Source organism: Camarhynchus parvulus, chromosome 1, assembly GCF_901933205.1.
Source record: "Camarhynchus parvulus chromosome 1, STF_HiC, whole genome shotgun sequence".
Lineage (NCBI taxonomy): Eukaryota > Metazoa > Chordata > Aves > Passeriformes > Thraupidae > Camarhynchus > Camarhynchus parvulus.
The window spans coordinates 40,475,103-40,619,281 of record NC_044571.1 but is presented as its reverse complement, the minus strand read 5'-3'; the positions used below and the strand labels follow the sequence as shown (position 1 = coordinate 40,619,281).

Genomic DNA, 144,179 nt, shown 5'->3' with positions numbered 1-144,179 from the left:
TAGCAGAGAGCAGTCATTACTCAACGAGAAAAAAAAAAAAAACAAAACAAAACAAACCCCACCAAAATCCAGGGCTGCACGAGCCAATCCAATCAACATTTTCTTCCCTTTGTAATTCGCGTCGCCAGCCGGCGGGAGCATCCCTGCGCGCATCGCGGCCGCTGCGCGGTTTTCTAGCGGGAGTTTTTGGCTCAGCCTCTGCGTTAGGCAGGACGGACTGCAGTGCTGACTCACGGACACCTGTGACGTCGGCCATGGCAGCGACGGATCGAGGAGGATGTGCTTCCCGGGGAGCTGCTTGGCGTACCTGTGCGGCGGGTGTCGCCCCCATCCGCGGCTGCCATCCACCCCGTTCCTTAGGAACCAGGTGATTCACGGGGCAGCGCTTTTATCTCGTGACATTTTTTAGCAACAAGAACATCCTAGGCGCATAAAATGTGTGGGATACCATCAAAGACTAGAAGAATGCACACTGGTTAAAAATTAGCTTTTCTTTTCAAATCCACTCAAAAATTGTGTGAAGGATCATGTCCAAAGAAATAGACTCTTCCATTTTTTAAAGTAAAATCATATCCCTGGTGGCTTGGGTAAGAGAAAATTTAATGTCAGCACAAAAATACAATAAAAAAGGCGATAAACCTGACACCTTTCTGCTCTAAAATTGTGAGCTGTCTCGTCATCAGTTTACTGATTATCAGACTTTACCAGCTGGATGCTATAGGGCAATATGATGATCTGGTGTCTCTAGTGAGCCATGCCATCCATCATAACCAGTCAAAAAAAAAAAAAGGTATTTGGCTTTTGTATAAAAACAAAAATGTGCAGAATAAAAACACCTGTTAATAAAGAATTTGGTGGTATAGAATTACCTGTGGGAGAATATAAATCACATGAGTTACATTTGAATTGATAGTAGGGGGAAAGAGTCTTTTCTACCAGTAAGTGTTGCAAGCAGTGGTTGAGTTGGACTTGGAATAATTTCAGTTGTTCTGCGACTCTAGTGTCCATTAATCACAGCACCAGCCTCCACCTCAGGTTGTCAGTGTAAAGCCTCTCTTAACATCCAGGGAACTTTCTTCCCACATTCTGTAGTCGGTGAGTTATTGTGATAATAAATGCAGCAAGGAGCTAGACTCCCTGTCCTTACATGCCCTTCCATTTATCCAATCCAGCATCTGCCTATTTGAACAAGTGCATCAGATACAGGCAGTGTGCCAGCTATTAAAATGTTAAACCTACTGCCACGGAGCTGCATTGTACATTTTGTTTTTCCCTTGTCCTTGAAAAGGACTCACTCCTGAACTAATAGGCGTGTGCTTAATGGTTCCTTGTCTTAAATTCCCTATTTACTTAACTATCTCTTCCCTGATTTGGTACTTTGTATTCCCTTCTCTTCATGCTGTTCATGGGAACATTAAATACCATTCTGCAAGGAAAGTCATTTAAGACACAACCTTTGTCAACTATATGGAAAACTGATTTCAAAGCCCATTTCTACTCTGATGAAGCATGCAAATCAAATATTTTGAGGGGTGGGAAAAGGATTATTTTTAAAGTTCCTTTTTTTAAAATAGAGATGCTTTTGTTCTTAGGAGCTGATACGGCATACCTTCAGCTGGGGGCCCTGTGGCTGGGGTTAGATATAGCTTAGGTTTGAATAAATTCACTGTTTTTTACTGAAAAAATGGTGGTTCTCAGCTTTACTTTCTGTTGTTCTAAGGGAACTCGGGACTTGAGAACGGCTATGATCAATAAATTAGGAATTGAAGGTCTACCATAAACCACAGACCTTTTTGTTCTGGAAATATTGATTTAAGGGAAAGTATTGCCAGATTTATTATGTGAAGATGCTTGCATAATCACGGAACTTAGGTGACAAACCTTGTTCTCAATTAGATTGCTTTAGCTCTAGGCTTCATTTCATCCAGAAGAGAAATTACTGGAATAAAGGTTAAATATCCAAATCAGAAATATTATTGCCTGTGTTCCTTTATGTTTGAAATGGTAATAAAACAAATTGAACATTAACCTAGTAGGACCAAGGCATTTCTATTTGCATGGTTTTGACATCTGAATTGGGCAATAACTTCTCCATGTTGAAATTATGCAGTGGCTGTTAGTCAGTCTTTCATTTCCTCAAGCATTTGTGCACAGATTACATCCGCATATTATATTTTATTATGAGTCATTAAAATGCTAATCAACAAAAGTACACTACCACAGTTCCAGGAGAGATCTACATTGTTAAATGGGTCTCCATTTTGATACCTTTCTCGTAGCAAACACAACACATCCACTGAAATCCACCTCAACAGCTTCCTTTTGAAGTCTACAACATTCACATTCTGCACTGCCAGTCTCCTTGTACCTGCTTTGCACTTCCGATTTCTTTCTGGTTTCCTAACCTTCTCTCCCTACACCCACCAACCTATTCTCAAGGTAAAATCACTGTCATGGTTAAGGTGTTTCCATGAAGCTGCCTCCTCTGCTGTCTGACTCCTGTACTTCACCTCCCTGTCACACTCGCACGACTTTTTTCTCTGCTCACATAAATCCTTTGATTTCTGCTTTTCCTCTGTCAAGTCCAGACCTGTTTTTCTTGTTCTGGTATTTTCTCTTCCTATCTGACTCTTCTCTCTGATCCTCTACTAATTTATCTTCACTACAAAGTACCTCCACACATCTAATTTTTCAACAATTGCTATCATCATCATCCATAAATCTGGAAAGTCAAGATATCAATTTGACCAAATAGTACATTGTCCTTACAGCTATCAGACAGGGCATTTACTTTCTCCCTTCAAAGTTTTAGTAATGATAACTTTACATCAGCAGAACTTCTACTTGTCTGACTCTTAGTTAGTCTGATACTAGAATCACATTCTGGAAAACTGCTGTTTATAACCAAATCTGTGCTTATTCTGTTCCCCTCCTTTCTACCATTGTCCATGCTTAGATATCATATGGATGATGGCATTAAAATGAAGGAGAGTAGGTTCAGATCAGCTATTAGGGAGAAATTCTTTATATAAGGGCAGTGAGGCACTGGAACAGGTTGCCCAGAGAGGCTGTGGACTCCTTGGCATGTTCAAGGCCAGGCTGGATGGTGCTCTGAGTAGCCTGGTCTTATGAAAGGTATCCTGCCTATGGCAGAGGGTTTGGAATAGATGGTCTTTAAGGCCCCTTCCAACTCAAACCATTCTATGATTCTAGGATTCTATAATTCTATTATTTTTTAAATTTTACTATCCAGATTATTTCTTTTAAAAATATTCATATCTCACTGACAAATTAAATTACTCTGTCTTCCTACTTCTCAAACATTTAAATTAAAATCTAAAATTTTAATACAAATATTCAAGGATATTTTCCCTTACTTAGGAAAAGTGAGTGAGAAAGAATGTCCAGTTTTAATTCACAGTAGACTCTACCTCATTCAAAGACAATTCTATATTCGCAGGAGGTGTAATTCCTGTCTTTCAGCCCTTACCTTGGACTTTGTATCAACTCACTGGCTTATTTCCCTGTATTCCTGGATCCTGGGGGTATTGAAGCTGTATTTGTCTGCTTCTCTGTGTTTTTATTTGGACATCGAATTATATGAACTTAGGTCATGGCTTCAAGAAACCTCAGGTTTATCTGACCATGGACAGAAAAAGTAAACAATAGTAAGAGTCATGAGAAATAAGAAAGCTGGCCTGAGTAAAAGAATTACTTTTACTCTCACCTGATAACAGAGTCATAACAGGGATTAGCTGAATCTGAGACTGCCATGACTTAGTTTAGATAGTTGTGACTGAGGAAGGTTGAGGCATTCTGGCTGCTTTCAAAATAAATATGTTGATCATCTGCTCTCATTGGCTCCCACTCCAGTTGGCTTCCTTGAGTTTTTTAAAAGTAGCATGTCTGTTTGTTGTGCACCTGGTGCAATTCTATTTTTGGGCTACTATGAGGCATTTTATCAAGTACATAAATCATGCTGAGTACTGCAGTATTTTGAGTATGTGTATGTGCATGTAATTCTAACACATAGCCTCAAAGAAAAACCTTTGTCAGAATTATAGATTGCTAGATATTCATTATTCACCATTGTTTGTATTTCTGTCCGAAACATTTTATTATCTTTTTAGTCTGATAGCAGTTTTCTAGACCACTGTGCAAGCTTTTATGTTATGTAGCAGTTAATCTCACCCAAAAATGGAACAACAGGTCCTTTGTCTGGCCCAAATTCATACTGTTTGCTGTTTGATCTAATCAAAGAAAAGTAAACCCCATTCATTTTTATCCTGCTACTTTTCCTTCTAGTCCGCTCTGCAGATACTAATACAGTCCACAGTGGAAAGTGAAAAAAAGAACTCATGCAGAAGAGGCTAAATTCCAGTCTGAAACAATTTGTGATAAGAAATAATAATGTCCTCTAAGAGTAAATAAGAAAAATTCTAGCATCTTCTATGGATATTTTGAAGGTCTGGCTGCCATGCATGAACACTCAGTTGTTAGTGTGATGGAGACCTTCAGAAAAGAGTAGTTAGATAAAAATCAGGGTCTATTCTTTGCTCTTTTTTTTTCTAGTTTTGTCTATATGGTTTTTTTTTTTCTCAAGTAACAGACATGTAATGAGATTCCTCTTAAAATGATGATGACTTTAGGTAAGAAGTTTTCCGAGAGCATTACAGGATGAACTTTCTAATCCCTGCCTTGAAAAGTGAATATTTACATCCATCAGTATCTGTTTTGATCCCTTACTTCCATGCCTTTCCATTGTAGTTACCTAAGTAGAATTCTAATTTTTTCTTCCCTCTACAGAGAATAAAATGTAATAGTCTCATGGCTTCAGAGATAAATGTGGTTTTGTTGCTGTTGCCGTGTTTTCATCTCTTGTGTAATTCTTTTGTTTTCTTTTCTGTTTTGTGTGGTTTTCTTAGCCTGATTCCATATTCTCTTGTAGATTTGTACTTCAGATTTTAGCCAGAGGCACAAAGTGCTTCTCAGAAACCCTCTTGAAACTTCTCAGTCCATTCCATGAAATTAGCATGAATGTTCTTGTCTCATGGGACTCTAGAATAGATAAAAGCTTGCAAGGGCATCTCCAAAGTGAAAAACCACAAAAGGGAAAAGCTCAGCCTGCCTTTTTACCGTGGGTGAGAAAGACCATCCTTTTATCACACAGTCAAGGCCTCAGTCCAGTTTTCACTGAAGACAGTGGAACGTTTTCCATGAACTTGGCTCAGAGCTGCATCAGTGCCCAGCACTCTTCTGCTGTACTCGGCACTGAAGCAAGCACTCCTGTACAGTCAGGCCATGGCAATACCCCAAATCACTGTTTCCTTCCCAGACCAAGCAGCTCTGTGGCAATGTTTTGTGCTCATATGATTATTCAAGGCTTTTATTACTTTATCAAAACTAAAGCCAAAGCTTTAAGACTACAGGTAATATTTTTCAGGATGCCATATGCACCATGCAGCCTACCTCTCAGTAAAAATCATTTGTACTTTCAAGTCACATTGATACAGAAGGGGACAACTTACACAGTTTTGAGGTATGACTTACAAGCAGCATTATTTCTCTTGCTTTTCAGTCTCTCTGCAGTTCTAAGTCACAGTATTGCCATCTTTTACAACTCCCTTTGGGCAACATGAACCTCAAATTGATTTGGTCTTTTAGGATCTATCTTGTTCTGTGGGAACCATCGTTTGCACCAGCAATACCAAACATCAGCCATTTACTGTTAATACAGGATGCAGAAGTAAAATTTATTGTTGCTATTAAATAAAATTTATCTGCATTATTTACAAGCCTGTAAAAATGGCCTTTCATAAATAGATATTAAGCTTTTCACGTCCCTGAACATAGTGTCATTAGGCATGATGTACTGAGGCAATTGAGCTTCTAACTCTGAGTTAGGTTTTGGTAGAAGTTCAGGTACTTCAGCATCACCTGGGAGCCTTTGAGGATCTGCTCACAGAGAGTATGGAATACACGAAAGCATTCCAGAACAATATACCTTTTAATATCACTGTTCCCCTCCCCTTGCCCTGGAAAACCTTGCAAAGAGCCTTGCTTGCTTTGTTCCCACATCACCCTGACCTGGGCATGAAAGCTTCTTCGTTGTGCTTGCTTCAGGAGTCCTTGAGGTGCAGGTGACAATGGGATGTTAGGGAAGGTGTGTGTACATCCTCCACCTGCACTAAGTGCTAAAAGGATCCTGGGCAGTGACTGAAGGCATCTGGGAACAATAGTTCAAAGTCTTGGATAAAAGAAATCTCAGGAAGGGAATTTCTGTTTGAGAAAAGTTCATGCCATCTCATTTTAGCTACTTTGCTGAAATACTTTAATGACAATGCTGATTGTTGATGTTTTCCATAATGGTATTTCCAGAAAGGAGTTCATATCTCAATAGGGCAAAACAGACACCTCTAGAGGGCTGTCTCCCTCCACTTTCCCTACAGGGACCATGGGGAACTAAGCTCTCAGTGGAGGTGCTTCCTTTAGATGCCTTCAACCAGACACTAAACTGCTTTGAGTTTGGTACGTGGAGGAAATGACTGAGGTGTTGAACTTAATAATTTGCAGGAGATCTAGGACAAACTTCCACTCTCTTTCAGCAAACCAAAGTGCATCTTCAAACAGAGGGAAGAATGAGGCTTCCTTCACCCATTCCCTATAGTAAGTGATGAAAAAACATATTTTTGCTCACACTGAAGCAAATCAATATCTGGTCTGGCATGGTTTACTTCAAATATTTTTCTCTTTAGAACTTGTGCAACAACTGCCATGCTGTACACTCAGCAGAACAGAAAAACATGGAGAGAATGTGCCTGTGGAGAGGAGACAGGGATTGTTTATGCACTGGAGTACACTGTATGCACAATTACGTACATCACCACTGACTATCGCTCCTGTAGGAATAGTGAATCACCATTTGTGCTCAGCAACACAGTGGTTCAGAAGAAAAACCCAAAGTTTTTATTTGCCTTTTTCTGTTTCATTCCATTGGCTAAGGGAACTACATAATATACCATCTAACATACAATACTTTGATATTTTCTATCTTGTAAAATTACATTTTTTTTGTCATCCATTCAAGGAGTCCCAACTCTGAAATCTCTCTGACAGAAGCTTCCCCGTTCCCCTACCCTTGCTCCCAGTTGGCCAGATACAAATCTTTTCAAAATAGCATCTCTCTCCACCTTCACTCCCCACAAAATCTCTTTCTGTGATATCATAATTATAAAAATTAATGCATAGAAAAGGAAGAACTAACCTCAGGTGTCTTCCACTGTATAAAACTAAGTAGGCAACATGTTAGTTTTTGCCATGTCTAAGATTTCCAGAACAGTCCCAGCAGTCATGATTCTGTTTAAATTCCTTTAAATATATCTCTCTAACCTTTGAAAACCTCCTCCTAGCAATTGACCAACTACTTTCAGTAGCAAATTACTGTTCTTTCAGCTCTTTACTGGCTTTTGGTTCAGAGGTTAGTAAACACTTGCATGTCATATGCAGGATCACTCATTCAGATATATGTAAGACAATTTTCAAAGTAACTGCATTGAATAGAGTTAAATGTATTTATTATAGGATGCTTCTGAAATAAGAATTCACAGTTGTGAAGTTTGGAAAGCCTGGTGCTGCTGTACTTCAGGTTTGGTTCAATATCCTGCTGGTAAGATTTCTACCCTGCCAGATGCTGCTTGGGGCACACCGAACCAGGGCTGAAGCCCCATCCCATCCTCAACCCACCCCCAGGAAGGTGCCAGATGCTCAGGGGCTGCTCCTGGTGTCCCTGGCTGCCCTGCTCCTGGCTGGGGTTGTGGGACAGCCCTGGCTGACAAGGCCATGCCCTGCCACCCCCCCCAGCTCAGGGAGCCACCTCTGCCCCACCATGCCAGCCCCAGGGAGCAGCCAGTCTTTCCTTTCTGGAGAGAGGCATTATCTCTGCATGGAAGGCACTGAAAATAAACCCTGGCTTTCTTGAGCACATAAAACCAAAACAAACTTTATTTGTAAGGACACCTGAGGATTTCCCTCCACATATTCCTTTCTGCAGGGCTACTGCATGCTATAACCAGTCATCAGTTATCATTGCTCCAAAACAGGTCAAAACAATGAAAATCAGTATCACAGCACAACTTGCACTGAGAACTAGGGTAATTTATATGCAGTAAAGTTTACTGGAAATGTTGAGATTACTGCTGAGCAGGGCTATTCTGTCCCCGAGTACCAACAATCTCTGTTAAAGTATGGCCATTTCACACGGTTAAATGGCACAGGAAATGAGCTGTTTTGAAGATGACAATGCTCTGATAATCTGTGAATTTTCAATGGATTCTGTTGTTCAAAAGTCCAAAAGTAAAATGTCATGAAAGGGCATTGCTATAAAGGGTGGATGTGTCGGGGCACACTCATGAACCCACTGACTCACCCACAGGTGAGAAAACACGACTGGCAAAGGAGTGTCAGTAGAACAGCAAGAGGGAAGGAAAGACATGTGAATATTTTGGTGGGCAAATGTCATTTTGCCCAGTATGAGTTCTTGTCAGACTTAGGATTTTGTATCAAAAGTGCTTTGGATCTTGATGAGGTGCACAGATGGAACAAGTAGATGTACAGAATTGTCACATTGCTGATAGCTCAAGGTCTCCTTCCTCTCTATTGCTCTCACAGTGGGTCACCAGTAAGAGCTGAGATGCTTGTTTTGGTTAGTGGGTTTGGGTTTTTACCCCCAGCTGTAGCCATTTGATAAAACCACAGCACTATTTCCCTCCTCCTGTGTCCCTGACACACTACAAAATAATGACAAGGGAGAAGGCAGAACAAAATAGCAGATGATAAAAATGTGAGATGGCCACAGTGGTGCAGAGGGAGCACAGAAGTTCAGAGGTAGAGAGGAGCAGTGCAATACTCTGGGAGAAGAAAGTACATTAATTATAGGGACAGTTTTATTTATCCAGTCTCATGTTCTCATACAGTTTTATTGATCACAGAACAGTTTAGCATACGAGCAGGAATGCTTTTTTGTATCCCACTCTGCACTACTAAAAACCCAGAGATATTTTACATCCATCGGGATCAACAGAATTTATTTCTTACATGTATTGCCGTTGCAATACCCAATTTTTAGCTGTTCTAGTTGCCATAAATGTTTCTACTGATGAATGCATATAAACAGCAGTTCACAAAATTTTAATGGATTAGTTGGAAGTTCATCTTAAATTCAATAAACCAAGGATAAGACATATCTAGACAGTTTTAATGTCTCATCAAAAATATTGATCATGCTATTGGCATTTTTTTTGCCAAGTCTTCAGTGAGATCAAAACCTCTTTCTCTTTTTTTTCTTTTTTCCCTGTCCAAAGGAGCAGACAGAGAGTTCTTAATTATACTGTAGAAAATATGGGCAGCCTCATAGTAAATATCCTTTTTCTCTTCCTTCAAGCAGGAAAGAAGTTAATCTCTGCTTTTTGCTTAACAGACATATGTCCCTATATAAGATTTTGGTCCTGACATGTGTTACACAGTCATGACTCAAAACATTGGGAATTGCACTTCTTGGTTAAAACACTTATTACCTGAGAAAAGGATCTTATTTCTAATCACTGCACTAGTATTAGTGCTTCTAAAAATATTCTTCTTGTCTCCAGTCTGGGCTGTATTCTTCCAGTGCGGTTATTGAGAACCACTGAACCTGAAATATGGTTATTGCCTGTCTCATTAGGGCCATCTCACACTTAATTATTGAACGTAGGTTTTGTTGATATTGCAAAGTTAGACAGTTTGTCTCTGCTTTGGTTCTCTTGGTAAACCCTGAACCTTGTGCTTCTGCTGACAGAACACACAGCCTTTTTTTTCCCACTGCCTAACAGTTTCACTTTATTTGAGACATGTGGAGAAATAGTGGATTTCTTTTTATCTTTCTCACTTATGTCCAGTATTTTCTGCTTGATTTCACTGGCTTATTGTAGCTCTCCTTCAAAAAAATGACAGGACATACATCGAGATTAGGAGCCAAAATAGTCTTCAGCTTTCCTCAGAGAGAAACATGCCTAAAATAACATCAATTTTGAGCGCTTTTTTATAGCTAATATCACTTAACAAAAGCTGTTACAAAATGAATGTGATGACCTCTACATTTCTGAATAGGTCATTTGGATTTAGTACTGCTGTAAATATAAAGATCCTGTTCAGTGCTACTGCCAACATTTCCACGAACTCAAGACACTTTAACAGTCCTTGGCACAGACACCATTAGTACCAAGCAAGCTGTATCTTCTCTCACAAGTGTGAGGTCTCACAGCTTCTGGGTGCCAATTCTACAGTTCTCCTATCAACTTGTGTACCAAATACTGCCAGTCTGGGTGTTACTCTTCCCCTTACTAGTCTGTGAACACAAGATTGTTTTATCAAAACATTGTCCTGAAATTAAGTTTCAACACTCAAGGGAGAAGAGAGTTTAGAAGGATTTGCCATTCACCAAATGCTATAATGGTAGTATCAGTACCTATCTTGGCTTTGTCATCATAAAATCCCAAGAATGTACTCTTCCACAGTCATCTGCAGACTTTCAGGCAGGTGCCTGGTCTGTGCAAACAGCTCCACAGATCTCCATACAAAAATTGATGATCTTCATCAATCTAGATTGTTTTCTGGTTGATTTAATACAATTTATTACCCTGATAGTAAAAAATTATTTGGTGAGCTCTCCAACAAGTAGGTCCTAACCTTCTATGGACAGCTGCTGTGCTCTGTATCAAATTGCAAGGACTTTGCTAAGGATGGTTGTCTTGTCTTCTGCTCTCACAGAATGTCAACAAACTGCTACAAATTAAAGTAACATGATCTGGCTGACACTGTGCTAATAACTAAGTCCTGATCCTCAAGTGTTTTCAGCCCTACTGAAGCCCTGTTAAAAATGCTTAAGTACTTACAAGAGCATGTGTCCACCTTGCATGTCATATATATCAAAAATTACCACAGGGCTGCTCTGTTCCTCACAAACATGGAGGATGGAAGGTAGAAGTCAGAAAATATGTATACAAAATGATATCATAGGAAGGCAAAAATTTGACCATAACTAGACTGAGTAAACTCTATGCCTTCCTAAGCCAAATTATCAGAGAAATGTAATGGAAAAGAATCCCCCAAACATTATTTAAGATGAAAAACTGGTCTAAAGAAGAGAGGAGATTGCCATGTATGAAAGGCTGTGCTGTGTAAAGAGACAGCAGCAGGTCATTCCAAAATGAAGCAATGGAGCTGCTGTCATAAGTCAGGTTGCACAAATCTTATGAGGAGTGGCTGTGGCAGCTGGGGTTGTTTAGCCTGCAGAAGAGGAGGATCAAGGGTGATCTTATTGCTCCCTACTACTGTCTGAAAGGAGGGGTAGCCAGGTTGGCCTCTTGCCCCAGACAATTAGTGACAGGACAAGAGGAAATGTCCTCAAGCTGTCCCAGGCAAGGTTCCTATTGGACATTAAGAGGAATTTCTTCACAGAATGGCTGACTAGACATCAGAACAGGCTGCCTGTGGAGGTTATAGAGTCACTGTCCCCAGAGGTATTTAAGGAACGACTGGACATGTCTGTCACTCATTGCCATGGTCTGGTTGGCAAGTTAGTTTGTTTTGGTTAGTGGGTTTGGGGTTTTGCCACCAGTTGTAGCCATTTGATAAAACCACAGCACTATTTCCCTCCTCCTGAATCCCTGACGCACTACAAATAGAGAACTCGAGTCATAGGTTGGACTTGATGAGGTCTCAGAGACCTTTTCCAACCTAATTATTTCTGTGATCATTCATTTTTGTATGAGGCAGGGGGAGGAGTAACCTCTGTGGCTGCAGGACATATGAGTGGAGGGGACTGAGGAGGAGCAGAATGTCTGGCCTGCTAGACCCAGCTCATCAAAGAGGAAAAGGGTTTTAGAGAACAAGTGGGCCGTGCTGATGGGACAGAACTTTAAAGTGGGAGAAATCAATATAAATTTATTGTTCCTCCTACTGCTTCTCTGGGTCTCACTTCCACCCCCCAAAATAGAGTAGTAGATTCCAGACTAAAATTATAGAGATTGCTGTTTTCCTTTCCCTCAAAGAGGAAAGGTGCCACAGGGCAGGAGTGGTGGACAAGCAGTGCACAGATCTCCCCATCCTGCCATCCCACTGACCATTCCCAGGGGAGTGTCCCATGAGATCTGAAAAGCCCAGCTCATGGATGGACACACTGTGTGAGGTCTCTATCCCAAACCCATGGGTAAAGTGCAGCTGCATCCAGCATTGCTGCGCATGGTGAGTCATTTGTCTGCAGGATAATGTCACTTGTCAGCAGTCTGCTCTGAAATGTGTGTGTGTGTGTGTCCATGCCACAAAGTGTTTTATGCACTGATTTTTCAAATTTAATTATGACAAATACAGACTTAGATTTTGTTTTCCAAGGTGATTTGTTTGATGACTTCATGGTCTTCACTGCTTGCCCAACAGTAGGAAAACGGGACCTGTCACTTCAGCTCCATACCCAGAGCTGGGTACATTAACTTGGCCTAAATCTTTAGACATAACATTTTATCTGTCCTGAAGCAGAGCAGACATGTTCTGTGATGATGCATCTCCTCTGTGGGCAGCAAAAGTCCCTTTGTAGGCAATTCTTAGGAAATCTCCTTCTACACTATTCTGTGCCTGCATGCATTGAATCCCATAATGTGAGTGTACTTGACTTTGAGTAGACATCACTCACAGAATTCAGAAGATGCAAACCTTGTTCTTTGTCAAGATGCAAGCCCCTCAAGTAGACAAGAGGTAGATGGTTACAAGTTGGGACAGACAGCAAGCTCCTGTCTGATGGCAGCTGGTGGCAGTCATTGCTCTGTAGTAACTGTGTAACTTCATGGGTTTTTACCTTTCTCTGCACCCTAAGTAGCTTATTCTTTCACTGAAGGGTAAGAAACCTCAAATTACCTCATGCACCCCACAGCCTCCATCAGCACCACATCTTCTAATTACATATTGTGCTAAAAGGTGTTAGTTTTTATCAGCTTTTAATTTGCTACCTTACAATTTCACTGAATGTCTCCATAGTCTTGTGTGGGGCCAGGGAAGAGAGCTGTCTCAACAAAGGTTTTTATCTATCTTGACTGTACCATTCCTTTCTTTAACTACTATTATCATCTTCTCTTTTAGATGTCTGCCTTGTGAAACAATCTCTCCCAATCATTTCAATCTATCCATATATGGGTTTTCTGCACTCCTAATCAGTCCTGTTGCCTTCCTCTCAATACCCACAACCTCTGTTTTGTACTGTGTTCTGTTGGCAGATGGTGAAAGTACTGCTGCGACCTGTTTTCTTTTAATATAATGGGTACATAGTAATTTTTTGTGTGTGTTTTTTCTCAATGCACAGGCAATATAAGGACAGGTTTTGATTCTGAATATAGTTGCATACTGAAGAAAGGCTTTCACTTGAGCTGTCCCTAGTGGTAAACAGGTGTAATTCCTGAATAAGGATTCCAAATAACTCCAAGTTTCCCTTTACACATGTGTTATCCAGTGACATTGGGCTTAATCTGACATTATGTTATTTGTTTGCCTCACTAGGGTAAGTCCCTCTGATGTTCCTGGGGGTCTTTTCAGGATTTGACCAGCCTTTATAGCCATCACAGAGTGTGGCTCACAGCCAAGTCTGTAATTTGAGGAACTCTTTAAGCCCAAATAAGCTTTCACTGGTCCCCAGCTGCTCGCTGGCTGCTTTATGGAGCCGTGCGTGTTTGCGCGGTTACGCCATGAGCCAGGCTGGGTAACAGGTCTGGCTGAAGGCTGGAATGGGGACAGAGCTCGTGTCCTGTCCCCATGTCCCTCCCCACGTCCCATCCCCATGTCCCGTCCCCATGTCCCATCCCACCGAGCACGGAGCTGTGGGAGCAGCTGTGTCCCCAGTGGGAAGGAGCCACGGAGAGTGCAGGAGATGGGACACCCCTTCTTTCACTGGAAGTGCTTCCTTAAACTGCCAACCAAGCAATCTGTGACTTACAGCCTTCTTCAAGAATGGCAAATTGTGTTAGAACAAGCTTGATGCAGAAGTATCTGTAATCAACAAACAGCCTGAGGATACCCAGACTGAACACCTCACCTGCCACAGGTGGCTTTGCTGTGTGTGTGCCTCCCTGTGTCCAAGAATTCTCCTTCCTGGAATCTCATCAGAACGGAAATTTCAAGAGCTCTCACCCAATTTTTGGTATGAGATACTGTTGAAAAGCAGAGCTGAGGTGCTTCATTAAAAGTCAGATTGGACTGGTTTGGTATATATCAAACATCAGATACATAGCCGAGGCTATTAGGAACTTCCAACAAGAGGCAGATGAAGAATCATTAGCCTTGAAAACCCAGAGGATGAGATTACAAACACACAAGCCAATAAATCACACAGGTCAGTTTTGCAGAAGCTGATGTGGTATAGCAGCAATGTGTTTATGCTGTGACAGGTCAGTTGGATCAGTGTCAAATCTTTGGGATAAAAGATTTTGGTTTTAATGCATACTGTTTCCCAAAGAGCGGCTATGCAGCCTTTATATCCAATACCTCTGGTCAATTTCAGGATTAAAAATAGAAAATCTAAAATAGATGAAACTGATAAAACAGAATTATTGCTGGATTACTTCAAGATGCAGATTTGGCACTGAAAGATCTCCAGAGTAAAGCAGCATTACATGATTCAAGTTCAATTCTATCCCAACAATTTAAAAATGTTTCTAGTATATTCTTATAGCCTCAGCTTAAATCACATCTCCTTTTGAGAGAAGATTCCCTAAACCATGTCTTTCTAAGGGGGACTTCAGAGCTAACATGATCTTTTTATTACCTTTTCTAAAACCTTGACAAAAATTGTCTAAGAGTAATAAGGTTGGGAGGCACGACACAGATAGAGAACCTTATGCTTATGATGAATGTTACACTTCTTCAATTGCTATGAATAGGTTTGATACCACAAGTTACAACACTTTTGAAAGTCTTCCCTGCAAAAATGCCCCAAATACTTGTAGCATAAAATACAGATTTATTAATGTACTAATGAAAAGAAAAAACTGCAATTGAAGCAACAAAGAGTTGCTATTAGTCTACTGTCACACCAAGCAAAACATAATATGGCTACATCAAAAAATTAGGTTTTGACAGAGGTGTAAGGAGAATTTTAGGTTTTGTGACATCTGTCCTTTTGTCTTAGTTTACTCTGGTCTTGTCAAGGCAGAGAGTTCATCTAAGTCCCTTCCTTCTTACTGTGCTTGCTTTCTACTGGCACATCTCAGACCACCATTCCTTTTGTTCTCCGCACACAACAAATTATAATTTCAAATGTAATCTGCCAATTGGAGGATCAAAAAATATTTTTCCAGACTGCCTCTATACTGCACTAAAAACAAACAAAAAAAATCAAATTTGACATAATCTCAACTTTTTTTTTAAGTCACTTTTGGTAGGAAAAGAAGCTTTGATAGTGAAGGGTTATCCTTTATTTAGGATTTTTTCTTTTAATGGTGGTCTCTGCTGCTGCAATCCAAAGAGGTGATAATTAGTGTCTCCTACTGTTTACGCCTGCTGCCTTCTACAACGATGAGCTATTATTATTCTGTCTGCTAATACTTGGAAAGTGTATCAGTTGGAGAACTAATCCAAAATACAGCAAGCAAAGATTATTGTCACAAATGCCAAATGGAGACATTGTTACAGATGTTGGAAATGAAAGGATTTCATTATATTGAATCATTCAGTCCATCTGCCCAGACTGTGCTTAGCTGTGCAGTCTCTAATGTCTCACATAAGTGCTAGAATACTGTAAGTATTAAATAGATCATTCTCTTTGAAATACATAGTGTTCACCCAAAAAACTTTGCAGTAATTACGGTGCTAGGTAGACCTGATCTTGAGCAGTGGTCCAGTTCAGTTGGGCTTTATGGCAGCATGCTGGTCTTCTGATAATTTTCAGTTACTGGCCTGGAGTCACTGTGAGGAAATTGCTAGATTAGACAGGCTTTCTGTGGAGAACTAGACTGCAAAAAAGCCTAGAATATACTGTTGGGGTCTTAATTTTTTAATTTCTTCTTTACTTTTTTGTTTTGTTTGTTTCTTGTTAAGAAGTTAGGCTTTTGTTGAAAAGAAGTCCCCACCTTTGTAAAAACAGGGACATGTTTATTCTAGAGGATCATGGTATGTTCACCATTATGCTTGTGTTCACTGGTAGAAATCCAGAAGACAAGAACCATAGAGAGTTCCAGCATCTGGATTTCAGTTTGTTTGGCATGCACTCCCTTTGGCAATAGGAAGGCAGAGAAGCTGCCATCTTCAGCAATTTGTAGGAAGGTGTCTCTGAGCCACCTGGAATGCTGCATATATCACCCTGCTCAGTGATGTGACTAAACAATCCTCCTTGTAGTTGACCATGAATGACATGGGAACACCTCCACTCTTTTTTTTTCCAGTTCTCTGCTGTGTGTATATGTCTCAAAAGCCATGCTCCACAGAAATTATGCAAAAGCCACCTGGTAATTCTCCTCTTGCAGGTGGTACAGGACACCCTCCGCCTCTCAATAGGTCTTCTTTTACTGTTTCTCATTGCCTTCATCCCCCTGAGAAAATCTTCCTGTATGACACTGACATCTGTTGCAATCAATACCTAGCGCAAAGTAAAAGCTGGACACTCACAGAAAGTGTCACCAATGCCTCTTGCTGATTAAAATCCATAAGCACAACGCAATAGTGTTTCAGTATTTCGAATATATTTTAATTCTTGAGCCCTTCAAGTCTGGAACTCTAGAGAGTGTTAAACTTTTTTCTTCCTTCCTGTAAATAAATCTGACTGCAAAAATAGTTTAATTCCCTCATGACATGTAAAGGAGAAAACCTCAACACTGTCTTATGTAAACTCATGAATGACAGCAGCTATTTAAATCTATTTGATCATTCAGCCTTTCAAGTCATCTCCTTAACTAGATATAAAAGTTTCAGTGGGATGTTAAAATGTTGAATGTATGTGGGAGGGATCTACACTTTACAATGCTAGGGACCAGTATATTGTAAAATGTGTAAAAAATAAGGAAGTGCTTTCTTACAGTGCTTACTTTTACAGTTTCTCACTAAATGAGCTTTCTTACAGCTCATAAGGTATTGATTAAAAAAATAGAGGACTTGAGAAGATACTTCACTCTAAGTATCATGTGCAATTCATGTATCTTGGATGACTGACTTTTAGCTCAATTTTGGTGCCTGTTGAATAACCATTCCCAAAATAAGGTCCTTTAAGAAGTTAAGGGGTAGAGGTCTTCAGAGACACTCATCTCTTTCACTTTTTAGGTACCTTGGTGAACCAGCCTTCATAAAATAAGTGTTTAAATACTAAAATGCAGCATTATTATTGTAGGCAAACTATGTTGCAGATTCACTAACCACACTGCTGATTTTTTTCCAGCAGTGCAATTCCTTAAACTGTGATTGCTGTAATCTGAAATAATAATGCAGTATGCTGTTTATTGTATCTTTTATGTAGAGGTTCCTACTTGCAGTCTACATCTGTTTAATGGAGAAGCTCAAAAGGTAACACACTGCTCCTGCTGATCAAAGACATAAATGAGCTGTTTTCTCTCCTGGCTTATTCAATGTATGCAAATATCTCTTGTTTTCACTCACCTCTCTGTCTCCCCATTGTTTCCTTGTTTTAGATATGTTTACTGTCACTATCCATATTTAATGAGGCGTCCAGAGCTGCTTTCCTAAGAAACTATTGATTCTGTCTGTGCCTGTCAGTCAGTCTGTTTGAGTCCTCTCTAAACTCAGTATCTTTTGAAGCCATGGCTCCAGTTCAGCTGAATCTGTGAAAGGGATTGAAAGGTGATGTTTTTGTGAGTTTTAAGGAACTAAAAGCTTTGCCAGGTAGGCAAGCACATCAGCAGGCCACTGCTGGAGAGACTCCAACATGACTTTGATCTGTTCAGCCTTCCCGTTAACCAAGGAGCACGTGTGTTCTGGCCTGCTGCTCAGAATCCACACAGCTTGGAACAAGTCCAAGCACATGATATGAATCACATTCCCCGACAGTCACCCTTTTGCTAGACTAAGCAATCCAAGGCCTTTTAGTTTACTCTTGTAAAACAAGCTCCCCTTTCCTTGGATTATCTGAATATCATTTCCAACTGCTGGAATTTCAGCCCTTCTCTCTTAAGCATGGACGGGCAGAGCTGCCCACTGGACTCCAGCTGAGGTCACATTAGGACTAGGTGGTGTTAACTTTTTCTTGACTCCAACGGGACTATTTTGGCTGATTGAAGTGATTTTGAAAACCAGCAAAATCTCTAGCACACTGAAGATTACTTGTCTTGAGCTGGGAAAGTCAGGAGTTACTAACTTAAGATTTTTTTCCTTTTATTTTCTTGAAGTTTTAAGCAGTTTAAGATAAATTTTATGAAAATGGAACTCTGTGAAATGCTAGGAAGTATTTCAAGGTTTTGTTCAGAATTTATCTTTTTAAAGAAGATTAATAATTTCTTCCCTTCTCCCTCATTTAGTTTGTAGGAATAGATCTCACAGTAGCAAATTTTACTGCTTGGCCATCCAGTCCTCTGTACCCTGCAGGAAAAAAGCTATTTTTTGAACAAGCTGTTATGGATATTAGTCTTACAATGTCTCTATGTCTGATAAGAGAGGAAAAGATGAGTGCAGGCAAGCAGCTGAAGTAACTGCAAGAAAGAAAAAGAGAAAGCAAAGCTCTTTTGCATTGTGGCTGTAGAGATGGCTGAGCATTTAATGTTGGGCATTAGTACTCAGAACTTAAATGTATGCTTGAACTGTAATTTCCAGTTGCTAAAAGACTTTCTGGGTGTGTGTCTGGCAAGTGTCCTTCAAACTTGTGTCACAAGAAAGAAACTATCTTCTGGCCTGTTTGAAGATTGATTTTTTTCAAATACACTTGTAGAGTTTTAGCTGAAATACTGAACATATGCTTGAATTCTGTTCATCTTTTCTTTGTCTGATAAAGAGAAAAGAGTAAAATGAAAACAGTTTTTCTTTTTAATAAGAGAGGATTAATTTTTCTACCTAGCAGAAAAGTATTGAGTTATGCTATTTCATATGAAAGTCAGTTCTCAGTAATGAAAGTGTTTTTCCTTTCATGTGATAAGATGGGCGGACTATAAAGTAGCTATAAAAAAAGAGGAATAGGAAATATACTGCTATAAAGAGCTACACCGTGTGCTTTTTGTTAGGATTGTTTTGTAAAACCGACTTGCTGGAAGTAATCCACAAATAGGCTTAAAAATAAGCCTCAGAATTTTATTCTGAATATCTCATCAACAACAATAAGGAGAACATTATGCATATTGACGGAGAGAAATCTTTGTGTCAAGTATTCACTGTAGTTTCAGAGCTGTTGCAGTTTTAAGCGTGTTTGCAAAACATCTTCGGACCTCTATTTTGACCTCATATGTGAAGGTTTCCCATGATTTCTGTTCATTAACATGAAAAAGGCAATCAACCACATACATTTAGATAACCAAAGCTACAAGGAGCATCTGTTTTCCAGACATCTCTGTGTTGTACGTGACCTATGGTCCGATTTGGCTGAAATCTGATAGCGTTGTATAATTTCACATGCCATCATTAGAACATTCCTCCGAGGGGAAAAGGAACAGGCCCCGAGCCTGGGAGCGGCATCCTTGGGTGATCTTCCTGCTCTTAAGGAAGCTCCGTGCAGAATCACATCCAGCACGTGTGGAGCAGTGCCCTGAGGATGGGCATGCAGGCTTTGGTGGGCAGGCATGAGCTGGCCTGCAGGCTGAGCACACAGCAGCCCTGTAGCAGTGCTAGACCAATGATCAGCACATCCCAGGGCAAGGTTTAATAGCTGTGGTTCAGTCAACCACAGCAACAGTCCCAGCACAAGGCTTGCACAAGGCTTTGCAAAGGCACGCAGGGACAGCCCCTCCTCTGGCTGCAGCAGGCCTGCACATGCAGAGAGAACAGAGACCATGTGCATGCCAGCCAGCACCATGATGCATCAGGAGCAGATCAATGGACCTACTGTTGGTGCTGAGCCTCCTACATCTTCAATAAAACCGGTCTGAGGCTTTGACTCCAAGTAGGTCTAATGGGGTGCTCTGGACCAGAAGTCTCTGGCACACATGTGGTTAGAAACTGTCTGATGTTAGGTTTGGGCTCTGTGGTCTGGACCTGCAAGAGGGGATGGAGCACATTTGGGGAGCACCTGGTGTGGGGCTTGAGATTTAGCTCCTCTGAAGGAAATACAGTTTGTATATACAAGCCCCATTCCTTTTACGCTACAATGTGCAGCAAGTGTGACCAACTAGGGAATTTGATTCAAAACTGCTTTAAGGGTTCAAGCCAAAATCTCAGCATAGACACAGTCTAATTGATTTTCTAATTATATTTGCTCACTTGTTCAACATTTCCTTCAGATCAACAAGATGTGTACAATTTATGTCCAACTCAAAATCTGGTGTCATTCCATATGAATGGAATGCTTTCTCTTGAAAGAGCATGTTAGAGCAGTTTGAAATTGAAGAATGGGCCATAATGAGGTGGAAAAATCCAAATTTTTATTTCAATGCCTTTCTCTGGGAAGTAACGTGAGTTGTGTCAGTATGAATTTTACTTACATTGTGATATTGCATAAGTAATGGATTTAAATTCCAGGGAAGCAACTCAAGCTATCAGAAGTCCTGAAATTGTGGCTACCACTGCAACATGATTGTTCACACAAACTTGAAAGTTATGTTATATCTTTGTGAATTTTTCCAAGTGATATATAGAGGAGTTTGGACAAAGCAAGTGATTTGAATGCAAATCCTGCTCAAGCTTCTTGAATGCTTAGCAGCCTCTACCTTTACAAACTTGGGAAAAATGCAACAGCAGAAGATTTAAAAGTATATGTTTTAATTAAAACCATAATTTCTAATCAACACTGAGAGTTATGCCTAGTATGAAAGGAATGCAAATTATATCCACTGACATTGAAACAAGAAAGAATACACTAGAAAACAAGTTTCAAGCTAATCCTTTTATCTGTTATTAAAATAAAATCCAAGTCAGTAATGTCTGAAAGCTGTTGCCACTGGGATGACCATTCCCAGATACAGGTGATGTCAGCCTGATTTCCCTGAAGACTGATGCATGTATCACAAAACTCCAACCCACTTCCACTGGGTATGTGGACAGTAAGCAAGTAGAGCAGCATAGAGACGGGAAATGACTTCTGGTCCTGTTGATGCTTTGAGGTGTGGGCAGAATGGTGTGGACACACACAAACCTGCAGTACCGAAATACTCGTCATTGCACATTCTCTCTGAGTCAAGGTCTCACAGCTCTCCCAGTCTCTCACCTTTCACAGATATGCCATTCCTTTCTTAAAACAAATAAATTATTTATATGCACACAGGTTGTATGAAAATTGAAAAATAGAGTAATATTTTAAAGCAGTTTACCAATTTTTAGTACTCTCCGGTCAAGGTCAAGGGTAGTAGTTGTAAACATTTTTCATAAGTTCCAACATAGAAATCTTTAAGAGTAACTTAGATCTTATCTTCCATGCAAATCCTCCAATGAAGACTTTAAAACAATAGGAAAAAGGGGAGGGAAAAGTCTATGTAACACCACAGTATAATAAATTTCAAATTTTTGCCTCATATTTTGTAAATCAGGAGTACTTTTATGATCTGACATGAGGCAATTCTAGGTTTGCATCCTAACACAAGAAGATAAAAGCCTTTAACCCATGTTGTCTACAGGTCTGGTGGCAGAATTATTATGTTAAAGTCACCACTCCAGGTGACAGAAATCTAATGTGTTACCAACCAAACAAATATAAAAGGGAAAGATTAAAAAAACCCCACCATAAATAATCTTCTGTAGCAATATTGAAAGTGTTTTGAAGCAACAGTTCATTCCTTACTCAGAAAGCTGGAGGCTGCAAAGGTCTCCTAGATTACCATAGTAACTAAAAGAATAATTTAAATCTGCCTTTTAAAGGGTTGTAAATAATGCAAGTGCAATATCAGTCACTGCTCATTGCCATTTCACATGCTTCAGAAGATAATTTGAAGAAGACTGTGGTATCACCATTCGTCTTGTAAGGAATTCCAGCATAATAAAATGTTGTGTCCAGATCTCTCCCTTTCTCTGATGCTTTTTTTCTGGATCTATCTGATGAGAAATGAGAACTTGTACAACAGGCTTCATTTACATGTCTCTTTGGGAACCTGAAATGATTGTAAATATCCACTTCTCTGCTTGTCCAAAACACCATCATCCTAAAGGACTGAGAATATGAATCAGGCTCGCTCTCTATGTGTGTATGTACCAAATGTTGAAGGATCTTCTGGAAGCATTACAGTGCTAATACACAGCTGCAAACTGTGTGTAAAGGTCTTCTGCATTATCTGCAAGAGTGGGAATGCACAACTAAATGAGTTCTGCTTTCAACATTGTTAAAAATATTACCAGAGTAAATATTTTAGGTGGGGATTTAAATACATGGACGAAATAGCACTGATGATCTCGTGCAGACTCCTATGGGAAAAAAGAGATATAAAATTCTGATCTTGAGTGCTGGAATGAAAAATATAGCAGGCCAAGAAATTCCTGAAGAACCACGAAGATAAGCTTTTTTTGATGCAGAAGGTAGATACTTTTGACTCCCTTTGACCGCTATCTGATGGTTCTGTATCTTCTGGGTCAACTTCTCATTGTCATGGCAATCATGATAGGAATGAGAAAAATGCCTTCTGAAAGCAAGCTGAAAGTTATTAGCAAATTGAGTAAAATGATGCTTAGAATTTATTTTTTTTTTAGCAAACAACCTATACGTCATTTTTGTTTCATCTAACTACAGGGGTGGCCCTCTTCAGATACAGGAAAGGGACAAAACCAGTATTTATCCTTAAGACAGCCCAGCATGTCTGATCTGGATAAAATTGTTTTCTTTCCAGAGCCTCTGTCACTCACATTCATCTTTCCCCTGGAGAATACATGTTTTCTCAAATCCCTCACTGTGTCTGTGCTTTCTGACTCTGGCTTAGTATATTGCTTGTTAGCTTTTTGCAGGCCTAGAAATAAAGTCTTCCTTTTGCTTAGACCTCTCTTGAGCCCAGGCAGCCTGATGCACCAAGAATATATACCTGTGGTGTGTGTGCCAAGGCTGTTTGGACATGATCCAGACAGCTTCTATGTCTTGTCCTCAGGGGAAATGTGCCACTGCTGCCTTTTCTTCCTGACATGTGAGGCACCATCTCAGGAAACCTATACCTAAGATAGAAAGCCAGTAATATTTACCACTAGTATTTGCTGTATTTATTGCAGGCTCAACGGGACCAAGTAGGAAAATCCTTTAGTATAGACATATGCATCCATACCAAAAGACAGGGAAGAAAAAGGATGGTGTGACAGACAATCTTTTCATATATATTCAATACAAAGAAGAAACTTATGTGCAGATTATTAAGGCACAAATCTTTGTTTGTACTGCAGTATTGGTAGGAAGTGAGTACAAGCTCTATGATGGTTCAGACAGGGAATGTGTAGAAGAAATCAGATGGTATAGGATTGGTGCTAGTCCCTATTAAAAGAGACAAGACCCATGTAGGTGGGCATAGAAGCCTTAGAAGAGAACACACATACTTCTAATCAATAACACAAACAAGAGGATTCACTTTAATTTCTGACTTGATAGCATTGTCTTAAATGAATATAATCTTTAGCCTACTAAACTTTACTCTAACATTATATTTAATTCATAGCACTTGCTTTGCACTTTGAGAAGGTAAAGGGCCGTGAAGTATTGATCGTGCAGCAAAAAGGTGGCATTAAGTATTTAAAAAGACAGTGATAGTTTTCCTTGGGAGTAAAAAAGTATCAATGTTGTTTTTAGCAATGAGAAAATGAAGCCCAAAACTCAGATTTCCCCCAAGTTAGTAATTCCATTTAATCTTCAATTTTCCAAATTTATTAGAAAGATCAGTAACAGAAATAGTTCTGTAACAACCCCCTCAATTTACACACAGTGCTTTCTTTTATTGTCCAGTGATTTCGTATCCATTTTTCCTGACTCATATTTCCTGTGATGCCATTCTTACTTTGTATTATCACTCCAGTGGATTGAATTTGCTTTGCAGAGATCTCAAATGCCACAGAAATGGGACATTTCTAATGGTAGGTAAAACCACACAATAAGAAGGGCTAAATTCTGATGACCTTTGTTTTTACCTCGGAATTCACATGGTTGCAATTTTTAGCTGCAGCTGGACTTGCAATCCAGTTTTAAATCCAATGAGAATTTACAGAAATATTCTTACATAATTTCAACCCTACCTAGCCCCCTTAAGATACGTTGCTCTATAAAATAAACATTCCTTTAAAGATGGGTGATTTATCCATAAGATTAAGTAAAATGAATTTATATTGTATCTTTATATAGTATCTAAGATAATATAGCCCACCATCACAAACCACAACTGAACTTGCCATGGTGAAGTACCATGTTTCCATAATGCTTCCAGGAGAAACAAGTTTCACAGCTGCATTTTTTGGGTTTTTGTTGGGGGGGGTTGTTTTTTTTTCTTTTCTTTGGTTTATAACGTAGATAGGATTATAATGTAGGTAAGCAGAGGACTTCCACTGCTAAGTTCCTTTGCATTACGTTGGTTAAAAAAAGGACACTCAACAAAACGTATGAGAGAAGAGTCAAAGATAAAATGCTCTTTAGATTTGTAAAACAAAGTAGAGAAGGACAATTAAGTGTCAAGGAAGACATTCAACATACTTAAAGTACTGTTTGTACCCTACATGCTGTAAATTTGGTCCAGACTAGCCAGATCACAATAAGAAATAGGATGCTGCTAAATCAGATTTTTATTCCATTTGTAACATCTGTACAAGATTTGAAATCAAGTACAAGATTTCCCTGTTTACTGACAGATACTCTATAAGTTAACCTACGATGTGCTGCTTCTTCACAGTGCAGTGTTGAATTCATCCACATGAAAGCATTTATATGAATTGTACTTTAGTGGTGAATTTTGTAGATGTGAAAGCATGTATCACTTTCCCATCTGCTGCTTCACTTTGTATTGCTCTATTGATTTGGAAATAAAAACTCTTCTGGTGCTGCTCAAATAGTTGCTTAGTTCCAGTTCCATGTTCTGCCAGGGTCACCCAATGTGATTGTCTCATCTGCAGTTCCTAACTGGTCGCCACAAGCCTTTTCTCTCTGATTGCAGATAGATTTTTAATACCCAATTCAGATGATAATTGGAACTGGAGCACTCAGAATCACCTGGCTGTGAGTCTGCTTCTTTGCAGTTGGGAAACTTCTGCTTTATTTTATTTTATTTTATTTTACTTTAATGGATTAAAACATTTAAATGGGTTAGCTGCCTCTTGTTTTCAACAGTCATTTTTCATGTCAGAATTTACATTACTTACTTCATTAAGTCAGGTCATGAGGTTACTCAGGGCAGAAAATTAGAAGAACTAGAGCACAACTAGAACTTAATCTGGTTACTGCCACAAAAGATAATAAAAAACGTTTCTATAAATGCATTAGCAACAAAAGGAGGGCTAAGGAGAATCTCCATTCTTTATTGGATGTGAAGGGAAACATAGTGACTAACGATGAGGAAATGCCTGAGGTTTGTAACGCTTTTTTTGCCTCAGTCTTTAATAGTAAGACCAGTTGTTCTCTGGGCACCCCCCAGCCCTCTGAGCTGGAAGATGAGAAGCAGAATGAAGCCCCCATAATCCAAGGGAAAATGGTCAGTGACATGCTATACCACTTAGAGACACACAAGTCTATGGCCACAGTCGCATGCATCCCAGGGTACTGAGGGAATTGGCAGAAGTGTTCACTGAACCACTTCCCATCCTGTATCATCAGTCCTGGCTAACTGGAGAGGTTCCAGCTGACTGCAGGCTAAACAGTGCGGCACCCAGCTGTAAGAAAGGCTGGAAGGAGGAGACAGGGAACTACAGACCTGTCAGCATGACCTGGATATTGGGCAAGGTCGTGGAGCAGACCATCCTGAGTATCATAGGCTGCATGGAGCACATGTGCGGCAGCCAAGGGATGAGGCACAACCCACATTGGTTCATGAAGGGCTAGGTCATCCTTACCAGCCTCATCTCATGCTATGACAAGGTGATCCATCTGGTGGATAAGAGAAAAGCTGTGGGTGTTGTTTGCCTGTACTCTAGTAAAGCCTTTGATACTGTTTCCCACAGCATTCTCCTGGAAAAAACCTGCTGCTCATGGCTTGGACAGGTGCAGTGATAATCTCTCTGTACTCAGCACTGGTGAGGCCACACCTCCAATTCTGTGTTCAGTTCTGGGCCCCTCACTACAAACAGACACTGAGGAGCTGGAGCATGCCCAGAGAAGGACAATGGAACTGGTGTAGGGTCTAGAGCACAAGTCCTGTGAGGAACAGCTCAGGGAGCTGGGGTTCTTTAGCTGGAAAAAAGGAGGTTCAGAGGAGACCTCATCACACTGCAACCACCTGAAGGAGGGAGTAGCCAGGTCGGGATTGCTCTCCCAGGAAATCAGCAACAGGACAAGATGAAATGTGTGGCCTCAAGGTGTGCCAGGGGAGGCTTAGATTGGATATTAAAAATCTCTTCATGGAAAGGGTTGTTAAGCATTGGAGCAGGCTGCCCATGGGGACGGTTGTGTCACCATCCCTGCTGGTATTTAAAAGACTGTAGACATGACACTTAGGTACATGGTTTATTGGTGGACTTGGAAGTGTTGGGTTGACAGTTGGGCTTAAGGATCTTAAAGGTCTCTTTGAAACCTCAATGATTTTATGATTATGTTGGTTTTGTACCTTCTTGCTTCCAGAAACTTTCACCTGTTTTTCCACTCTGTAACTGAGGCTCAGGTAGATAGGAGGGCACCTACGCTTGTCAATGCATTGCATTGAGAAGGAAATTAATTATTTAAACTTTATTCATTTGCAGAAGTACTGTATAGGTAAAAAATTCTGACATATCTCCTGTGAAGTTGTGCCAGTAGCTCTAGGGATCTGTTACGTATTCATTGAGCATATCCCTATAAGAGTCATTTGCAAATTTTAAAAAATTGCTATAGTTTATAAGGCACTGGATATCTGGATTCATTCTCTAGTTCAAATGAAAAACTATAAAAATATTTGCCTATTTTTCCAGGATAATTTTAAAATCAAAGTTCTTAAACAGCTATCATTCTTAAGCATTTAATAGGAGATATGCTGAAAAATGTAAACTAAATTGAAGAATAAATCTCTATTCCAGAAAAAAAACCAAAAAACCTACAAAAAAACCCATAAAACAAATGTGTGTTCTTAAATTCATCTCTATTCAGCAAACCATTTAAACAAACCAAGGCTCCACTGGAACTTCAAGACATACTTAAGTGGTCTGAGAAACAGTGATAAACTTAAACAAATCCTTAAAGTTAAGTGCTTTGTTGAAACAGAATTCAGTGTTGCAATTCCCAGCCTGTAAATTATTAAATAGATGTAGGTGAAACTGTAAAGTATGAACTTTAGCAACCTTTCTAATGGGTCTAAGAAAACTTCTCTGGCAAAGACTAAAAATATTTAAAAACATGTGAGCTGTCATTTTAAAGAGTTAAATGGTTTAGTTACATTTAGGTACAAAAATGATATTTTAAAAAGGCATGTGGTGAAACAGGTGCACAATGAAGTGTTGTATAAAAATAAAAGAATATTATTTTAAAAATACAACTTCTTCAGCAGAGAACTTGCAGCACTAACTTCTGCTGTTTTTATAGAATGTCGTGGCCGCAGGACTACATCTGATTTCTTGATGCCCTGAATTTAGGTGAATGTGGCCTGGGTGTAAGTCCTATTTTGATGCACACCTGGTTGGATGATTGCTGTTGTCTCGACTGGCCTTAAAAAGCTATAGGGTAAAGAACACCTGAAATATGTTCTCCTATGTATGAGTTGTCAAAACATTTGGGTCTTAGCAAATGACAATATGTTTTATGCTAAAGCTAATGATCTACATATAAAGATCTAGATGGAGAATTAATACAATTGGTTAATTCTAACCAGGGAATGTTTGCTGGATAGTTTTCAAGGGAAAAACAAAAAAAAAAAATACAAAGCAAAAAAAAAAAAAGAAAAAAGAAAAAAAAACCCAAAATGATGGCATTCAAGGAGAAGGATTATTTTCTTTTTAAATCTTTTTAATGCAGTATCCTTCCTCCCAAAGGGAATGAGTCATTATAAGACCTTCTCATGACAAAGTATTGTTAATTGTCACTCTAAAAATTACCCTGTTGTTTATGTATTTCTCATTAGAATCTGATTACACTCCATTTGCCTAAACAGGCAATGGTAGCAACCAATATTCATCTGTGAAACTCTAAAAGAGCTAATTATCCAAAGCTTAGACTAATTGTCAGCATAAAGGACAGAGAACAGGGCTTTGAAGTAGAAAGCTTAAAGAGAAACTGCCAGTCGTTCAAAGATAGCCACTTGGATATGTAGATCGACAAGATTTCATTAGCATGTAAAGCTTTTACTGGGCAGAAAGCCACCCTGGTTAAAAAATTAAATGAGGAAATGAGAAAATAGAAAATCAATTTGTAAAGACTCAGGTGGGGAAACAAAGTAATTAATGACAGGGATTAAAAGTCGCCAGAAAAGAAAAAGTTACTTGCTAGAGTAGTAGCAGGCAACCGGATTAAATGCAGTAAAAGGACACTTCACATAAATATTAGGAGGAAAAGCAAGGAAGGACCTTACCTCAAGTACACATGAAATACGATAGGTAAACAGTACAACAGATTTCTGGCATTTGGAACAGAAAGGGATTATGTATCCATGTGAGAGAGGGAGAAAAAAATCACCTGCAAGAAAGCTAGCAGGCCAAGTTCTGCTGAAATCACACTTCAAGAACCTGTCTTCAGCTGCTAATAAGGCATTTTCCTAGGTCATGGGTGATTCCAGAAGAAAATTGTCAAAGTTGCATCAGTTTTGAAAAGTTTGAAAGGACTTCTTGAATAACTAACAGTGTTATTCATAACCACAGCAAAGAGATTGCTAATTTTGGATCTTATTAGCAAAAATTAGAGGTCAAAATACAATTAAGATCTGTCAACACAGCACCCAAGAAAGTAGTTACTATAGTTCTTCTGCTGGGGAGTTTGTGTCTGTGTTTCCTCCTTTGTTTTGAAAACTGTGTGATTCCAAGTGCTACAGAAAACTGTGTTCACATGACAGCCATTGATCCCTTCAAAGCTTCCCAGCCAATACAGCAATAACACTTTGATTTAAAAGAAGTTCCATTATATGAAATTAACATTACACGGATTAAAAACTGACTTGCTGTTTGATCTCCACTTGTTATTGTTAATGAAAAGACATAAACAAAAGAAGCTATTGCAATGATTTTTCCCCCCAGAAACTTATTTTTGTGCTTAATAATTTATCAATGATCTAGACAAGATAAAATATTATGGCAAAGTTTGCAGATGGTAGTAAATACTGCAGAGCATGTACTGCTTTTGCCAGTGAGTCTGAATCATCTCATTGAGAGCAACAATCCAACAAAAAAGTCAAATTAAAAAGGCCAAATACAATGAATTACACATGGAATCTGGCAACATTAGCTGTATGTATAGAATAGAAAACTCCGGATCAGAAAACTCTGTGATGTTACGTGTACAGAACTAAACTGCACAGGGCAAGAGTACAGGCTCAGCACTGGCAGTCTGCTTTTGTCTGCACTCTTTAATGACCATCTACCACATGGTATGGTTGCATGACACACCTTCAGACAATACTGAGCATGCAGACTCACACCACCACCATGTTCTAAGAGCAGGGAATAACTGTGCAGACCAAATGTGGCCAGCTTTAAGGGGCGTAGAAGAAAGTTTAGCCATGTGCATGCAACACAAATTGTGACTTGATCATAGACTCAAGAAGAGTCAGGGTCAGAGAAGAGTCATGTGTAGGTAGTATGGAGATGTCCCTTCTGGAGGACATGAGCACTGTATTGCCCTGAGCATGTTCATTTCATTTACAGCTCTTCATTAAGACAATGAATGTATTAAAATCTTGTATGTCTGGGCTTCAGCTGGTTGGCTGACACAGTATGGAAAGACTTCTTTCTGCTGCACAATAGCCCAATTGTACTTTGTGGGTAGAGGGTTACTCTGACACACTAGAAAGGAGCTGGAATATTGGTGGGAAGCACTCATTTTCTGCAATTATATGGAGAATCTTTCTTCTCACATACTTGTCTTCTACAGCTTTTTCACACAGTGAATGAAGTTGCAAAGAATTCAATGAATCTATAAATGGGAAATAATTTGCTTCCAAGTCAGGGGCATTCTGTCTTCCTTTGAAGAACAGGGCAATGGTTTTCTATTAGGATCATCTGGCAATATGGCACCACTACAGATTAAAGAAGCCAGCCCCTACCAGGCCTTTGGTCAACTTCAGCTTCTCCATTTCTTTGAGCATAGCATGCAAAGCTCAGTCTGCTGTGGAATAAGACAGCTTCTGCTGTGATTACTGAAGTTGAGAACAATGTCATTGGGCTGGGTCTCTGTGGTTCTGCCTTGAGAAAATTTAATAGCACATGGCACATGGTATATCTGTAATCTATTGATTCAATATGGCCTTGAGTCCTGAAATAATGAAAGACTGCAAAACTTCCTAATAAATGTATCGTGAATGTATTTGAAGTGTTATTTCCCAAGAGCATCCTGAACAGATGGGGCAGATGCTGCAATTGTCGCAGGAACAAATTTAATGTTGCATACATGAAAAAAAGACATTGGAAAACTTGTGCAGAAGCAGTAGCTTGCAGACTTTGTTTCCTTGGATGATGGCATTGCACAAATTTTGGGTGAACTGTTTATGGTAATCTTCTGCTCCAACATTTAATAATAAAATATCTGTACAATTAACTTGCACGAGTTCATGTTTTCTCCTTATTATTAAAAGAAAATAGGGAAAAGAATGAGTTATGGCCCTAGCTATGAATTCTAATGGCCTCTGTACATATATTGGTGCCCACACACAGGAAAACTTGATACTCAGCTGAATTTTTCTATGCTTTAAAAAAATGGCATAGGCTTGAACTGGCTTGATGGCCTTTGAAACAGCAAATTAATCTTAACTTGTGGAGACAGGCAGAATGTCAGTGAAACCACGCCAACTTTCCCTTCCTGCAGTACATGAATATTTAGATAGAAAAAAAGGGTAATTTGTAAAGTTTCTTTTTACTGGTAGCCTTGAAAATAAAGGGGCAAGGAGAATTCATATCTGAATTTAGAAGTTTGACATGGTCTGAAACTGACTGTTGGATTTTCTTGGTAGCCATTTTTATATAAAAGCAAATAAAAACCCAGATTATGTCGGTATGGACTCAAGTGATTTCACTCCATACATGCTTCCCATGTAGAAATTCCCAAAGCGATTTTGGGCTAGAGGGAAAGGCACTGCACGGCACAGAGAATACGTATGCCGGGTTTCTAGTGACACATAAATGGAACGAATTCCTGGAATCCCGGGGTTTGAAATTCACGTGTGGAGACACATGAGGGCACCACTGGGCGGGGGATGGCTGCTGGTGGAAAATGGACGCGTGCTGGCCCCTTCTGTGGGCTGGCTCCTAGGACTCTCCTGGATTCCATGGCTAGTGGGCAGCATCAGGGCAAGCCCCTGATGCAGCAGGGAAGGCGAGAATGGAGCCTAGAAACACGGATCTTATGTTCTGTTCAAAGATTCGACAGATCAGCTGACAAGTTTCAGCAAAATTCAGCATAATTTCTGAATATCATTTTATGATTTTATAAAATATTAATAGTTCTATTCAAACATCTTGTTTAAACTGTAAAACCCCTTTAGTCCTTGTGGTACATTTCTAGTAAAAATTAATAGTACAAATAAGACAAAAAATATCCCTGCAAATATGAAAGAGTTAATGGTATTTAACTTTGTCTTGTCTTCTCATCAGTTTTCTAGGCTGCACCTTTCCAAGTAGGATAATATTGACTAAGCCTCATTAAGCTGATTGAGAAATAATCTTTTAAAGAAAAATGCAAAATTAATGATCCATACTGCAAGATCAATAAGCCACTTCAGATTGTACATTGATAAACTATTGCTACTAAAAAATACTCCCAATTTTGTATGCAAAATGAACACGATGGGGCCAAGTGCTGGCTAAGCACTTAGGAAGGCATGAAATTCATACAGGGAAGGGCTGGTGAAGAAAGGGTGCCCTTGGCACTGAGCCACTACTCAATGAGTCAGCATGAAATTGCCATCGCAACAAAAACAAATCACACTGAGGGATTTATTGGCAAAAATCCTATATGTAAGTCATCATTAATTATTCTACTTTCTCCATTACTTCTGAGGCTTGGCTGGTCTACAGTGTCCTATTGTGGATGTTTCATTCAAATGACTGGAAGAGAGCAACAAGAATGATACAAGTTTGAGAAAATGTGGCAATTTGAATCAAAAAGTAAAATCTGAAGGGAAAATATAACTCATCATAACTTTAGATGTATATGTAAAAGATTGTCATAAATAGGATAACATCAGTCATCCTCCACAGCCAAGAGAGGAAGACAGAATGTAATCAGGTTAATTTGCAGAAAGAGTGGCACATCAAGTTGCCTGAAGAGAACAGGCACCTCATGGGTGGTTTTTAAAAGCAGGGTAAAAACCTGCGTTGGATTTGGCCTGAAATATATTTAATTCTGCTTCTGGGCATAGATGCTTAATAGAAGGCCTCAGGAGAGCCTGCGTTTTATGGTATCAGCTGTGCACTAAACTCTCATTGATGGAACTTCCTGTTGAGGCTTTTTGCATATTTAACAACTTCTTCAGTTCTGCTTTCTCTCATCTAATGAAGATTAAAAACAATGTGCTGGGGAAAAAAAATGTTACAACCTTATTTATTTTCTTTCACAAAAATTGCCATGCACCAAGATCAAAATCATACAAAAGGAGGGAAGGAATAGAGATGTTGCTGTTGCTGCTTTGGGTCACCTAGGGGCTACCATGATCAGCACTTCGTTATGCTGGAGCAGCAGCAGAGTTTTAAATTTTATTTTCCACCCTTTTCAAAGCCATTGTCTCCTCCGACAAACTGAGGGAGGGTGCTTCCTGTACCTGGTGGCATCCTCAGCTAGGCTCTAGCTTGGCTTTGTGTTTACTCCATTTATTCTATTTCCCTTTCAAAGTAGAACAATATTACCATAATTTTTTTCATTGGGTATATTCAAACACATTTAACCATGGGTCGCCTTGAACAGACTGGTTAAAACAGGGTTCCATTAGCCTTAAAATAATAATTTGTCACTCTGCTCATTACTTAATTAAAAAAAAATTAAAACCCTGGGTTTTCTTTTTGCCTCTTTTTCAGCCTCCTAACACCAAAAGGATGTGTCTAAGTTGAAAGGGTCGCTTTTCTTCTCAAAATGTAACACATTTTTCAGTAGCAGTTCAGTTACTGATCCTTGTGAAAGACCTCAGGGACAATCTAAAGGAATTTAGTTGAAATTGAACTGCAGCTGCTTTCTGATTTGTTTCCTGCTCCACTACCCTTACATTGGGATGCTGCAGCGGCTAAGAACCATCGAGGATGGGGCAGCTGTGGCCTCAGCCCTGGATGTTGCCTGGCTTTCTGGAGACCCTGTTCAGAGACACGAGCTGCCTGGAAATGAATTGTGGGGTTTGCCGGACGAGGCTTCAGCCCTGGCCGCACGCAGAGCAGGGGCTCGCTGGGACCGTGGGGCCAGGGGTGGCTGGGCCGGAGCGGGCACTGCTCCGCTGAACCACCGCACCTTCAGCTTCACCTGGCACACGAGCACGAGCACAGTTTGATGGGCTGGAAGCACACCGGGAATCACTGCAGCTGCCCCTCTTTCTGTATGGGGAATATTCCATGCTTTTTAGGGAAAGGCGCCAACCCTTGTTCCAGGGACAGCGGCCAGTAGGAGAACGGGGGCAGAGGGGTACCGGGGGCCTGCGCTGGCTGCTGCGGGCGAGGGGAAGAGAGCCCATTTTGCCTGTGAACGACACTTCACAGGAACAGATACTGCTCACGAATTCGGGTCAAAATACGGGAAGAATAAGCCCTGAGAGCCAAGCTACGCGTTTGTTTCCTCCAGAAAATCGTCCACGGTAACCGGTGACACGCCATAGCTCCAGCAGTCAAAAGGAAGCCGAACAACACGACGCAACCCCAGGATTTTGGCCGCTCTGCAGCACCGCCCGCCCGCCGCTGCCCCCGTTGTTTTGCGGAGGAAACGCTCGGGCCCGTCCCGGAGGCAGGCCGGGCTCCAGGCACAGCCCCGCGGGCCGGCCCGCACCCCAGCCGGAGCCCCGGGCCCCGCGCGGCCGCTGCCCCTTCCCCGGCCCCGGCGGCGGCCGGACGGCGCGGGCTGCGGCGGGCGGGCCCGGCCCCGGGGCGGTGCGAGCGGCGCTCGGCCCCGGCAGGGAGGGGCCGGACCGCCCCTACGCGAGGAGCCGCCGCCGTCGCGGTCGCGGCGGGAGAGGTGACAAGCCGCCGCTGCGCGGAGCCGCCTCCGCCCGGCTGGGAGAAGCGGGTGTACCCGCGCTCCGCGCTCCGCTCCGAGGTAAGGCAGCCGCCCGCGCCGCCGCCAGTCCTCCCCGCGCCGCCGCCAGCCCACCCCCGCTCCGGGGCGACTGCGGGGCCACGGCGCGGGGACAGCCCGTGTCCTCTGGCCGCGGGGCCGGGCCGCGCGGGGACGCGGCGGGGTGCGCGGCGGCGGCGGGACTTCGGCTTGCCCGCGCCCCGGGCAGGAGTCGTGGCAGCGGTGCCGCCGGCCCCGGGGGAGCTTGGCGGCCGCGGCGGCCCGCGGCGCCTCCCTGCGCGGGGAGCTGCCGCCGCTGCCCGTCCCGCCGCACCTGGACCCGCGGTTCCCCCGCTGCCGCCGCCAAGGGCGCGGGAAGGCGCCCCGAGCCCCGCGTCCGTTCGGGTGCCCGCTGCCCCCGCCGCTCGCCTCCCCTTCGCTTCCCTGGGGAAGCCGCCGCGGCGTGGGACGGGGCGAGAGGCGGCGGGCGCTGCTGCCGGGCCGTCGCGTCTGGTTCAGCGGTGATTTATGGTTTTGTTAACTCAGCATTTGGCACGGCGTGCGAGCGGGGAGAGCGGCGAGCGGGAGTCATAACTTTGTGTTACTTCTGGAAGGGAAAGGGAAAGGGCCCCGTGGGGCCGTGGCCGCCCCAGCGGCTTCCTCCAAATACTCCCTCCCCGCTCCATGCCCGCCCGCTTCATCCCTGCGCCGGGGGCTCGCTGCAGGCAGCAGGGAATAGCGCTGGGCAGGGTCGTGGGGGGGACACGACACGGGACTGCCACCCGTGAAGGTGAGTGTGACAGAGGGGGAAAAACTGTCAGAAATTAAATATTTTTTCTTACTCCTGGTTTTGTGTGGATACCCTATATATTTATTCCTTGTACGTACATATATATTTGTTGCATATGCACAGAATATGCACACGTATTTTTTGAACTGTGAGAACATTGCCTATAGGCTTCTGTTTCCAGATGTTTTGTTTTCTGTTTCTTTTGGGCATATTTACATTTCTTCTGGGAGGGAAACAGACAACAGTAATGTGGCTGAATATGTATTTGAGCAGTAGCAAGGAATAACTTGTGTGCCTTTAATTCAGCTGCAGAGGATATCCATGTGGGATTAATATACTTAAGTGATCGTGTCACACTGACGTATCTTGTTCAGACTTGTAGATTTTTAAAGCAGTGTGGACTTGTAGGTAGTAGCGGAAGTGTAATTAATTTTAAACATGTGACTTGGCCTTGTGCTTATGATTTTAACGTGGTATTCGTACCTCGGTAAATATGCATAGATTTAACCATCTGTCCTCTATTTTCCCTTCGTGTGTGCACGTACCACACCGCACAAATGAAAAAGGTACCTGCGGTAAGCTTTAGGGCCAAATACATATTTCAACTCTTCTGGGAAATGCTCTAAAGTTATTCTCAAGGACTAGTGGAAAACGTCTTTCATACAGTTTCTGGGTATATTTAAAGTTAAAAAAATAGTTGCTCCAGCATCAATTATGTCAATTTGTAGCTTGTATTTAGCACGGATACTATTTGCATTCGTCGAGTACAGTTGATACTGCTGCTGGAAGGGATGTAGTTTTTCCCACTGTGGACAAGGCCCTTTTGTGCAGTGTAAACCTCATGCTTTTAGAGGATGCATGAACCCCTGGGTAGAGCCAGCCCTGTGGTTTCTCTCTCCAGTGATAAGGTGGTGGTGAGGTGCCAGCTCCAGTGGGGCTCATTTGAGATCATAGCAACAGAACTTCTGCCATGGACTGGAGCTCCCAGTTGGGGCATGCCAGTCTTCGGCACCTGCCATAGTTGCAGGCATATGCTGTGGCTTATCTGCATGTCCGTGAAATTTGGAATAGCAGTGGGCCACCCTGGTGATTTGTACAGTGTGGAGGTCTGTCTGTCTGTCCATGCAAGTGTGGGACGGTGCCTGTTTTCCTGCAGCCGAAGAGATGGGCTGTTCTCTTGTGGCATCCCTGCTGCCACCACAGGAGTGGTACCTATCTGCATTGTGCACATGGGTGGGTGGATGATATAACACGGGTCACTTCAACATACCTTCTCCTCTGAAACTTATCTCCTCTATTATTTATGGCACTCTCTCTGAAGAAATGGCCTGGGTTTAGTCAACAGCAACTCTGGCAAGATCTCCAATCTTTGAAATTAGTACGTTTGGGATTGTGATGCTGAAATCTTCATCTGAGCATCATTTTCTTAAATTTGGCTTTTATAGAATAACAGTTGTCATAAGAAGATTAAAAATAAAGTCTACTTGCCGCTAACACTTTGTGGGTGAAATTTTCATCTCTTATACTCCAGATGCTCTGCAGTTTCTCTGCTGGTGCAGTCTGTAGAATTGTACTGTGCTGTACTAAATGTTTTTTCTCCTAACCTAGGGGTTCTTAAGCTGTGGTGATACCTACCATAGCAAAAGTAGTACATGAATGCTGTCACCCATGGCATGTGACTGCTCTTTGGGGAACCTTCTTAGTCTTGCTTTTCCTTGGGTTAAAAGCTTGGTTACAAGGCACTGGAAAAAGTTCTGTTAACTTTTTGTCCTGATTTATGGCAGGAAGAAGGAAAAAGTGTATTAAATTGGTATTCCCATTGCTGCCTGATGGTGTTAGATTTTTTACATCCTCTGGGTAGCTCTTGGAATCTCAGCAACACTGCATGATTATTTTACTCCTTATGCTGCCAAGTAGAATTATATAGCCTAATTTATTTAGATTTGGCATGTTCTCACTGAAAGTCATTCCATGCTACGTGAATGAACGGTTTTCTTGTTTATATTGCCTTCACTCCCCACTCCCCTTTTAATAGGCCCTCACAGGTCTTACTATAGCTCTACTTGAGCGTTTCTGAATTTTGTTGAATCTAGCAATAAAAATAGAAATAAAGAACTATGAATCATATTAAACTTGTTATCAAAGAAGGTATTTTCATGCTGTCAGTTACCAGGGTAGAAATCTCACTCCTCATGGCTCCAGCCAGTCCTACAATCACATTTACTGCTCTTCTATAAATTTTTTTCTGACACGTTATTGTTAGCTGTCTGTGGCTGAAGTACTCAGGACAGATGTGAACACACTGCCTTCATCTTTTAAGAATTACAAAGTCACCTAATTGGCTTCCAGATCACACTGTATCTTTCTTCATAGCCCTCTATCATAATTCAGACTCTTCCATTCTACTTATTATTCCTTTCCAGATGTCTTTTAACAGTCAAATCTTTGCTGGATCACTTTTCCCCTGATGAATTTTATTTATTTTCTCAGAGGCACCTAAGAAATAAAATGACTGATGGATTATTCTTTTCTCCTCCCATTACCTCTCTTCAATATTCTCCCACGTTCATTTGCAAGTAGAGCTACTTAGAAAGTGTTCATTAAAATGTCATTGAAATGAAAGTCAAGGCAGAGTGTTAATCAAAAATGCTTTTCAGTTTCAAGTCACTCATTTCTCGTGAATAAACCTTCAAAAATAAAAACAATCTCTTTCTTTTCTACTGCTGATACTTTCTTTCCCTGTGCATTTTGCTGTCTTGATCATTGTGGTTGGATTATTTGTGGTAACTGTGTTTGACACAATCGATTGGCTTAGGGCTTTAGAGAAACACAGTATCAAAACACTCAGCTGGCTTTGGAATAAAAATATATGGCTCAATCAACTACAGGTATGAAGAAAGAGTAGACCTCCTCAAAAATCTTGAAGTGCTGAAGAACTCAACAGTTTATCTTGCCTTGCAGCTGCATGCCACCACGTTGAGCTTGCGTTGGGTGACTGATGGCAGTGATGACTGTCAGGGGCTGTTCCTCTGCAGAGCCCGAGGTAGCCCTGCTGCTGCCCGGGGCTGGGGCCTCAGGGAACTGTAAGATACTGGGTTGATGTTTGAGCTCTGTGAGGATGCAGCCTGGAACATGGGAGGATGATGGTATCACGCTGTGTTCCTAGGGAAGGACATAACACATTCTGGAGTAATCGGATTTCCTAGGTTGGAAGGCTTCATGGGCTGCCCATGGGGACACAGATGACTCTTTGCCTAGATAGAGCTGAGACAGCAATGCTGTTATTGAGTAGTGTTTCAGTATGAAAGTATAATGTCAGTGTAAAGTCCAGAAATACTTCTGACCTATGACCAGCTGGGATCGTGTATCTTAAAGCAACAAATCTTGTGGCTGCAAACTCTTGACAGGGCTTTCTTCTGTTCTCCACTGAATTCCAGGTTTAGGTTTAACTTCAGCTATTCCTCCTTGCTTGGATGGTGCTGCAGTTGTTTGATCTGAAGGTTAAATAGGTCTGTTGTGTTTTCACACTGGCAGAATTTGAGATTGTTGCTGGCTAATTCACCTGGTGGTTTGACACTGATGTTAGAAACTAGTGTATAGGGAATAGAGCTTCGTAGGTCTCTACAGGGGGATGGAAGAGGTGATGTGGAAGCACCTTTCTGCTGCTGCCTTTTCTCCATTGCCCCTAGTTTATCTAGGAAGGACCCAAACTATATTTTTGTGGACCCTTTGAGATATCCACCCCGGTGAGAGACAAATATTTCGTGCCTGATGGTATCAAAAAGGAGGTCTGTGAGGCTGAGTTTATATCATCCCATACCTCCTCTGAAAAGAGATAATTTGAACTATGGGAAGATCCATGTCCTTTCTCTAGTTTGATGTCCCTGGCCTGTATCACTGGGCTTCCTGAAGTGAGCCAGTAGTTGGTATTGCTGCTTATCTTTTTCAGGAATGGGAGATTTGGCACTAACCAGTGCCAGTGCCAGTTCAGGACAGTATATCCACCATGAGTTTCCTCAGCAGCGGTAGCACTGTTACATTTTCAAGGAGGAAGAAGACTTCCAAGTATTTTGTTAATGATTTCATACTGGAAGGAGCATGGTTGAATTCAGAGGTCTCAGAGAAAAAAAGACACTGTTTTAAGATTAGGAGATGTCTAAATATGACTGGCTTGAGCTGTGTAAGCTGGCTGTTGGTGGATATGGGCGAGGCACAGTTTTGTTTCCTGAGAGGGCTTTCCAAGCGTGCGCAAGGCTTTCACAAAGGGGAGTATTTCCTTGCTGTGCAGTATGTCTTTCAGCATGGAAACCCTTAGCATAGGCTTTGATTATTCAGCATTTATTGGCCATTTCTTCATTTGAGAGTTTCTGTCCTGTGCCTATGGTGAGATACTGACAGATGACATCAAGGTGATGGTTGGGTATGTCACTGGAGCAGTGTTTGTCAGGAGTTGACTGTGGTTTTGATCATTTCTGATGTGTGAGTCTCTGAGCCCTCAGGCCCTTGCTCTGCTGCTGTTGATGATATCTGAAAGATTCTGGACTTTCTCAGTCCTTACTCTGCTTAGGCTTTCTCTGGTTCCTGGGAAGCTGGCCATGCTTTCACTTCTCTGAATGAGGCAATACTCTTTGCATAACTGAAGTAGTGCTGTGATATCCATAATGTTCAACTTCTCTGTCAAGTGTCAACAATATGATCAGCTTTGCAGGTTGTTCCAGGTGTGATCTGTGAAGGTGCCAAGAGGACTATGAGGAATTGGCTTTTCTTAAAAAACACCAGGTGATAAGGTTTGGGGATTTTATCATGTTCAACCTTGTGTCAAAGTATCTGCTGAAATTCTGAAGCTTCGTAATTCTGGGACATTCTGCTACCACTGCCATTCTGCTATTGCAAGATATTAAGCTAGCCTTCCTAAAGCTATTTCTTTATTGTAATCTTCGAGTGAATAAATTTTAGCTTTGGCTTTTTAGGTTAATGAAATCTAATAAAGATGCTTTAATATAAGCACCTTAGATTTCACATTTGCAGAACAGGTGAACAAAGTGCTTCTTGGTGTCTGCTTGTCTTGGACCCTGTATTGTGAGGAGCAGGGAAAAAAGACATGGGATTTATCTCTCATCTAGAGAGAGCTTTGGGTGATGCAATGTATATCATGTATTTCACTCTCAGGATTGTGTGTTGCCTGTTGGCAGTTGGAGGTAGGTCTTACATTACTCAATTCATTAATTTAATTTCATAATGCTTTGTGCTCTTTGCTTCCTGTTCATAGTGGAGTGTATTTCTTCTGCTACTTGCAGCTACCAGAAAGTATCTGATTTCTCTGGTTCTTTCCCTCTAATTCCTTGGAAAACCCAATCCAGTTTATACCATGGCAGATGAAGTGTGCCATGTCATTCGGATTGCTGGGTCCCACAAGACAGGCATGTGATTTGTCTTGGAGGCACAAGCTGTTGAATTTTAGGAATGGTTAGATCTGGATATACCTCCTATGGGAGCCGTGTGGACAGGAAGGATGAGGGCAGGGTAATGTTCAGATTAAGACACGTTCCATCAGAAGATGGTGTTGGTGGTTTCAGGCAGTCATTTTTTATTTTAAAATAACCTGTCCTTGCTGTTGTGAGTTAGAGGAAGGAGAAGAAAAATCTGTCCGCTTCCTGAGCTGTAAAGGGGCCACTTGACTAATGGTGTGGCAAGAACTGGAGGCCAGAGCTGGGTGGATCTCAATACTCCTCCCTCACAAAGCAGCAGAAGAGTTTGGTCATCTGAATTGTGGTGACGGCCCTGGGGCTGGCAGGAGGATTACTACAGCACTGTACTTGCTTTCTGGAAAGCTTACACCATACTTCTTTACAAATTTCAAAGATGACTGAAGTGTTTTTCCTTACGTGGTACGAGCAGTTCGTAATGTGCTAGAGCTGGTCCCCACTGCTGCTGAGTCCCTGGTGGAGTCTGCTGCTGGAAACATACTGGGGTGGGGCAAAATGTCATTAGTGCAGAACTGTGCAGAAGGCTTTTAGGATTGAAATAATGAATTTTCTAAACAGGAAGAATAATTGAAACTGCTGTAGTTCCACTTTGCTTACTCCAGCAAGATTTTGTCAGCGGGTTCTTAGTTATTGGTTGATTTCTGCATAATAGACTGAAAAAAGAAGCAGAATGAATGGATATCCATAAAGATTTTTTGATTTGACTTTTTCCCCCACTTTTTTCCTTTTTTTTTTTTTTAGCTGCCAGTACTCTTGAACTTACATTGTCTCAAAAAGAAATCTTTAGAGATGGCCATAATTGGAAACAGCTGGATAAAATTTGGGGGTTTTTAAAGGACCCATAAAGAACTCCTATAGAAAATAAGCACTGGTAACTTCATTTTTTATTGTTAGGTGGCTTGATTTTAGATACCTTTGTAAAATAGAAGTGCATTCAATATGCAAAATATCTGAGAGTACTGAAATAGAAAGGTCTGAAATTTTGTGGACATTTCTGTATAGGATGCAAGGCTTTTAACATATCTCTTCTGTCAGCAGTACAAAGGGGAATCAAAAGAAGCAAATGCAAAACATCTGAGTAGTAGTCCCTTGTATATGCAGCCAGTAGTAAAGGGAAAAGCAGAAGTCTTTCTAGTGCATCCAGTGTTAATTGAGCACATGGTCACAGCTTTTGTCAAGACAGTACTTCTAGCTCAAATGAAGTTCCATTGCCATGTCTAGCTCCAGTGAAAAGTTACTTTTAGTAGGGGTCTAGGTTGAGGGAGCTGGGCTTATTTGCTCGGATGAAAAAGGACAGTCTAGTAGCTATTACAGCTATTGGAGGATGATTATAAAAATAGTAGGACCAAACTGTACTTAGTAGTCCCAGGTGATATCAAGGGAGAGTGACAACCAGTTGTTTCTTTGGAGATTCAGGTTGGATGTTGGAAAAATCTTGTTACTAGGAGAGTAGTGCAGCGCACCAGCAGGGTGTCCAAAGGAGCAAGTATCTGTCCTCTGAGCTTCTCAGGACTCATCAAGGCAAAGCCATGCTGACCCAGTCTGCTCTTGATGATAGTTTTCTTTTGAGGCAGAAGTTGGACTAGGTAAGAAAGCCCCTTAGGTTTCTTACAATCAAAGTTTCTAGGAGAATTCTCCCCACACCTTCCTTCTCAAATGAAGAATTTTTTAGACAACTTTGGACTGAGCTGACCAGCTACTGTGGGATGCTTGATGGTAAACTTACTTTCATGTAGTTCATCCAGTAATGTTTCCATGTACTATACTTAGATTAGTATTGTTCATCTAAGTATTTATGACCTTAGGACCAGCAGAATATTTTTGTCAACAGGTTTCTTTTGTTCTTACCTGTCCCTGAAGGAAGGGACAGAACTCTTTGATGGTTAATACAATCCTGCCCTAACAGGCAAACCTCTCCTTGTGGGTCTGCTGAAGATAGCTTTGGGGGATGAGGTGGCATTGCAGTTGCCAAAAGGTAGACCACTACAGATGGTCTGCAGTGAAATTTAGTTTAAAATCTTAAGTTTATAAGACTATACACCCCACAGCAAGAGACCTTTGCAATCTTAATCTTGTACTTTTTCCCTGCATTCCCCTTTCCTCTAGTAATACTACCTTTAGGTAAGCCAAAGGTAGCAGACAGGATATATTCTAATCTTATTGTGTTAGTGGTATATTCTAATATGTGTTAGTAGTTTTATTTTATCCTTATGAGAACTGATATGAGGGGGAACAGCCAAATGAATGGTTTTGTCAATTTATAACACTTTTTTTTGAGAGAGAGAGAGGAAGAAGAGAGTTGGAGAAAAATACAGACTGGGTGAAGTAGCTGTGTTAGAAAGCTGGATGCTATCCCTTTATAGACATTTCCCTACACATAAACTCTCCGTTCCCTCTTTAGGTCTCTGGTGAATGAATTCCTGTATGCATTTTGATTTTTGAAGCATTTTTTTCTGTAGTTTGCTTCATTTTCTGGTGGTGGGATTAAATATTGACATGTGCTACTCGAAACATGCTGTTTTCAGAGGTCATGCTGTTGGATGCCATTTTATCCCACACAGTACTTCTGCTAGAGGACCTTGTTTCTTGCCCTGCATTACTCATACTTGTTTGCTTATTTTTTTCTATGTGAAAACAATTCTTGTTTCTCTTTGTTTTTACAGTTACTTATTTCTTGGTTTCTGTTACATGACATTTGGGAAAACTGAAGGTTCATGTATATAGTATTTTGTGGCAGAGTAATTAGGCAAAGATCCACATGTAATGTTTAAAAGCATTATACTACAAAGTGTTCCTGACACTTCACAGTAATCAGAAAACAAGCTGAAACAAAGCAACCTCTTTTGAGGTGCAAATGGAAATTGGGTGCAAAACTCATGACTGAATACATCTAAGTCTAATGTTTAAAGAAAAGCTTGCCTAAGTGAGCATAAACTCATAGACTTCACAAAACAGAGCTGCCTGTTAACCAAAAGACTAGTTGCTTGCCAACAGTTCACTTGGCATAGCTTTCTCCTACCTGTCATCCATACTTCGTGGAAAGAAATAAAACCCTGCACTTACATACTCCAGGCCCTCTCTTCTTGCCAAAGTAATGCTTTTTTAATTATATAGAGTCCTCTGCTCTTACATGTGTGGGTTATTAATTGCTCTAAAAGGGTGAGGGATGGAAAGCTGCTCTTACTGATTTTAAAAAACAAAAATTATCCAATTGGCTTTCATTTTCTGTGAAGTTTCCTGGAGCCTATTTTCTCTGCTTACAGTGGAGATTGCTTGCTGATTTTGCTGCATGCCCCTGAGCATCTGCCCTACAGACTCAGGCTGTTAAGAGGCAGCTTGTAGAGAAATGGGAGGCAGCATCACCTCCTAAATTAGGTTGTTTTACACCTGTATTGCAATAGTGTGCAAAAACAATAGCATAATTTTAATGAATTAGGAAAAGCAAGTTGAATTATTTTTGTGCTAATTGAAGATGGGAAAATTCAAAATGTAGCTTAGTTTCAGTAGCATTTTTTCGCTTTGGGTTCATAATGGATTAATAAAATAGAGCTTTTGATTTAAAGGATAATTAGAGAGTTCTTATTACATCACTCATTTAAAGATGTATTATTTAGAGCCATTGCTTGAATTATATGCATGATTTCAAATATATTTGAGGCTGATAACTGAAACTTCATAGATTTAAAAAATACTGTGTTTGCATGTAGAAAACTTACTTGGAATACATCTCTCATATAGTTACATGAAGTACTAATTTTAGTCATTTACTTGGAGCTTCTTGGAGGACAACTCTTGCTCCTGTGTCTTCCCAGTATGTTGGAAATCCCCAAGATAAGGGGCAGAAGTTTAGTATATGCATCCTCCACTACATTCCTTGAAACACAAGAGGGTTTTCCTGTGCCCACGTGACTTTGTGGCTGAGGTTAGTAGGTTTTATGAAAAGGTGATTTATCAGATGGTTTCCTCCTGTTGTGGCTTTGAATAGGAACTACTCCAAATCTGAGGCCAGAACAATGGGTATGGAGGAAATTAGTCATGGAGGGGTCTGAGGAGGAAGGAGCATGTTTTTATCAGCAATGGTAGAACTTCCCAGTGCATGGGGGTCTCACTAAAGATGATTTATGCATCAGTGGATAGGGCTGGATTACACCTTTGCATTGTTTCCAGCTGAGTATTAAAAACTAAAGGTACAACACTCATTTTCTTCTTAATTTGACACATTTGGGAAGTATTCTTTCTAACCCCATGGATTTGCAATACATTTTTATGAAGGCTTAAGCATTTGGTGTTTATTTCAGCTGAAGTCAAAGGCTCAGGAGGCTTCCATCAGGTAAGTCCCTGGCCATGGCATGTATTGTACAAATGAGGGGGACATGAAGTCAGTTAGCAGAGAGATTTATCTTGAATTTATGATACATGTTTCTGGCTTAAATATGTGATTACACTGTGATTCCTTGTGATTCATAAAACATATTCTGGACAGGGTTCAGCAGCTGATGATAAAGGGTTTTTGTTTTGTATATAACCCTTTTACATTCTGCTGGAAGATTTGGGAAGATCTGTTCTGATAGGAATATTTCTGAGGAAATGGTTGCATTTTTGGATGAGTACAGGTATCTAAATATATGGCATCTAAAATGGTATTAGACAATTTTATATCTGGGACATCTGTGTGGGGATGGCAAATATAAGACATACCAGTAACCCAGCCCTTCCAGTGATGGCCACTGAAGGCCAACAGAAATTCCCTAGGCCGTCTAGAAGAAACTAGATATCTGGATTTGGATTATTAAAATTTCAGTTTTAATACTTCTATGATTTGGTGTTTCAGATGAGCAAACTGAAAACTGCTTTTTATTCAGCTGTCATGAAGAAAAACAGAATCACTCTCCTGAAAAAAACTTTTCCATAAGTCAGTGTTCTAAGAGTAAGGCAGTGTAGGTGGTTTGCCGATTTATTTTTCTGAGCTTATTATTTTGCCAGTTTATAGTATCTGCCTTATAGAGTCAGCAAGATAATGGTTGTTTTACCAACCTTCCCTCTCCCCAAAAATGTCCTCTCCAAAACAAAGAAGAAAATCAAGAGGTGAATCTGGGTTCAACTCTTCTTAGGTTAATTTGGTGTCCGTCAGTTGTTCAGAGGAGGAAAGCGTGAGTGAGTGCAAAGATTGCTGTTCAGTCAGGGGGGAAAAAAAAACCTGGAACATGTTCAGCATAGCTTAGAGAACAAGCTTATGTAGCTTATATAGCAACATAGCTGGAACATGCTTATGGCAAGCTGAGGATTTACACCAAAGCTGTAACTGTACATTGTCAAAATACAGGTGTCCTTTAGCTCTATGCTAATGTCTTTAGTTATTTGAGCTGATTTTGAAAATCTAAAGTGCTGTCCAGTGCATGTAACGGAAATATCTAAATATTTATGTTCCTAATAAGGCTTCTTCTGTAGTAAGATTTCATCTCCTACATGTTTAATGAAGGACATGATAGAAGAAGCCTAAGGGTGACCATCTCAGGTAACCAATACAGAAACACAGATGCTTTTAGGATATGATGGAATCTCTTAGAATAGCTACTTTGGGATAGGATGAATCACAGCCCACAAATGCCTATTTCTCTTCAGTGACTATAAAGAGAGAGGGGGAGTAGAGTGACTCAGTGAAATGTGGTTGTTTATATTTGGTCAAATGTATTTCGAGCTAAGTGCATAAGGCTACAATCCTGAGGCAGCTCAGCTCTCCATGGCACCTGGTGTATGTGCCTCAAACACTCAGCTACAAAAGCCTCGTTGGAGTGAACTGCAGTTCTTCTCTGGCTGATGCCTTCATCACCCTTCCCAGCTGGAACCACCCTCTAAAGGAATTGTGCACATGTACTTAGTTTTCATCCTGATGGGGAATTGGTGTCATCCTAAAATAAAGTCAGGATGCAGACTGGATGTGTGCCTGAACCCATGTGTTTGGATCTCACAATTTAGACATGGCTTAAACTCCTTGTGCAAGCAGCGGAAGGAGAGGGAGCATTTGGAAAGCCTCCAGGAGCCACCTTAATTTTGGTAAGATTGATTCCTAACATGTAACTTGAATATGTGCTTGCTTCTGTGGAGTGTTTCCATTTTATATTTCTCTCAGCATATATATGATGAAAATAGTTTTCCTTTCTGTGCACAATCTCCAGTTTTCCTAGGTTAGGGCAATGTTGGGATGTCTGGGAAGTAGGAAATTAAAACAGTTGAAAAGCCAGACTTAAAGTTCTTGTGATTAAGCCTATTTGTAAAACAAAAATTAGACCCATTCTTTCAGAACCTGTTCCCAGTTAGTAACTTGGAATTTTGATATTACTCTCTAAATTTTTATTTAATAATGATTTCCACCATCCCTTCAGCCCCAATATAGATATTGAGGTATTTTGCAAAAACTGGCATCAGTGGTATTATGCATGAGTGCCTAGTTTTAAAATCTTGGCAGCTGCTTTGACTTTTCGTTATGCTGTCATTCAGACCATAGCTACCAAAGCTGAATTTTGCTTGTAGTAACAGTTGTGGGAAGTTACTAAGGGAAGAGTCTATTACTGACACAGGAAATGGTTTTACAGTTCTTTTTGTCATTGCCAAACTTACCAAAACGTCACTGTTGCCATAGGTCATCTAGACACAGCTCAAAATCATCAATCTGCTGCAACTGAATATCACATAAATTGCTTGGTGACTTCGGTGCTAGTGTTACATATGTTCCACCCTTCTTGCAAAACTCCCTTTAAATTGACAATTTTTGTTGTTTCTGGAATTAGACCTAATTGCTGTGATTCAAGAGTGAGGAAGGAAAAATAACTGTGTGGGTTCTGCATTTTTCAGTTCTCCTCCTCTTTATTACTTCCAAAATAGTTCACTTTTCTCCAAAAGTTGTATCAAGACCATTCAGAAAATTGTGTATAATAGTCACTGATAGAAGCATTTTTCCCTTGATTCATTAATTACAGGAGCATATCAGGCAGAGCAGATGGCAGTTTTTGAGTTGGGAATTTACCTTTGTTATTCTTTGTTGGGTTTGACATGTGAATTTCTCAGCTTCTCTAAGAGGATATTGTTTTGCAATTAAATGCATAATATGGTTGTATAAATCAGAACTGAAAATTGAATTTCTGGCCTTTTTCTTTGTAACTGATGTGAAAAATGAATGGGTACATGGGCACATCTCCATCTCAGAACTACTCACTCCTCAACATTTATTAGAGCAATTAGAGCAATTATTTTTAATTTTTTTTTGTATGAATGAAGTCATGCCTTACTATGGCACTACTCAGGTGCCATTTTTGAGAAAGAGCATATATTTTCTCTTGAGCTTTTTGATGAGTCTTAGCTAAAGGGTTCACAATTAGGATATGATGTATTTTCAGCGTGCTCAATTGAGTAAAGGGTCTTCAGATCCTTTGTCATGGGGGAATCTATAACATAATAACCCACGTGAGGATCTGGGTGGGTGTGTGGCTGCTAGCTTTGCGTTTGTGGTTCAGGACTCCTAGGAATGCTGTCTGGAAGCACCCCAGCCCTGTCTGACTGCAGTTAAAGCTGTGCAGTGGCTGAAGACAGTGTGTGCACTGTGAAGCAGTGGCACAAGGAGTTGGGCTGTGCAGGCAGTGCTGCGCCCGTGCCTTTTCAGGGGTTGTAATAGTAGTGACTTGCCTTGGGTTTGTGACAGGGAAGGGCTGAGGGAACTTGCAAGTTGGAGCAAACTAATGGGCCACAGAAGCTCTTGGTGGGGGCTGTGGTATGGATGTGCCTGGGTCTGTAGAGAGGACAGCCAGCTCCTGCTGACTGGTGCTGCCTGTGCTGCTTACTCTGCCTCATCTGGCAGGGCCACCATCTTCCTCTGTGCTGTAACCTGCTCAGCTAGACCAGCCAGACTGTGGCTCCTGCATCTATTCCTCCATTTCCCTCTCATCACTCTCTCCCTCTTCTGCCCAGCCTCGTGATATGTGTTGACCCACCTGACCTTTCTGACAGTTCCCTCTGCAGTGTGCTCTGAAGGCCTTGTCTCACACACGTCCGTGGGGCACCGGCCGAGGGGTCATGGGAGCAGCAGGCGAGGTTGTCTTCCTGCTGTCAGCTCCAATGTCTGGTCTCTGGCAGATGGGAGCAGCAGTTACAGGGGAAATCCTGCTAATCTCCTGTAACTTGAGCCCATTACATGCTCAGTCGCACTGTGGGGCTGGTGCCTTTCCAGCCACATATGGATGGATGGCTGAAGGAATCAGACGCTCACTGCAGAACACTTTCCGAGATTTGCACTGTAGGGATCAGAAACAAAAATTAAAAAGATGCTGTGAGCCAGCTGAATATTAGCAGGTTGTAAAGCTTAGTCAAATAGGAAAATATTTTCATATGCATAGCAAAACATATAAAAAACCCTCCATATTAAAAAAAACCACCCTGAAAAACAACATAAAAAAAGCGCTTTGCCAAATTTCAAGGCTGCCCCAACATGGGCAGAGGAGCCAGACTTCCCCAGTGAGTTATAAGGATGGCAGAGCAACATGTTTTTGTCTAGGTTATCTCAGAAATAGGCAAACTGTGTTTTGGCAGAAAAGTCAATAAATCCTGCAGCAGATGTCCAGCATGGAAAATTTTTAACAAGGGCAGCTCAAGTTTGGCAGAGTCAAAAGAATGTGGAAAATCCTGATGAGATGCACCAAGCCATCTTAATAATGGGTAGAGTTACCACCCTTGTCCCCAGGGTCTCTCGAACCCACCAAAATCAACTATTTTTTTTTTTCAGGAGGATTGTTTTGGGTTTTTTTTTAATATAGGGCAGAATAGAGAGGAATGGAAAGGGTGATTGAACAGAAAGTAAGGGCTGGCTGGCAGAAACCTTCTTGGCAGTGCCATGCCTGGAAGGGGAGGGTTTTCACAAATTGTGTGGGAGATGGTGGAACCCAAAGGAGAGTTGCTGCTTGCTGGATAGAGGAATAATGGATTTTTGGGAAGCTGTGTTTATAATATGCAAAATAGTCCACAGGAAACAATGGGGCCTTGGGACAGAGCTGCCAGTGAATGAGAGCTTTGTTTTCCTCTTGTCTATTCATATTTCTAAACTTTTAGTGGCATTTTAAACACATTTTACACATTTTTTGTGTAATGGCTTGAATTGCCTGAACTGCTGCCTAAAGTACTGTTGCACTGAAATCTTTATCCCTTTTTGGATAAAGATCGACTTTCAGCTTAAGCTCCTTTTTGTATTTTTCTTAATTGCAACTCTTGTTTTATAATCCTTGACTGCTTTGTTCTCACATTTTAAAACTTTAGAAAAATATATAGGAAAACTGGTTGACGGCAGACCTTGTGTACCAAGTGTGTCGAGCTGCCCACAGCTTGACTTGGAAATGGCAACTGGTATCATAGTCCTTATGCCAGAACCTTGACACAAATGAACATCAGTTGCAAGCTAATTGCATGGACTTCAGTTTAGATGCTGCTGATGGGATTTGTCTGCCATGGATGTGAATTAAAACACCATCATACAGATTGTGTTTTCATTGAGAAGCATCCCATACCTGCAGTCCCTAACAACCGGTCTGAAATAATTGCAAAGATGTTATGGTTGTATTGCTGTTAAATGCAGACACTGCACATAAGATTATGCAGTATTAAAATGAGAATATTACTGCCTCAATCGGAGCATGTTTTGGCTGTATGTTAAAATAAAAGACAGATGGTTTGATTTATTATGGTGCATGTCTCACCTTTGCAAACAAAACAGCACCACTGCAGTTTTGCAGTTTCAGAAATGTTGTTTGTGCATGCATTTACAATTAGCAAAAGCTTTGAAAATCCTTGTGCAAGAAATGCTGAAGCTGCTGTTGCAGTGGAGGGAAAGGGAGTTGTTTGCTTTTGCTGTTATTTCATGGAGCTATCGCTTTGCCTCACCAGTAAAACTCCTTCCCTGTGCGAGGGAAATTCCTGGTTCATTGGTATGGATGCATTGTTTTTACACATTAGAAGTGCTGTGTTGCTGTGTCAATCATCCCGTTAGGATCAGTTTAAGAGCAGTAGGGCTGACGAAGCTGGGTGTGATTGGCTGCCATATGCTGGGAGGGCTCTGTGAGAAGGAAGGGCTGCAGTCTTTCGGCAACAGAGTTTAGGCTGTGTCTGCTTCATCATCTGAGGAAAAATCCCCCGATAAGTCACAAGGCTTCCTGAGGAAAAAACCCAAAACATTACAGGCTGCTCATCGTTTCGTGGGAGAATTAGTTACCATGATGCGATGGGGAAGATGTGGCTGTTTGTTTGTATCAGATGTTCCTGTTCACATTGGGAATGTGTCGAGTAGACTGGGCTAAACAAGGTAGGAGGATCGTTGTCTTTTATCCAATGTTTCAAGAGTTTGCTGCAGTATACTGCATACTGTATATGTTGCTTGGGGGAGTCGGGGAAACACTGTTTCTCCTGTGAATGGATTCTGTTTGGGTGAATAGGTGGATTTTATGGTAACTTGTTTTCAAAGGGTATTAATTTACAGTGTAAATAGCTCTCTTCAGAAATAGAACATGAGTATATGCATATTAAAACAAGTAAAAAAAGAAATAGGTCAGTGTGTTTCAGAAGTGCTGCTACCCTAATTGGATTTTTAGCTGGGTTGTTGTCTGGAAGTGTAGCCTAGCTTTAAGAAGGAGAAGGAGTCGACCTGGAAATCTGTGAAGTTTATAGTAGCTATGTTTGAAGATTTAGGTGAATTAGACTGGCTGATCTAAATAATTCCTTATCGGAAGCTTTAACTGAAGCCAAGACTGCCTGGTTTAGATTTGTAGGAGTATGCAACAAGATTACAGTATTTTACCCTGTTCTAAAACTGTAGGGTTTTCTGACTGTGCTGTGATTCCTTGTGCTCTTCAGTGAAAGCCGGGGGAATTTTTCATAAAGTAGTTTAGCTTATTGTACTTTCTTGTAGAAAACTGCCCTTTCCAGGTCTTTGTCTAGGCAGCAAAACAGAACCTGTACATGAAAACAAGGAAAACAAGGTTAATAATATGTGCTGCAATTATCTGATCTTTATACATTTTTAATGAGAGAACACACAGCTAGCAGAATAATTTAATGAGCAGGCTGGCTTTTAGAGCAATGATTTCACTGTGCTAAGGCACATCAACTTTCTTCCAGAGGAGGAGCTTCAGTAAGGAATGGAGAAGATTTATGTTAAATGCTCTAGAGAGAGCAGAAGTCTGTAAAATTCTGGAAGAACAGAGTAGTTTTCAATTGTTACTATTATTTTTTAGATAGAAAGCAAACTTTACCATCATGTTGCAGGAGTGCTCTGAGAACATTTCCTCATCCTGTTACATGCTGAAGCCTTTTCAACTTTCTCACACTGCCATATGCATTGATGGTGCTCAGTACCTTTTCAGGATGTCACCCAGTTAGTGACCCAAATTACCATGCTGACTTCAGTTGTGTTATAGCAGCATCATTTTATATGTACAGTATATAATATAGTTGGGTTTTAAATTTTTTTCTCCCCTAAGATTACCCGTTGGTGAGACAAGAAAATGTTGAATTCTTATTTATTTTGTAATAGCCATGTACATTGCATACTTGTATTCAGCTAGGATGTTGATAGCAAAAAAAAAGTGTATGTACTGAGGAGGACTAAAGATCAATTTCTTAAAGAGAAATCAGATAGAAGAAGCTTTTGCTGCCTAAAAAAAACTTTCAGTGATGTAATTTTGGGGGGAAAGTTTCCAGATTTCCTTTATCCTGGGAATGAGTTACATGAGCTTTAACAGTACTGTGACAAGTGGGCCCTTCTAGCCCAAATGTTCATAGACCAACTGTCCATTGCCCCTCCCGTTCTTCAAGGAGAAGTACAGGACATGCACTCAGAACTCCTGATGTCACCTCCCAACTCCTCACAGCTGACTCTGCTCAGGGAAGGTTGATACAACTTCCCTGCTCCCTGGCCAAGTTCTTGCTGGAGACGTGCAGCTGGGTTGTTGGCACATACTCAGTTCATGAACCAGTTACTTTTGAAGGCTACAGTCTTCTAAGTCAAAACAACCTTGTGTCTTTCGAGAATTTCAAGATCTGCTAATAAATGAAACAAATGTCAGGATGTAGAGCATTATTATTACAAATCCATAGGGTATGGATATATATGTTTAACTCTCTATCACTATTGATGCTTAAATGCGTTGTTCGTGTGCAGACTGTGTTAAGCACGCGAGGCAAAGACTGATAATTAGAAGCAAGTAAAATAATATTTTTCAAGAGATTTCTCAGTAAAATATGAGACAAATATTTAGTTACTGCAAAGAAAACTGTTTCATGCAGAGCTCTCAGAGAAAACTTTTCAGTTTCCTGTTTTGAGACATCTCTTACTTTCAGAAAATTTCAGTGTCTGGTTTCTGTACCTTGGAGATCACAATATCTGGAGTTATCTTGTTATGCCTGACTACCAAAGTGAAAATTTGCATTCATCACTTAGTCAAGTAGTCTGTATCAAACTACTGATGGACATTCAAATGACAAAAGGATTTATAAAAATTATTTCCTGGTTAAGGTGCATATATATACTACTACTTTATATGATTAGGTAAATGAACCTTCAGCTTACAGAGTAGAGGTGGTAGTAAATATTCTGTATTTACATTTATTTGGTATTAAAAGTATTTCAGACCAGATTCTGGTGTCTATTTAATTTAGTAATATCTTTTCTGCTTAATTGCTCTGTGTATTTCATCAGAGCTATTAGTGTGGTAACCTTCCAATGTGCAGTCTGTCTGTTTTCAAGGAATAATTACTTTGTTTAGAATTACTCTTATTTTCCTAAGATAGAATTTTGTAATGAGTTAGAGGTCCTGAAGTATAGTGCTTGACAATAGAGCGATTATAAAGGCAAATCAACTTCTAAATGTGTAAATGTACATTTTACAGAAATGTGAGATAATTATGTGCTACCATTTTTAATTTTTTTTTCTGAGCAAGAAAAATGGCTCTTAATGTTGCGTGGAATTTCCGGCACTCAGGTATCACCTCAGCTGTGAATGAATTATCTTCTCTGTTGCTCAGAAATGTGTCAGAAATAATCTGTACTGTGTTTATTTGTAAAAGCTCTGTAAAATGTTCCATTTTTATAATACTGAGAGATGAGAAATAGAGTGTTTAATTGAAATAAATTATTTTGCATACAGTTTTAACACATTGCTAATATTTAAATTCCACGTGATAGCTATTAGTGATACTGTGCTAGAAATTTCTGACTTTGAGGATTGTTTTTTCTATTGCAGGGAAGAAACACTTTTTTTAAAGTCAGATTATTTTCCCCTTTTTTATGAATATGGCTGTTGCAAAATTGTAGCAAAAGATAACTAAATCATTTTTTAAAAAATTTGTTAGTATGTATTTTCTTTTTAAAACCTGTGATTGTGAAGCTAATTTGATGTGTTTAATACAATGTATTATGGTTAACTGATGTGCACCAGTGCTATGTAACTGGTCTGTAAACAGGCTGAAATTATAGCCTGAGGAAAATAAAACTCATTTCAAGAGAGTGTCAGTGCTGAAAACTAGTTCAAATAATAGCAGTATTAACTGTTTGACTAATTAAACTAATCTCCTTATACATTATTAGCAAATGCAGTGACAGTTGTTGGTTATTGATATATAGAGTCTTCTTTTTAACAAGTCTTCTTTTAAAATCAAACTTTTTGCCTCTATTTGGAGTAGAGTGTGCATGAGGAGAAAGAAGTTATGCATCCCCTTTCTGGAATCTGCCAACTTCTTAATCGCCACAATTTTTTATTATTCCTTTGTAACCAGGCCGTTAAAACACCGAGCTCTCTCTCCGATAATGCTGGCAACGTCAAGTTCTTCGTTCCCTATTTCAGGCGTGCTAAAAAAGGAAAAGTCTGGGGCTCTGAAGATTGAAGAGCATACCTAACAGGGGATTATATGCACAATCCTTATAACTAACACAAAGAAATACTAATTATGTAGGGGACTCTTTGTGCTATTGATGATTACTAAAGCTGTTGAGCATTGCCATTTTGCTGCTGCTGCAGAAGACTTGTAGGATTCCTGGAGTCATAAGTCTGGCAGAAGACCTGGTGGGCTTGTGATGCCTGAAACTTTGCCAGCTAGAAGAGCTCAGCTGTAAACAAATTGATAAACACAGAGGTTCATGCTCTTTTTATTATTTATTTTCTTTTTTTTCCTTTTGTTTTTCCTTTTCTTTTCTCCCTTCTTTTTCATACCTAGATATAGGTCCACAAATACTTACACACATACATGATATACACACGCTCATAAAAAATAATTTTTCATCTTTGTGATTTTTGTACTACAAAAACAATAGCTAATAAAGACAGTGGGAGGGATTAAGTGATACAGTTATTGCATAAAGAAGTGGATCAAGAAATAGGAACAGATGGTTCAAATCAGAGTCTATTAATTTTTTCTATTTTAGATCAATGATTTTTTTCATCAGTTTCTGAGTGGATGATAAACATTTTGGGAGGCGTTTTGGGAAGATCTGGGTATCATACATTGCTGAACTCATAAATAGAGAGAAGGTCAGTCTTGGAGGTTCATGAGCTGTAAAATCTTCTCTCCTGCAGGGAATACAGCACCTCTGACAGTAGGCAGAATTAGAGAGTACAAGTAAGGAAAAATGCAGGAAGGTTTACCTGTGGTAGTTTTATGGAAGGAGAAAGCTAGGATTTGGTTAGAAATGCCTTTTTCTTTTTTTTATGGGAATTCTGAAGGCAGCTTTTCAGTATATTTTTTTTGTGTATGATCACTTTTAAGAGGCCTGGCAAATAATTTTTTTGGCTTTTTAACCCTCTAGTGTTCACTCCTATCCAGACTGAATACTTTTTAACTTGAGTTTCTGAGGAATTTTATGTTGTTGTTTTGGTTTTTTCCCCTACTGCTCTGTTACATATACTTCAGGTATGTTAAATGGCACAGTCCCCCAGCCCCTAGTTTTCTGAATCTGTCATGATTTATGTACTTTATAGATGTCATAGGCAGTGTTTTGAACTTAGTCTAAAACTAAACTACAATTTCCAAGTGACAAGCTTTCCATTTTTTTCTGTTGTTCAGAAGGATGATGTTTCAATGCTGGGTTTAGCATGTCAGGTTTGTGCCTTCCCAGTCTCCTTTGGCAGCTCTCTGTGGGACACTCCTGCTAATGTCTGGGTGGGTAAAGTGGCTGCCTCATAGGACTGGCAAAGCCCTATTTTAGTCCATTTAAATATTTTGGGGTATTTCCTTCCACTTTTCACTATCTGCAGTGCTGTTATCAGCAGCTGTATGCGTATTTCAATCCTAGAGCTGCCCTGGTTTGTCAGCAGACCCCTCTGGCTGTGCCCCTGGCAGGACAGGCAGGCTCACTGCTGGCAGGAACATACCTCCATACCCAGTTAATGATTCAGGACTTCGGCACTGCCTCACTCTTATTTACTTAAAAGGCTGTGATAACACGTGTGGGATTTCTGTGATGGCTGTGTTCACCTGTGGCACAGCCTCTGTCTGCCGTGAGGAGACCAGTGCCAGCTTTCTCACCTTGATCTCCTCACCCCGTAGCCAAAAGGTGCTGTGACCTGGGGCACCTCCTGCGGCTGGCATGAGGCTTGTGCAGAGGAGGACGCCGGTGCGTGGGCTGCTGGTGCTGGGGATTGCAGTGCTGCAGTCCTTATTGGCATGCTGAACATGCTCTGGCAGCACGGCGCGCTGCTGTCCTGGAGTCTAGTGCTCGTCTTTAAAAACTTTTTTGCTTTGTGTGTGGTTTTTTTTTACAATGCCCTTGTGTATTTTAGTTCCCCGCTGCTAGTGCTGGGAAACACTTTGGGGGTGGATTACTTTATTGCCATAATTTTAAGGAAGTTGGGGTGGTGGCTAAAAACTCTAAGATTTTCTCTGTCACATTTTAGATGGCATGAAAGGCTTTGAAAGTAGCCCCACTGATGTGTTTATAAAGCCAGTGCACTTTCCACTCCCCCTTTTTTTTAAAGACCTCATTTAATGCTCAGGACTGTGCAGTGAGGCCACTTTCAAAGGCTTTAGTATCCACAGTAGCAACTCTTTGAAGTGGAAACGCCAGCAGGGAACAAGCCTTCAGCTTAATTCTTGGTGTAAAAGGTCCTAAGTGGTAAGAAGCCACAACATGCCTCTCAGTGGGAGGAGCTGGAGAGTGATACCTGCAACTGAATCTGTATCCTGGACCTCATCTGTGGAGCTAGAACTGGTTGGACACTTCTGTAGGGCAGGAGGGATGCAGTCCCTCTCATTTCTGTGGTTTTTCACTCTGGTTCTGTCCCAGCAGTTTCTTGAGGAGGAGGACACAACTGAAAGGCAAGAGAGTAAGGCCTGAGAGCAAACATGTTTGTGCTTGGGTTTGTTTGCTCTCTCAAGTTGGTAAATCTTTCCTCTGGAGTGCAGAGCCAGTGGCACAATCCATCTGCTGGTCTTTGTGTCTGTCCAGTTAGGTTGGTGGCTTTATGGTGGCCCCAGGTGCTTGTCTGCCCTTTGGTGCAAGGAGGGTGAAGGAGACGGTGCTTTTTGGTCACCAATGATTTATTTAAGTGCTCAAAGCTAGGTGGGATGAGTCTGTCATCTCTGAAATACATTTGTTTGTTAGGGGCTGGAAATGTTGAGTTTCAGTGGGGCTTGCAGGGGGGGCTTGAGGATCAGTGTGTCCCTATGGATTTGTGGCCAGTCTTGGTTGCAGAGCTAGGCCGCTTGTAAGGAGCTGCCTTCCAAAAATGGGGAAGGCAGAAGGTGGCAGTGCCTTGACTGGCATGTGGCTTGAGCTACCAGGGGTGAGAAACTTTTTGAGGAGGGCTTTCCTTTTCAAACATAGTAGCCATTGTTGATTCTGATGACTATTTAAATAATCTGATTTTTAATTGAAAAGTTATTTTTTAACTTGTTGGTATTTTTGACTTTCAACACGTCATGTGCCATTTAACTTCACCCTTGTGCTGTTTGCTGTGTACAAAAACAGCTATCTTTTCCATGGCTTTCCGCCTGGTAAATGACTGAACACTCCCTGCCTCCTAGTCAGGATCTGGTGATCCTCATCATCAGCCTGTATGAATTTCATATTCTTTCTGTTGTCAAAAACCTCACTGCTGCCTCTTTGTGCATGTAAGCCTTTCTGCAGTGCTGATGGTGCTGTTACTGTTCTCTCACTCTTTTATCATTCCAGAGTTACATGCTTCATGACTATACACACTAGTGTCACTCTTTTTCGTTTTCCTTTGATAGTGCCATATGTTCTGCTTGTTTTATACTCCATCAGCTGCTGAATATTTTGCAGAAGTCTTCAGCGAATTGCCTCTAATGTCCACATCATCTTTCCTCTGTAGCAATGTCTTGTTGGAACCTAGTGTTGTGTGTTTGCTATTCATTATTTGTCTTTTTTCGCCCGATCTGCATTATTGTGCCTATCTTTATGTTAAAACGGATGTCATTTTATCACCTAGAAAACTCATTATCATGAGATCCTTTTGTAACTCCTCGCAGTTGGCTTCAGGTATGACTTCGCAAAAATTTTATGCTAACTGCAAACTGTCTTATTGGTTATGGCTGTTGTTGCAAAGCAGAGAAGGAAACTCTCTTGGCAAACCTAATTATAAAAACTACAGTATATTATTAGAAGTAAAACATGATATTTAATCTTGGGAGTTTGTTGTGAACTTCTGCTCTGTTTTTAGTCTTTATACTCTCTGCAATGCTTAGCACTTTTTGCCGCTCTTTTAAATTAAATTTCTTTAACATCCATAAGGCCTAAGTCATCACAATAATTGGGTTCCACAAAAATCATCAGGTTACAAAGATGAGATGATTAATTTGCTTTCATTTTGCTTAATTTTGAGCTTTTAGGATTGTATTTCCTAGCTCTTCCCTCCATTGTCACAATTGTACTTCTTAATGAGAACTGGCAGTTGCTTCTAAACATACTTGTAGGTGATAAGGTTGTATAAATGCACTTGATGTTTTCAGATTTCCAGTGAAATGGGCAAGAGATAGCTGTGCTGCAGTGGCTTCTCTTCTTAAACTTGAAGATTCTTGTAATAGGAATTAAAACAGGCTTAGTAGTAATATTCTGCTTTGGTGAAGATAACCACCTGTATCTCACCCATCTGGGTCTCCAATCACCAAAACATCAGCATACTTTTCACTTAGGGGTAAGGTATATGTGATAATTATAATCTTTGGAGTGCTTCACTGCAAGGTAAAAATGATTTTCTTGAAACAGGACATTAAAATTTGTGGACAGGTTTCTACTCTTCTGATTTCTTTTTTTTTTTTTTTAAGTTTGTGCGGCTATTTTGACTCCAGTTTTGCAGTTAGGAAATTTAGGGTACGTCATGCAGGATTATACTTCAATTGTTTTCCTGAAGGACTTTGTTCATATGGTGGAAAAATATAGGACCTTAAATTGTGGATTTCCATTCAACTTTACAGAACCATAATAATTAAACAGACCAATCCCCCAATATGTAAATTGAGTGAACTTTTGTTGCAAGAAAGCATAGAGCTAGAATACCACTGCATCTTTGTTGTCCCTTTCTTTTCTGTCTTTTCAGAGTATAATTTTTTGGGGGGATTGGGGGTTTTTTGGTGGTTTTTTTTAGTGGGGGCTGGTGGGTTTAGGGGGATTTGGTTTGTTTTGTTGTTTTTTGGGGGGTTTTTGTGGGTTTTTTTGTGGATTTTTTTGCTTTTTGGTTTTTTGGGGGTTTTTGTTTGCTTGGTTGTTTTGGGTTTTTTTGGTTGGGATTTTTTGTATTTTTAGGGTTTTTTTTTTGTTTTTTTTTTTTAATAGCAGACAGTCCTATTCAGTTGCTATAAAGTGGTACCATGGTGTCTGTTCTTTCAGGTCATGGGCAGAAAGATAGATGTGGAGAAGAGCCATTCAAGTAGGTTTTCAGAATTTCTAGAACCTAGGCATTGTTATAAAGTGGTTATCTCTGTGAAAGCCAAATATTGATAGTGTAAACTTTGCATCCCATAAAGTTGTAGAGGATTACTAGAGGGCATAACTTTGACCGAGAGTGAGATAGATGGTTCTTTTTTTTTTTTTTTGGCATTTTTTTTGGTCTGGTTTGATTTTATGTCCCACCTGTTTTATCCTGGAAATGCTGTATGAAATGGAAGAAATTCTTACCAAGTGTCTGGGATCAGAGCATGTACAGGCTGAAGGCTAGAAGTTATAAATTCTCTTATTTACAAGCTAAGCAAATATTGCACTAAAATGAGGCACATTCAAAACACATTTAAGTAATTTTTGAAAACTTGTTTCTGGAATGGAAATGTGTGTAAGCATAACAGAAATAGTCCACTTCTTATGTTTATATAAGTTTTTTTTTTAATCTCTGAGTGATGTTGATGATGTCATTTATTTGACCAAATCAAATTTATTTTTTCTTTTTTGCTATTTATTCACTTTGTAACACAGAAATTTTGACATTGTCTTTCAAAAATGCCAGGCTGTGCTTCCCTGTTCTGCCATTGCTAGCAGGACAGAGAAATCTCTGCAGTTACCAGTCAGCAGAGATAGTAGAAAAAGGTCTGGAAGAAGGCTCTGTGAAGCCATTTATAGGAAATGTGTTCAGTTTTCACTGCAAAACATTGCAATTCATTGTGTCAAAGCATGAAAGCACTTGATTTTTCAACTTTTTTTTCCTACTGCTCTCTTCACAATAAATAGCTGAGTTAAAATAGAAGCTGTAATTTGAATATTGAGAAAATTTTTGATTTAAGGTGAGGACATGCCTGGCTCTGAGACATAGGCTAACACTGCCTAACCTGTATGGCTGCCTAAATCCATTCCCTTTTCAACTTTTAAGCTAAGAGAAATTCAAACCAAGACTCTATATATTGAAGTTGCTTTTGAAAGATACTGGCTGGAGTTTTTTGTTGTAGTTTGGGATTTTTTCCCTGACAGAAACATGAATGTAGTTTATCTCCGCTTACTGTTACAGACAAATGAACTATACACATGGTAGAAAAATGACTATGAACTCATCTAGTGTCATTACTGTACGCCAATAAAGTTTCTGAGTTGATTTCTGTGTAACCTTTTTGTGTTTAAGTATTTTATCTCCTGTTAGTTGTAAATTAAAAAAAAAAAAAGAAAATAAGTTACTCTCTAAAATGAAACTGAGTTGAAAAGTAACTTTCTTCAAGTGGCAACGGGTGGTGAGCTTTTTGGGCTGAGGGAGACATGTTACACAAATCAAAACAACAGATCGATATGACCCATTTTTATTGGGTCAGTGCTTCTTAATTGGTGCTCAAGCAAAAGGGAAGGTCAGTAGCAGTACTGCACACCAAACCCAAAATTCGTCATCCTGGAGCTCAGGGAAAAAAATGTTTGCTTGGTAGGCAATGTCTGCAGATGGTTACTGTGCACTCCTTCCAGTTGTAACTCTACTATTTGCCTCAGGACTAAATAGAAGTATTCAAGACTTCCAGGAAAACAGACATTCACCAGAAGTTGCAAGTCATATGAGAAAAGCTCATCTCTTCTTTTCTGCCACTACTTGCAAAAACAGTTTTAGGGGAAAAGTATTCTCTTTCTGAAGTTGTGATAGCTATTTGACAACTGAATAGTGGTTCACTAAATGCAAATTTATTTTATTCCAGAAAGAAAGAGCTTGCATGATGTATTGTCAAATACAACACAGGTAGCCTTTGAAGTTTTATATGTTGGTTTTGTTTAGGGTTTTCTGTTATTTGTTTTTTCTTGTGGACAAATGCATGAATTTTGAAAATGAAGTTTTTTACTGTCATCTTCACATGGAACATGATTAAATATTTTCTTTATTCACCTTGGAGGACCAAAGATAATCAGGCAGGAAGCCATCTCTGTTTACAACACAAAAAGGCAGCCTACCTTCAGAAGAGACCAGTAGAGACCAACCTGTTAAATATTACCTTTTTTTCTTCAAGGCCATGTTAAACCCCCCCATTTCTGTTTTTTTCTTAACTGGGAAGGGTCTTTGAAAAAATGGCTTTTAGTGGGAGATTTTGGCTGCTGTCTGAATGTTAGTATAAAAACACTATTTTAAAATATCTTTTTAAAAATCATCTTTGAAGATTGTTCATTTAACTATTTACTATTCTATAGGTGACTTTAAAGTTAGGTTGCTGTTCCATCTTTAACTGCTGTAAGATTTGAAGTATTCTGGCATAGGCACCTAATCAGGCTTTGCAGTATGTCCTGTGAGATATTTAAGCAGTAAAGCACTGGAATATGTTCTGCTTCATGAGGATTTCTTTAGTTTTGGAAGTAAATAAAACTAGTGTTGTGTATTATGTGCACACTACTAATGGAGTGAAAGGGGAATTGAATCCTTGAGATAAAATGGACTCTGGTGAAGGCTTGCTTGGGCAAACCTCTGAGTACTAAAGACACTACTGAGGTTTTACTTTTCCCTGCCGGAAGCACTTTGTCATTGTGATAAGTTTGTTCTTCCAAAATATGTTTGAGATGCTTGTGAAATGCTTTGAGTCTGGTAGAATGCAAGAGTGCCTTGCTTAGGCTCCTTTGGACAGGCTCTCAGGTTTTGTTTTTCCTTCTTCGTTGGGTTGCTGAGAAAGATCCCTGCTTCTGGGAGTGTTCCTCCGCGATGCAGCTTGGGGTGCAGAGGAAGGAGTCTTGGTGTTTGTGCCTCTTGTAGTAGGTTTTAAAAGTCTTTTTCTCCAAGCTCCACTTCTCCTGGAGCTTTTAGTTTAACACATTCAGGAGTACAGGTGAAACAACACAGATTCTCTTGAAGTCTTTTGTAATCAGTCATCTTACTCTCCAGCTCCAAATGTGGTTTTCAAATTTTTGTGAATCTCCAAAGTCCTGGAGTGTTTCCTTTCATATCTGTGCTCCTCTCCTGAGAGTCTGTGCTTTTGTCAACAATTGTGAGAGCAGTCAGGCTTCTTCTTGGTATCCTGCTTTTCGTGCACATTATAAAGGACATTTCTGACAGAGCAGCATTTGAAAAAGGGATTGAGGAAATCTGTGGAAGTGAAATTCAGTGAGACCTATTAAATACAAAGACATCAGTTACAGGTTGTTGGGAGAAAATTCATGAAATATCATGCCCTGCCTGCCTGCCCTCGTTCTTCTGAAGACATCTAGTATAAGTCATAGTTGCAGGCTGGATTTTGGGCGAGATGGACTCTGGCTTATCTGTTTGGGTCATCCTTTTGTGTATTGTTATTCTGTACTCAGGTAAAAGGTGGAAGAAATGGCACAGGAATGCAGGTATTTTATCTCAGAGCAGTGATACTGCTTGAATATAGTGTAGGAAATCTGTTCAGCGGAATGGGTTACGCACTTAAGGGGCAGTTGGAGTTAATAGCATTAGGTAGTGTTCTTGCTGCCCTCACCTTAGGAACTTGGTTTGGATGTGCCATGCAACTTCCCAGAGCTGGGTAATTTGCTGGAGTATATTATTAATAAGGCTGTTGGCCATCTTAAAACATGTGCAGCTGGTGAATTCAACGTGTCATTAATTTACATACAGTCCTTGGTTTATTCAGACTTATCCTTGTCTTTCAATGCAAAGGGATGCTGTTTGTCACATAAACAAATACCTCGGCAAGAGTTCTGCCTTCTTGACTTAGGGCAAAACTGGACTAGAGAAAATAGAAAATTTACAACAGCCTGAGCTCTTTTAGCTTGTGCTTGTGTAGCAGCATGTTATCGGTCCTTTGGCAGGTGAGAACAGTCATTTGATCACACGTTCCCTCCATGCCAGTCTGTAAAAATTTCACAGTACATAAGCACACTTTTCTATAAATATTTTACAGTCCTAAAAAACAGAATTACAATGTATGTCTGCAGCTGGGTGAGTGGAAGCTCCTAATGCACTGGGGTACCCTTTCCTGGGGAATTGGGTTTGATTAATAGCTATTACATGTTGCACTCTGCCAAAAGCAAAACATTTGTGTCCACAAGAGGCCAAGTGGTAACGTCATTGCTGCCGGGGATGATTAACTCTGCTTGCTGAGGCACAGAAACAGAAATTGCTTTTGCCCTTTTGTCAAGGTGGGAACAGAATTTTGTGTATGAAATTCATGTACATAGAGGAAAAATCAGGTTAATTCAGACTTAGAAAGTGTTTAAGTTAAAAACTGTGAGAAGGTCCAAGCCAAGAGAGGAGGAGTAGAATAAAAACAAAAGTAGTTTGCTAGAAGAAGAAAACTCTTTTCTGCAATTGCATTTTAACTGAAGCATAATAAGCATTAGTTTTTCCAGCATGACTTCGAAGCAGTTTGGTTTTTGAAAATACTCTTGTGGTCTGTAGTCATCCACTGACCTAAAAGTTCAGCAGGAATATTTCATGGTCCATTAGCAAAATAGTACAGTGGGTTGCAGAAAAGGTCCCAGGCTGTGTGGGTTGTTTCACAGTCGGTGGTACACCTTCCTCCTCACCTACTTCCCCAGGGACAAAGGACATTAGTGTTATTATATTGTAAAGCCAGCTTCAAAGGGAAGCGGCAGGTTTTAACAAGAAGCTCATTGCTATGCTGTAAATAGTGAGGGACATACTAAAAAGCCTGAACCTGGCACATTAGTGATCATGACAAGGAAAATATGGCTCATTTAGCAAAACTGATTTGAAGGTCATGCTCAGTTTAAATAAAGCAGACTGGTGTTTTCTAGTCTGTCTCTGGCCTGGACTTCAGTCAGCTTAACTGAAATAGTTAGGATTGTCTCTACACTGTGTAAAGTGTTCATCTGAATTACAGTTCACAAGTGTTCATTGCTGGTTGTATAACAGGCAAAGAGATGTTGCAATAGTTGATCTCCAAGTCAAGCAAATAAAATAAATAATGTCTTTTTTGTAAGTCCTGGCACTTCTGACTTGAGCTGCTTCTTGTTGAATTAATACAAGACCCAGGATTAGAATTATAGTATTTTTGGCTACCAGCCACCTGATCAAATAAGTGGGCTGCTTCCCTGATATGGCAGTTCTGGCTTCTTCCTCATTTGAGCAATACTGGTTTTCTCAGTGTGACGTGGGAGCTGCTTAACTCTTAAAGTGGGAAAAAAACCCTGAAATTGATTAAGGAAATGTTTGTAAGTTTTGTTTGAAATTTATAGAAGAATTTATACATGCTCTACTGTAGTTGAATGGCTCTTCTTAAAAATGTTATGGTGACAGAAAGATTTCCCATTCATATTTGCCATCAAAGAGTGGATGATGTTTCATGGAAACCTGTCCTATCTTCTTTTGTTTCTTGAATTTAGGGATTATTATTTTTTATGACTACACAATAGTTCAGAGGAGAGCCAAAAGCTTGGTTCTGGTTTTAATGCTGGTTTTTAACATAACTATGCAGACACTACTAAACTCTACTGTGCATTGTCCAGTCTTAGTAGATATCTAGTATAGTTGTACATATAAAAAAATATAAATATTAGACATTGGTTTAAAGAGAAGAACACAAAGCAGGCGTAGTACTCACTGATGAATGATGCCTCTGTACTGATGCATCACTTCTGGTCCTGTGTCCCTAGTTTGGAAAGCTGATGGGGTGAGAAAAGCCTATCCACCACAGGAGAATCTCCTGCATGTTCTTTCTTTAAGATGTAGTTTATTCAAATGTGATAAACAAGCATGCTGACTGTCACATTATTTGCCTGTAAAATTGCTTTATTTTTAAATTAATTCATGTTGGCATCTTTTGATGTAGGATCCTCTTTGTATTGGCTGGTGGGGAATAGGCTTAAATTAGCGCGTGGTGCCTGAGAGCCAGCCTTGCTTTCCAGGGACAGGAGCGTGTCCTGTGGGATACAGCACTGCAGGTAAAGGTGCTTGCAGAGAGGAGCCAGACTTGCTGCAGGTGGGGTGCCCTGTCCTGCCTGCTCTGCTCCCTGCTCCATTGGAGTGGAACGTGAGCAGGTGTCCGTGTCTCTGTTGAGTTGGCACGTGCGAGGCAGGGGGCATTGTGCTGCTGTGCTACTCTGCACCTGATGAGGCAGATCAGAATGGATCCAGCCTGGGATTCAGCTGCAGTCTTGCTTTCCTCAGCAGGGAGTTTGGGGGAGCTCAAGAGAGAACTTCACAGGGGAGTTGAGGAAATGGCAAGTAGCTGGCATTTAAAGCGACAGTGGAGTGAGCCTGTGGGGTTGTGGCTGTCCTTTAGTGGGCAGTTTATCTTCTGTTTGGGGGCTTTGGATGCTATTTAAAGCACAAACAGTGAGGGGAAAAGGACATTTGAGAGCGTATGTGAGGTTTAGCTGAAAAACGGGAGCGAAGTTCCACCATCTTTTGGACTAGAGCACCTGCCAGTGTCTTCTAAACATACGTCTGTGTCCTGAATGATTTGGAAGTGGAGTCCACTATGCAGCAGCAAACAAGAGGTATGACTTAGTGGGACTTGAATGCCTTTTCCTGGAATAAAAGTGAGGGTTCAGTAGCTGTCAGTCTTCAAATTTCCAGTATTTCCATTGTTAAGGTTCAGGATGACGTAACTTGATCTGGTTACAGAAGCATTCCTGTGAGTTAAACTTATGCAGGGAATCTTTCCACTGGTTTCGTCTGTAAACATAGTGAAATGCAAAGCTGGTTTCCTTTGCAAATAGGTCAACTGCTGAAGAAGCAGCAGTTTTTTGGAGGAACACAATTCTTGTCAGTAGTCTGAGGATGTGTAGTGGGGCACATTGGTTAATCTGTGTTTTCAGATGTCCTGAGGCATCTGGAGATGGTTGTGTTTTGTTCCACATCATCTGACCCAGGTAAAATCATTGATTCAAAACTAGTAAGTCCAGGTTGAAGGAAATTGCTAAACTATTTTTTTCTTACAAATCAGTTTATTTCCTGTACAAAAAGGAACATCATGAGAATCTGAGTTAAAGTAGTTTGTGGTCAAGACACTGCTGGTTCATGAACTTGTGCTGTGGGATGTGAAGTTAGTGATGCTTATGGTTAACCCTGTCTAAGGGTAGAGCGTGTTTTTCTTTTTCTTCCAGCTTCCAGCCAGACCTTAAAATTTTGACATTAAATTCTTTGGGCCTGGTGTCTCCTGCAGGGTCATTGTTATTGTTTCTTTGTTAAAAAGTTTCTGGAATTTAGGACTATAACCATGATTTTCTGTGAGAAAGCAACATGAGATTTTGTTTATGTGTAAATGGATAAAAGTTGTAGAAGCAACCTGCTTTGGGCCAAGGGCTTCAAATTGTTTCCCTGGGTTTAGAGTTGACCTTGGTTTTCCTGAAAAAGATCTCACATTTGGATGAGAAAACAGTTTGTCCCTGAAGAGTGGCAGTATATGTATGCTGGGTTTGAAAACTAGGTTCTCAATACATTGTGTTGGCATTGGAGTATCCAGCAGGTCAGTTATGGTGGCTGTAGGTAGGTCCTGAAGGTGAGTTTTTCCCCACCTGAGGTCATGTGTTTAACTGAATTTGGGCAGCAGTCTGTAAGTCAACGTTTCTCCCTGCTAGTGACCTAGAGAGGGCTCACCTTGCTTTCACAGCATAGCAAGTCTTTGGGGTTTGGGGAGTGGTTTTTTTTGGTTTGTTTTTTTTTTTTTGTTTCCTTGTCTTTAAACAGAGCATTGTTTACAAATTATCAAACTTGTATAATAATAGAAATTACCAAACTTGTACTTGGCTAAGTATATTTAGTACATCTCTTCTATCTGGGAAAGAAGAGCTTATATACTTCAAACTGCGCAGTCCCCTTTAAGTACAACTGAGGGGTTTCTAACTTTTTAATTCTTGCATTTCTGGTATATTTATAGAAGAAATATATGGATCATGTTGATAAATTTTGACAGTAGGAGCAACAAATTGAGCCCCAGTGTTGACATCTCTTACTGAAGATTTTAATGTGATGAATAATACAGAGTGTTTAAACCTCAAAAAGTGTAAAACTGTTTTAACACCTTCTGGGTGGACTTAGTGGTTCTTCTAGATATCTGTGGTGAGACCATGTAGAAGACTGTGCTCCTTTACTGGATGTCATCACCTGCAGCGGTGACTTTTGAAGATGGGGTTGCTCATTACTACATGTTACCTACTGAAGCATGAGTATATCATGTCCAGGAAGTCTCAGCTTCACCATTAGACAGACACTGCATAATCCATTGCCACGTAATCTGGTTGATAAGTAAAACTACTGTACCAAAGCAACTCATATTTTGTAGATAGTGGGAGCTCCTATTTTTCAGCTGAAAGATCCAACTGGTTCATAATAGGGCAGGGCTTTGTATTCACTTGCAGTTCCCAAAGATGAGACTGTCTGCCCCGTATTTCTCTGAGAACTTTTACTCTGGGCTTCTAGTGTCTGTGTGCTTTGTCTTGTTTACTAATTAAAAGGATTTTTTTTCTTCTTAACCATGACAAAGGCCTTCTACTCCTATGCCTTGCTAGCTTTCTGTGAAAGGGAAGTGATGCTTATCCTAAAAGGGATCCAAAGCTAAATAACCATTACAATTACATGTCCATGAATTTCATTTCACTTAACCTACAAAAAACTGCATTTGTAAGTGTGAATTCTTGATCAATTCCATTGATTCAACTGTGTGAGAGACTGAAAATAAGCAATGATAGTTGGAAAAAGACAAAAAGAATTTGTTCTTAGATTGAGTACTTCATCTTCAGTAAGAATATTTTGCAGCTCAGTCGTTTGTAACTTTTGATAGTTTGTTTAGCTATAGTGGGGAGTGTTGTCTTGAGTTGAGATCATTAATGATAATAACAACAAAACAACTAAACAAAACCATCAAGCAAACAAAATCTTCTGTCAGGATAAGGGAAACTTGGCGCTGAGATCTTTATGCCAGGGAGGTACCATTGATTTTGTCAGGACAGCTAACTTCGGCTGATATGTTGGGACACAATTAGAAATAGTGGGAAGAGGAGCAGAGTTTGTGTTTGCAAAATCCACTGGTTTTCTCCAGATGGGTGGGTTTTTCAACACGAAAGGTCAGGTAAGCTATGATGTTAATAATGCCGTGTGACCTGGCAGGCATTTTTTTGAGGATTATTATTGTTATTGTTGCTATATTTTCTTATATAAATTCCATTCATTTCCCTTATTTACTTCCCTGTTTATTCAAACTGCTGGAGTTTTTTCCCTGTAACCACAGTCTCTTCTGCTTTCCTTATAAAATTTCCTCTTGTCCCTCTCTCTTCCAGTGTTCACAACCTTTCTCCATCTTTCTTCCATTTCCTATGAAGTCTCTCCCTTCTTTTCAGTTTCACAACCAGCCGTTTCCTCTTTCTACCTTCCTCTCCCATTTTTTTCCTTCTCTTGAGCACTTTCTTCATGTGTTGAATTCTACTTTTCTTGACTTCTTCAAGAAGAATAATTTTATTCTCTGCTTTTTCTTTTCCCTCCCTCCTCCTCGTTTTGTGTCCCTCATGTTCAGGTTTTCAAGGTGGCATCTCTTCCTTCATCCTCCTGGTGCGGGTGATGGGCAGAGAAGGTATGACAGCTGCCTAGCGTGTGGTTGTGAACACGTAGGTCATTTAAATGGTAGGGATGAAGCGCTCCAAATTGTTCTATCTTCACCATGTTTGAACTTGCCTCCTGCTGAAGGCATGGCCTCCTTCAGAAAGGAGACAGAACTCAGTTCTGTCTCCTGAGTTTTTACCAGTAGGAACTCCTGAGGCACTTGATGACTCTTGAGAAATCATGTGGCATTGTTATGTTGGACAAGACATGGATTTTTGAGACAAACTTTTCATCCTTCCCTTTCTTTAGAAAACCTTCATGTAGCATGAGGGTAAGAAATAGGATGATACTGTGTTTCACTCTTCTACCCTGTGCCCCCAAATGCTTTTTGGTGTGAATTCTTGCTGTAGTCTCACAAATCTTGTATGTGATTCTGCTGTGCACTTCTTTTTTAAAAACCATGGTTACTGCCATTTCTATGCTGTGTGCTGTTTGCTTTGCTGCCACGTGCTGTGTCTGGTTTTTTTCAGTCTTAACACCTACTACTTGAGAAACAACTTTGTCAATTTTGTGGTGTGCAGCCCTGCAGAGTATTACTACTTGTGACTTTCAGCAGTGTGCAGTATAACATTTACCCTTTTCCCAAAATTTCCGTCTGTCTCCTACATCTATTACTGAAAACCGTTACTGACATTTCTGAATTGGAATGTGTGGCTCTAGGGAGAGTATTTCCTCTTTTACATTTAGCCAGCTAAATCATCAGCCCAACAAGCTATCAGCTCAACAAGCCCTTGTGGAGAGGCTCTTCTTGTATTTCCTCCTCTCTTTCCTTTTCATCAGTTATGAGTATTTTCTCACCTCTTTGTATGCTTTTAGCTTAATCTCATTCTTCATTGATGCTGTCAGACAATATTGATGGAATATTTAATTTGAGGAGTTTGTAATTTATGTGCTGCACTATAATTGCATATAATTATTTCAAAATGTGCTGATTCTCTTGCACCTTGTTGTTCTTCATGACCAAGTAAAGCTAAGTGTCATCCAGACCCATCTTATTGCACTTTAGACTTGAAACTGAATTTTTGAGCAATTAGCGTTGCATTGCCTTTATTCATGCTAGCAGTAGGAACTTTTGGTGGAAGTATTAGTCACATAGTAAAACCCCTTTTGGTAGCATTGCTAAGTAGTAGAAAAGCCTTTTGATGTGAAGACCTAGAAGTCAGAATTGGGATCTGATCCTGAAACTGGGTGTGAGTAATTCTTACTTAACTAACAATACTGACTTCAGTTAAGGCCAGTGAATGCAAGCACAGAATGGTAATTGTTCTGACATGGAAAAGCTGACAGTGATTTTAGAACTATTTTTGTTGACGTATTTTAAAATCTCACTTATTCCAGTCTTTCCCCTTTTCTTTTTTCCTGCACAAAAATAGTCCATCAACTGTTTCTGGCTGGTATTTGCAAAGTAGAAGTTGTGTTCCTTTGAAGCTAAGTAGAAGGAAACGTCATATTCATGATTTCACTGTCTGTGTATAAAATTTAGTTAGTAGTTAAATATTTCTGTAATATCTAACCCTTTGATTTTCAAATCTGTTTTTCTGTAAAATATCCTAGGTATTTTATAGTCCCCAAACAGTTTAAGTGCCATATTGGCATCTGATGTTTTGATGCTGAAGGATGTATTTGCAGAGGTACACAAAGGCTAATTAAATCAAAAGAATATTTAGATAAAGACTGCTTCATATTAGAATGGACTCATTGGAGCATGGTGACTTGGTGGTTAAGCCCTTTCAGGAAGCTCTTATGGAACAGCATTGGGGTTAATGGAAAAACGAACTCTATTGTCTGCATTTGGAGAGGTTTTATTTCCTATAAATTTGGAATTATATTTTTTGGTTTCTTTTTTTGTTGAAAAATAGAGGGAGATACAAAAAATCTGAGCAGAATACTACGACCTTTTTTTTTCCTAAGGAAGAGCAAGTAATGAGTAACAATTTATAATGTAGTAACACAGTCTAAAGGGCCAAGTGATAAATTAATGGAAAAGGGTATTTGTATACAGTTTTGGAGACTAAGCACATTTGATTGAATTGTTTCACAACTAGTGTGCCTAATTATTGTGTCTGCCACATTCATCTATTTAAATCATTCCCAACTTTTGGATTGCTGCCTGGAATATTACTGCAGTATGTGTTTCAACTGGTTATTCCCCTATCACGTGTAACTTCACAAAGGAGGATTTTTTTTTTTTTAAAGAGTGAACTTTGGCTGTATGTTTATAATAGCTGATAAAAAGGGACTGTAGGTTTCATAATGTTGATTTGAATGAGTTGCATGTGAACTGATGCTGTATTTGTTTTGTCAGGTCAGTGACTTAAAAAGTGCCTTTGCCAAGTCACTTTTACGAGCGAGGACTGCTACGCCCGTGTTCTCAAAATCCCGTCTTTGCCAGCCAGACATTGCCTTCACCTTACACCTGGCAGAAGATACCTCAGCTGTCTCCATTTGCCAATTAGTTCATGGGAAACTGAAAGCAGAAAAAGGATTATTATTATTATTATTATTATTCCTGGGACATGAACAAATGACTGCATTGCTTTTCTCATGTAATCAATATCGGCAAGCAACCATCCGAGGACTGCTATTCTATCAAGGAGTGCCATTGCATTGATGGACCTTGGCTAAAAACCAGTGCATCCGTGATTACAATCAACAAACCCACGTGTTTTACAGACAGAAATGCAACTGAGCATGTGTTTTCCCAGCCAAAAGTCTACGAGCGGGACTTAATGATTGATGAGTGACTGCTTGCTGATAAACTTTCTCTGCTTGTTGTGCTTTGTGTGCGTTGGACGTCGTTAATCGTCCCCACTGTTTGTTTTTTTAACTTTATTTTCCATTAGAATTGAAGTTGGTTTTTTTTTTCTGACTTCCTTCCCCCCCCTCCCCCCCCTTCTTTGTCATTAGTTTTGGAAATTTCTTCAGCATAATTCACCTGACAGCAACTTACAAGTTCAAAATCAGCTTCTCATCATGGCTTTGAATGTTGCTCCCGTAAGAGACACAAAATGGCTGACATTAGAAGTGTGCAGGCAGTTTCAGAGGGGAACTTGTTCACGCTCTGATGAAGAATGCAAATTTGCACACCCCCCTAAAAGTTGCCAGGTTGAAAATGGAAGAGTTATTGCCTGCTTTGATTCCTTAAAGGTAAGAAAAAGAAACTGCATGTGTAGCAAAAATGCTACTACATCGTAGTGAAAGTAAAATAGGAAATGATGAGTGATTCGTTCCTGGTGAGATGTATATTGAAACAAATGTTGTTTATCATAATGTTTGTTTACTGAAGCTTTTAAGATTTCTTTCTAAGGTTTTTGGTTTTTTTTTTCAAATGTCACTATGTTGTTTACAAAAATTGCATGTGACTGTGGAATACAAAATTGGTTGCAGCTGGTAGGACAATTGTATTCTCCCGAGTACATTTTATGAATTATAATTGTTTCCTGGTAAATGAAAATACACAGTGGCACAATACTCTGCCATTCCCAGAGTCCTAAAGAAACAAATCATATGGAAAGAGTGCAGATTTTTTCATTTAGATCAACATAAGGGAGAAAAGTCTATCCATTAGTTCAGATTTGACACAAGGGTTATTTACTCTTGGTATCAGGGACTCAGTTAAATTTATATCATTGGTAATTAAATGTGTGGATAGTGCAGATATGAGCATAAGTTTAAGAGGAGCAAAGGGATTCTCTTCTTTGGAGGATATTAGCAATTATATTGTTAGGGCATCAGCTTCTTCGGACTTCCTAATGACATCAACCATGCTTTAGAAAACTATTTTTAAAAGTTCTGTGAAAACAGTTCATGTACTGCATAAAAGAAGATTAATGACCCCCTGGGATTTGAGGAGTACACAGTGTTTTCCATGATGATATATTTGTGTTCTCATGTCAACAGAAGGAGAAAGCTTATTTCATATAAATAATTAAAGGGTAGAATTGAGAATTTCAAATTTTATTTTGAAAGTTTTACTTATGGCTTTATCTTCTGGGTATGGGAGAATGTCTTGGCTTGCTATTTTAGCTCTGAGGATCAAAATTTCAGTTACCAACAACTCTTTTACTGTGAAAACATCAGTCTGAAAGATAAGAAAACTCAGGGTGGTTTATTTCCATTATAACTTTTTTTTTTTATGCAGTGCAAGATGGTAGGCTTCTGCCTTCTGTTTTTTCCCCATTTCTTCTTTTCTTTTGAAGATTTAGAAGACAGTATCTCAGGGGAAATATTTCTGAGGGTGTTATGTTCTGTATATCTGTCCTGTAAGGCAGAAGAGCACCTTTGGAGTCATGGCAGTATGTCACAGAGGGCTATTAATGGCCTTAATCCATGGATTACTGCACGATAAACTGTAACAGCTTCTTTGTAGATGTTCTTGTATATTGGTTGTCTGCCAATGGGATTTTTTTTTAAACAAGCAGACTAGTGTCTGCAGCAAGTGGGCAATACTCTGATTTTACAAAAAATAAGCCGGTCAGCGGAAGGGGGTTTTTATGTACTATTTTTATGTGCTGTAAAGTCTTGGGTCTGTGGCTGGGAGGCTGGAGATAAGCAGCAGGACTGGGTCACCCCTGGGCTGGCAGGACAGTGGCTCTGCAGTGAAAGAGGTGCTGCTGCTGCATCATCCTGGCCAAAGCAGTGATGCACCTGTCCTTGATGCCTGAGGACAGCATCGCTTTCCCTGGTAGTACCAGGCACTCACAGTGGAGTTGCCAGCTACTCAAGCTGGAGATTTTTGTTCAGGGATGGTTATTGTCTGCAAATAAAAACTGGAGTCACAGACTAAGCTAATAATACCATGAAGAGAAATCCTGAGGGATCACAGTGGATAATTTACTGACAGCCAGCATCATTGCTCAGTGGAGAGAAATCCAAAACCCTGTAAAAAAATGTAGTTAAAGCAAGTAGCCGTGTTTTCACCAAGTGTGGGAGGACATTTGTCCTGAAGGGCCAGCCCACTCCAGCCCAGCTCTGGTGGCTGCAGTGGTGCTGCTCTGTCCCACAGCCCATCTTCACCCTCTCACATCCAGAAGAGAGCATGCACCTGTGCCTTCCATGTTGCATCTTCTAGTTGAGTCTAATGGGTTAAATTGCTGGGAAATACGGGATTATAGCAAGAATTCAGATTGTGGCCTGAAGCAGCAGAGGTGGAGGAGGCACAGGTTTCTTCCCAGCAACTCTGCTGCAGGTTGAGGGAAATCCAATAGTGGGACAACAGTGTCTTCAACTACAGCTCCTTGGCTCTGAGCATGAGCTGGAGTTGTGCATTCCCAAGTGTTACCTGATCCTGCTGTGCACAGGAAACTATTTGGGATCATTGTGGGTGCAGGGCTCTGGGCTGTGCTGTCTGGTGTCCTCACGGTCATTATCTCAGTTGTTCAGAAGAGTACCTGTAAATTGACATTTCCACAGCAAGAATGTGTGTGCCTGGTTAGGTCAGTTTGCTTATATTGACAGCTGAGGAACTATGGGTTAGTCACATAAACCTGTTTGGTATGTAGCTTTTGGAAGTACTGGTGTTAATCATACAGTTTCAGAATAAAGCTTTGGCACTTAACAAGTGGGATGACTTTTCATGTAAATGAACAAGCGAAATAGTCTAGAATTATAGATAAAATCAGAATTTAATTTAAGAAAAACAAGGGCTATTTTCCTTGCTGAACATTGAACCACAGTTTAATGCAGGCAATTATTTAGCATTTATTTGCATAGCATCTAGAGCTCTGGAGACTTAGCCTTTTAACTGTCTTCATTTGGTATACCTGCTGTAAAAATAAATTATGCCAAGTCTCTGGATAAACATCTTTCTACCCAGAAAAGACAATTTTATTTTTTTTTTATCCTGTGCTGGAGTTATGTTACATTTAGGTGGTGCCTGGTAGTTACAGCTGCTCCCTTAGAAGTCTGTCAAACACAAGATACAGGACTCTGAGACAGACTTTCCTTTACATGCTGATTGATCAAAAGAGTTCCTGTTCTGCATAGGGACATATGCTCCCCTGCATGCCATCTTCTCTCCAGATTTCCAGGGCAGACAAGGGAGCATGCTATCAGTGTCTGCCAGCTGGATCAGACTACCAGAGCACCAGTAGGAAGCTGCAGGAGAGAGTCCAGTGGAAGGTCACAAAGATGATGAAGAGACTGAAGCGTCCCTCTCATAAGGAAAGTCTCCGAGAGCTGGCACTGTTCAGCCTGGAAAGGGCTCAGGGGAATCCCATCAATGTATATGATGCCTGCAGGGAGGGTGCAAAGAGGGCAGAGCCAGGCTCTGCTCAGTGCTGCCCAGTGACAGGGCTGGAGATAACGGGCACAACCTGAAACACAAGAGTTACCTCTCAACATCAGGGAGCACTTTTTCACTGTAAGCACTGGCACAGGTCGCCCAGAGAGGTCATGGAGTCTCTATCCTTGAAGATCCTCAAAAACTGTCTAAGATACAGTCCTTGGGCAGTTGTCTCTAGGTGACCCTGCTAGAGCAGGGGGTTAGACCAGGTGACATCCAGAGGACCTCTTCAACTGTCCTGTGACTGTGGGAACAGAAGCACCTTGACACAGACTTTCCCGTAGTTTTAGGATTTTTCTCAGCTAGCAAAAGCTGGCTTTGGGACCAGAGGATGTAATCCCAGCCAGGGACACTTGCCTCTAAGTCATACCATGCCCTCCTTTGTGCTCCCACTGCTCTCTTTGTGATTGTGCAGTGTACCAGGTTGGAAACAGAAGTTGTTGCTGTAGTTGCTGCAGAAGAGAAAAGGGCTATGTGGCACCAGCAGAGCGCTGGATCCCTTCTGCCAGTGACAGTGCTGTGGCCTTAGGCTGGCCTTCTGGAGTAACACAATTGCATCATAATCCAAATTTTCCTGTGTTAAAGAAGTATATTTGTAGTTCCGGTGGTACCAAGTGAAAGGTCAACAAAATGTAATGGACCTTGTTTACTTTTAACTGAGAAGGCATTTTTGGCTCCCAATACCTATCCTTGCAATACTTGACTTTAAACCCAGCAAAAGTTGCAACAGCAACCCCTTGGACTGATTACAGCTTTGAGGAGCCAAAATGCTCACTGTGGAAGACTGTCTGGGCTCTGAATATCCTTCGTCTGTGAGATGCTCCAGGCTAGACAGAAATAGCTAAAGACTAATGAGCCTGGGTCAGATTCAGGCCAGAAACCTGCTGGTTTCAAGCCAGCTTCTGCTGTATGGGCTTCTGAGAGGCAGCTCAGCATTTGTTTCTCCCTCTTTGGTGAAGGACAGAGTCTGCTCTGTTCTGAACAGGGCATTTGTGGGGTTTTAGGAGAATGCAGGTGGATCATCCCTGTGTGGTGGATGTAGCAGTTGGACAGATGTGTGCCCATTAGGTGGCCACAACGTTGCTGTCAGCAATGAGGCTCCAGCCAGGAGAAGCCCCACATGACTGGGTCACCAGTGTGGTCACACAAACACACCCAAAACTGTACTGGGCAAGTGACCTTGGTGAGCTTAATGTGAGGATGAAAGTGTCTCTGGGCTAATCCGGGTCACTGTGCTTGAGGTGAATGAAGGGGACTTTTCCTGGCAGGGCTCTGAGCCCTGGTCGTGGGTGGGAAGATAAAGGGACTGAGGAGGCACTTGCAGAGCCTTGTCTGCTGCCAGAGCCTTTTTGGAGCCCTTACAGGCTCCCCTTTGGATGCCCTTGGAAGGGTCTGTGAAGTGACCTGTCTAACACAGAAGTTTGAATTTCAGAAACTGCTTCATTTATGATTTTATACTTCTCCCTGGGTTGAAGTAGCTTAATTTAAAATGGAGTAACATGCATGTATAACATTTAATATATCACATTTGGATCCCTCCAAGTTGGACGCTATAAGCAAGTCTGTTTTCAAGGCTTTCTTGTCCTGGTAGTAGTAAAGAACAAAATCCTTTCAAAGGAATACTAGTATATAATATAATGTGTGAGGACAAGAACATGCAACACTTTGCTGTATTTGAATTGGAATAATAATAAAAAAAGCCCGCATTAAAATGAATGGTGATGTTTAGGAGGGGGGGAAAGGGGAAAGTTTGGCAGATAAGAAAATACAATCGTGTGTTTTGCTTAGAGTTAACTCTTATGTTTGCAGGCAAGTCTGAATTTTCAGTCCTGGTGTCATTTCTCGACTCAAATTTATACCCTTTCTGCAGGTCAGCTACTAGAAGGATATGTTGCCTAAGTTAATACAGGTAATAGAGATGGTATCTTGAAGATGCTGTTGTTGCAAGTTTTGTGGTGGTAACAACGAAGCAAAGCTTCTTTAGGGGCTCCTGATAACTTTTTCGGGTTTTCATTAGTGCCCAAACCCTTCAAACTCTTCTATTTATTGAGCCAGCAGACTGTTGTGAACTGGTCATCTGCATTTTCATGAAGGCCTTTTAAGAATATGTCTATCTGGTCTCACTTGGCACCACAGAATAAAAAGTAACTGGAAGCTGTACACAGACTTGCTTACCAAATTAAAAGGTTGCTGGGGAAAAAAAAAAGAAATTTTAGGAACATCCACTATGTTGAAAGATCTGGAACTGAAAATAATCTTCTTAAGATGGCCTCAGCTTTATTCAGAAGAGGGGGAAAAAAGGCTTTGTAAAGTGAGCAATCTGTTTGTATGAGAATGAGCACAGAGTTGGGAGGCAGTAGGTAGTCATTTGTCTTCCTGTAATTCTTTTGTGGGTCTCTGAATGTTTTACAAATGTCAGGGACTCAGGATCATTTCACAATTTGAAATAAGTGGTACCTGCTCACACTTGGCAGGTGAGACATTCTGAACAGACTATAGATGAGCATGGATAGGGGATTAGATACTTTTGTCTATACTAGAAAGCATTTAAATGAGTGTTTATAGTATCCTAGCTGGTTGAATTTTTGTCCATCACTTGGTTATGTGGTGTGACAGAGTTCAAAGACAAGGTGAGTTCAAGGACTGTGCCCACAGCTGGTGGGAAAAAATGACTGAAATGGGCAAAGTAATTTCTCTTGGGCAACAGAGTGGCTTATACCTCCTGGGCCCATGAATTCTGCCTGTTTTGCTTCACAGTGACCCAGTTTCAGCAGGATGTTAGGGAATAGGCTGCCCTTCTCAGTAGTTGTGGGCTCTGGGGATGTGGAACTTGCAGGGGTGTAACTTTTCAGATGGAGGATGCAGAATCCAGGTCTCATTCTTCCTGCAGAACAGCTTCCTTTTTCATCCACCTCTGGTTTTTCTTGTAAAACATCCAATAATCTCTAGGTAGTCTGAGAACACTACCTGGCAGAAGCTTTCATGTGTCTGAGTTACTGCAAAGTGTGGGCTTGAAGAGAAAGTGCCAATCAAGGCCAGTTTTAGATAACAATTAACTCTGTGGAATTAATTCTGACTGAATTAACCCTGTGGACTCCCTCTGTGTTCAGAATATCAGTGGCCACCCTGGGGCTGATCAAAGCCCCATTTAGCCCAGTGACCCAGTATTGGCCAGTAGTGGGTGTCTTGGAGGTGGTGTGTAAACATGCAGTGGCTCCCTGGAGTGCTCTGCTGGCTCCTAGGGATATGCTTCCTTGGGACATTGAGAGCCAGACATGGTATGCTTGTACCCAATAGCTCTCAGTCACCATCTTTCCACTGGATTTGTCCTGCTCTTTAACCATGCTTGCATTCAGCATGCGCAGCAACCTCCTCCACAACTTCATCACATACAGCATGCAAACCAACTTCTGTTGTTCTTTTCAAAGCTCCCCATTCCATGGATGCCTCCAGTTCTTGTACTGGAAAACAGAAGAGATTCTCCTCTAAATTGTCCTAAGGATGAAACTGGGTGGGTTTTTTTCCACTGACTTCACTCTGGAAAGGTCATGTTTCTCCCTGGTGACTTCAAAGGAAGCCTTATGAGAGAAGGTTTTAAATCTGCTTTGTGAAAATGCTGTTCTCAGGACAGGTACAATTCCCAAAGGCCCTGCTTTTTCAGGCTATGGCAATTTTTGCACTCAGAATAAAGTGCTGCATGGAATTATGCCATTCTATTTCCTGAGACTGTATTTCGTCGTATACCCAATCCATGCAATTGTGAGCAGCTGCTAAAAAGAGGTGGTTACATCCAGGCCTATCACAGCTAGCTCCCCATTTTTATCTCTGTTCAGGTGGTCATGCAGCCATGCAACTGGAGTTGATCCAAAGAAAAGGGAAGAACTGCGTTAAATATAAGTTGAAACTGCACATTTGGGCAGCACCATCTTGCATAAATTGAGGTAAAAGGGGTTTAAAAATGGATAAGCTTTTTTTGAAGACCTCTCCTTTATCTCTGAGCTTAGGGACTCTTAGTATTCCTTGTTTGTTTAATCACCTGTTCTTGTTTGTTTTCTGATAAAAACTCTCTATGTTGCCCTGTAGTCCTCAGCAGGCACAAGTTCCTTTAATACTTCCTTTTTCCTGTTTGTCTCCCTCATATCTATTCATGCAGCTGTTTCCATGCCAGCTCGTCTGGCTCTGAAGGGTTAAAAGGAAGGTAAAATTAAAAACCAAGTAGCTGAACTGGGCTGACGCACTTAAAAATTCATGAGCTTGACTTAAATTGGTAAAGAGAGAAACTGCAATAAGCCTTTAGCTGTTGTATTACATGATGTTTAACTTTTTAATTTTTTTTTAATCTTATTTTTTAAAAAGGCTGTTGATCACTGCAGAGGGCACCGTGTTCTTTGCTAGGGTTTGTCTCTCTGCTGAGAGGAATGTTTTTGGTTTATCTTAGAAGAAAGACTGGAGGCACAGCTCATCCCAACCACCTGTGGTGCTTAACCTGCAGGAGCCCTGGTGAACTGCTAGAGCTAAGCCGAGGGCTGGCCGCTGTGGTAAAAGGCCACTAGCCATCAAGGCAGCTCAGAGGAGCATGTCTTAAGGCAGAGACATGGGTAGCAGGTTCAGACCAAGGCTGTGAAGAGCAGAGAAGTTGAAACAGTTGAAGTTCATTACATAGTCTGCTACAAAAGCTGTGTGTCTCCTCCAAGGCCCTGTTTTGTTTCCTCATTTGTCTTTCTCAGCAGCAGCACCAAGAACACGAAGCTGTCCTGGCTGTCACTGCTATCACCTGTCACCACCTGAGCTGCCAGATTTTAAAACTGTGCACCTTGTTGTAACTTAAGTTCCATTTTCAAAGGAGAATGCAGTTGGGTACTGAGTTACCCAGGCCTTCCTTCCCTCTGAAGTCGCAGGCAAAGTGGCTTCCCAGTGGTGCGGTTCAGCGGCAAAGCTCTTGGTGGTCAGAGCAGGCGCTTTTCACCAGCAGATGTGTCACTACAGCCTGTCATCGTCCTCTGGCCTGTTAGGGCCACTTGATGAGAGCAAGGGGATGTTACTAGTGCAGTTTCCAGATGTAAATGAGGGGCTTTTACCAGTGCTGTTTCCACTGCTGGTTTCAGTGTGTTAGAGAGGGCTGAGCAGGTCACCTGGCCTGGGGATTAGGATGGGCACAAGAAGCAGAAATGGTTGAAAGCAAAAGCAGTTAAAGAACAGTCACTGAAGGAGGTAGTACAAGTCTGTCATCTTGTTCACTGAATTAACCCTGTGTTGTCCTGAAGGACCAAAGGATTATGTAGTAGTTCCTGGGCAGTGGTCTTGCTGGGTTGAGCTAACTCTTGCAGCTTCCTGCTTCCAGAAGAGATTTGCAAAGAACATTTCCAGGTGCTTTGCCATGCCCCTTCACATCAGATGCAGCTGCCACTCGGTTATCAGTCTAAATCTTATTAGGCGAAGAAGAGCAGCAAGGCAGATTAGTTATGGCCACAGGAAACCTTGGATGAAAGGGCATGGTGTTTGCCAGATGTTCTTCAGATTTTCAGGCACTCCGGGGTGTTTCATATACCCATCAATTCACTCTGTAGATTTTGTTGCTGCACAGATCCATGCTCCCCTAAGCCTTATAATAACCAGTTTGTGGGTGTAGTGAAGGCAAAATTCAATCAGAGTCTCTGACTCATCCCATCACTAGGATTTTGAACACAAGAGCAATTGCTCACTGCCCACTCCTCCCCCACGCTCCCTATTAACTCAGGTCACTCACTGTTCCCACAGGCTTGCTCTCTCCAGGTCTCCCCACCTACTCTTTTATTTTTCTGGCAGGTGGTTCCTCTTTCATTCCAGGTGCTTTTTTTTTTCCCTTGGCCTTGTGTGTGTAGCTTTCGCTCAGCTTGGGCGTCAGCTGTTCTTCCCAAGCTGTTATACTTTGCATCATAAAATACAAAACACAAGGTTGTGCTTGTCTGATGGAAACGCCTAGCAGAAACAAGACCTGTATTCCTATTGGTCCAATTCATCCCCAGCATTAGAAAGATATTTAAAATCCAAAAAATCAATACAAGAGGAATTGGGGAGTTTATTTGCAAGACTGTTTGATAACTGTGCCCTCTCCCAACTTACCTCCTCATATGAGGACTGGCACCTTTTTTAGAGGAGATTAACTTCATTGGAAAACTATTGCAATGAAAGGAAAACTGTTGTGGTTTTAGAGATTTTGGAACATCACTGAAAGCCTGCTGTGAGGTATAAGTCCCACAACTGAAATGCAAAAGGCAATTGGAAGTATCCCTTTTCTGTGATCTTCATGTTTGTCTTGTGGCTGTGGGCATGGTGTGCCACCTACTATTAGATTCCTGCAAGGTCTTGACCACAATAAAGAAGAAATTAATAATGGTGAAAATAAACTGTCTTCTCCTCTGCTTTGTTAATGAATTGTGTTACAGGGGGATGTGAGCAGTGCCTCCAGAGTCAGAAGGCCCTAATGCTTGGAAAGATCAAATCATCAAGCAGTAAAGACAAAGAAGTGGAGAATCGGTGGAATACTGCATATGAGAAGCATGTGAGGGCTGTAGCAGCTGTGGTGCAAACCCTGGTGTGTATGTGGTGGCTCAGGGGCCCCAGGGAGGTGTCCTGCTCCCTGTGTGCTGCTGTCACCGTGCAGGCTCACACACTGCTCCACAGCCCAGCACTGGTGCCATGCTGCTGACTGACAGGTGACCTGGTGCAGTCACTACCCTGTAGATCTTCCCTTTCTCTTGAGGTGTTACAAGTTCTCAGCCCTTGGTTCCTCACAGGACTTCTTGGCTTGAGTGAGAGGAGATCTACTGTGTGCAGTGTCATGGCAGCTGCAGGGATGGCCTGGCCTAGCAGCCCACCAGGTATGCGCTGCCACCTCACCTGCATATCCAGTAGGCCAGGCAACTTTTAAACTTTGTAAAAACCCAGTTTATTTACTCTAGTTTGAAATTCAGTTTGGGCCCTGAACATTCCACAGTGAAGCTGTGCCTCTGACTGTGAATGGGTTTGTTTGCCATCTTAGAAGTTGTCAGGAGAGGAGCTTACCCAGTGCAGGCTGGTGGCACCTGTACAGATACACTGTGGCCATAAAAGCTGCCCAGATGTGATTCAAAGCCAGCTGAGCTGCTGGGACCTTCTCTGTTGGTTCACAGTGAGCCAAAAAAATAAAATCCAGCATGTCAGACATTGAACCAAGCCCCACTGGCTGTTATCGAACAGGCCCTTAGCCTTCAGCCCCAGTTGAGTAAAACATACAACAAAAAACAACTTTTTAAGCTAGATATAACATGTGACGATCAGGAGATGTATCATGATTGTTTAGGGGTTATTTCAAGGATCATTTGCTAGATTAGGCCATTAATATATATTTATTTGCTGGGGATAGGATGTGAGTCTTTGGGCTTGATTGAGCTGCCCAATCAGAGGCATCTGATTCTATTTGAAGTATCCTGGATACTCTTGATGGCTTTTCAGTGGTTTGTCAGAGAAGTGTGTCACCTTTGTTGGCACCCTGCAACATTCCAGCATATCCCAGGATGCTCCAAGTGGTCCTGCTGACTTCTCTGTGATGACAGAGTGAAGCCCTTCTTGAGAGGCAGTGTTAGCTCTTTTACTAACTGGAAGCTCTGGTGTGAACTGCTTTGGGTAAAAAGGTGGACAGTGCATTTGCCATAGTGATGACCTGGCTAAGACAAAAGCTTGGATATAGGCCAGACTCAGAAAAACCTGTCTTCTGTAGCAGAAGAATGCCCTTGTGGAGACCAGGAAGGGGATGAACTAATGAGTAATTTAGAATTCACCCTTAGTAACATGAACAGCAAATGTAAATTCATTGTTTGAAATGGTTGTGACCCACGTAACTGGGCTCATTTTTTGCTACCTATGAGAAAGGTAAATCTATGAAAAAGAAAACCTCTCTAGGAATGTTATGGCAGTGAACTCAGCCTGTTAAAAATAAAAAGATGGACAACCTTTTGCAAATTTAAATTAAATGCCAACCATTACTACTGCTTTATGAAGATTTTAAAGCTAGAAATCAACCAGAATATGCATTTGAAAAAAAACATGAGATTTACAACGAGGAAGTCTTGTTCCTCTGAAGTATAATTCTCCCTTACTTCATTTGCAGATGTGAACACATGAACATCTGTCAAGTGCAATCAAATATGCATGTAATTTGTTGATTTCAGATACAAAAGAGAGAAGAATATTTCCTTTTCCAACAGTATCTTAATGGTAATTTTCCTAAACTAGTGGATAATAATGGATGTCATGAAAATGCAGGCTATTCCCTGCATGCATTTGGCCTCACATTGTGCTTCAAAGCACTGGTCATACCATATGTGTCAGCATCACTAAAAATGCAGGCATGGGATTTGCATGTGCAGAGTTGGAGGTGTGTAGATATTGCAGTGGAGATACTGTGAGCATCTTATCATGTGAGTAAATTAGTGTTAGTATGAAGGAATATGAGGGTGATTGTGTGCTTCATGCTGAACATGTTGATGCTATTGAAATTCCAGCCTGCCACAGTTCTTGGTTTAAATCAATATAAATATTAATTTGCTGCAAAACTCTCATTCCTTCAGTGAGAGCTGTGTTAACTGATTAGTATGCATGAACCAGTTTGTGTTTGAAGTGCAGCAAATGTCTATGAGTCTCCTTCTTTAATTGAACCTTCTGGCTATAATTGTTTTTACCCTGGATTCTTGAGGAAATGAGGCTTACACAGTCAGTCTGCTTCTCTTTCCCTCCTCCCCTGCTAACTTGTAAACCCACCGGCCAGTTTCAGTCAAATTTGACAAAAATCATAATCTCAAGGATAGTAAGGTTCATACAAGTTTTTAAAAAACACGTAGCCTAATACTAGAGTGGAGAAAGAGAGAGATCCATAAGCCCTTCCACTTGGAAGAGGTGCTTAGAGCATGCAGACAAGGGGAAATCCTTGAAACTCAGTTAACCACAAAGAAGCTGGGGTTTGGGATCTGCAAGCAAACCTGTAAAGCCCTGCCTTCATTCAAGCTGATGTTTGCAGCACAACCCATTTAATGATAGTAATGGTGTTGGGCAGACATGCAGCAAAGGACTGCCTACAGCCATTCCCCCTTACCTTTAGCCTCTGCTTGCTTCTTGAGCCTAGTTTTCTTTATATTTTCCATATTCAGTCTTTTCAAATAGCAAATTTATGTTACTGTGTTGTTGGTATTCTTACCATGACTTCTTTTTCTTCAGGGAGAAGGAAATTTCCACTAGGAATGCAGATTTAGGTCTTGTAGGTGTGCAAGGCAGTGAAAGGCTGCTGGATGATAGGTGGGGAAGGTGACACCCCTCACTGACACTGGCTGTTATGTAGACAGCACCACAGAAATTCTGCAGGCAGTAAGAGAGAGCAGGAGAAGATGTAACACTCTAGAGTCTGTGGGGAGTGCTCATCTGGAAGGAGGAGGTTTGCAGGTACCATCCCTGCTGCTAGGTTTCTGGAGGCATTTTTTCTTTAGACAGCCACTTGAAGGGAAAAAAAATTGAATACTGTCCTGGAAATAAAGGTGACTGTGTTTTATGTAAGAACCATATGCTGTTTTGTCCTAAGCTCATAGCGTCTCATTTTGGTTTTGGGGCAGCAGGCCTCCAGGGTTGCTCCTGTATCCTGCAGGAGTAAGCTGGTCTTCTGCATCACTCAGGGCTGGTGTAAGAGATGGTGACTCTTTATTTTCTTCACCCAGCCTTGATATTGTTGCAGTATAGTTTAAATCCTCTACTGTTGGACCTGTAGACAGTGTTTTAAATGAGTACTACTATTAAATATCCCATTTATCCAGCTTTCTAAAGTACCAACAGTACTATAAGCAGGTTTTGCCTTATCAGAAACTTCAGTATGCCAGCTGTTACAATATATGTAATGTGTTTAACAAGCAAGGGAATTTATTATTAGGTAATTAAATAAGGCTGTTCTTTCTAATTAGTGATTTGCCTTTCAGTCCTAGATGTTGCAAAAAGATCCACTGTGATTTGTGTCAGCTGTATCTTGGTGTGCTTTGATTTGCTATAAAGCAGCTGTGCATCTCAGCAATGCATGTGAGAATCAGGGGTGTGAAAGTAGCCAGCAAAGTTTTTAATGTGAAATGAGAAATGTTATCACTGGCTAATTAAGTAGCAACTGAAGGTTAATTAATTCATAATATATCTATATGTGGCCAAATTCTATATAGTGGATCAACTCATTAGTACAGATGTGGAAATATCAAATTAAAAAGTTGTGCAATAAGTTAATAAATGTGTAGCGTCTTTAGAAGCCATAAAGAAATGGTAGCAAATTGATTTTTGGTTCAGTTCAACAGAAGTTAATTAACTGCTTATACCTAACAGGTTGTGTTGTTTCGAGCGTCCTTGGGATCTCAAGTGGATTTATGGCTTGAAATGAGATGTGATTAGAGCAGTTCAAAGGAAGAGAGATTGACACTGGTGAGGTCGCAATGCCTAGCAGTAGACTCTGGTGCTCTGGACCTCTGTGCATACCAGCAGAAGGCTGCAGAGAGGACAGCACGGTTTGGAAAACTGTGTTGGTTTTTCAGTGAAATTCCACAGAATACAGCAGGCACAGAGAAAGGGGAAAGCTGTGGACAGATGTGCTGCTGTTGCGTGTGATGCAAGGCAACCTTCTCTCTAAACTCATTGTTTCCTGGCATGATGAAAAACCCAGCAGGTACAGAGAGCATGGGAATACTGGTGTTGTTATGAGGATGTTTAGATGGTAGTGCATGTTCTCAGGTTTGGCTTCTTCGTTCAGACTGGCTTGAGAGCAGCATTATCATATGGAAAAAATTTACTGTGCAACTATAGACAAAGAAAATGAAAAAAAAGCCCTCAAGTGATCCAAATGGAAGGCTGAAACTTTCTGATATGTTATCTGCAGGATCATTATTAAAATTTAGTTTGATTTTTTTTTAATTTTGCATTTCTTATGTGCGCACTGTGTCTAATTAAAAACCTAGTTTAATTAGATAACCATAATTTATCAGTATAAATACAGCAACTTTAGCATGCTTTCCCTTCCCCAAAGAATGTGGAGAGGATGTGCTTCAATTTTATGTAATTACAGTTTCCTAAAGGTGATACTTTTTTCTGTTGTCTGTTTAAGGCTCCATTTGCCTGATGAGGCAGCGCAAACCTCTTGAAAATCTGTGTAACGTTTACAGTATTTGTAAATCTTAGTTATAATTGGCAATGACTGGCTTTCTCTCATATTAATCTTAAAATTTATGAGTAGTAAATGAGAAGATATCCATCTTATATTTCAACACACCTCTCTTGCAAAACACCTGAATCTGCCTGTTTTGAGCTGAAATAGTCAGTCTTCAGTCTACAAGTCATAATAAGCACTTGCGTCATAGATAACCTTGGGTATTAGAAGATGTTTTTTAAGTGATGGTTTTTGACATTATGTTCTTTGTTATTTGGAGCAAATTGTTTAACAACACTGCCCCTTTGTTTTCTCCTTTGTGAAAAGGATGCAACTTGGGGGGGGTTGGTTTGGTTTTTTTTTGCTTACCCTCTCTTCTTCTTTCAGAAGTAGGAAAAATTACTAAGCCGTTCAAGGTTAGTAAGGAGAGTCAAACCTTTCTATTAGATGTGCTAACATAGCTGGGAAAAAACAGACCAACTTTTGTATTTGCATGTCTTTCTTTGGGTAATATTTATAGATCATCTTGGAAACAGAGAGCGTGCCTGTCAGGACTCACTTGTTAAAAAAATGAGAATATTTTAAAATATCCGGAAAAAGCTGCATCTCTGACACAACTTATTGTGCACCTTGGAGTCCATGAATGCATAGCTCACATACATACATATAGATATACACATGAAATGTTTAGTACTTACCTCTCCTCAGCCTGTGTTTAACTCAGTCAAAAAACCCCTCTACACTCTGTTTCTGTGTTTCTAAAACAGGTTTTCCTTTCCCTGAGTCACCTGGCAGCCCTCACCCATGCCTGCTTTAGGTCTAGCCAAGCTGATTTGGACATTGGTGACCAGTCATGTGTGGCACTGCAGGTAGAGTTGCCGCAGGACAGGGAGAACCCTTGCTGCCTTTCCCCAGCAGTCATTGTTTGATACATCCCTGGGGCTGTGATTGCTTTTTCCGTGGTTTGTCACACCTGTCACACTGTCAGGCAGCAGCTGATCAAAGCATCCATGACGTTCTCTTCTGCCATGGCCAACTCCCTCTCCAGGTTAAAGCTGCACACCTTCCAGTCTATGTCTGCACTTGTGGGTGGGGCTCATGTCACATCCTAGATACGTTCTGTTCTTTCATGCTGATTCTTGCTCTCTGAATTTCAAGTTCATCATCTTCTGTCATACCCTGATGCTTCTGTCTTCCCATTCCCAAATAATCAAGAGTCATCACCACATTTCATTAGCTTAGCTGGAGCTTCTGAAAAACACAGGTCTAAAAACCATGGATCTGGTGTCCTGGAGATGCGAAGCTTGACGGTGTAATCAAAGTAGTTGGTTTCTGCATCTCTGATTTCATAGCCCCTCCAGCCTGTGTCCCCATGGATGACTTCTGCAACTGATCCCATATTCAATAAGCCAACTGTAAACCTCTGGTTGATTTCATGGAGCACTTCACTGTCCCCACACTTTGTGTACTTTTTTAAGTGCAGCCTGGTTTGCCTATTTCCAGTTTAGTGCCTCAATGGTTCTTGTCTGACCCAGAGAATTAAGTGGAGCAGGCTTTCCCTCTGGCTGAGGTATATACTTTTTGAAGCTGTCTTTATAAATCCATTAATTTTAATTGTTTTGGAGCTCTTGTCTGGGATTTCATGATGTGAATGCCTACCAGTAGGTTTCCATGAGGGCCCTTTCACAAGAGAAAAAAGCCATTGACACTGATAGTCAAGGGTTCTTTAAAATTAGCTGGCCAGTGATGTGCATCAATATGTACTTACACTGTTTTTTTGAATAGCAAGCAAGTTACTGGTTTTTTCTTGCTCCTGAGGACTTCTTTAAAAAAAAAAAGAAAAAAGAAGGAAATCTGTAAGATTTATCTTCCTCTCAGTTCTCTTTTTATTTTGAAAGGAATGTTTCATGCTTTTGCAAAGGGTGTGTGTGTTGGACTCCTTGTTTTCTTTTGCTTTTTTCCCCTCTTGTGTCAAAATTCCATCTCTGTTTTCCATCAAGAATATGTGAAAAATATTTTCAATATATATCATTAAATAGTTTCCTTGTTCTTATACTACTCCCTAGGCATCTGCTGCTGACTGCTTTTGGAAACAGGATACTGGGCTTGATGGACCTTGGTCTAACACAGTACAGCTGTTTTATTTTCTTAAATGCTGAAGCATTTGTCAAAAAAAAAAGATTTCTATTTATTTACTTGTATGCAGCTGCAGTGGCTCTTGAGAAGCAGAGTCTGCGGTTTGCTCTCGAGAGTATGAAGACAAATTCAGAGGTGTACAACAGCTCATCTGAGTAATTACAGAAGTGTTCCTAATTGTAACCTTCTGTTGAGTGCAGAGGCAATGAGCATGTGTTGTAACAAAGCAAGTGACTCACAAAAAATCTGGATGTTTGAGAAGAGCTGGAGACCACAACAGCAGAGAAAGAGGACAGCTACCCCAGTTTGCACTCCTGAGGAAAATACAGGGTGACAGAGGGGAGCAATATCTGCCTCAGTCTTGGTAGCTGTTGTTGCCACTGCTCAGGAAGGGGAATAGGAGAAAACTGGGTGAGAGGAGGTGTCCAAATTCCCTAACACCATATCAAAAGTGTCAGTGGTAAATATTTTATTAATTAGTCAGCTTCGCAAAACTATAAGGGCCCACAGCCAGAATCTTTCACACTTCTTTTTGAAAGTTCTAACATTAATTTTGATAGTTAAATGTAATAAGAAGTTAGTGGTTATGTTGTTGTTGTTGTTGTTGTTTGGTTGGGTTTTTTAAGAAGCAGACAGAAATGTGAACTCAAGTGCCTTATGATATTAATTTTTTTGCTATTTCAAATTTATGTACCACTGAACTCATCAATGCGTTTGTGGTATGATGCAGTGAATCCAAATGTGGCTGTTGTTAATGGCACTGGACTAAGGAAAATAGTCATACAATGAGAACTTGAGAGACAAATCTGAAAGGATTTCTGGGCATTAATTTTACTTGCTTATTTGACCATATGTAAATATGAAAGTTTTATTAAGATTAGGATATGTGTTCCCAGAATTTTCAACCAATTTCTACATTTAGACACCAAAGTAAAACTTCTACTTTACTCTCACTGTACTTTTTACCCATTTTATCATCATTGATGGATTTTGTAATGAAGTACATCTTCATCTGATTTAATTATTTTCAAGAAGGTTAATGTTTTTTACTTAACTGAAGTTTTATTGCATGATGCATTCACCTTCTGCCTTTATGTTCTTTTTTATATTCTTAAAAGGAACCAGAAATGTTGCAAACCCTCACCCTTTCTTTGTTTTAAATTGTCAGAGCATTTACAGATACTGGGCTTTGTTGACTTGTTGCTTAGGAGTTAGTTAAAGTTGGCTGAATAGCTGTCCTAAATACTTCCTGGCTGTAGTACTTGGAATAGCAATTTTCACTTCTCTGGTGATGGTGCAGTAGCCAACAGGCAATATATTTTTATCTGACTCCACTGTCCTTGAAGCATTTTCATTTTAAGGAATGCCTACACATCTTTTTATTTTGGGTTTAAACAAAGAAAAAAATTAAACTTTTGGATTAGGAATTTATTTTTTTCCTAATTATACGTCAGCGAAAGAGATGTAGGGGTATCAGTGTTAGTCCCTGATCTGTTCATGAACACAATCAGAAGACAAGACTGGATGCAGTTTGTTTTGTATATAAATTACCTTTCCAAATGTAAGACGATGTTTATCTGAAGTCCATTAAATAGGTGCTTATGTAGCTAATTATTTGAACACACAAGTCCAAGCTGGCTCACCTCATGTTTTGTGGGAACTGCCAGTGCTAAGGTAAGGGGGGTTGGGTTGGGTTGGGTTGCTGGCTTTTCTGCTGATTCCTCAGAGATGGGCATTGGTTTGTAGCCAGCACCAGCAATCCCACACCTCTCAGCACGGCTACTCAGGGCCATCCTGGATAATCCTGCTGTGGGAAGAGGCAGTGAGAGCTGGGCATGTTGAGTATTTGTGTGGTGTCAAAGAGCTGAGGGACTTCACCAGCTTGCTGCTTGGATCCATGAGCCATGATGCCTGCTTGGGCCATGCATGGGCATGGGGAAATGTTGCAAAGTGAGTCTCTCGCTTCCAGACTGAAAAATCTCAATTACCTGTACTCTTCTATAGCCTGAAGGGGTTTGTGGGGGTTTTAAGGGTATTGGAGAGCAGTGGCAACCACCACATTTTCATCATAGCAGGGTTGTCATCATCCTCCTAGCTGCAGTCAGAGATCTGAAAAATGCGTCATCATCTAGGGTCTAGCGTGTATGGGTGACTTTGTTTTTAACAACAAACATAAAAGATAGATTTAAAGTGTTGGAATCATGGTTTTGAAATCGTTACAAGTTATCATCTCTTGTGTCTGCAAGTAGATGATAAATTGGCAGACAGCTGTTTGATGATATATAAATTGTTGTCTGGTACTCAAGTAGCTTAACATTTTCCGACTGTGATCAGATGTGTCTGAAATTGTTCAGCTTTATGCCAAGAGAGCTGCAATTCCTCATTAATTCTAGTACTCCATGAGTAGTTAACCAAGTCTGTGTAAGACTTTGCATTTCCGAAGAGCCATGTTTAATTGCCTAGCAATTTGCCTTTATGTTGGTGGTTTTTTATTAAATGCTGAGAAAAGTTCTTTGTATCAGACTCGCTGGTGTTTTTGCATTGTTTCCCCGCAGTCTCCAAACTGGTAATTCCACTTGTTAAACTGGGTTGGCTTTTACAATCTTCTTTGTTGTGGGATTCTCCCTTGCTTCCCCCAGTACATTCCAGAAATTGTTTGCTTGCAGGCAACTCTATTTATAAGCTTGTTTCATTTCTGTTTGATGTTTGAAAAGGTTTTTCATAGCTCTTACCTTTTCTTTGGTTTCTGTGATATGCTAATCAAATGTTCTTTAACTAGTTAAAACTGAACACTTCATTTGTTAAATATAGCCAGCCAAAGGAGTCCTTCAGGCATGCATCTCCATTCTTTACTGTCTCTCTTTCATTGTTCTCAGGATTATAGTATGGGAAAATGAATAAGACATGGTCTACAGTATGGTGGGTGGCTGTAGATATGATGAACCTTCTGCTGAGGCCTTCATACCTTTAAAATTCACTATGTTTCTTCTTCTGAAAGCACAGCTGACTTTTAAAGCTGATTTGGTATTTTCTATTCAGTAAAGCTTTAAGGCTGAAACGACCATTGGTGAGAAGAATTCAGATACATACTCGCTGACAAAACACTGGGTTTTCTGTGTGGGATGGTAAAGTAAAATAAATTAAAATCCTGTTGATAAGTATTGAAGGAGACAATTTCCTTAAAAAAATGTTAACAGCACTTCTGTAATCTTAGTGTTGATTTTAAATTAATTAAAGTACTTTCCCCCCATTGGCAGTTTAATCCTTTCTTGTGAAGTTGTCAAGGAAGACTGAGATTATTTACTATATTCCACAATATGTTTTGTAGGAAGGCAAGATACAAGGTAATCAGTCTGCTTTAAAGGTATCTAAAAATCTAAAACCAAAGGAAACTCTATAATTGTAAAGCTAATAACGGCGTGCCTGGGGTGCCTTCATGTTTAACTTATTTCCAAAGCCATCTCTGTGTCAGAAGCCATATTTTTAGAGAAGTAGAGGTACTCTTTATAAAGCTGTTTGTATGTGATTGGTCTGCCTATATATATCATCCATGGATTCTGTAGCATTTGGCTTGCCTACCAATGAAGGAAAATGAGTGCAGTCCTCCCAAACTCCTCCATCTTTTACCTGTGTGCTCACAATCCCAGCAGTGCCCTGGGTCAGAGCTTTGCCCTCATAGGAAGATGCTCCATCTGTCTCACAGGTCATCTAGAGGATCCCTAATGAGTTCCCGTACTGTGTTTTTTGATGCCCTCTTACCCTACAGAGCAGCCTATGTGCCCCCAAGACTGGCCTGAAGATGTGAAAACACATCTGACAACTTCCTTTGGCTTTTATTGTTTTATTTATTTGCTAAGTAGTATAGTGTACGGATTTAATAGCCTGAAGACTAATATTTTATAAGCTGCCCTGTGAATGAGTGGTGGGAGATAAATGAGAGTATCAAGAACTGTGTCTTTTGGGCATGATTTTAGATTGCACTTGACAAAGACCTAACTCTAGACTTTGTCTTGCTAACGTGCCAAAATAGCTGTTATTGCTACATACGCCAACTTTCATGCAGTCACTGTTGATTGAGAGAGTCCCTTTCTCTGCTCTGCTGGAAATAGGCTACTACAGCCTGGTTTGAATGGTTATAATGTTTTAAACTTTTTTTAATATGTTACTATTAAATTGAAGAATCCTCTAAACTCCCTCGCACCCTCCCTCCATCCAGACACTGAATCCCCAGTGATTAAACAAGGGAGTTGACTAAACCCTGTCTAGTTGCTGGTTAGTGATCTCATATTTTGACTATTTCTCCTGATGAATGGAACCCATCCATCACAATTTTTCTTTGCTGAAAAGCAGCAGGATGGGAAAAAACACTGAATTGGCCATTTAAATAATTCTTTTCCAGACTGGCTGCAATTACAAAGGCTTTTTGAAAAATCTGAATCAAGATGGTTTCAATTATGAGTAACATTTCTAACCATACTGCATTCTAACCTGTATGTCCTTTAGGTTGAATCTGACATGCCACAATTATCGTAATTACTTTATGATGTGCATATCAGATGAATAGAATATAGAAACAAATACTGAAGGGGTTCTGGCTGTGAAAGAGCCACTCTTGTGGAAAGCATAAGATCATTATACATTTTTTTCTTGCATAAAACTTTGTTTTGGTTTGTAGAGTTTTAGTTTAATGTATTCTTCAGCCTTGTGACATTTATAAAGAATATGTATTCTAAATATTCTCTAAAGTAGCTGTGATGAATGAGTCTCCTGGGAGCAATGAAACATGGTTCAGCCACACTACCAGGCCAGGTGATGAGCCGAGTGCCTTCTCAAAGTCTGCGTGCAGTTTTGAGGTCTTGGTGGTTGTGGTCTTTTCCTTCCTGCTCCAGAGAGGAAAGTTCTCAGCACTTCTGGTCTCTCTGTTCCTGCTTGGGAGCAGAGAGGGAGAGGGTGGTATAATCTTCCCTTAGAGCTTCTCACTTGGTTGTTGTTGTCACTTTGGCATAAAAAGCAGTGACGGAAGCCTTGGCTGGGCTGTTGGCTCCTGACCGCGTCCTGCCTCTTCCCTCCCAGCACCCGAACAAAAGGAAACATTTGACAAAAAGAGATTTGATGGGAATCTCTGTCTTGTGACTCCTACTCAGATAAGATGCGGGCAGTGAAAACACTTTACCCACAAAGGAAAGTCATAAATTATGTTGTACTTTGGTTCCTGTTTGCAAAACAGTATTTCAAGCCCTGAGTTTCTCCGGAGAAACAGAGGAGCATGGTGCCAAACCTGTGAAGGCTTCCAGAAGATAGAACATTGAAAGTTGTCAATTGGCCACTGTTGCGCTGCAGCTTGCTTGTCTCCCATAGAAACTTTAGGGGAAAGGAAGAACGAGTAAACAAAAGTGGTTCCTTTTGCCAAGTGAGTTTGCACATGTCATACTAGATGTTATAGCTGTTAATACTTGATGAACTTCTTTTCCCTGCTAAGAGTTAGAGGTGGGAAGGTATAATCTTCAAAATGCTGAAGAAAACAAATTAAAGTAGTCCTTGTTCAAGTCAAATGGGTCAATTCAAGTCATTACTCTTTGCTTTCTGTATAAATCACTGTGAGTTTGCTGTGACGCTGGAAAGTATTGGTACACTGGTACATGATTCCTTTCAATGCAATTTAAAGTAGAACAAAGTGTTTGCCTTGAAATTATGTTCATGTGCTTATAGCATTATATTCTCCAAAATGCTGTTTGGTGACTCTTTATTCTGTCAGTGGAGAGCATCAGCTTTGAACGTATAACAGCTGCTTGTATTAAACTATTTCTGGATGAATTGTCCATCAGATTTCATTTTTAACATGAATATTTTGCTTACTGCCATTGTGCTTAAATACTTTTATTGCTCCATAAATGCTTGGGGTTGCTGTGATCATTAGCTTTTGGTCAGGCATGTTGATGAGGCACACATGAGTGTTTTATTACCAACAAACAGTGTGCCATCATCATCACCTGGATTTAATCTTCCCCACCACTTTCCAAATAATATCCTCCTTTTCTGTGGTTTCTAAGTCTCTCAAAATGCAATTATCTGGGCTGAAACATTTCAATTACTGACTCAGAGTGTTTATTTAAAGTTTTGGTGAAACACTTCAGCCATCTTTGAAAAACAGTTAAGATGTAAACACCTTGGTTTTCCTTCCACTTTTTTTAAACTGGCTGAATAATAAACTTGATTTCTCATTGTTTATAGCTGAACCTTGAGATCCAGCACCACAACTGTTGCTCTGATATCAATAATTCACCTTCTGCTATTTTTGTGAAATTTCACTCAAATTTGGTCATTTTGCAAGTGTGAAACCTCACTGTCCATGCACGCCTGGCAGAGGCTGTGTGCAGGCAGGCAGGTTCCACATACACTCAGCTGTTTTCAGACCAATGACACAGCTCTGTGTGGTGTCAGGCGCTGGTGCCAGGAACAGGGAAGAGGCTGAAAGTGAGGAAATGGAGAGAGAGGGGGCAAGGTGTGGGTTTGGCCAGGTGAAGTGGGTAGGAGCCAAGAGTTGAGGAAAATGTGTTGGAGATGTGCTGTCCAGGCAACATTAGTGCATGCTCTCTTCCAGCCCTGTATTTCCCTGTGCCTCAGTGTGAGATGGCACATGGAGGGTCAGGTCTCCACCCAAACAGTGCTGGTGCAGCAAGAGGCAGGCAGTGGCAGAGTTAGCAGGAGATGGGCTCTTAGTCAGGAGTTTACCTCTTCCTCTGGAAACCAGTGAGTGGGTCCCTGAAACTAGCATCATAGCTGCTAGCCATGAGGTGGGTGGACTCCCAAATCCCAAGGGCAGTGGGTGTCTAGTGAGGCATTTGCATGTGCCACATGGATGCAACAGCAAAGTGAAAGGAGGACAGACACCTGCAGCCAAAAACTGCAGGTATTTCTCAACTGTTTAACCATATTTGGTCTCAGTTTATTCTGCATAGAGTGGGAGTAATGCTATCTAGTATTACAAGAAGACTGAGAAATCCATTAATAATTTTAACGGAGCCATTTCTAATGTGATCCTATAGAGCCAGCCCTATGCATAGGCTCAAAAGGGAGTGAGTAGCTTGCATTCAGGCCAGGAGGTAAGTGAACACGTGTTGGAGTATTGACCACTGACTGTCAGGGTTAAAAGAAATACCATTTGACTGCCTATTTGCTGTGTGGAAAAGGCTGTGCAAAATAGTAGATGTAGTCATGTGATTGAGGTTGGTGTCACTGCTTTTACTGATGAAGACAGGTACCATGGAGATTATCACGGTATTCCAATGTCATTGCTATATAATAAACGCTAGAGAGTCTAGTGTGTGTGTTCCTCCCAAAGTCATGGATATATGCATCGGAAAACCTAGAGGCATTATTTTAATTTGAAATTAACCTAGAATTTTATTTAGTCAGTGCTGAATCTGTCTTAAGGAAGAGAATAATTATCTGCTCCTTCAACACAGTATTGAGAAGGTATAAGCACTCTCGAGACCACAATCCCATATTCTAGTACTGGAATGAATATAGTATTCAGGGAAAGTAATAAGACATCCTAATGTGTCTTATCTTTTCTCAAAACCATGATTTAACTGCCTAATTCTGTAAGCTACCATTTCAGATAAATGTAACTGCATTATATTTCTTACTATTTTTGCTAGATCTTCTGGAATCTTCCTAATACCTGGTGGAAGGGGCTAGAAAGCCTTTTAGCAAAGAGAAAAGGGGGTGGAGGGGAGGTTTAGCTTACTGGAATGCCAGGGCTTCATTCTTTCCTCTTGCCTGAGTTTATGAACCTTTTACCATTGTTCTTTCTCCCCCCCCCCCCTCCTTTTTTTTTAAAGCTGATTTAGTTTGTTGATTCTCTGGGTATTTCTCACTGCTAACTCTTATGTCCTGCTGCTTCAGAGCAGGGGTCTCACTGCCTCTCTTGCTAGTAGTAGTGTTTTCCCCATTTCCTGAGGAGGGAAATTCAAGGTGTGTCAGACTGCGAGAAAAGACGGAAACTAAAATGTTTCATGATGTTAAGAAACCAGTTCCCAGAAGAGGAGGAGCATGAACTGGGTATAGAAAAGGTGAGGAAAGGTGCCCTATTTCCCCTTGGCTTTTCAAGGTACACTTGATTCTCTCTGTAGGCAGCCCCACAGAGATATGGTGTCTTTTAATGTCAATAATTTGTTTGCTGCTTCTCAGCAGTTACAAAAATGAAAGAGGATTTTATGTGTGATTCTTCCTTGAAAATGCATGTATATTCATTTTTAGGTGTTTGTTTCTTTAATTTCTTTTTGTTCGCAGGAACCTTCCAATCAGTTGAGAGCTGATGGATGGTGTCAGACTCCAGCCCTTGCTGGCTGGTCCTAGGAGCAAGGCCAATGATTTATTAATAACGCAGCTGCGGTGCCAGCGCTGCCACTGGGAGTGGGTAAACACTCCTCCTCTGCAGAGGGACAAGACTCTGTACTTTTCACCTCTGCAGTTATGTAAGGTGTCCTTGGCCATCTGTGTGTTTAACTTGGCCCTTGCTTTTTCCATTTGTTTACAAAATGATTGGCTGTGAAACAGGGAAGAGTCCCAGGAAGCCCCAGCTGGGCTAAGATCCCCAACAAATAGAGGGGTGCAGGGTGGCCTGGCTGGAGTGAAAGCATATTCCCAAGGAGCAGCACAAGGGCTTACCAATGACATGCCAGGTCACCTGGTAGCAGTTCAGGGCTGCTGGGCATCCTGCTTGAGAGCTGGGGGCTGTGGCATACTGGTGCCCAAGGCAGTCACTTGCTTCTGGTGTTCATTAAGTCTGCCCTTCTCTGTAGTACGCCAGTGGATCCCTTAGTATGGGCACTTGGTACATCATACTGATGACCTTTTCCATATGGTGACACTATTCCAAATAATGGGCCTTTTCCAGGTCACATTTCATTCACTGCAACTCACAAATGAAGCACCTTCTCAAGACTTCCAGGTGAATTGCTGTAGGAAGCCAATGGAGTCACTTTTATAGCGCTCTACTCCCATTTTCTCTCTGATCCAGTCAACCAGGCTCCTCAATGCCAAGGCATATCTTCTGCTCATTCTTGATGCCACATGGATTTTATGGGTTTTCCTGAGGTGTGTTAAGATACCTGGTGTGTTGCTGAGGGAACCATTGCCGGCCCACAAGCCGATTGCCTGGTCTTGGCTGGGCTGTTCATCCTTTGGTCTTTTGGGTATCCCATCAGCAAAGACCTCTCCCCAGTACTCACTATTTCTTTTCTAACCTGGATATGGTGGAGGATATGTGCTATGGGCATTGGAGGGTGAAGTCTGTGTGCTGAGCCACAGTGCCTTTCCTTTACGGGCCACTGAGAGAGAAATAAGGTGTCTCAGGGCTTGACTGTCAGTTCTGCAGTTACCCTTGCCTACCTTATCACTGCAAAGTGGTGTTTCCAAAGCAAGGGAATTTAATCTCAGTCCTGTTCATATGAGCAAGCTTGCATTAAAGTCAGCACATGTCTGCTTGAATGTTTTTATGGGAACTGGAGAGGAGGTAGGGAAAGGGGTATGTCAGGAAGTGGTGCTGTGCCGTACCCATCTTCTTGTTCGGTGGTTTGCTGCTCTGCTACACCACTGTTACTTTTTCTCTTGCCATCTGCCCTGCAGCCAAGCAACTTACCTCTCTTTGCTGTTATTAATTCTGAAATGGCTACTTTTGTCTGCTCTTGAGATACTGAGAAAATTTGAAGAGAAATTGCCTCTTATCAAGCTCTTATCTTCTTTTACTGTTCAGTCAAGTTAAATGTAATGGTGTAGTATGTTGTTTACCAGCAAAATTCTGTGTCACCTTGTCTTACTGTATGGTCCAGCCCGCAATTTACACATCTCTCCTCTGTCTTCCACAAAAACACTCAATCCTGGAGATGAGCAGATGTGTGAGAGCTGCCCAGCTATCAGTTAACTATGTGTAATGCTCTATTCTGAGACTCTATAAAGGTTTTAGACATTTTTTTCTATAATGCATTTTTTTCTGTAATGCAGGAATCAGTGCATATGTTGACTTCTCTGGCTGGGCAGAGTTGGAGGGCTTAAATCACTGCTCTGCTTTTGAAACCATCTTGAGTCCTGTGGCAGGCTGCATCCAGTCCTCCCACAGGGGAGCTGTGTTGGAGACCTGCACAAGGCAGCTTCACACCGTGTGGAGACTCTCACCACCCATGTAATAGAAATCAAACATCTGAGGAATTTTATCTAAATAAGGTTATGCTTGCCTCCACTTTCTTTATGTTCATTCTGTTGGGTTTTTCCCTTTTACTACCTGTTTGCTGCCTCCCATTCCCTGGAAGTTGTCTGTGTGAATTAGAGAGAAGACTTATTTCAAGGATTGTCCATTGTCCACAGTTGCTTGTGATGTACTGCTGATAGATGCTGGTAGCCAAAGGATGCTAAGATAAAAATTACTGGTTGATTTTGAGTGCCAGTGAAGGGGGAGGAATGGGAAAAGGAAAACAAAAAGAGCTAGATAATTTGGAAAGAGATAATCTCTATTACCCTATTATTCTCAAATTATTTTCCAGGCAGTAAACACAGAAATAAAATAAATTGATATTAAACTGTTGTCTCTTTGTCTGAGTGTTCTTCTTATTTGTTAGAATAATCTTGAGGATGTTTGTCAAACAACTTAGAATTTTGTAAGTGGGTTTTTTTTTTGAGTCTGCCATATCTGCCTGACTTCTTTGTCTTCTGAGCAATTTAATATTGAGTACGCTTCCCTTGATATTGCAAGGGAAATTATTAAACCATTCTCTATAGCTATGCTCAACATTTGTTTGAAAGAGCATCTTGAGAGACTCAGAGCTCTTTGTGCATTGCAAATGTGCTCTTCAGTAGAACATTTTGTCTTTTTCCATTTAAATAAATATCTCCTATTAAGTCTTTAGTGGTAAGACTCTTACATCATTTAGACATTCCATCTTTTTGTAAGGCTTCCATTTTTGTTCAATATTTTTCTATTTTTTCTGTCAGTTACAGGCAGTTCTTGTTCTCTACTTTTATGAATAAAATGATCATTTTTATTTTACCAGCTTACAAAAAATTGAAGTCATTAAAAGAGTAGCTAATGGGTTTTCTTAGCTAGCTGGAAACTGAATCAGACTGAAGTCACCTGAGAATTTTTTTTCCTTCTTTCTTTTCTACCTTAAAGTAGGAAAGTGAATTTGCCTTCTACTTTTTCTTGGAACGGAAGTGTGTAGGTGCATATAAATATGTATGCACACTCACTAACTTTGGTGGGTGGACTTGCAAGGTGGCTTTATAAATACAGAACTAAGTTCTCAGCAATGTTTCAAAGTTGGTTTTAAGTTGTTTTTGTGGGTAGCTTTTGTCTAGTTTTTTTTTTTCTAGGAAAACAGATCCAAGAGCTGAACCATTTCAAGTGTAATATAAGAGATCCTTGTGTTGTTTTGAAAAACACTTTTTCCTTTAGGTCTTTGTGTTTATAAGATGTATGACAAACTGTAAAGTCTGAGGTATTTGAACTCACCATCAAAAGCTTAATATTTCTATTAGTAGTACATTTTGGTCCTTTTGAATTATTTTTCAATTTCACAAATAGATCAAGTGTGCCCCATTTTCAAGATATATTATTCTGATCTCTATTTATTTCTATGAAATTATGTAAAATTCTGCTTAGGGTAAAAAAAAAGTGTTTTCATAAGCATACATGTTTGCAAGGCAATGTACTCTAGATGTGAAATTATGCAAAATGAAAAAAAATTGAATTTTTTTTTGGTATGCCTTAAGGAAGAAATAAAATGCTACATTACATTTTTTAAAATCTCTGGCTAGTCATTCTTAAGGCTTAACTAAATCCCCTAAGTCCTTGGACATATGCATAACTCTGTGAGCATGTGTAGTCCTACAGATTGTGTGAGGTGGTGCATATTCACTGCAAGTGCAAAGGGAATACTTTAATGGAGCCGTGGTGTCTGGTTTTTTACTTCCTGAGTGAACTTAGGAAGCAGACTGACCTGCATAGGAAAACTGAGTTTATGGATTGTGATGGTAGATGGAAATGCTTTTGAATTCAGTCCAAACTGGAGTCTGAGGGTTTTCAATGGCTGTTGAAATTGCCATTGGTGATTGCACTCTCATGTACTGAAATATGTAGGGAAATGCATGCATTCAAATCCTGTAGAACAAGAGCAATCATCCCTCTCTGCGTATGAACACACAGTGTTTTCTTTATTGTTTTTTTTTTTTTCCTTTTTGATATTTCTGCATTTGAAAAATAACTTCTGAACTGGAAGTTTTGGTCTGGTAGAGTTAGTGTGGCTGTCTATGCATAGGAGCAGAAGCTTAAGTATCTTAGAATACCTGCCCTCCTATTGGCTGGGTCTATTTTTAGCCTCAGGGAGCACAGGATTATCACTATTGAAAAGTTCCTGGTTTATGTAATACTGAAATTTTTTAATTGATTGGGTGAGGCCACACATGTTCCCAAACAGAATTTGCTGAGAGACTGCTGAGGGGGAATCCCAAAAAAAACAGTTTTTTCTGTTGACAGAAACTCTTCCAAAGAAGTGTTTATGCCTTAGGTACCACCCCTGCTGCTGACACTGCTGTCTTTGTGGCTATTCTTGCCATGTTCTGCCACCACCCTGGACAGTGGCCTGTGCTAGCTCCCACTCTGCTGGGGTTGTGGCAGTGTGTAATACTTTCAGTAGGCAATGTTTAGCTAAGCAGCATGCCCACAGCTGCAAAGGCATTACTGTTTTAAAACGTCTTCTGATCTTTACAGGCATGTGCAAGCCATGCAGAAAATTGCAAAAGTTTTTTTTTTTGAGTGGGAGGAATAGTTGTGGCATTAGGTGATTATTACTTTTTAAAAATTTGTGTATGTCTTTTCTAACTCCAGCAAATGTTTAGATCTCATAGTGTCTATCTGGAAACCAGAAAATCTTCTTTTCCCTTGTAGAGCGAGTCGCTCAGATGCCTTCTAAAACCATTTATGTCTTGCAAGTCATTTACTTTTCTTCTTTTCTCATTAGACTGCAATTCAGTCTTGAGAGTTCATACAATTTCATCTGCATTTTAGGTCTAGCTTGTTTTCTTAAGGAAACAGGTTTTGCATAAATGCACTGTCCATATTTTTACCAGCATCATCCTCTCACCCTAATAACTTCTGAACAATATAGCCAGTTTCAAGCAAAGCTGCTAGAAGCAGACATCTCAAAGACATATCTTCAAATTCTTACTGGTTATGCAAAAATCAGTGTCTGGGTAGAAGGTAGATGCAAAGTTTTACCCAATTAAGGAGAAGGCAGGAGCAGGCACTAAGCGTGTCCCGAGCGCGGTGTGCCAGCAGCGTGCGCGCCTTGGCCGGCTCCTCGGGACACGCACGGCTCCAGCCTGTTATAATTATCCTGTGAGTGGTTTTCTGGGCTATAGTTAGGAGAGGTGGGAGGGTGCTCTGGAGGAGAAGGAAGAAGGGAGGGGTACAGTAGGAAGCTGGGAGTTTACAGAGAGTTGAGTAGGGGCAGCTGGAAGCACCCTGAGGAGCGAGATTTGAAACAAGGGACAGATGCCTGCAAGGCAGCAGGCCTCCTACTTTCTGCTTCTCATTGGGTAACCTGTTTTTTAACAGTGTGCTGTGAGTAGGGGGAGTCATGCTCTGTTATCTCCCACTAATAGCATCAATAAATTGTCTGAAATTCTGTACCTGAGCAAAATAATTCTGGAAGCTCCAGTTGATTCTTGCCTTAAGAGATAGAAGAAACATTGTTTTGCCTTTTTTTTTCTGTTCAAACATATTACTTTTATGAAAGATAATTTTAATAAGTAAAAGGTAATTCATTATCATACATAAGTAATTCCCAAGCTTGAATTAATTATTGTTATTGTTACTATTAGAGCAAGAGTAAAATACTGAAAGAAGTTGTGAATTTATGAAATATTAAAAGACAGGAAATGGATCCCTATGTGGATCCTTCGCATGTGTTAACATGCAAAGTTATGGGGTGTTACTTCTACATTCGCCTCATTTTGCTTATTTGAAATGTAAAATTCTAAGCACATATCTAACTTTTTAATATACTCTAGTCTGTGGGCTGTCTTGTGGCATTGATCTTAGACAAACTACCTATTGTTCTTAATGGGAAAATCTGTTGATTTAAATAAAAAAGCCAGTGGTTGGTAGTGGTGTGACATGGCTTGTTAAGGGATGTGTTTTTGAAATTAAGCTGGTCGGGCAGCAGCTCCCCAGACCATTGCCCCTGCAGAAGTGGAGCCTCTCTTTACTGTGCCCTGGTGTTGGGCACCGAAATCCTTTGAGTTCCCAGCTCCTCGATGCACCCTTTGCCTCTCTCACTGCTTTGCTAGAAGGAAACCTGTGAGACAGCCTGACGCAAACCACAGCATGTTCTAGTCCTGATAATTAGCAGTAGAAAAGTGGTTTTTCTGTTCAAACTTTCCATTACCTACCTGAAATGGGGTGCTGGGCAGTAGGCTGGACAGCTGTAGAGGACAAAGGCAGAGAAATAAAAGGTCAGAGATAGCTACCATCCTTCCAGGATGAGGGGTGTAACAGACTGCTGGGAATGTGATCTGATGTCTGTTCGTTGTTCCTATCCATTGCAGATAAGGAGACAGCTCATTGACAGTGATTTTTTTGCATGAACTCCCATGGGAAGTGCACAACCGCTTATGATGCGCTTGTTGATAACCTTCACTTCATGGGTGACAGGAGTTTCTAGGGACCCAGTTTCAAACCAACCTGTCTGTGCCCTTGGTTTCAGGACTCTGACTCATATCTGGGAGCAGATTAAAAGTTGTAAGAAGCAATTATTTTTCCCTGCTGCCTGCCTTATCCTGCTGAGTTTGTGCCTCCTGTGCTAGAGGGACTGAATGTCTGTGGAACAGCTCCTAAACTGCTGTGGTTTTAAGATGAAGCAAGCCTTGCTCCAGAAACTTGATATTGATGCACCTGAAAGTTAAAGTAGCTCTTTTTGGCTCGGCATTTGTGATGATGTGGCCTTCTAGCATAGTAGTTTTTTACAAAGTGGACTCATTGGTGGTGACTCAGCCAATATATTGAATACCCCTGCATGTTGTATACAGTTGCCTGTTCTGGTTTTTGGTTGATATGTGCTGTCATGTGAGTTGGACTTCGTATTTGACTTTTTAATAAACAAAAAATTTCAGGATCATTTGACTGAAATGATATTACAGGTTTGAATTTTTGTTTGTGCAGTGATTAGTAGCTGGGAAATGGAGCATATGGGAAGAAAGGAATGAAAAATTCCTCTAGATGTTTTCCTGCTACCATTAAGGGTTCAAAAAGCAAAAAAGCCAGTCTCAGAATTTATTTAATTTTGGTAGTGAGGGCGGATTAATTTACTCACTATTTTCAGTGCTCATTCCACTGCAGTTTATTTTGGGTCATTTAATTTCAACAAGGCTTGATCTGTTTAGAGGGCTTTCTATAGCAGCGTGGTGGGACCACACAGCTCTTTTATAGTACGTACGTTCATTGCTAACCAGGAGCTCAAAGAACTGGTAAATGATGCACAGACATGAATAACTTCAGAGACGACGGTGCATTTCTGTATGGTTGGATTATTTTGAAAGTTTTCAGAAATAACCAATCTTTTGTGCACTGTGGGTTGCTTTGAGGAGCTTGAAGTGATGGTATATAGTAGCTGTGTGCCTTCAGAGGTAAGACTGGAGGTCTGGCTGAAGGCACTCTTCAGGTTTAAGGTGCTTCAGAAGCCACTGTGCCTGAGAGTCACTCTTAGTCCTTGTTTAAGGAAAAGGTCTTATTCCATAGGTTGATATTTCCATCAGACTCAGTAGTTTAATATGATTTTGTTTTTTTTAATTTTTAGATTGTTCTAGGAGCCATTGATATACAAAATAGGCTAAGGCAAAATAGATATCAGTTAAAAATGTCTAAATCAGTTGGCCTCATCAGCCAACGAAAAAGCATATGCTCATTGTCTGTGCTGGATCTGCTCCAGTTTAGCATTATGATGGTAAAGGCCACATTCCCCCCAGATGAAGGAGCCAGCTTTCTTTCTTGTCCATCAAATCACAGCTATTTCTGGTTCTGCTCATGCCAGCTGACAAAGTAATGTTCCTTTTGTGTAATTCATTAAATCAGGCAGCATTAGTGATTCTCTCAACAGAAGGAAGGCCTAATGTCCTGAAAGTGGTTGCAACTGTACTAGGAGGTTAAAACAGCACTGAGACCATTGTTCCTCAGTGTTGAGACCATTGCTTGTTCTTAAATTTTTAGCTTTCTTGCATTTTCTGGCTTCTGCTATTTAGCATACTCCCAACGGCAGCCAGGGGCAGCTCAGGAAAGGGCTGTTCTCAATAGTTTAATAGTGTGGATATAGCTGTTTGCATTCCCATCAGCCTCGACACAGGAGAAGCTTCCTGTCCTTGTAGCAAATTAGAGGCAGAATCCACACTGTTTTGGTGTCTAAGTCGAAAGTATAACAGTAACACTCATTTTGGGACATTTGAAGCCCATTGAAAGTTTTGTAGCAGTGTGTGTGTGTGAATACACAGAGTCAGTGTATGTCTGGATGCTTTCTTGACTATAGAAGGATATTCCTGCTTGTCTACAAATAGTAAAGCCCTAATAGCAGTGAATGGGAAGTTTAAAAAACACTTCTTAAAAACATCTCAATTTGGAAACAACTTAAACAGGCTGAGTGTATCCAATGCACTTTGACTAATGCTTTAGGCCCTCTAGTCACAGCTCTTAAAACTCTGTGATTGTTTGTGAGCCATGTCATCAAGGAGCCTCTGATCTCAGCAGGTCCTGCCCTGCAGCTGCACAACCTCCTGGTGCACCCTACAATTTCCCTTTCTGGAGGAAAATATATCAGTGCATCCTACACCGCTCTACCTGTGTTTGTGGTCAGCTTGTACATCCATCTCCTCTTACCCAAGCCACCTCAAGAGGACAGCCCACCTATATTTTTAGTCTCTTATTTTCTTGTAACTGTCTAAAAACTCCTCCTTTCATGTTGATTGGAGCTGTCCTTTTGCTGTGTACCTTCAGATTTAGGACCATGCACTGCTTCTAAATTTAGGCTGTAAAAGTACCACCTTTACTTCTTTTATACTTGAATGGAAATAGTTCAAAGTTGTGCCAATGTAATAAAAACAGGAGGCTGGAAGGCAGTGAATTGGAATAAGGGTGAATGTATGAGAGAACACAAGCAGTGAGTGGCAATTTTAGATCCTCCCTGCCATGATCACACAATTATTTTTAATAAGGCTGCATTTCTCTTAAAGAAGGTTTCAATTTGTTGTTCATCATGTGATGTCATTTAATAAAAAACTTTTATGTTACGGTAACACCAGATACTTCAGCCAGGATGTCATGAGAGGCAGTTCAGGCAGTCTGGACAGTTCTGAGATTATTAATTGTATGGCAGTGATCTGTACTTAACAATGAAAATGCTGATTCACAGCCTTTCTCCTTTTTTTTTTTCCTGTGGCTAATAGCCTTAATGATCAATCAGAGATGGTGGGCTGAGGCAGAGCTCAAGGCCATCAGCTCCTTTCAGCCCTTTGCATAGTTCCCAGGAAACACCCTGTGTTTCATTAGTTCTTGCTTAGTTTATGATGTAATATTTTGCCCAAAGGTATTGAACTATCATCAAAAGCGGCCGACTGATTACTGTGACTTCTTTTTCCAGGGTCGTTGTACAAGGGAGAACTGCAAGTACCTTCATCCACCAACACATTTAAAAACTCAACTGGAAATCAATGGCAGGAACAACTTAATCCAGCAAAAAACTGCAGCAGCAATGCTCGCCCAGCAAATGCAGTTCATGTTTCCAGGGACGCCACTACAGCCAGTGGTAAGTATATTTCTCTGGTGGTCTTAATGGTAAGTAAAGTTGAAGATTCTATTGACCTGCAAAAGTTCTCTAAATAGTATAAATAAAAATAGTCCCTGTCTGGTTATTTAAGGAATGGTCAAGATGCTGGAGGTATGCTCATTTATATTTGCATTTCAAGATGCAATGGAGTGTTGCTGTAGACTTGTTTTATTTTTCTTTAATTCCATAATAATTTGCATTTTTTTTCCTCTTTTTTTGCCCCCTTAATTCATTTCATGTCATGTTTGCAAGATTTTTACCTGTTAATCCTTCTGGAGGTGAAAATTTGTATAATAACAATAATTTGCTAGTAAGTAATTTGAGTAGGAACACAAAGTTTCTCAGGAGTCTATGGGTCTGAATGGCTTTAAATACTATTTAATCCCAGTACCAGGAACAAAGGTTAATGATTAGCATTTTCTTACTCTGTTGAAGTCTGAAGTGTCTGAGGATAAGACAGAGAATTGGTGGTGCATGCTCACAAACTCAGTGTTTTGTCTCAAGGTGATTCATATGGTGCCTGAGACACTTCATACCCAGGAGGTGATATAGAACTAGAGTCTGGCATGCATGAGCAGCATCTTTGGATATGCACTGAAGTGATCAGTTGCTCTGGGCAGTCCTTGCAGTTGGGCTTCTCAGTGTAGCAGACTTCTAAACTATGGTTTGGCAAGTAATCTGAATTAAACTTCTCACACGTGGCTGCTAATGATGTTCTTTCAATCTAAATTCCTAGTGTAAGGCATCCCGCTAGAGTGGGATTTTTTTCTCTAACTTGAGGCATCTGGAGTGTTGGCATCAACTTCTGCAGTGAGTTTCCAAGGTCCATTTTTAGTTTATCAAAAGACATAGGCACTCCTAATTACTATTTGCTTGGCTTGTTCCAGACATCAGCATTTGGATTAGATGATTTAGTTTTCAAAGTGCCTTTGTCTTTCCATGGGCTGCCACAGAAGTCAAGTGTAGGTATCTCAAGCAGAAGACATCTGCATTTGGTCACAGGAAGCTCACCCCAGATGACTTTTTCAGTAATGCCTTTTTATACTCAAAACATCTACTGTCAGGTGGAATTGGGCATTGAGTGTCAGGACTCCCTGAATTTCTGGTACATGTTCATCAAATTGTATCTGGTGATCTTGGCCTCCTAATGTGTCTTGATATTTTCTGGGGATTTACTGCTTGAGTTTTCACCAGAAAAAGTTTTGCTGAAGTAATAGATTCCACCACTTAATATTATGTGAAAAATTGAAGTGGCAAAATTATACTTTTTTCTTCTCATCCATTTCATCATTTGAACTTTACAATTTCATTGACATAATGTCTTCTGTACTGATTGCTGTGATAAAAATGCCCGGTCTGTCTCACACAAATTGCCAGATTAAGATGACTCAGCCTTGACCAAATGGATAAAAAGTGAAAGAAAATTTCATAGAAGTCATTTGACAAGTGGATTTTTTCATAAAATTTTATCTGACACAAAGCTGTTATTTGTATTTCACATAACACATACTGTTTTCAACATAGTCAAACCATTGTTTCATATAAATGTTCATTATTATGCTCTTCAGAGTTTAGCTCATGTTTGACATATAAACTGGGTTGCTTGATATCAAGCAGATTTGATCACTGATTAGAACACAGCATAATATATTTTTAACTCTTAAGGGCAGTTAGATGCTGTTTCTGTATAGTTGGTTATACTGGTTAATCTGTATACTCAGAGCATCTTATTGCTGCTAAGTCACATCCATTTATAATTTAGTAATTGGTTCCAAAGACAAAAAAAATCCCAAGAAAACTAAATACAAACAAAAAAGAAAAAAACTGCCCTCTAGCTGCTGTATTTTCTCTTGTGTATTTTCTACATACTTTATGTCATGCAGGCCACTTTAGCGAGAAAGACACTTCTCCTTTGTTAAAGTGTTTTGAAGTCTTAGTGTTGTGCTATTGTGTTTCCAGCTGCTGGCTTATTTGGGAACCTAATTTTTGACAAAGCTGATCAGAGATCAGTGTCCTGTTTTTCCACATAGTTTTTCCTCATTATAGCTTCACTCTCCGGGGTACTCAGCTCTGCAGAACTAAAGCACTCTGCAGGTCTGAGCATAAGGTGACCGTGGTGATGTCCTGCCTTCACCCCCGGGGAGCTGGTGGTAACAGACCCACTATTCTGCCTCATCACGGCTGTTGTAGCATCACACAAATGCTCTTTCTTCTGGTCGTGACTTCACTGGCTTACTGTAGGAAGAAACAAAACAAGATTTTTAGACCCGTATCATTCCCTCCAATCAAAGTTTTTCATATGATGAACTAATATAAGCTTGAATAATCCCTTTCTAAATATTGTGTCCAGCTGAGATTATAATATTTATTCTGCTTGCCACTGGTGACAGCTGAGCACACAAACGTTTGTGAAGTTGAGTTTTTTTAGTGTATGAGGCACAGTAACATATAATTGCAGGAGGTGGCAAAATACAGTATGCAAACATACTGGAAGTTACATGCCAAAGAGCTCATTATATGTACTCTTACTAGAAATATGGCTTTAATATAGTTAATAACGCTTCAGCTATGAAATCTAAATACTTTGAAAAACAGCCTGTTTTTCCAAGGAAAACAGGTATTGAGAAAAAGCAATAAAGTCTATGTTATTTCTACATTTAGGTGTGTAAATAAGCCTGCAATGTAAGCTGGACCTCCACACAGATTCAGGTTCAATGTAGGACTTCCTTTGCATCTGCAGACTCTTTTCCAATAATAGAGTTACAAAGGTGGTTCTTCATGTACTGCTGGAATGTGTTATGTGATTAAAAGAAGAGAGGATGCTGTGTATTTTGCCAGCTGTTTAAAGTTTTTTCAGCAAGAAAATGAATCAGTGCCAGAAAGAACAGCAAGCAAAGAACAACTAGTAAGCTATTGATTAAGGAGTTTTTATTTCACCTTGGTGTATGTTTTCCTTTTCCAGCCCACATTTCCAGTGGGTCCCACAATAGGAACGAACACGGCTATTAGCTTTGCTCCTTACCTAACGCCAGTAACACCAGGAGTTGGCTTAGTCCCGACTGAGATCCTACCCACGCCGCCTGTCATTGTTCCTGGAAGTCCACCGGTTTCAGTCCCCAGTTCAACTGCTACCCAGAAACTCCTCAGGACTGATAAACTGGAGGTACTGTAGACACCATTGTGACTAGAGGCACATTCTCTGTTAGGCTGTGTGAGAGATCTTAGAGGGTATTGCTGTTGTTTTAGAAGAGAAGCTTAAATTTAGTTGCTACAGATAAAAATCTTGTAACCAGGCAGGATTTCTGCGCTTGCTGCCAGTGGTAATTAAACACTGTTATTTTTAAGGTAGTGTTTTTGCTTATATGTCATACACAGACATCAACATGAGTTTTCCTTTTTTTGTAAAGTTCATCATCTCAAAAAACCTCAGGTATACATGCCTGTAAAGGCATCCCTTGATGAAATATCTAACAAGCGCATTTTTTATTTCAGTAATAATTTTCTTGGTTTTTCTGCACTGATAATAAGGGAATTTTGTAGCTTTATGGATTGGTATTAGGGGAATGGTGTAGCCCTTCAGCCTGGAGCTGTCAATGGAGATGTGGAATATTACCAACCCTGCAGCAGTCTGAAGGGACAATCCCCCAGCTATGTGCAGAGCCTCCCAGCAGTTGCTGGATCACTGTGTAGCTGGGCTCAGTGGAATCTGTGATCCGAGTACACAAGGAGGCCAAATGGCTCTTGCAGAAATGAATGTCCTTTCCCAAAAGCCTAAGCACCAGTGTCTTGAGTACATTTCTTCTTAGGAAAATCAATGTGTTCATTCTGCCCATTTTTGAAAATTATTTTTAAGTAGGCTCTGAATTTTGTTTGTAGACTCCATAAAAAATGCAGTGCATCTGATGTGTATTTTCCCTGGGTTTCAGCAAGAGGAACTCCTTCCCTACCAGCCCACCTGCAAGAATACAAAGTGTAGTCAGAAAGAGACAAAATATTTTGTGATTCCCAGCTAGTTTTGCAGGAGCAGTTACGTAAGTAAGTCTCCTTCCCAGCTGCTTTTTAAACAGGAAAATGGAAAGGCATTTGGGAATGCTTCTGTTATTTAACCACAGTACCAGAGAGCTACCTAAGGAGCCAACAACATAAAGATAAAATAGGTGCACTCCCCTCACCCACCAAAAGATGCAGGGTTAATTAAACTGAAGTTGCTGTAAAACTTGAACTAGCAGAGGGAGGGGGCAGGCCTGTTTTTTGGGGGCATGGGAGCCTCCCTGCCCTTCCAGGCTGCAGCGAGCTGTGCCCTGCAACGTGTGTTGTTTTGCGCGTAGGTGTGCAGGGAGTTCCAGCGGGGGAACTGTGCGCGTGGAGAGACTGATTGCCGCTTTGCGCATCCGGCAGACAGCACAATGATTGACACAAATGACAACACCGTAACCGTGTGTATGGATTACATAAAAGGTCGTTGCATGAGGGAGAAATGCAAGTATTTTCACCCTCCTGCACATTTGCAGGCCAAAATCAAAGCGGCGCAACACCAAGCCAACCAGGCTGCAGTGGCAGCCCAGGCAGCTGCGGCAGCTGCGACTGTGATGGTAAGTGCTGGCATGTATGGCTGCCCTTTTTTTGATGCCTATTTTGCTGCAATTTAATGCTGTTTGCTTATACTTTCTTTTCTCTTTTGCCCCCCTTTTTTTTAATTTTTCTTTTTTTTTATTTTGGTGAAAGATAAGAATTTATAAAATTATTACTATTGCTTGATGGGAGGAAGCACTTTCTTTTCTTTATGCCCTTGTTTTAATGCTGTATTTCTATTCAAGACAGTGAAGCAAATGACGCTCTATACCACTTCTGTTCTCTGCCTTAATTATATGTAAATTTGCCCCTCATATTTCCAAACAGAAACAAAACTGATAAGCTTCAGTGTTCCCAGGAAAACAGGGACACATATGCTGTTTTAGCTCTTTGATGGCAGATATACATGTGGAAATTTGGAAGAAAAGCAAGGAGGGAGTGTTTGCTTTCAGAGATCAGTAGTAGAACAGAAACTTGTATTGAGATCAGCACAGTCTGCCTTAGAAACAAGATAACCAGCCAGCCACCTTGGTCTCACTGTACTGCCAATGTAGAAAAACCAGGACACTCATCTGATGTACCATTAGTGCCTGCCTGAGGATGAGAAAGAACTGCCCTATATAGATCTACAGCTATCCCCAATGACTATAAAGTGTTGCCCGTATATTTTTGAACTTTGGTTAGACACATTTCATGCCTAGAGACTTCTTGCCTCTCCTGCTGTTATGGGCCAGTTACTTGAATCATGAAGTTTTAAAGTAGTAAACTGTAATGGGAATCATTAGGAAAGAAACAGTGTGGCTACAGTCAGAAGAAAAGAGAGTGAGTGATCATAAATCTGATTTATTTTCAGATATTTTAACCTCTTACTTAAAACTCTTCAGACAAGACAGCCCACCCCTTCACCAGGATGGATTCCTCTTACAGTTGCTACCAGTAAAGTTGATGAATTTGCAGTGGTATTAATAAAGTTAAATAAATTGAACATCCAGGATCTGACTTGAGAGACAAAACTGCTGGCAGCAAATCAAAGAATCATTGTCCTCATTGCTGGCAGTGGACGAATAATTAAGCAGATGTGGTTTGTGGACTTGTGGGCAGTGCATACAATAGTTATAGACAATACAGTTTTTTTCTGGTTTAAAGGCCTACAAGAAACACAATACAGTACAGTACATAACTACCCCAGGCTCTTGTATTTAACAAATTAGAAAAGACCAGACTTTTTTGAGGGACAAAGGGTAAGTTATGCAAGAAAGTAAACCATCATGCAGAAGAATATTTCTTAAGTTTCAATATTCTTTCTCTAATAGCATCACAGCCTTTGTTTCAAATTGGATGATTTTTAGTTAAAGTTTCCTGTGCTTGCAGAAATTGAATACCATCTGGAAATTAAAGCAGAGAAGATTGGGTTTTTATTCTGATTAGCTTCTGTTGTGCAATATTTATTGTTCGTTTAGAGAATGTAATATTTCTAGGCACTATACTAAATAAGAAAGGAGAGAGATGAGGGGATTAATTTTTTTTGCGCTTCAGTAATGGTTGCAGATATATATCCTGGGGTTTTAAATAAGGCTTAATTAGAGTTGCATTAGCCTCAAAGCAAGATGAAGCATCTTTGGAAACACAGAATTGAAATGTTATCAGTCTAATATCACAGGAGAAGGCAACAGGGACCTGTAATTCAGGGTAACATTTTGCAGAGAAATATGTACAAAATATTGTAGCCTGTTTCCCCTGCTTAAGCAGAGGAGCTAGAGGAGATTGCCCAGGATGTGCCTGTTTGGTTTATTGATGTCTCTAAGGATGGAAACTCCATAACTTGAAAGCCTGTTTCATGCTTCCAGTAAAAAGAAATGTTTGGGGTTTTTTTAATCTTACATTTAAATGGAATTTCTTTTATTTAAATTTGTTTCTGTTGCCTCTTCTCCTGTCCCTGAGCACCACTGGCTCCATCTTTACCCTGAAATCAGGTATTTGTATACACTGATGAGATTCCCCTGTATCTTCTCCAGGCTGTATCCAGTCCCTTGATCATCTTTGTGGTCCTTTATGGTAATGTTTCCTAGTACACCTGTATCTTTCTTGTACTGGGATGCCCAAACCTGGGCAGAGGGCTCCATATGTGGCCTCACCAGGGCTGAGTAGAGGGGAAGAATCACCTCCCTCTGCCTATTGGTGATACTCTTCCCAATGTAGCCCAGCATTCCATTAGCTGCCTTTGCTTTTGAGGACACATTGCTGGCTTGGTGTCCACCAGGATTTTAAGGGTCTTTTCTGCCAAGCCTGTGTGGCCCTCAGCATGTACTGGTGCCTTGTGATGTTCCTCCCCACGTACAGGTCTTGATATTTGTCTTTGTTGGACTTTGTGAAGTTCCTCCATGCCCATTTCTCCAGACTTCCTAGGCCCTCTGAGCAGCAGCAAGTCTATCTTGTGTATCAAGCACTTCTCCACGTTTCACACCGTGACTGGTGACTGGCCTCCAGCTGGGCACTGTGTTGCTGGTCACATCCCTTTGAGCCTGGCATGTGAGACAATTGTCAGTCCACCTCCCTGTTTCCCATTTAGCCCATGATAAATAAATCTGTCTGTGAGGATGAAATGGTGTTGAAATCCTTTCTGCAATCAAGAGAAACTACATCCTTTGCTCTCCCTTCACCACCCTGCCAGTCTCATCATAGAAGGATGTCAGGCTGGTTAAGCACAATTTCCCTGTCATAAATCTGTGGTGACTACTTCCCATCATTGTCTTGGCTTTCATGTGCTTGCAGATGGTTTTCAGGAGGATTTGCTCAATTGCTTTCCTGGGGACTGAGGTGAGGCTGACCAATCTGCCAGTCCTCAGACCTCCCTTCCTGCCCTTTTTGAAGATAAGAGTGTCATTTACTTTCTTGCAGTCTTTGGGAATTTCCCTCAGTCACAGGGACCTTTCAAAGATAAGTAAGAGTAACCTTGCAGTGGCATTGGCCACCTCCCTCAGCACCCAGGGTGCAGTCTGTTAGTTCCTATGGCTTTGTGTATATACAGCTTGTTTAAATGTTCCCTAACGTGATCATCCTCCCGCAAGGGAAAATCTTTTTCACATCAGACTTTCTCACTGGTCTCCCACTGGCCTGAAAGCCAGTCATGCCAATAAAGACTGAGATGGAAAGGATTTTCCAGACCTCAGCCTTCTCCATGTCCTGTCACCAGGTTGCCTGCCTCACTGAGTAGTGGAAACACATTTTCTCTAGTCTTCCTTTTGTTGCTCAGAAGCCCTTCTGGTTGTCTTTCACATCTCTTGCCAGATTCAACTCCAGGTGATCTTTGACTCTCCTAACATATCCCTGCATGTTCAGGCTGTGTCCCTGTTCCTCCTGAGCCATCTGTCCCTGCTCCCACCTCTTGTGGGCTTTCCTTCTTTCATTTGAGTTTAGTCAGGAGCTCCTTGCACATTCATGGAGGCCACTGCTGTGTGGATCTTGTTGGTATTCCAGGAGACATTATAGCATACCAATGTGCTGTATGGCAGGAAAATACTATGCCTTGGATGTTTGATCATTTTTAATATTATCTTTATTTCCTTTTTGTATCTTCTTCCTCTCTATCCTGTAGCTGTTTATTGGTTGTTAGTTATGTAGATCAAATGTTGAGAAGGAGATAATCTGATGGAACAAAAAGAGGCAAAGGAGGTGTTACTATCAGGATGAAATAAAAGAAAATATTAATGTAGGAGAGCAAAATGAGCAGTTTGAAAGCTTGAAAAGAATGGGAGACTACATGGAAGCAAGGTTGATGAGTATGTTCAGAACAGATCAAGCCTTTGGGTTGGGAAGACTAGGAATGAACTTGCTGGGGAATATGAGGGGAAAGCCAGAAGAAAGCTTCAAAGTAGGGAGGTGATATTAAGAAGAGCGTGGAGAAAAATTGGAGAAAGGCAATAATAAACAGAGATAATAAGTTAACAAGTGAGATTAGATAAGATCTGTATTTGAGTAAGAACGGTAATTAACCGAAACACTTTACTCTTGGTGTTGTTGATTTGAACTTGTGCACTTCATCATCGCATAGTGCTGAATTCAGTTGTATTGCATCACCTCTGTGTGGGTTTCCCTCTGTGGTGGAGACAGAGTAGCTCTGAGGCTGTGCAGTGATGTCCTCTGCAGTGGTACCTGCTCAGTGTCCTGCTGACACAGAAGTCTGTCCAGATCCCCACTTCAGACTAGGTGTTTCTTGTTTTGCCTGGGTGTTGGGCCCAGAGAGATGAGCAGATCCTGTAGATCAGGGTATGTAATCCAGAAAAGTGCTAAAGAATAGATGTGGAGGGCATTGACAAGACTCATGCTAGAGAGAGGTACAAGGAATGAGTAAAATTTTGAGGACTGTCCTGCAGAATACCCTGTTGGCACCTGATAAATTTATGACCACAAGGTGTTCTCAGGCATTTTGTGCCTTGTCCTCTTCCTGCACCTTAGTTTTTGTTCCCTATTTCCACATACTGATTTCAAGGTAGATGTAATCTGCATATTCTAAAAAGAGCTAAATATCAGCCTGTGCTTAAGAAAAAAAATTTTAAAAAATTCAATTTCTAAGGAAATTTCTCTTTCCTTTCTAAAGGTTTGTAAGAATTATTTACCCTATAAAACTTGAAAGTAGTATTTTATATGAGAAATTTTTTTACAGAATGCTGTCATACCAGCCATAATTTTGAATTTACTATGAAAGAATACATAAATGTGTATGCCTATGTACTATGCCTAAATACTTTCTTTTGAAAAATTAATGATGCTGGACTAGTATCATAACTCGTATGTTAATGTTAGCTTATGAACTGGGAGCCCAATTTTAATCCCTGCTCCTGAAGCTAGTACTGAAGGTTATAGCAAAATTTAGAAAGTATGTTTTCAATTCTGAAAGACATTTTTCCCTCTCAATGTAATGTGGTAAGTTACAAGATAAAAAAATCTACAAAAATGACCCAGCTGTAGGAGAAAAGAAAAGGAATTAATGATAAGTTAGTGTAACAGGATGTCCTCTGTACTGTGTTTTGTATTGGTGAATGAGAACCTCTCTTATTTTGACCATTGAATGGTTCGCTTCTCTAAATTAAAAGATAAACACCTTGTAAGCACTGATATTAATAGCATTTGTAATGCATTGCAACTTTCACTAGTATTTTGTATTTGAAAATGTAACCTCCAAAATCAATTTTTCCACTTCCAAATGTGACCGAACTGACTTATCAGGAATTCCAATAGGTGTATCCTTAAAACTTTCTGCATCTCTGTGAAGTGTTTATATGATGCTTAATAGTGTCTGCAAGCTGCTGTTTTACTCAACTTTCCTGAATTTCAAACATCTATATTTTACTCTCTTATATGCTTTTAACTAAGGTATAGTAGATGCATTTTTGCTTCGGTACTAATTCAAAATGTAATATTCATTTCTTTAGAAGACATTTTTGTTGTTGTGCATGCCTAGTGTTTTGTATGTTGTATATTGCATTCAGAATATTTTTTTCCTTCTCACCTATCCACAAATGCAATGCCGTTCCCATGACGCACCTCTGCTTGCTGTTTACCTGTATGTTAATTCGCTTGACTCCCATTGGCCCACTGCCATCATGTGCTCGCTGCCTGTTATTAAAAGACTCAGTCGACTGCCAAAGCAATGAAGCGACCTCTCGAAGCAACTGTAGACCTGGTACTTTGACCTTTCACCTTTTGCTTTGCATGTAGCTTTTTTAAATTTTATTTTGGTTTATTATAATTTTATTTGGTTTTTTTCCTTCAGAGAAGCAACTAATGAAATTTGTATCGCTTTACTTTTCAAACATCAACCGGAAATGATTTCACATACTCATTAATTTACCGGAAGCTCTATTTATCCATCTCATTCTCATACGTAATAGACCGCAGACGATTTAGTTTGGTTCCTAACACAGTTTCATCTTTTTTAAATCTCTCATGAAAAGTCGAATTGAGATAAAACTGCTTTTGTAATTGAAAATGCGTAACGTAATCCATTAATCTGTATAATAATAGGAAACGATGTTTAAATTTAAAAATAAAAGAAAATACTTGGCAATGAAACACAAGTGGTTTTTTCTCCCTGTAATATTTGAAAACCTACTTAAAGGCAATGCCATTTTCGTTGCTTTAAAGCAAACGTTTCTTTTCAGTAGTTGTGCTGCTGCAGTTCTAGGTGAATAGTACCATGCTTTTGCTACCAATAACAAAATTTCACTCATTTTACATTGCTGTGCTTTGAGTTAATATGCATGGCGAGGCATCCTTAGCCGCTTTAAAAAATACTAAGTTTTTGTATTTATGTATATGTTACGGACAAGGTCTTAAAAATGGAGCCATTTTAACTAACTTTCTTATTTACAGGCCTTTCCTCCTGGTGTTCTTCACCCTTTACCAAAGAGACAAGCACTTGAAAAAAGCAATGGTGCCAGTGCCGTTTTCAATCCCAGTGTCTTGCACTATCAACAGGCTCTTGCCAATGCTCAGTTGCAGCAACATGCAGCGTTTATCCCGACAGGTATGTTGTATCCACATTGAACCAGTTTAGTGTCCCTGAGGTAGCCTCTGTGTCAGGCAGTTGCACTTAACAGAAGGTTTTGTTATGCTCCCTTCCCCACTTGAGGTGACGCCTGCACAGATGATTGCACATTATTTTAATTCCTCTTGCAAAGGACAAGAATTCAAGCAGAAATTTCAACATGCCGTTAAGCTGCTTTTTTGCTCATTCATAGCCTTGCTCATCATTCTCCAGAGTTTGCCCCTTTTTGCCTACTGTAAATTGGCTGGATTTTGACTCGTATCTGCTTCCACTAACAAAAATGCTGGGAAAAGCATCGTGCTTCAGAGATGCCACAGCATCCTCCTACGCCCTCAGCTGCTGTCTTGCAGCTGTGGGGATTTCCCCAGCCCCACACGAGCACCCTGAGAAGGGGAACACCAGCCATAAACTTCCAGTCAATACCTGTGTGGAAGCACTGGCAAAAAACATCACTCCCCACAGCTGCACTTAAGGGTTTTCAGGCATCAGATGCATTTTCGTGGTTTTGGAGCACCACCAGAACTTTTCCTAGCATTTGTGGCTCATAGCTGGGGTTATAATTCTTGATGGAGATGATCTGAAGATGAGTGAATGTAATTTACATTTCAGTGCTCGGAGCTCTGTGAAAATCAGAGCATTCAGAGATGGCTTGACCGCATCCTGGCTGGTAGCAGGGCAAGAGAAGGGATGTGCTGGCTGCTCATGTAAGCAGTTACAGCACAGCCCTCTAAATTGTGTCAGTCACCCCCACTCCAACTTCCCAAAATAGAGTTTCCCTCCTAAGGAATTCTGTGATTTCATTCATAATTAACAAATTACATATTTTAGTGTCAGGGTGTTCTTGAGTGTGAACTTCAGAATAGTTTAAAACTATGTGTTTGCAAATGTGCTTGACATTTCAGCAATGTTATTTTAGTTTATAGAAATAATGTCGGTTAAACAAGGAATGAAAGGCAACACATGATGATTTCCCAATCTATCAGCATTCCCATATGTTTTTAAAGATAAAAAACAAACACAGATGGCTTTGACTTCATGGAATTTTTCTATAAGGCCTCAGTAACAACCTGGGAGCCTGCCCCCGTATTTGTAATAGTAAGTAAAAGCATAGCCTTATTTTTAGCACATTGGTGCACCAGAATATGTGTGGCAGAAAACACACTGACATTTATGGGAGTGTTTGAAAAAAAATAAATAAATGGTGAGACCGCCTATTTGGACATGAATGGAAGACTGCCCTGTGCTTGAAGAACATACAGAAATGTCCACAAATTTCTTTTACGTTGAAACTATGAGAATTTGTAGCATAATAGGTACTTTTCCTTCCTAAGCACTCCCCTTCAGGGCTTATTGCTCTTATTTGCAATTGACAAGGACTTCAAATTAACTATGGAAAATACAGTAGTTTAAACCTTTTTCAGTGAGAAAGCATTTGGATATTTTCCAGACTTTTGGAATGTTCATGCTTCCTTAAGTAGCTCATTTTTTGTACTTTTTTATTGTCCATCCCTCTTTCCAGCTAATTGTTGTAATTCTAGTTTTAGCTGACCAATTTCTGGTGGTAGGAAGGGTAGATCTTGGAATCAAACCTTAAGGTCCAGGTGGTTGTCAAGTCTCAGCAAAGTGCATGAAAAGAATGAAGAAACAGAGGTATAAAATACCAGATGGAGCCCAAGCCCCAGAGTAGAAAACTTTTCTTAAAGTGGTGACCCTCCTACTCTTCTCAGACACCGTCAGCTCCAAGGAAGGATATTAAAGAGAGGAGTGGGGTATGAGAGGAGTTCAGGAAAGGGAACACCCTCTGCAAGAATGGGTGTCATGAGCTTTCCGTTAAAGATGATCATCTGATATTCCCACATTTCCTGGGAAGGTTGGATTTGGTGGGTGTAAGGACTGTCATGCAACCCACGTCTGAGGAGCAATGCATGACATTATCTGTTGGATTTTAAATGATTATGTGATATTTTCTAAACTGGTATAATTTTCAAATGTGTTCCTTGTGTGTGTGTGTGTGCGTGTGTGTTAAGTTTTAAGACAAGTTTTACTGCTGGAATATATATAAAACTTAATTGTTTTATATGACTTCTCCGCTTTATTAACCACTGGCTCCCCTAATAAAAATTGTGGGGCTTGACTTAGCATGGCTTACCTCCGAAGTTCTGCACTTTGTTTGTTTTACATCAGTTTGATTGCTTTGTCACCTTCTCCTTATTGTTCAGTGAACAATCTTAAAAACAGCAGATCTTTTCTCTCTTCCCATTGCTGTTTGTTAGTGTTTCTATAGCCTCCAGAGGAGGAACTTTGTGTATTCTCTGGGGACTGTTCTTGGGTAAGGTCATTCATAGTCACACAAGTCCATACGGGGCTGCAGTAGTAATTCAGCAGGAATACAGGAAGCATATTCAACTCTGTGTCAAATATGCACTACCTTGCACTAGTCTCCTTACCTGCTTGCCTTCACCAGCTTACTGTATGCACTGTGCTGGAAACAAGCTGATCTCTTTCTTTCATTTGGCCTTTCCAGAAAGGCTAATGGTGGACTAAGCACCGCATGGCAGGTGAGCAGTCATCCCACAGCATCTCTAAGGTGCTCCGGGAGCCTTCTGCTGGAATGTTCCATGCTTTGAGGCGTTTAGCTTGGGACTTGTCAAAGTACTGTTTTCTTTGTGTTAAGAATGGGTAGGCTAACATCAAACACAAATTTGGCAAAACCCCTGCAGTAGAATATTGTCTTAATTCCACTTTCTTTTCCTGCCGCATGTCAAAAAATTGGCGAATGTTGATTGCACAACATTGAGCTGTCTGAATTATGCAATGAGTTCTAAAAGTCCCAAATACTGTGGTCTTTAACCACGGATGTTTTTATAAACAAAATTCTGTTGCTGCAAAAGCACTAAGTGAAAGGATAACATCAATAAGTAAAAAAGTTTATGAAGTATCTTGAATATGTACAGAAACTTGCCAAAACCCACACAGTATATGCAGGAGTTTAGTAAGAACACAATCACCTCTTTGTGTTTAAGCAAAACTGTGAATGACCTTACAGTTTCATTTAACTAACTTACTTCTCTGTGGTTATGCTTGAATCTCACTTTGAATGTTAACTCTAAACAGCTAACCTGTTTCTTCCCTTTATCCACTTTTTTCACCTATCATTGCATGACACGCAGGGTCAGTTTTGTGCATGACACCCGCTACCAGTATTGGTAGGTTCCAAATTTCTTTATTGATCTCTTTTTTTATACCGTATATGATGTATATTCACTTGTTTCAAAAATTCTAGGTGAGATTTAGCCACTGACTAGAATTAAAGGTTTGCTTGTCCTTCTGGTTGACTTTGCAGAGTGTTTAGATTTGTAGATGAAAGCTGCAGTTTAGACATATCACCTGCTATAACAACTACACTGCAAAAGCATAATACCATGAATTCCAGTCTGCTTTTCAGTTTTCAAAGTTTTATTTCTCTTTATATTTTATATTGTCTAGTACTATAAAATCATAAAATACTGGAAAAAGCTGGCAAATTTCATCAGTGTTTTAAAGTTTCATAGTGGTGTGCCTATTTCTCCTTTGCTGTGTGTTAGAAAGTTTTATCAGCGTTTCCCAGAAATGCCTACTTTGATGCACAGAGGTTCTGTTGAAACTTGTGATCTGAATCTCACTCCTTTAAATATATTTGCAACCTGAAATTAACATTTTGGGCATGCAAAGTGGAAGTCCAATGCCACAACCTCCGAGACAAAAAAGTAATCTTTCTTCTATTGCCCTATCCAACGATTTTATTTCTGGGTTTTGGGCCTACTCACATAAACAGTTAAAATATCAAGTCTTTAAAGCATCAAATTAATAATTCCCCTGTGAAGATGCTGATTAAAATTCATTCTTAAAATGAGCAAAAGCAGTGTCTTTCACAAAATTGATCTTGCTTTTTTAGATCAAACAAAGCAGTATATATATATATATATCAGGATAATTATTATCATCCCTCTCCTGATTTTTGCCTCAAGCAGATGGTAATTTAACTCTGATAAAGTCGAACAGTTATGCAGTGCTAGTAGGAAAAAAACGCGTAAATTGGATTATAAAGAAATACAGCAAGTATCTAGCTTACTTCAAAATGAAGATACATGAAAATAATTCATTTTTAATTGTGTTTAAAAATTAAGATGAACATTTAACAGTTTTCTTCCCAGTGTAAACCACTGGGGTTTTTTTAGTAGGATTTTATTTTGAAATGCTTTACAGCTGTACTGGGGGAAAACAAATTACACATGTAACAATCCGCAGGTAATGGGCTATTTTGGCAAAGCCCTCATTTGCACAAGTAATCTTCTTCGTAGAGACAGCACTTGCATTTTCAGTGGTCCTTACTCTTTTTTTCTGGGAATCGCCGATTGTGTTGACAACCTTCCTTTAATTGTACTTGTAATAAGCTATTTTCCCTTTTTTTTTATTTCTCCGCCACGCTTTCTCGCTTTGCACTGTGATTGCATGCCATCTGCCGGTTTAACCCATGACGATGGCTTGCCGCTCTTGATATTCACCATGCCAAAAATACCACTTCTCTTACCATAATGCTGCACCCTCCTGTTCATTGCTTCCATGGTTCCCCTCCTGAAAGTACCCATGATGCACAACGCTACGGCCGCCACTGTCTCTGCAGCAACAACTCCTGCAACAAGTGTTCCCTTCGCCGCAACAGCCACAGCAAATCAGGTTTGCTCCTTTTAAAGCTTTCTTTCACAAGATCCTGAACTCTAAATGAGTGCTGAGATTTTTATTTTATTTTTTTAACAAAAAAAATTCTCACAGAGAATTTTTTTTTTATTTCTGTGTTTACCCCATCAAATTTTACTTTTATTTTTAAGTCGTTTATAGCAAGTGTTTGTGGGACAGGTTGCACTTATTTAGAGTTAACATTTGTTGCAAATAATGATGTAGCTGTGTTTTGTGTTGCGATGTTTGTACCTAATTATTGTGTAATTAACCCAGCTGGAGTTAGAATCACCATAGCACTGGACTACTTACAAAAGTCTATTATTAACTCCTAAGTTCAAACGGAAGATCATCGCAGGTTTCAAACATTCAGGTGTGTTAATGTAGCCTTCTCCATGAGGTGTGGAAGTGACTAATTTGTAAGCATGGAAGCTGTCAAAAAATCACAAGCAGGACGAGGCAGCTGGAAAAAAAATTCGAATGTTTTGTGTAAATACTAGTGATCAAAACAGCAATGAAGACATTTATGACTATGCCTGCTTTATATTTGAAAGTGTATCTTTAACCTGGGAATTATATTTCCCTAAGGAAGAATGTTGATAGAAAGAACCCCTAGGATTATTGTCTGAGGTAGGCTAGGAAAGATGATACTTTCTCCTCTTCTTCTGCAGTTTACATTAATGGCAATTTTCATTTTGGCTGGGTCTCCCCTCCTTCTGTAGGACCTAACTCCCAGGGAAGACATATCTATTGCAACCCTGGGTGTGTAGCTTTGACTCCTCTGTTGGGGTGGTTCCCACCCTGATGTGCCAAGAGAGGAGTTTGCACAGCTATTGGAACACTCTGGACTTTCTCTCGCTCTGGGACCATGCTCAGGCACTCCCACCTGAGATGTGTTCCCCTCAGGTTCTGAGAGGTCTGATGGAAAAGCAAACAAGCAGATTTGCTCAGAAGAAACCAAAGGGCTATGTCCCCATCATCCTTCCTTGTGTTGCTCCTGGACAGACTGACAAGCTGTTGCAGACCCAGTAGAAATGCTGTCCTGTTGGTTCCTTTCCCTCCACTTGCCAAGGACTTAGAAAGAAATATGTGAAAATGTTTTGCTTAATAATTATATACTAACAGGTTTATTTTTTTTACTGGCATTCCCAAAACTCTTGAGGTATCTAATGGAAAAACAGAACTTGCTGCAAGAGTTTATTTTTAATAATTTAGGAAAAATATACTACCTCTGAAATACATCCTACTTTCTTAAAGAAATACAAACCAGTCCATTTTCTTTGGGGTTTTTTAAGGTTCGTTTGCCAACATTGTGATGTTTTTGCTTCTAGCATTTTCATCAAAAAAGGATTGTTGTTTTGTGCTTACTTTTCTGAGAGCTAGCTTGTGAAAAATGCTGGGGTTAAGGATGAAGGTGCAGCAGGCAAACGGTGCATTACACAGTCTTTCCCAGAACGATGTCTACAGCAGAAAATTGTTTGGTGGTATCCAGAGTAGTTTTGTGATCTCAAAGTGGTGACAGAGGGACTTGAAGATGCTAAAGAGCTAAGAGAAAATGGGATGGTTTGGGGAGAGGTTGAGCCAGGGACCCTCTCCAGCACAGGAATGCAGCTGGGGCAGCTCCACCACCTACACTCCTGAGTGCCAGAGGGGCTGACTGGGGCTGAAGGTAGAATAAATACATGGATGCCTACAAAAGGACCAGTAAGCAGCTGGGTTTTTTAAAGTTAATGGGAACACTTTCATGCAAGTAACTAGTGCCACTGAGAAGACAAAGATGTGCCTTAATGCTCTTACTCATCTATCAGGATGGCAGGCAGACCCCCTTCTTTCCCAGTGCAGATTTTGTTTGCATTGGAAGATTATAGCATTTTAAATTTAATAGGAATTGTATAAAGTGTATTTATCTAGTTGCATATATATCTGTGTGTGTGTATACATACAAGTCCATGCTGAAATTAATGGATGATTTAACAGGAGGATGGGTTTTCACTTGTTTAACTTGTTTAACAGCCATATATAAGTTTGGCATCTAGATCACCTGCTTTTTTGAAAGCCTCTGTTAGGACAGGGAAAATTGCCCTGGAGGCTCTTGCCTGTGTGTCTTGCCTGTAGAATGAATGTATGTGTGCTATCAAAGCTCTGCATCACTGCACATGGAGGAGATGAGTCCCACCTCAGGAGCTTGTTGGCTTCTGTAGCATGGGCCATCACAGTCTTCTTTTTTTCTCTCTCCTGCCTTTGTTTTAGTCATTTTAAGTCTTTAAAAGCTCATGTTAAAAAAACCCATGTATTTCAAAGTAGGGAAAGCAGTAGTATTTCATTCTCCTTTATAAGAGACAAAACTCCAAGTTTTCTGTTTATTTACAACATCCTAAGGTTGGAGACAAAGCTTTAATGCCAGGAAAGCCCCACGGTAACTCTGGCTCTAATTCTCAGTATTTCTTTAGCCCAAGAAACATAGCAGGAGCAGGTTATTAACTTGGTAATTAGCATGACTTTGTTCGTGGTCGTAGCATTCTTTGTGTCCTCTTGTATGGGTTTAAACTCTCCTGAGTATTTCAGAAAAGGACTTTTTTATTTCCAACCAGATAAAATTTCCTTTTCTAGTCTGTGCCACACTGCTTTACATATCTGTGAGGTACAGTTTCCTCTTTCCAGTGTCTCTACCATAGGTTTTTTTACAACCTGCAGCCTTCAACTTGTCCCATTTCAGCTCCCACGGCTTCTCCTCAATTCTGGGCATGAAAAGAAAGTTTTATCAGGGCTTAATAATTTATCTTAATATCATTTGGTTTAGTATTCTGACCTGGGGAAAGATTGCAGGTCTTCCTGGGATTGAGTGTGATGATCCCAGTGTTTTTGAAGCACAAGTAGAAGGGAAAAGTCAACATCCCAAAAGTTATGGAGTCTCAGCTGATGGCTAATAAAACATAATAGCTCTGTTGGGTCCAGTAAATTATTTAGTATGTGCTGTCAGTGTCTATTTTGAAAAAAAAGTCACTATGTCTCATGTCTTCTGTATATCCTTTCTTTCAGGAAATAACATGAGTAAGAGCTCAAGGTACACCTGCAATGGCACACACTGTCAGTGATGCTTGGCCAGCAGCTCTGGGCATTGTGTGTTCAATGTATGGCACGAGGCATGTGAGAAGATTGTGTAGACTTAAAGGCTGAATGTACTGTGTACATCTGTGCAGGATGGCACCAGTTAAGAACATATGGAAAATTTGGCATCCCTTGCTTTTTCTGAATTACAAAGGCTAGGTTTTAAAAATAATTTTCTTGCAGTGTACTGCAGAGGGGAAGAGAATTGCTTTGGTGTAATGCAATGCAAACAGGATGCTGCAAAATGCCCCACTTAATGTAGCTGCCAGGCTGTGGTGAGAGGGAATGGAGGGGAGGAGATTTCAGCTTTCCAGTGAAAGGTAGCTGGAAAGGCACATGTCCAGGAGAATGACTGGTCAGAGATAAAAGGCCCTTCCCCTTTTCCTTCTTCTGTTCTTCACAATTGCTCCAGCCATTCCTGTCAGGATGGGGCTTGAATCCTCAGCTGCTTAACCCCAGCAGCAGACACTTGGTGAACTTTCAGTTCAGTTGTTTGGGCATGCTGACAGCATTTTCTTGGAGCAAAGCTTGAAACTGCGTGAAATGATGGTGAGAAGCAGCGTTAGGATGTGAATACAGAGGGTGTGGTCCTAGCTCCCTCTAGTGCATGCATGTGGACAGAGATATAGAGGATGTTCTGCTTAAAATATTAATACAGTCTTTGTGTGTGAATATGTACTTCAGAGATCTTTAACAAAGCTTTTGTTACTCCTTCAGCTAGTGGACTAGCAATACTCAAGCAAGCAAGGAAACTGTTATCTGCTGAGCTTCACTCACAGGTAGAATCACAGAATCATTTAGCTTGGAAAAAACCTGTAAGATCATCGAGTCCAGCTGTTAACCCAGGACTGCCAAGTTCACCACTAAACCATGCCCCTCAGTGCAGCAGTCTTTTAAAAACCTCCAGGGTTGGTGACTGCTTTGGGCACAGTTTCAGTGCTTGACAACCCTTTCCGTGAAGAAATGTTGCCTAATATCCAATCTAAACCTCCCCTGGTACAGCTTGAGGTGATTTTCTCTCATCCTATCATTTGTTACTTGGGAGAAAAGACCAATCCCCACCTTGGTACCACCTCCTTTCAGGGGGTTGTAGAGGGGAAAAGCAATATTTACTGACTGTTTTTTAGGCTAAGGATGTACAGTGCTGCAATTTCAGGATGATATAAAAGTCATAGATCTTAAGGAAAATGATTTTGGAAGGTTTTTTCTCTTCTTGTTTTGCTGTTTACTTTATGAGAAAATACAGGATTAGAAACTTGGGGAAAGATTAGATAGAGCCTGTTTGGAGATAAGGATGTTTCTACTAATGGAAATGCAGACAAATGTGACTTCCTCCACCCTGCACACCAAAGGTAATTTAACAGAGGATGGTTTATCTTGACATTATTTGAGAGAGATATTATTCTGACTTTTGGGGCTGAAGTTCAGTTTTAAATAATGGCAAGCACCTCCTTGTGGGGCTTAAATTTCTAAATTAGAAAGCCTCAGTACTGTTCCATTTATGTATGTATGTCTTGGTGAGTCCTACAAGGATTAGAAGGTTAGAACTCAGCCCAAAATTAAGACACTTAAGTGTTGGTGTCTAAGTATGGGTGCCTACATGCAAGATGCAAGTTTAAGTACCCATTGTAGACTGTGAAGTTTATCAGCCCAGTCAGATGAAATCTGGAGAGTAGCCTGGCTTGTCCTTCAAAAGTCTCACAGGGCTTGGTTCAGTTGCCTAAACATGTGTCTGGTGACATTGGAGATTGTCCCAAGATAACCTTGGAAGTCTGCGTTACCCAAGACATTTTCACAAGCTTGGCAGATGCAACACAGGACCTACAGACAAATTTGCACACCTACTTCTGAACTGGCAGTGGGATGACAGGCAGACATTAGCCCTTAGCCCAAGTGGTACTAAACCCCTGCTGAGCACATGACCCAAGCCTGCAGCTGGTGACCACATGAAGGGGTCTCCAGGCTGTGTTGGCTTACTGTTGTGTCACCTCAGTGAGTGTGGCAGCGGGTTAAGACATTTCTGTGTCCTAATCTGCGTCCTCAGGTTCAGTGGGTGTTTCCATAGCTCCTGGTTATTAGAGGACATATACCAAATTCCAAGCAATGTGAGTCTTGCTCACATCACACCAGTTCAGAACAATTCATGGCTTTATTTTTTTGTACCAATGAAAATGGGCAGAGACTGATAGTATAAAAATAGCATAATAGAGAATGCTACTCAAAGATGTTATTTCGTGACATTATTCTACTGGTTATATGACCTTTTATCAAGAAGGAAATAGTAAAGAACATATCCAAAAGAAAAATGAAATACTTAGAGCCTGTGTCTAAAAAGAAATAAAAGATCAACAGGCTGTCTCATGCTAAGGCTTGTGATTATCTGGCACAGCTGCTTTAAATTATGCATCAGCATTTGCACTGAATTAGGTGGCAATTATGCAGATATTAATTATGAAATCATTCAGTAGCCTTCAGTTCTGTCAAAATCTGTTAGAATACAATGAAGCAAAAATAAAAATAGTTACGCTTTGAGTGTCGTAAACAAAAGGACAATTAAAATATTTGCCCCAGAATTCAAAAACTAGTTAACGTAGTGTAAAATACAAACATGCCAAGCTTTTGGGATTTGGGACACTATGTGTGATGGCTTTGTCAGGAGGGAGCAGAGCTGGGACATGGAGCAACAGAGCACCTCTCCTTGCCAAGGTGCCTGCAAAGGCAGCAGCACTCCCAAGAGAGACAGATTCTTCTCAGACCAGAATGTCTGAGGGGGCACTGACTCGAGGTAATCTCCCCTTCTACACAAAGCAGACATGACAGTTCCTCCCTTGTGCAAATATTCCTTGGTGTCCCCCAGCAGGGCTTCCTCTCCATTCCTCTGTAACCCAGGAGGCTGTCTGGCAGGGCAGGGAGCTGCCCGTAGCACTGCTGACAAGGCTTTTCCTGTCACACATTCCCTTTCTTCCTCATGGAAACCTGAAAAGTAGCAATATGCTGAGAAAATGAATTGAAAAATCTGGTAAATAGTAGGAAATGGACTATTTTTGTTGTTGTTTAAAAGCAAGCTTTTGAGAAAGAATGTGGGAAGTGGAAACAAATGTTATTTACATCCTTAGTGCCAGCATACAAGAACATTACAAATAAGAGCCTATGCAAAATTCATAGAAAACTTTTAATTGCAGTTTCTGAGGGAGTGAGGGAACAGGTAGGAAAGCACTTCTTCTGGGAATAATGAGTATCTAAATAGTTTTAGTTTTGTTTGAGTTTTTTTTCTGACTGGAACTTTTGGTCTAAAAATTCCATAAAGTTCCAGGTTAAATGCTCCTATAGAAAATTCTGTTCCAACAACAGAAAGAGTGATTTGAATCTGACTTGGAAAAGTCCAGAAAAGAAGACAGACGAATAGGTTCCATCCTCAGACACATTATCAGAGGGAATACTTTCAGGGAGCCAGCTCAGAGGAGAACAGTGTTGGGCATCTAGTGAGCCCACCTAAGGATTGACCATTTTGCTTTGTACCTGCACCAGGCTGGAAAAACAAACCTAAGTGACCCTTGATCATGAAGAATCATTTCTCTAGAGAAGGTATTTAAATAGCAATAGCTTGTCACAGTAGGAAGGGCAAACTTAAACTGCTTGCTGCTTCTTTCATGCTAGACACACAAGAATCACAAACCTCATCTCACTCAAGTTATTTCCTCTGACACAGGTGAGTAGCTGGGACTCACAGACTCAAGAAGTGAGAGTTTCCAATATTAAATCCCACAGCAAATCTTGAACAGTGTCAAGAAAACATCCTTTGAACTGCCTTGAAACAGCTGATGGTACAAAATAAGTGGCAAATAGATGGTCAATAGATGTTCAGGGGGTTGGGTCTTTGTTTGGGTAGTATGTTGGTGTGAGTCATTGAAGGCTGATGGTGGCAATTAGTAGGCTGTATAACGTGATGTTAGTTCACAGGTGTTTACATGGGGAGAGGAGGGTTAAGGGGAGAGTATTGCAGCTGGGGAGATGACTTTTAGCATTGTAGGAGGTTGAAGTTGTGTAGGTGGTCAGATCCGTGGGTTTGGGTTGAGGCTACTAGTAGGGCCAGCCCTGTACCTGCTTCGGAGAATGTTAGTATGAGGATGGGTATTTTCTAAGGCACCAGAGAAGCAAAACTAGAATATTACCCTGTAATGGAACTCTATTCTAGTTTCATGCAAACTTTACTGAGTCTCTGTTTTAATAATTTTTTGGCCTCTTAACATAGCATGTTGTTTCTTTGTAGATGATAAAAAGTTCCAGCAGGCTTGTATATGGAACTTTAGATTGCATGTTCATATACAAGATGCCGGTGGGGAACAAATGGAAAAAAAAAATCTCTGTTCTGTTTTGGGGTTTTTTTAGAAATTCTCCCATCATACCCCTCTCCCCTGTATAGGACTAAAATCTGACTTCCTCTGGTGTCCTGCTAGATGGCAGTGTCACACAACATCAGCAGTAAGCAAAGGCTTCATTCTTTTATATAACAAAAATCAAAACAGATTTCCCTTCCCTGTTATAGAAATTTAAAGAAAAAATGTTGATGTTTGATATGATAATTTCTTTTTATGTTCTTGCATTCAATTATTCAACAACTGATACTTTGACAAGTGGAGTAAAAGTCCTTTGGGGCATATATTTATTATTTAGACATAGAAAATTATTTCTGAGGTCCACTAATTTTGTAGGCATTTGGGGGAAAATTAGTTTATTTTCTGGTTGATATAGACAGCTCCATGTGAGTCTGGGTTTTTTCATTGTAAAATTTTAACCACACAGAGCAGTGTGGAGCTCCAGATGTACTTGTCTGGGATCCTGTCCTTTAAAATAATTGCATCTGGACATCTCTAGGTGCTCCAAGTACTTTCCCTTGAATTAAGCAAAGATCATATTTTTATCTTGGTGTATGATTTATTGCCTACTAGAAATGCCAGTCTTTGAGTGTGCAGGAGGCTGCACTGGAAACATCTATATATTTAGTTTTGTTGATTCTATCTGTTGTGACTTTCAGCTAGATGCGAAAATTTGCTAACTTGCCTGACTTCATTTTTGGTGCATTATTACCTGCCATGGCACACACTAGAATGCATGGCTGTTTATGTGAGAGTAATCAGATAAGAAGAAAATTAAGGAAGTGGTAGGTAGTCAAAAGTTAGGAAGGTTAAGGCTTCCTCAGAGAAGTTATCAGTATAGTGAGTTTTATAAAACTGACTCAAGGTCTTACAAGTAACCTTAATGAACATAAATTTGGTCCTTTTCTGTGTCCAAGTTTAGTTCTGGATGTTGTCTCTTGCTTTGAAGGGAGTCTGAACTGGAGTGCCAGGTTTTGGGAGAGGAGGAGTTTCAGAGTGGCGATAACTGCTGAAGAGTCTGCAGATGTGCCAGCTGTGCTCTGTTTGCAGTGATGCCTTTGCCTGAAAAGGATGCTGTATGTGTATTGGCAGCCTCATGTTGCATGATGTGGGCATGCTTGGTGTCTAAAAGGAAAATGCAAAGCAGGTTTTGTTTAAAAAAAGGCTGAGTGAGGATGTCAGGGTGGAGAAGTAACACCCCTGCAAGAGAAATATGGGCACTTCCACAGATAATGCACAACTTGTGCTTGGCTTTCACTCATTTGTGCTCTCAGTTTCTCTGGGCAAGCCTGTTCTGGTAGTTTCTAAAATTCAAGAAGAGAAGGAAAATTACCTAAAAGTAGGAAATGAAAAATGCAGATTATTGCTGTAGCTCGGACCTGCTGGGAGGTAAAATTGAGTGGCTATCCAAAACAGTCACTTATGGGTGCTCCTAAAATACTACAACAGTGGTTTTCTCACTTCTATATCATCTGTCTGCTGCCTCTGCAATGAGTTAAAAATAGATTTTGGTAGAATATATTAGCGTATGTTATGATCAATTTTTAGCACTGCATTATTTATTACTTTAAAGGAGAATAAATAAAGCCAGATTGCTTTCATTTCTAACCCAAGTAATCCTCTGTTTCTCCAGAGTGAGTAAATACTTATTAAGTTGAACTTAAATATTGCACATTATTGAGTAAATACCTATTGAAGCTCTTAAGCAAGCTAAGGAGTTGGCAGCACAAGTGGCTTTGGTCTCTTCTCTCAGGACCTCGTGACAATTAAATGAAAAATTTAGGTGCTTCTGAGCCCTTGAACCCTTTGGGATCCCATAATTGCCTTGAACTTTTTTTTTTTTAGCTCATCGTGAAGAGCTGGATTCAGACAAGGTCTTTGTCAGCTTTATGACACTCTGATGGCCAACAGCTTGTGCCTGATGGAATGAAAATGTGCAAGCAGATGTGTCCACTTCAGCATGGGCATCTGGCCCTCGGCCATTTCCAAAGACATATCACCAACATATGGGACAGGCAAAACTGGGCACACTCAAATTTAGGGAAGAGAAGAGAGGATGGCAGAGGGCACCAGAATTACCATGTGAGGGAATGGGCTATGAGAAAGCCAAGGAAATAGGACCTCCATCCGTCAGGAAACACCTGATGCCCCCATATTAGACCCTGTATGGGCAGGCAGCCATCTGTGGCCCAGACGTCTCACTGGCTGTGTTCAAATCAGAGGTCATCTTATTGATGAGCAAAGTAGACAAATATCTTGGGGGTGGACTGGATTAATGGAAAAGCAATAAGAGAAAATCCTCCTTCAGCCCTGGATTGAAGAGAGGACCATGGTTAGTGAATAAAACAAAGCACATATCCATTAAATGATAATATGCTGGAAATGAGAATAAGGGGAGAAGGAGTAGCAAAGGAAAAGTCCAGGCTGCATTTAATGTAAGCAAGAGTTGGAGCTGGCTCAGCTGTCAGTGGTCAAGACAGGGGCAAAACCTATCCCTTGGGACAGTGTTGGTTGGAGCCCTGATGTAGGCAAGTAGGATGTTTGGGATGGTGCTCCATGGAGGTGCTGCTGCAGAATTTGTGGGGTAAAGGAGGTGAAAAGTCCATCTGTAAGGCTATGTAGAAATTAAATAAGACCAGGCATAACTGATACAATAGGGATTATTTTCAATAAGTGTCTGAACGTTTACTCATCTTTCTCCACTACTAATTTTAAAAAAAGAAAAAAAGAAAAGTTGTTTATTTTGAAGAAAAGGAACAAGGGACATACCACAAGAGAACATTCTAAGAGAAAATGCAAAATAAAGACATGGAGGCATTTCCCAAAGGCATGGGGAAATATAAATAGTCTTGGGTTCCTTGTCATAAGGAAGAAATACTTGGTGTTGCTTTTATTTTTAGAAAGAGGGAGAAGTTATGAGACAGCCTGATATGAGCCGGCTGTCTGAAAATATCTGTCATTTTTAATGTATACCCCAGATATATCTGACCAGTCTGCTACTCGTGTGAAAAACATGCAAACAGAAAATGTCACTGTGGAAAGGTTCATTTATCCTGACCCAGGTGTTCAAAAGTTAAATGCCTTGGTGCAAACTTTTCACCACAGACTCTTTCATTTGGTGGAGGGCAAAAAAGCATCATGAGTTGATAATCTGTCTCATGCTAAAATAAGTTGCCTGAGGTAGCCTAGGAAGATGTAAAATGGGTGACTGGCTGAGGCATTCGTGTCTGAAGTGCTCTGAGATAAATCCTGTTTACAAGAAATTCCTGTTACTACACTGCTTTCAAAATGGAAGGCTGGGCAGACCAGAATGTTTGCTATGTCTGAGTTAATTTTTGGAGGGGTAAGTGCTTTGTAATGTAAAGATCAAATACAGTCTTGACATCTTCTTAAAATATATTAGGGCTTATAAAGCACAGTATATTTTGGAGTAATAATTTCAAAACTTCTCAAAAAGAAACATGTCAGTGGTAGATGCAAAGTCATGTTTTCCAGCTGATCCACTGTGACAGGTCTTTAGTTGAACAAGAGTTCATGTACACTGAATTCATGCAGAATGATAAATTTTCTGTATTCATCATTGTATAATAAATCTGGAACTGGAAAATACATTTGAGTCAGAGACCATAAAGAAGCTTTGTGAATTGTAGCTTCAAAATAGCAAATCTCAAGCCAAACAGTGTTCTTGTAATTCCTAGAACCTAGTCACGATTCTCTGTAATTTGGTCAATTCCATGAACTGTATCAAGTAAAGCAGTAACCTAGGTGTCAGAAAAGAGTTCACAAAACTGGAATTTCTACTTTAATTTAAAAAGACTTTCAATATTACTTTTTGAGTCTTGAGACAATGACTGATCACAGCCACCTTTGCCGGGTCTGAGGAACTCCCAAATCGATTTATCTGCACTGGTAGTTGGTGAGAAGCTGAAACCATTGGCAGTAATATCTCTCTTGGTTGTCATTCCCCTGGATGACACTGCAGAACTGTATCACCCTTATGAGCAACCCTGAATTTCGGGATGTTCTGTGTTGCACAAGGGGCTTAATGACCACTATGCTCACTCAGAAGTCCTGAAGGTAAAGGTCTAAAAGAGGCATAGTCTGGTAGGAAAGAAAGTCTTGACATTTAGGAGCTGAAAATGTCACCTCTAAAGAGCTGGAAAATCTTGAGTAGCGAGTTTAGAAAGTAGTTTGCAGAAATTTAGGTTCACTTGTGTTACTAGTTTCAGTGAGGTCTGTTAACTGTCATTGGCACAGTGTGAATGATTTTAATCTAAAGGGTAGACAGCTTTCTGCCACTTCAAACATGTACCAAGAAAGAAGATGATGGAGAGGGTACCTTTGTCTGTGATCACTTAAAAAAAAATGCCCTTTTCTGTTATTAAATCTTCTGTACTACTCAAGACTCCAAGTGCCAGGCCATTTTGCTTATGCTGGAATTAGTCTTCTTATTAGATCTTTTACTGCAGCAGCAGAAGGTGTGTTTTCTGGCATGTCTGTATCCACGCCTGTGGTTCTTAACCATTCAGAGCAGGAGAAAATGCATTCCCATGCTTGACCTGTCTTTGTATAATCTTGTTTTTCAGAGTTTTTTCTTATATATACTATGGTAAAAGTGTCATGCCATTGCATCCTGTTGCGGTGAGATATAATGTTATAATAGTACCAGAGCAAATACGACAAGTCATATATATGTGCATTTGAGATGTAATTCTTCAAAGAGTAGTGAACATGAAGGTGGCTGGACCTATTAACAAGGGAGTGCAGACTCTGTAGAAAGTGTTTGCAGGGATGTTCCTTCTCCAGTACAGCTTCTCCTTTTTCAGCATGCAAGTGATGGAGCAATTAGCAGCGATGCAGACTTAGATAACCTCTGCCTTCCATCACAGTTTATTACTTCATTTGTAGATTAAACAGGAGAGGTTCACAGTGTGTTTTCCATGTAAAGTAGTTTAGCATTTTATGTTTCTCTGTCAGACACAGTGAAAAAAAACAGTGGCAGAAGCTGATACCTGTGTATGTAGCTGTGGCAGAGTTGTGATATCTTTTGAGAAATAGGGTGTGAGCATGTAATTAAAGACTACGGGAGACGTTTTACACTTTGTGGCTAAGGTTAAAAAAGAAATGTAGCTCCTCAGTTCTGTGATGCTGCACTGGAGAAGCTTGTTCTGAAGGAGAGACTTGAGGGTTTTTTCCTAGGAAGACTCCTACGTGTACTAGAAATAGCTGGGTGCAACATGCCCTAGTTACGGCCCTTGTACAAGGGGCGGCACATCGAGGATGATGCGGTGGGAGCAAGCCAGCTTCACTGCCACTGGCAGCAGGGGAGGCATGGCAGTGAGAGCTCCAGCTGCTCCTCTGGCACCTGCAACCCATAAACAGGACATCCTTGCACAGAAAAGAAAGTGTTCACATTGTTTGTCTTCGCTGTTTTCCTGAGTTGTGACAGGAGGAGAGAAAAGGCAGGAATAGGGACACAGCAGTGAAGTCCTTACCCTGGGCTTTGCCACTTACCAGGGCAGGGAAGAGAAGGGGTCTCTGCTGTTTCACATTGCCCAGGACCCCTCTGTCCTGCCTGGCACACAGCAGGATGAGTGGCACTTGGGTTAATCACAATGCCGGGAATAGTCCTACCATTTTCCTGAGAAACAGCCTGAGGTTAGGCCCTCTGCCTTCCCTGTCACACATTTTGGGGGAACTGTGAACACCAGTCTTGTGGGACTGTTTGACCAAAGCAATCTTGGCACAAGGAGCAGTTAGCTGTCTCCCTGTACTTGAGGAAAAAAAGCTGTAGGAAATGCAAGTTTATCCCCTCAAAAGTTGGCAGATGATGTAGTCAGCTGCAGTGTCTAAAATTCTGGGATTTTTTATAGAGTATAAAACTTACTGCATAAGCTTCAGGTTATTTCCCATTAAGTGAGACCTCAGGATCCTTTAAATACACTTGTGTGACTATGGCTAACCCAGTGTAGCTAAAGCTGCTTTAATAATTACATTCATGTTGGGTTGTAACATGCTGAAAATACCAGTGCTGAAAATCTTGGTCATTTCTTATTTTCAGCATGGCTGTGTTCTTTATACATATTGTCAAATCACTGTGCTGGAGCTGGACCAGGGTTATCACAGACAGGGCTTTATTATTTGAGCAAAGGTATTTCTTTGTTATTTCAAAAGGAAACAGAAGATAGGTGATAAGCTAACAAACTCACAATGGGTGGAAGTTCATTAAAAATGTATGTCCTTGTTGTGTGCATGATGTATTTAGATGTTAAGTCCTTTGGAGCAGCAGGTGTTTGTACAGTGTCATTACAATGGAGCTCACGTGTCACCAGATTTCCAGAGCTGATGGCAGTCAAAGATGGCTTTTTGGCTTGCTGGCAAGGTCGTTGGGGTCAGGGAGATGGTGCTTGTGTACAGAGAGAGAGGCAGTGCAGCTGTGAGGAGCAGTGGGGTGTTGGGCAAGGGACTGGGACGAGCACCTGCCACGCATAGCCGAGTGTGTTTCTTTTCAGTGGTGTGTATGTCAGAGGTAGTATGTTGCTTAAGTTACTTTCCAAACATCTTTTTCCCCCCTTTTAGTATAAATAATTGCATTAAGCAGTGGTCTAGCTTCATAATATACAAGTAGGTCCAAGTGCTGTCATGACTGCCTTGCATACCACCTGCAGATACAGCTTAAAAATATTCCAAGTGCCAAATGAAACAGGAAAAGCAGGCAATACACTCTTAATTCCTTGACTCGTGCTTAAGTCTGGAGCACAGGATAGCAATGGTGTGATAAAAGATCAAACTTCTGCCTTTTGATATCACTTTCAGTGACAGCCATTTCAGGCAGGTGATGGAAATCTGAACCATTTTTCAATACTGTGAGCAGGTGGAGTTGGTTGCTGAGCACACTGTGCATTTAACCTTTGCAATATTGGAAGCACAGGTAAAACACACCTGTAAAATGATTGTTTCACCCTCCATTTGAGACACCATGAAGGTAAAGCAGCAAGGTTAGTGACTAGTTAGGTGCACAGAGGTACCACTATGGTATTCCCCCTGGAATCCTTGCCATAAGGAAGCGTGAAAAAACCTCTCAAGTTCACTGATCTGCAGTTAATTTTTTTAGGGAATAAGCAGCTGCTAGAAGTGCATTGAAAAGACACTTCTGCTTCGTGAAAACACCCAGCCCAAAATACATCTTTTTGCTTGTTAGTGGCAAGGAGCCCTGCCTCCACTGTTTCCCCTGGTCATTCTTGACTTTCTGTGAGCACAGTGGGAGCTGAGAATCGCCCCAGGCACAGATGCACTTTGAGCTCCTCCGGGAGGTGCAGGGCTTCCACCTCCTGTGATAGGCAGGGCACTGAGGGTGCAGACTCACCTACAGCCAGGCCCTGGGTTCAGCACTGCCCTCCAGTGTTCTGACACATTAAGTTCCCCCTCTGCGTGTTCTCATGCACACGTGTGCAGGGGATGACACCAGGTGTGTGAGACACAAATGCCTCCCAGGCAGCCTGAGGACACGGGACACTGTCCCACACGGAATGCTATCCCACATGGAACGCTGTCCCACAGGGGACATTTTCCCACATGGCATGCTGTCCCACATGGGACGCTGTCCCATATGGGACGCCGTTCCACACAGGACGCTGTCCCACAGGGACATTTTCCCACATGGGATGCTGTCCACAGGGGACATTGTCCCACAGGGGGTACTGTCCCACACGGGACGCTGTCCCACAGGGGACGTTTTTCCACATGGGACGCTGTCCCACAGGAGACGTTTTACCACACAGGGCACTGTCCCACACGGGACGCTGTCCCACAGGAGACGTTTTCCCACACAGGACACTGTCCCACATGGCACACTGTCCCACAGGGGACGCTGTCCTGTGTGAGCTGTGCCTGAGCTCAGTTAGGCCAGCACGGGCCAGCTGGGCACACTGCTGTCCCCGTGTCACGTAAAAGCGCGATCACGCTTTCCCTTTCTCTCCACAGATAATCCTGAAATAGCCGGCAGGAGCGGGACGGAGTGTCACGAAGCCTCCCTGCGGACGGCCAAGCACGGCTACTGTACATACTACCCCGTCTCCTCCTCTCTAGAGTTGCCACAAACTGCATGCTAAGTCAAGAATTTGTTCTTATGGACAAATCAAAAACTCAAAAAAGCTAGTGCTGCTATGTCATATATGAATATTAAATATGGTATGCTTACTATACTCCAACCTAAAATAGTTAACTACCTGATACCAGCTGTGATGTTCCAAGACATAAAGGATAACATTTAGTTTTAAAGGTTTTCTAAGCATAGTTTAATTATTGCAAATATTGTCGTTTCTCCATAACTACACCTAACGAAAATGGTCCAGATCAGTTAGTCTCGTGAGATTCCACATTTATGAATCTTTCGAGCTCAGCAATAATTGAATTGCATTGACTAAAAACTTTCCCCAGTTGCAGGTTTAATTTTCACCCAAACTATGATTCGGGGTTTTCTTCTCAGTTAAAAAAAAAAATCTTGGTTTTGCTCTCTTGGTGAGTTTATTCCAAGACAAAGGAGGTGAAACGCAGCCCGGTGTCCTGCACATCATCCTGCCAATCTGATATTTTTAGCCAGAAGTCCAAAGTAAAGCACAAAGTCTTTAGATGCACATGGTTGGTGTTTGACTTGTATGGAGAAGTTGCATTTGAATCATAGCAGAATAGCAGAAGAAAATTTTAAAAATTTTGCACAGTATGAACTTCATACCCCTTTCAATCCCTAAAAGAACAAAGTCTTGAGAATATTATTTTACGAGTATATTTATAATGTTTTTTAAAATAGACTTTGCAGAAGTGCCTAAATTTTGTCACATCAGACTTGATGAAAGTGAGCCTGATGCCAACAGTCAAATCTCATCGGACGTAAAAAATCTTTGAAACTCATAGTCAGGTTACCAAAAAGATTCAAGCTGTTAAGAAGTAATTTCTAGAAGTGTAAAATCAAACAAAAAAAAAAAAAAATAAAAACCAAGACCAAACTAACAAAAGAAAAGGCAAAAAAAAGGCTGTAGATGAAGAGATTGTATGATACTCTAATTTAATTAAAATTCAGTTGAGTCACTGAAACTTCATAGGTGACTTTAATCTAGGCTATTAACTGAACACTAAGAATGTAGAATGAGATTCAGTTTAATAAATCATTACTGTATTTGCATTTTTTTAATTGGATTATAAGATTGTAACCAGATTAGAGTGGAGAAAAATAGTTCTTTTAATTGTTTTCCTTTAAAAACATATTTTATGTCACAAAAGTATGAAGATATCTTTAATACAATTATATACATGTTATATATACATACATACATATATATGGATGAAGCAGATTTTAATGTTGTTTACTTTTTTAAATACTTTGTTGATTTACAAGGTAATTATATATGTATAATTAAAATTTCATTTGTTTGATTTGAGATTTGTTTCAAGCACTATTGTACCAAATATTTCATATTTCACATTTTATATGTTGCACATGTATCACATAAATGACATAGTTTTTAAATTATTGTTTAAAAAAACAAGACAGCTGTTATAAGTGGATATTATGTATAATTGTTTGCAGCATAAGTTTTCTATGTGGACATTACTAGTGATTGCAGTATTTTAACTTAACCTCTTCAGATTGATTGTAAACTATTTTAAACTTTGGCAGCACTGCCTGTTCTGAACGACTGAAGGCACTAACCATATTATTATTTGTCTAGGAAATTATTTTCCAGGCTAAATCTTGTTTGTCCGATGTCTAATTACTATCTATTTATATATAAAGCTGGAGATCTGATCATCCGAAAAAAAAAAAAATAATCACAATTTGGTTGTAAAATTAACATAGTGCTTGTAACGTTGCGTTAGTTTAATTTGTGGAAAAATAATGTATCTTAACTTGTTATTTAGCAGTTAAGGTATCACCATTATATACTATTAAAACACTAATATTTGTAGACTTTCTCAGTCATTATAACTAGGTAGTTGACACTGCAACTTGCCTATATCTGTCAAAGTTGTTTTTATTTTTTTATAATAGTTAATTTAGGCATTTGGGTAGCTTATTGTATAATACTAAATGGTAAATTATCCATGTTTAAATATTTTATGTAGATAACTCTTCAAGACATCATTTTGTGTGAACTTTTTATGTTTCAAAATTACTGTTATTCTATGTTTTTTACAATTAATCCAATATTACTATTTTTTGCCCATGGATGACGAAGCTTCAGATACATCAGGTCTTTCATCCAGACAAACTGACAGACAAAAAGAGAAAATGTATTTTTAATATGAGATCCACTTTCCGACTTTATGACTTTGTAATATTCCTGAAAACTGTACAAGTACAAACCTATGCTAACAGTAAGGAGGCAATTACAGAGATGTGCAAATACGTGTACAACAGATTCTGCATTTTATTTATTTATAAAGTAATTTTATAGACTATTTCAAAATTTGGGAAGATCTAAAACTATTTTTCTGTATAAATATTATTTGCCAAAACTTTGTTTATATTTAAAAAAAAAAGTCTAATGAAAATGATTAAATTTTAAATGCTTTGTTTAATTAAAAAAAAATGCAACAAGAAATATAACCCCCTAAAAGAACCATGAGATGGGCCAACACGGAGACAGTAAATACTGTAGCTGGGACATGGTTTCAAGTGACTTGAGATGTCTCAGTGCTTATTTTCTTCAAAGGATACAGCGCCTCACCAAAATACCTTTTTGTTTGCCTCTCTCATCCAGCATAATTGACGACACGTACAATGAATATTTCAGTAACAGTTAAAAGAAACCCCTCCATTCACTCTTTTCCAGCATATATAATTACTAGTGGTCTGTTAAATAGCCATTCTATTTCTGTTGTGACGTTAAATTCATTCACCCAATGTACAACCACTGAAATAAAAAGAAGCATTTTAAAATGAGAGCGGAGTCGGGGCGATCCTTTCTTGTGGCGCGCTCTGGGAAGAGGGGACTGGGGTAACAAAAAATAGGAAGCTTTAAAAGGTATGTATTACTTTAATTTTATTTTTTCCTTAGTTGCTTGCTCAGGTAACAAATCCTTAAGTGCAATCCCCAGGTGCAGGACATGCAGATGCTGTGTGAGGAAGCCCATGCCCTTCTCCTGCACCACATGCCTCCAACAGCCATCCCGAGCCCTTCCCGCTCACCCGTGCATGCCGGGCTGCAGGCAGGCACTGGTTATCCCAGAGGTTGGCTCGCAGATGCCTGACCATTGTGCCAAATTTTTGGTGGCACTTCCTTTGCATCTTCTTTTCTTTCCTACATCTTGAAGAGTGTTACAGCAACAGATAATCCCCGTTATCTGCTAGTTCCTCTGGAGAGAGCAGTATCGCAGAGGAGTTGTGTGCCCACTAGTTGCATGGCAAACTAGTGACAGAGGAGGGATTAAATTAAACACTCTGGCTGGCAGCTCTGTGGTTACTTCACACTGCCTTCTCTGATTTATTTTTTAAAATGCTTTTAAAGAAAGGAAATACAATTCCTGCAGAATCAAGAAGACTTTGTGTCATAAAGTTGTCTACCCTGCATCAGCACAGGGCTGGTTTGAAAGGAACCCAAAGTCATAAGTGATGAGGAAAATCACCAGGTCAACCAGTCCATTTGGATATATCACAGACATGCTGAGCCAGAAGCCTGCTGAGAATGAGTATGTGGGATGGAGAGGAGAAATAGGATGACTTGCAGGGACAGGGAAGGACTGGAGCATTAGAGAGCTGCAAGGGCATTGTAGAGCAGAAGCAGCAAATTATTAAAATTCAACTCCTAATGACTCAGGAGCAGGAAGCCTGTCTGTTGACACTCTCTTATGTTAAACCCCACCCTGGATAGTTGTCAGCTGCCAAGAAGGGTCACTTTTCTTGTCTAAAAGCTGCTTTGTTTCCTGTAAACTTTGACACTTTCTTGGCATTGGAGAAGTGCTTATGGACACCATGAACCTTCAGGGGCCACAGCAAACCGACAGTGTCTGTACGTGTCCACGTGCAGAGCAGCCCCCCTTCAGATAACATCAGTGTTTCCAAAATGGAGCATGCTACTTCTGGAGAAGAGCCTTTAGAAACCTTTGGTTTTCCCCTCTGCGCTTGGCCATGCACCTCCCCTGGCCCTGGTGGGGGTAGCCATGGCCATAGGACTTATTCTCTATGTTTTGCTTGGTTGTCAGTTCAAAAATCTGAAGTAATCTGAGCACTGGGGTGTTCTCGCAATCCACTGGAATTAAAAGCATGAAACAAAAGGAGATGTGACATTTGAGGGATCAGAGACTGCTAGGATAGTTTTGCATGTTTGTATCCAGCAAAGGAAGCCAAGACTGGTTGAACCTTGTTCATGCTGCTGTTTGGGAGTGACTCTTGAGCAAGTTACTAAAACAGCAACTGGGTTTTCTTTCTAAAAGAGTTGTTTCACTCCAGAAGAGAGCTCAGGAACAACCCAACATTTCTGTACTCTAGGTGACAATAGATAAAAGGACTGGTGAGCAAGGCTGCTCAACAATGCTGGCATTGTATCTCCTGCTACTGACATTTATTGCATGAATTCATGGGACCAAAACCAAATACCTCGCCTGGAATTGCTGAACACCTTCCTTGGCATCTGATTGTATGGTCATCTGAGCATACCATGCTCTTTATGCCTGCAATCAGTTCTCTAGCCAAGCCTTTTGTCCTGTAGCCTGCCTTTTTAATGTCATATAATTGACAGTTCTGGAGGCCTTTTTACATGGGTCAAGATGATGTTTATTGCTGGAGTGGGTGTGTGTGTGAGAGCAAAATCACCTCAGCTGTTGCATTATTGCTGGTATGTAATATACTCGAGCATAAAGGTATGCAATAGATAGTTTGATTATGTGTGAATTGATAAATTGTGGAAATGCATTCTCAAATGTTAGTCTTCTAATTCTGTAATTATAAAAACCATATAAATTGTCAAAAATAAATTACATGTTTAATTACATGAAAATGCCTTCTGCTGTAACAGGGGGAAAAGTGCAATACTAAGAAATGTGAAAGGAAAGTATTGGTGTGAGCTGCTTACTCAATGCTGGGTTGCAGTTGCATTATTTCCATCAAGGCTTCTTGCAATGTGAGGAAGACACTTGGCTTTATGATTTAGGAAAATCACTATAGGAAAGACGCCCTGCTCCTCTCATCTTCAAAGGGCTGTATTTGGATACTACTTTTAAGGAAAACAAATTCTGGTGACTGTCTTCCTTAGCCTTAGTTGTCACAGAACAGTCAAGGTGTGGCCTGCGTGGTTCCTCAGAGGGCCACCAGACCAAAGAGATGCCAGGATGTGGAGGTGGCAAGGGTGACCACAGTGGTATGAGGTTCACCTTGTAGGAACAGCCCCCGGGGGTGGCCATGCAGGTGCTGCCTGTGCTAAACCTGAGCTGTGTTTGCTTTTGCCATGGCTGCCTCTCCTTTTCATGCAGGGCTAGAAGGAGGAAGTGCTTTTACTTCCTTGGGTTATGGTTGTAGCCACTGCACTGAATGCCAGTGGAGCACATCCAGAGATGCTGAAGTTGGTAGCTTACATCACAGCTCAGGACTGCGGGTGGGCAAGTTTTTCACACTTGGAAAACTGCTAGAGTGGGATCCAGCTTTCTGTCTGTAGCTGTGGAGTCTCAAATGGGACACTGCAGAGTACCCACCTGGCCTAAAGCTGCTGCTATGGAGCAGCACAGGTCTGGGTGAGTATGTTAACTTAAGTCTGCCAGCCCCATGCAGGTGTCTCAGATACTCTACAACACAGATGAGTTTAGTCAATGAATCCCGCCTGTTTTCACAGAGGACAATGGTTTTGATGGCCTTTAAAACACCCATCATGCACAAGAAATCACAAAATCATGAGATTGACTGAAATTGTCTGATAGTTAAAAATCCTGATCTTCTCTGTAGGTATTTGGAGGATTTTCAGCTTGCATATTTAAGCTTTTTCTCTCCTGCTATGGTACCTGGAATTTTTTTTTTCATGTCACCTAACGTGTTCCTGCGCTCACAGATGTAAAGCTAGAG

At 40.5% G+C, this 144,179-nt stretch overlaps 1 protein-coding gene across 5 annotated transcripts; it reads left to right on the top strand.

Moving 5' to 3' along the window:
- The first annotated feature begins 34,516 nt into the window (after positions 1-34,516).
- Positions 34,517-141,073, top strand: MBNL2 (muscleblind like splicing regulator 2). 5 transcript variants are annotated; one of them, XM_030962709.1, is made up of 9 exons: positions 34,517-34,648; positions 71,651-72,492; positions 106,625-106,789; positions 109,773-109,973; positions 111,139-111,402; positions 117,012-117,065; positions 117,755-117,908; positions 122,551-122,645; positions 138,113-141,073. In XM_030962709.1, the coding sequence occupies exons 2-9, from the start codon at positions 72,319-72,321 to the stop codon at positions 138,125-138,127; spliced, it is 1,122 nt and encodes a 373-aa protein (XP_030818569.1). In that variant the 5' UTR covers positions 34,517-34,648; positions 71,651-72,318; the 3' UTR covers positions 138,128-141,073. The 5 variants fall into 5 exon arrangements, with proteins under 5 accessions (XP_030818569.1, XP_030818587.1, XP_030818552.1 ...); XM_030962727.1 differs by lacking the exon at positions 117,012-117,065; XM_030962692.1 differs by lacking the exon at positions 122,551-122,645.
- The last annotated feature ends 3,106 nt before the right edge of the window (positions 141,074-144,179 follow it).

What these genes read in the sequence shown, in the direction of transcription:
- MBNL2 (XM_030962692.1), top strand. Translation starts at nt 72,319, where the DNA reads ATGGCTTTGAATGTTGCTCCCGTAAGAGACACAAAATGGCTGACATTA. An exon ending in CCTGCTTTGATTCCTTAAAG is followed by an intron (nt 72,493 to 106,624) that starts GTAAGAAAAAGA and finishes TTCTTTTTCCAG; the next exon opens with GGTCGTTGTACAAGGGAGAA. An exon ending in TGCAGCGTTTATCCCGACAG is followed by an intron (nt 117,909 to 138,112) that starts GTATGTTGTATC and finishes TTCTCTCCACAG; the next exon opens with ATAATCCTGAAATAGCCGGC.